The sequence below is a fragment of the Aotus nancymaae genome, unplaced genomic scaffold (assembly GCF_030222135.1).
Source record: "Aotus nancymaae isolate 86718 unplaced genomic scaffold, 86718_ANA_hifiasm-v0.15.2.pri h1tg000032l_0, whole genome shotgun sequence".
Taxonomy (NCBI): domain Eukaryota; kingdom Metazoa; phylum Chordata; class Mammalia; order Primates; family Aotidae; genus Aotus; species Aotus nancymaae.
The window spans coordinates 13,460,205-13,604,383 of NW_026988445.1; the positions used below are offsets into that span (position 1 = coordinate 13,460,205).

Here is a 144,179-nt window from a genome sequence, read left to right on the forward strand (position 1 = left end):
TCACAATTTCTGTCCGTAACACTTTCCAGTAATAAAATACTGTTGCTTTTGAAAAATTCATTTAACAAATGTCATTGAGCTCCAATCCTTTTCTCTAGGAACTTACAGGAGTTGGAGGAATGGGACAGTTAAGCAGTCAAAAGACAACTTGGGTGAATTCCAGGAACTACAAAGTTAAAAGACAGTAGACTGAGATGACAGAGTGCCACACAGAGGCCCACCCAGGGAAGGAGTTGAACTTGCTTAGTCCACTGGAGCGATGGAAGAGTCGAGTTTTACCTAAAGAGAGGGCATGTTTCTATTTGTGTTTTAGAACAAAAATACGGAAAATGGATTGGTAGGGGACAAGAAGAGAGCCTAGAAACCAGTCAGGAGGAAGCTTATTTGGGGCATGCAAAGGACGTGAGAGAGATGCCTGCGCTGGTAGCTAGAGAGGTGCAGAGGGGGCTCTGGAGCCCCACGGCCTCAATGGGAAGAATCCAGATGGGCTGCTAGTTCTATAATCTCAGGCACGTTGGTTTGTAACTGAATTCTCTGTGCCTCTGTTTCTTATCTGTAAAATGCAAATAATAACAGCGTTGTTTTGAGGGCTAAATGATTTGATAGATGTAAGGACCTTCTAATAGCCGCTAGCACCCATCAGCTAGCCCCTACCACCACCACCGCAACAGCATAGGCAGTATTAGAGGCGGCAGCATGCACTCCACCTCTCAAGACGTGTGGAAAATAAAGGATTGGGTGAGTCACTGGGTGTGAGGAGAAGGAAGTAGCATTGCTGTTGCCAGGTTTGTGGCTTAGGTCACTGGGTGCTGCCATGCTAAGATAGGAGGGAGAGCAGGGAGGGTGAAAGTTCAATTTTACAAAGTAATCCTTCCTTCAGAGCTAGTTTAACCTCTCCTTTGCCTTCTAAACGCCCTCTGATCTGCTCTCTAAGAAGATTAAAATCCTGCTCCTTGTCACCACCTTCGGGGGGGGGCGGGTTTCAGCAGCTTGCACTTCACCATCAATTTGGAGATGAGATCAAGAAAAGGTCAGCCCTTTGAGAATGAAAGAATAGAAATTTAAAAACATGAAGAAGGTTATCAGAGTGGGAGAAGCAAAAGTTTTGTGAATGTCATGATAGTCAAGGTGTCATTTGACCAGGGCAAACCTGGTTTGATTCTGAGGCAGTTTTCATGTACACATGACAACAGAACTACTGTTTGAATCAACGTTTTTAGGCATGTCCCTGATAATCTGCATTTAAAACAAAGACTCTAAGTGATTCTTCTCATAAATCCAAAGCCTAAAGAGCTGTATCCCAGCTCCAGATCCAGCACTTAGCTGTGTGACTGAAGCCAAGGCACACCTAACTCTTCAGTAAGGCGTTTCGTTGTTGTTTGTTTGTTTGTTTCTGAGACAGAGTGTCGCTCTTGTTGCCCAGGCTGGAGTGCAATGGCATAATCTCGGCTCCCTGCAACCTCTGCCTCCCGGGTTCCAGTGATTCTCCTGCCTCAGCCTCCAGAGTAGCTGGGATTACAGGCATGTGCACACCCGGCTAATTTTGTATTTTTAGTAGAGACGGGGTTTCTCCGTGTTGGTCAGGCTGGTCTCAAACTCCTGACCTCAGGTGACCTGCCCGCCTCAGCCTTCCAAAGTATTGGGATTACAGGCGAGAGCCACTGCGCCCAGCTTCATTAAAGTTTTTTGTTGAATATTTCTGAGAGGTTTTACAATGATTGGCTTACTTGATTCTCCCAACAAGTTGGTATTTGTCCAAAGACAATGGCAAACAAGTACAAGAATCAGGAATCTGGCCCACTTTTCTGTGCCTCAGTGACTCCCTCTGTGATGGGAGGATTACACATATATCTGTGTCCATTTGTGCTGCTGTAACAAAACATCTGAGACTGGGTAATTTATAGACAACAAGAATTTATGTATTTATTTATTTATTTTGAGATGGAGTTTTACTCTTGTCACCTTGGCTGGAGTGCAATGGTATGATCTCAGCTCACTGAAACCTCTGCCTCCCAGGTTCAAGCAATTCTCCTGCCTCTGCCTCCCGAGTAGCTGGGAATACAGGTGCCTGCCACCACTCCTGGCTAATTTTTGTATTATTAGTAGAGACTGGATTTCACCATGTTGGCCAGCTGGTCTTGAACTCCTGACTTCAAGTGATCTGCCTGCCTCAGCCTCCCAAAGTGCTGGAATTATAGGCATGAGCCACTGTGCCCAGCCGACAACAAGAATTTATTTCTCACTGTTTCAAAAGTTGGCAAGTCCAAGATCAAGGTGCCAACATTGGTGTCTGGTGAGGACAGCTCTGTTTCTAAGATGGTGCCTCATTGTGCATCCTCTGGAGGGGATGCATGCTGTGTCCTCACGTGGTAGAAGGGACAGAAAGGCAAAGAAAACTTCTTTCAACCTTGAGCCCTTTTATAAGGGTACTAACCCCATTCATGAGAACAGAACCCTCATGACTTACTCACCTCTCAGAGGCCACACCTCTTAATACTGTTGCATTGGGGATTATGTTACAACTGAATTTTGGAGGGGATACTGTCATTCAAACCATAGCAACATGCAACACAGGGGTATTAAATTTCCTGCAATCACTTATTCCACTTTAAAATGACATGATTGTGTGTGTGTGTTGTTTTCTTTTTTAAAAAAACAAACCACGGTATGGATAAGGTCATTAAGTCATGAAAAACCTAAACAAAAATAGAGATAAGAAATAGCTCAGGTACCTCATAAATATATATTCCTACTAGGTACCCACAAAAATTTTTTAAATAAAAATTATTAAAAATACCGTAAGAAAAATAAACATGGCAGCATTTTAGAAATATCGGGTTTGACCATTTCTAGTCCTGTGGCCTATTTATCAATTATTGGGTTGGATTATTTTTGTGAAAACAGTCGCAATGACTAAAGATAAAATGTGTGTTGGGGGAGCCTGGCACAGTGTCTCACACCTATAATCCCAGCACTTTGGGAGACTGAGGTGAGTAGATTACCTGAGCACCTGAGACCAGGAGTTCGAGACCAGCCTGACCAACATGGTGAAACCCGGTCTCTACTAAAGATACAAAATTAGCTGGGCGTGGTGGCTTGCGCCTGCAATCCCAGCTACTTGGGAGGCTGAGGCAGGATTGCTTGAACCCAGGAGGCAGAAATATTGCAGTGAGCTGAGATCCTGAGATCATGCCACTGTACTCCAGCCTGGACAACAGAGTGGGACTCCATCTCAAAAAACAAAAAAAAAAGGAAGGAAGGAGGGAAGGAAGAAAGGAAGGAAAGAAAGAGAACTATCTGTGTGTATAGTATGTGCATGAATGTTTTTATAAATACTTCTGATAAACTTGGGAATTTGAGTTAATAATGAAAAACAAAGACAATACAGCTTGCCTTGCTTGAGAATCTCAGCCATAATGAGGTAAAAAGGCACTTCGGCCTATACATATATATTTTTTCAAGTTATGCTGCTGGTAGGACTCCAGACTCAGCACTTCCTCTTACGGCATCCAAGTATGCCAGGAGCAGTGATGGCCCCAGGATCTAGGTTCAAATTGCAGTTCACCTACTTCCCTTGTGTGTATTCTTGAACAAATTACTCTCAGTAGTAGTTTTTAGTTTTCTTCTCCCTTTCTTGAAGGGTTATTATGAAGATTAAATGATATAAATTAAGTGCCTATCAAGATCTCCAGTGACTGTTGTTATCCTTCTTTGATGAGAACCCCTCTTTTACAAAACAAATATTCTCAAAAATGTGCCCAGTGGCCATCCTGGTAATGCCCTTCAGAATTATCTCCCTGAACATGTTCTGAGCAGTGGAAACAGGCGCCAGGAGTGAGAGCAGAAGACACGGGTTCTAAGCCTTACTTTACTTCTTGTGAGCACCATGATCTTGGACAAGTCATTGAACCTTTCTGCCTTCGTTTTTCCCATTTGGAGAGTGAACATAACTACACTGTCCTACCTAGATCACAATGTGAGCATTCATGTCCATAAAATTGAGACAATGAAAGACAAAATTCTCTAGATGTGCTTGATATTATGGATAACACATCCAAGTATAGTGGAGTTTAGTATGTTACACTACTCTAATGAAAACTATAACAAAGCTTTTTAAAGAATCTTATACAATGCAAACGTGAAACTCATAATGAACCAAAGACCTAAATGTAAAAACTAAACCATAAAAATTCCTAAAAGAGCCGGACGCAGTGGATCGGGCCTGTAATCCCAGCACTCCAAGGCGGGCAGATCACGAGGTCAGGAGATCGAGACCATCCTGGCCAACATGGTGAAACCCTGTCTCTACTAAAAATACAAAAATTAGCCGGGTGTGGTGGCAAGTGCCTGTAGTCCCAGCTACTTGAGAGGCTGAGGCAGAAGAATGGCTTGAACCCAGGAGGCGGAGGTTGCAGTGAGCCGAGATTGCACCACTGCACTCCAGCCTGGCGACACAGCAAGACTCCGTCTTAAAAAAAAAAAAAAATTCCTAAAAGAAAACATAGGTGTAAATCTTTATGACCTTAGATCAAGCAACAGTTTCTCAGATATGACACAATCAACCAAAGATAGTATAAATGGGACCTCATCAAAATTTAAAATGCCTGTGTTTCAAAGGACACTTTTGAGAAAGTAGACAACCCTTAGAATGGAAGAATATATTTGCAAATCTTACATCTGATAAACACTTGTATCCAAAACATTTAAAGACATTTAAAACTCTTATAACTTGATAATAAAAATACAACCCAATTCAAAAATGTGCAAAGGAGCTGAATAGACATTTCTCCACAGTAGATAAGTCAATAAGCACATAAAAGGCTGTTCAAGATCATTATTATTGGGGATCTACAATCAAAACCACAGTGAGATACATACCCACTGGAATAGCCATGATAAAAAAGATAGATAATAACAAGTGTTGGCAAGGATGTGTACTGCTATTGGGAATGTAAAATGGTGCAGCTGCTATGGAAAACAATATGATGGTTCCTCAAAAATTTATACATAAAAATACTATATGATCCAGCAATTCTACTCTGAATATTTCTGAGCAGTATTACTTCACAATAGCCAAGAGTTGGAAGCAACCCAAGTGTTTATTGATAGATGAATGGAAAAAGAAAATGTGGAATATGAATACAATGGAAAATTATTTAATCTAAAAACAAAGGAAGAAAATTCTGTCATATATGAGGGGCTTTAAGAATGTTCATGGAAAATGCACATTATGAAAAAACTGGCCATGCACAGAGGCTCACACCTGTAATCCCAACACTTTGGGAGACTGAGGCAGGCGAATCACCTGAGGTCAGGAGTTCAAGACCAGCCTGGCCAACATGGCAAAACCCCGTCTCTACTAAAAATACAAAAATAAGCTGGGCATGGTGGTGACCAACTGTAATCCCAGCTACTCACTTGGGAGGCGGAGACAGGAGAATCACTTTAACCTGGGAGGTGGAGGTTGTAGTGAACTGAGATGGCATCACTGCACTCCAGCCTGGGCAACAGAGCAAGACTCTGTCTCAAAAGAAAAAAATGAAAAACTATGCATGGATTCAAAAATTTTTTGCACCAAAATAAACTTGTACTTACTTGTTATAACATGTCTGAATGGGATCTAGTCTGAAACACTAAGAAGGATAAGAGATCAGTTTGATTTTCAGAGCAAAATTAATTCTGCTAAAATTGAAACAAGAACAAACATTAATGGTGAAGCTTGATGGTGGACAAATGGAAGCTTTATGGTGAAGCTTGGGTGGAAGAATGGTGAAATTACTGATGCTCTTAAAGCAAACTAAACGTGGCCTGAGAAGGACCCCATACTTCTATATCTGAATCCTTATGGATGAACCGTAACCTGACTTAATAGGTAGATGAGATTGAAAACTTAACTTAGCAGTATGTGCCTGTGACAATCACTGAGTCTTGGCCAGTCCCAGCAGCCATACTTCAACCACTCATACACTGCTGAGTGTTCAAACTGTGTTCAAATAAGGCAAACGCCAACCTGTAGCCAATCCAGCTGTTTCTGTACCTTACTTCTGCTTTCTGTACATCACTTTTTTTTTGTCTATAAATTTGTTCTGACCATGAAGCACCCCTGGAGTCTCTCTGAATCTGCTGTGATTCTGGGGACCGCCCAATTTTCGAATTGTTCATTGCTCAATTAAACTCCTTTAAATTTAATTAGGCTGAAGTTTTTCTTTTAACAGTGCTTTGCAAAAAGTTTATGAGGATGATGCCCCAAAGAAATCAGCAGTTTACAAATAGATAACTCATTTTAAGAGGGGACAAGACGATATTGAAGATGAAGCCTGAAGCGACAGAGCATTCACATCAATTTTCAAGGAAAAAATTAACCTTATTTGTGCCCTAATTGAAGAGGATCATTGATTAACAGCAGAAAGAATAGCCAACACCATAGATAGCTCAATTGGCTCAGCTTACACATTCTAACAGAAAAATTAAAGTTGAGCGAAGTTTTCATGTGATGGATGCCAGAACAGTTGCCTTCAGATCAGCTGCTGACAAGAGAGCAGGGCATTTTTTGTTTGTTTCCATGTCAGACAGGTAATGTGTGATGTTGTAACAAGGTTCAAGGGTGGTACATCTCACACGTGAGCATGAACACCCAATCACCATGCTCAGGAGCTACAAAAGGATTGAGAAGAGCTTTCAATGGAAATTTTAAACAAGTGGGTTCAGGATCCTGAAGCACTTCCTTGAAGAATTATAATAGGAGATGAGACGTGGCTTTACCAGTATGATCCTGAAGACAAAGCACAATCAAAGCAATGGCTACCAATAGGTGGAGTGGTCCAGTCACAGCAGAAGTGGACCAGTCAAGAGCAAAGGTCATGGCAACTATTTTTTTGGATGCTCAAGGTATTTTACTCCTTAACTCTCTGGAGGGCCAAAGAATAATGTCTGCTTATGATGGGAGTGTTTTGAGAAAGTTAGTCAAAGCTTTAGCAGAAAATGCCGGGAAAATCTTCACTAGGGAGTCCTTCTCCACCACAACAATGCTCCTGTTCATTCCTCTCATCAAAAAGGGTAATTGTACAAACACGAGTTTCAACAGGCTGGGCGCGTTGGCTCATGCCTGTGATCCAGCGCTTTAGGAGGCCAAGGCGGGTGATTTGCTTGAGCCCAGGAATTAGGGACCAGGCTGGGCAACATGGTGAAACCCCATCTCTACAAAAAATAGCCAGACATGGTGGCGTATGCCTGTCGTCCCAGCTGCTCTGAAGGCTGAGGTGGGAGAATTGCTTGAGGCTGGGAGGCAGAGGTTGTGGTGAACCGTGATTGTGCCACTGCACTTCAGCCTGGGCTAGAGTGAGGCCCTGCCTCAAGAAACAACGAAATAAATAAATAAGAATTTCAAAAGGAAATCATTAGGCATCTACCTTACAGTCCTGATTTGCCTCCTTCTGCCTTCCTTTCATTTCCTAATCTTTTAAAAAATCTTAAAAGTACATATATTTTTCTTCAGTTAATAATGTAAAAGAGACTGCACTGACATGGTTACATTCCCAGGACCCTCAGATCTTTAGAGATGAACTAAATGGCTGGTATCATTGCTTACAAAAGTGTCCTGAACTTGGTAAAGTCTATGTTGAGAAATAAAGTTTATATTTTTTATTTTAACTTTTTTGACAATTATTTAAGATCTTTATTAACAGGTGCTTGCAGTTTGTTGATTTTTTTGAAAAAACACCACGTTGTAAACTTTTATGACAAATTTAAAATGAAGTTCTTAAGTCTCAGCTTGATCAGATATGAAACAATTTAAAAATATTTGGAGGCATATAGAGAAAAGCCCAACTTTTTTTTTGAAGAAAATCACATTTATTATTACCAGAAAGAAATGTCTTTAGGAAAAAAATAATTTTAAAAACCCATGCTGCACAGATAATGAAGATAGTTCTAGTAATTGGTCAGCAGCAAAAAGCAAGCATGTCTTCAGCTCCTATGTTTTGCTCATTTCTTATTGCTGCAGTTTCACATTCATTTCTTCTCGTATGACTAAAGGGGATGATGGTAGAGATGGTAAGCTGGCATTTACTCAGCCCCACCCTGCTCAGCCTTGGACGTGGGCAAATTCTCAGCTGCCTTTGTCTCTTTGCCATCTCGTGGTTTAGGGTTTTCTGGGTCTCCACCTGGACACCGACACTGCTGCTGACCTGGGGTCTCATCTCCTTTTTTTTTTTTTTATTCTCTTCATCACCATCCTCTCTAGGCTGTCTTTGGCGAGGAGGGCCCCAGTGGAATCATGGCCTATAGCCACATACATATCCTGCCTCATGGCATATGTGGTGCTGCTGCACCCTGGCCGTCAGCAGCCTCCATCACTGCTCCCTGCACAGGAGAGTTGGAACACTGTGGTCCACGTCCATGGGGTCTCTGCAGGCAGTAAGGTGGGAACCACTCCTAAGGAAGGGCGGGTCTTGTTGGGCCTGGCCTTTGGGAGCACTCTCCCACCCTTCCTTCTTTTCCCCACGCTGACTATTCTGGTAATTCTGTTGGTAATTGTGTGGAGGACCCCCAGGACGTGGACAGCTTCTATAATGGTTACGGCCTGCTCCATGTTTACTGCCCTGCAGTCGAACTCCACCAGGGCCTGTGACATCTGCCGCCACTGCACCCTTTTCTCCTTCAACGCCAGACTCCACAGTCTCTCCAGCTCCTACACTGCCAAGGTACTTCCTGAGGCTCTTTTTTTATGGCAGATCCGTTTCTTACATTGAACCATTTTCCTGTTCCCAAAATCTTTGCCATGACCTTCTTGTTTCTACCCACAGAACCGTGGATGTGAGGCCAATGGGGCCAGTACTCCCTGGACAGCCAAGTCTGGTGGTAAAGGTGTGGCTGCTCTCAGGGCTCTTTAGGGTATGCTCTCAGCTCCCGATAAAGCTTTATTAGTAGTAGTATTATTTTGAGACAGGGCCTCACTCTGTTACTTAAGCTGAAGTGCACGGTACAATCGTAGCTCACTGCAGCCTCAACCTCCCTGGCTCAAGGAATCTCCCATTTCAGCCTCCCGAGTAGCTGGGAATACAGATGTGCAGCACCACACTCAGCTAATTTTTTTTTTTTTTTGAGACGGAGTCTCGCTGTGACACCCAGCATGGAGAGCAATGGTGCAATTTTGGCTCACTGCAACCTCCGCTTCCCAGGTTCAAGTGATTCTCCTTCCTCAGCCTCCTGAGTAGCTAGAATTACAGGCATGCACCACCACGCCCAGCTAATTTTTGTAATTTTAGTAGAGATGGGGTTTCACCATGTTGGCCAGGCTGGTCTTAGACTCCTGTGCTCAAATGATCCTCCCACCTTGGCTTCCCAAAGCACTGGGATTACAGGTATGAGTCACTGCACCCAGCCTTAAAACAAAACAAAACAAAACAAAAATTTAATTCAATTTTTCCATGAACTTCTTGAAATCTGCTTGTACTACAGCATGGATCAATCTTGAAGATTTTATGCTAAGTGAAGTAAGCCAGTGAAATAACACATAAGGAGAAACACCATATGACTCCACTTATGTGAGGAAACTGGAGTTCTCAAATTCATAGAGAGAAAGCAGAATGGTTCTTGCCAGGGGTTAAGGGGGAGAGGATTGGGGAGTTACTGTTTAAGGGAGACAGAGTTTCAGTCTTGGATGATGAAAAACTTCTGGAGAGGGATGGTGGTGATGGTTTCACAACAATGTGAATGTACTTACCGCCACCGAACTGTACACTTCAAATGGCTAAATGGTAAATATTACGTTATGTACATTTTATCACAAGGCAAAATTTCATATTACACAAAGATTACAAGTATGATTTTAATTACTAAATATATTTGCATAGATTAAGCTCAGAACAAAAGACATCCAATGTTTATGGTGATTATCTCCGGGTGATAGGGCCGTAGGTGCTTTTAATTTTCTCTGTATCTGTATTTATAACAGAGAAATTATAAGTAGTAAATTGTATATAATTATGGACAGTAATTTTTTTTTATTTTTTTATTTTATTCTTTTGAGATGGAGTTTTGCTCTTGTTGCCCAGGCTGGAGTGCAATGGCTCGATCTTGGCTCACCTCAACCTCTGCCTCCCAGGTTCAAGCAATTCTCCTGCCTCAGCCTCCCAAGTAGCTGGGATTACAGGCATGTGCCACCACGCCTGGCTAATTTTGTATTTTCAGTACAGACAGGGTTTCATCATGTTGGTCAGGTTGGTCTCGAACTTCCGACCTCAGGTGATCCGCCTGCCTCAGCCTTCCAAAGTGCTGGGATTACAGGTATGAGCCACCATGCACAGCCTCAGTAAAAATTTTTTTATTACTTTTGCCGGTAATGCATCCCCAAAATATTTTGTATTATCTTTTTCTTTTTTTGAGACAGTTTCACTCTTGTTGCTCAGGCTGTAGTGCAATGGCACAATCTCGGCTCACTGCAACCTCTGCCTCCCAGGTTCAAGCAATTCTTCTGCCTCAGCTTCCCAAGTAGCTGGGATTACAGGTACCTGCCACCACGCCCGGCTAACTTGTATTTTTGGTAGAGACAGGGTTTCACCATGTTAGCCAGGCTGGTCTCCAACTCCTGACCTTAGGTGATCTGCCACCTTGGCCTCCCAAAGTGTTAGTTTTACAGGTGTAAGTCACCATGCCTGGCCTTGTATTACTTTTATAATAAAAGCAGGCATTAAAAAATGTGGTAAAAGAGGGTAACAACAGACACTTGAGGGTAGAGAGTGGGAAGAGGGAGCAGATCAGAAAAAGTAACTGTTGGCTACTAGGCTTAGTACCTGGATAATGAAATAATCTGTACAACAAACCCCCATGACATGAGTTTACCTATATAACAAACCTGCACAGGTACCCCTGAACCTAAAATAAAAGTTAAACAAAAAGAAAAAAGTGATGTATCATACAATAAAATATTATTCAGCCATAAAAAGGAGTGAAGTACTGGTAAATGCTGCAACATGAATGAACCTTGAAAACATCATTCTAAGTGAAAGAAGTCAGTCATAGAAGATTACATATTGTATGATTCCAGTCATGTGAAATGTCCAGAATAGGCAAATTCATGGAGAGAAACAGCAGATTAGTGATTGCTTGGGGCTGATGGGAGCAGGTGCAGAGGTGGGGGATGGGGAGTGACTACCAAAGAGTACAGGGTTTCTTTCCCTCTTCTGTCTTTCTTTTTTATAGACAAGGTCTTGCTTGCTGTTGCTCAGGCTCAAGTATAGTGGCCTGATCATAGCTCATTGCAGCCTAGAACTCTTGGGGCTCAAGCAATCCTTCTGCCTCAGCCTCTGGAGTAGCTGGGACTACAGTGTGGGCCACCATGACTGACTCTTTTTTTTTTTTTTTTTTGGTAGAGACAGGGATCTCATCATGTTGCCTATGCTGGTGTCAAACTCCTGGACACAAGGGATCCTCCTGCCTCAGCCTCCCAAAGTGCTAGAGCCACCATGCCTAGACCATTGTACAAGGTTTCATTCTGGGGTGATGAAATGTCCTAAAATTAGCCAGGCATGGTAGCTCACGCCTGTAATCCCAGCACTTTGGGAGGCCAAGGTGAATGAATCACCTGAGATCCGGAGTTCGAGACCAGCCTGACCAATATGGTGAAACCATAAATAAAACCATAAAAAACTAAAATTACAAAAATTAATCAGGCATGGGGGTGGGCACCTGTAATCTCAGCTACTCAGGAGACCAAGGGAGGAGAATCGCTTGAACTCAGGAGGTGGAGGTTGCGATGAGCCGAGATTGTGCCGCTGCACTCCAGCCTGGGCAACAGAGTGAGACTTCGTCTCAAAAAAAAAAAAAGAAAAAAAAATGTCCTGAAATCAACTGTGATAATGGCTGCACAACTCTGCATACGGTAGTCCCTACTTCTCCACAGTTTCTCTTGCCATAGTTTCAGTTACCCATGAACAATTGAGGTCCTAAAATAGATGAGTATAGTACAATAAGATATTTAGAGACAGAGTTACAATATACAGTAACTTTTATTACAGTATACATTTGTTACAGTATATTGCTGTCATTGTTCTGTTTTATTTTATTATTTTTTGAGACCGAGTCTCACTCTATCATCCAGGCTGGAGTGCAGGGGTGCAATCACGGCTCACTGTAGCCTGGACCTCCCCAGGCTCTGGTGATTTTCCTATCTCAGCTTCCACAGTAGCTGGGATCACTGGCATGCACCACCATACCTGGCAATTTTTGTATATTTTACAGAGATGGGGTTTTGCCAGATTGCCCAGGCTGGTCTTGAACTCCAGGGCACAAGCAATTCGCCTGCCTCGGCCTCCTAAAGTGCTAGGGTTACATGCATGAGCCACTGTGCCTGGCCTGTTCTATTTTATTATTAGTTATTACTGTTAATCTCTTACTTTGCTAATTTACAAATTAAACTTCATCGTAGGTATGTATGTATAGAAAAAACAGTACATATGGGATTCAGTACTATATCAGTTTCAGGCATCCACTGGGTGTCTTGGAATGCATCCCCCAGAGTTAAGTGTGAAGTTTAAGTATATACTAAAAACTATTGAATTGTACATTTTAAATGGGTGAATTGTGGTATGTGAAGTATAACTTAATAAAGGTGTTGCAAGGAAAATCTTGTTTCCAGACTTAAGGCTTTCTCCCAATCTAAAGTCTTCGGTAGTTATTTTGTACTAGACCCCTTCCTAGGCCACTTAATGGTGATGTGAAGTCAAAGAGGCATCCTGCTGAGCGATTTTATTTATTTATTTTTTGAGAAGGGTCTTACTCTGTCGCCCAGGCTGGACTGCAATGACACAATTACAGATCATGTAACCTCAACCTCCCAGGCTCAAGCCACATCCTCCCACCTCATACTTCTGAATAGCTGGCACTACAGGGGCACAACACCACACCAGGCTAATTTTTGTATTTTTTGTAGAGACAGGGTTTCGCCATGTTCCCCAGGCTGGTCTAGAACTCCTGAGCTCAAGCAATCCGCCCTCCTCAGTCTTCCAAAGTACTGGGATTAAGGCATGAGCCACCCTGCTTGCTAGGCAATTTTAAATGATATACCTGTTTTAGTCCAAAGAGCAGGATTAAAAGTTTTTTTTTGGCTGAGTGCAGTGGCTCATGCCTGTAATTTCAGCACTTTGGGAAGCAGAGGTGGGCAGATCATCTGAGGTCAGGAGTTTAAGACCAGCCTGGCCAACATGGTGAAACCCTGTCTCTACTAAAGACACAAAAATTAACTAGGCATAGTGGCACACACCTGTAGTCCCACTACTCAGGAGGCTGAGGCAGGAGAACTGATTGAACCCAGGAGGTCAAGATTGCACCACTACACCCTGGGCAACAGAGACGCCGTCAAAATAAAATAAAATAATAAAATAATTTAAATGAAAAATGACAGCACCAAACAAAAGACATGAAACTGCTCTTCTTCCCACTCTGTATTTTCTGGCAAACATTTTACTTACCAGCCCACAAACTATGCTAGAAAGAAAAGCTGCTTTTCCTGTTGAGCCAAGTGGCTACCAGACGATGCAAACTAAATTCTTAACAAATCCTCTTTCTTTAGAATGACTCCTAGAGGGTCATCATCAAATACCTGTTTCTCCTGAGACTCCAATAAAGTGTTATTTGGTTAAAGACAGAGAGAGAGAGAGAGAGAGAGAGGGAGGGAGGGAGGGAGGGAGGGAGGGAGAGAGAGAGAGAAAGAGAGAGAGAGACACAGAGGGAGGGAGAGAGGAAGAGAGGGAAAGGGAGAGGTAAAGGGGGAGGGGAGGAGGAGGAGGCGATCATTAAACCTACTTCCCCAGGCTACAGTGAGAATTAAGTGAGATTACATAGGTAAAACACCTGACTCACACCCCAGCACACAACACCAGCTCCCTGCCACTCTTTCCTATGTTCTGTTTCCCTAAATATGCCCAGAAGGAACTAAATGTTGTTTCTTGTATTTCTGAAGCACTAGTTATAAAGCCATCATGTTTGGCAAAATTTATTGGTGTATTCCACCTTATTTATGGAATTCTCTTTGTTTTTCAATCTGCATAATGGAGCCAAGATAAGGAAAATTGTACCTCCTGGAGGAAATAATAACTCCTCTTATACCAGATCTATTCTGTAACAAACTGAAAAAGTGATGATAGAGTATTCCTTGGGATGGAAACTAGAAAGACATACTGCCGGGGCCGGGCGCGGTGGCTCACGCCTGTAATCCCAGCACTTTAGGAGGCCAAGGTGGGTGGATCACAAGGTCAAGAAATCGAGACCATCCTGGTCAACATGGTGAAACCCCGTCTCTACTAAAAATACAAAAAATTAGCTGGGCATGGTGGCGCTTGCCCGTAATCCCAGCTACTCAGGAGGCTGAGGCAGGAGAATTGCCTGAACCCAGGAGGCGGAGGTTGCGGTGAGCCGAGATCGTGCCATTGCACTCTAGCCTGGGTAACAATAGCGAAACTCCGTCTCAAAAAAAAAAAAAAAAAAAAAAAGAAAGACATACTGCCTACCTCCACCTCTCCCCTAACACAAACACAGGAAACTATTGTTCAGAATTTCTTTCTTTTTTTTTTTTTTTTGAGATGGGAATTTCACTCTTGTTGCCCAGGCTGGAGTGCAACGGCACGATCTGGGCTCACCGCAATCTCTGCCTTCCGGGTTCAAGTGATTCTCCTGCCTCAGCCTCCTGAGTAGCTGGGATTACAGGTGTGCGGCGCCACGCCCAGCTAATTTTTTGTATTTTTAGTAGAGATGGGGTTTCACCATATTGGCCAGGCTGATCTCGAACTTCTGACCTCAGATGATCCACCCACCTTGGCCTCCCAAATTGCTGGGATTACAGGTGCTTGGTCTGTTCAGAATTTCTTAAATAAATTAGCAGATATGAACTAACTAGAGGAGCGCACCAGCCCAGACTACCCAAGGAGGAATACCTTGTCATTAGAACTGCCCAAACCAAAAAGATTGGATGACTCAACACAGAGCAGATTTGTGAATTCTAACCCAGAAAGATTATCCCTTCAGGACATGTATGTGTCCAAAGAAACAGTAAGAGTTTAATAGTCAGCCTGGGCAACTTAGTCAAACTCTGTCTCTACAAAAATTAGCTAGGGGAGGTGGCATGCATCTGTAGTCCCAGGTATTCAGGAGGCTGAGGTGGGAGGATCAGCTGGGCTGGAGAGGTTGAAGCTGCAGCGAGCTATGATTGCACCACTGTAGTCCAGCCTGGAAAACAGAGCAAGACCCTGTCTCAAAGAAAAAAAAAAAAGAGAGAGAGAGAGACAGATTTTTAATCATCAATTCTGCTTCCTCTTCATAACCCCTAGTATTCTAGGCAATTTAATAGGGTACAATTATCGAGTAGTTGGCCAGCAAATACTTATCAAGCACCTACTATGTGGCAAGAACTAAGGTTGCAAAATTCAGTGTGATATAGTGCCTTGCTCTTACAGAGCTTTCAATCTAATGGAAGATACAGACACATTCCATAAGCAATTGAAATAGTTTGACAAGAGCTACCCTAGGGCTGAGATCAGAAAGGAATGGGGGGTGTAGGGGAGGAAAAGAAATATTTTTTTCTTGATCATCACTGGGTTTGTGGCTGAAGCCCCTATAACAAAAGATAGATTAACAAGAAAGTATACACATTTATTTATTTAAGTTTCATGTGACACGGGATACTTTAAAAGGAAATGGGGCAGGGCTCAGTGGCTCACACCTGTAATCCTAGCACTTTGGGAGGCTGAGGTGAGCTGATCACCTGAGGCCAGGAGTTCAAGACCAGCCTGGCCAAGATGGTGAAACTCAGTCTCTACTAAAAATATAAAAATTAGCTAAGTGTGGTGGCAGGCACCTATAATCCCAGCTATTTGGGAGGCTGAGGCAGGAGAATCACTTGAACCCGGGAGGCAGAACTTTCAGTGAGTCAAGATTGAGCCACTGCACTCCAGCCCGGGTGACAGAGCAAACCTCCATCTCAAAAAACAAAAACAAAAACAAAAACAAAACCCCAAAAAACAAACAAAAAAGGAAATGGCCCAAAGAAACAGGTAAATCTGTGTATATTTTATAGTAGGTTTTATGAAGAAGTGCATGGTCATGGAAAAATATAATTGGATAAAAAGTATGATCGTTAATAAAGTGTGAGGGAACCACTTAGCAAGACCTATTTGTTCAGATTTTTCTTTGTGTCTCTGTATGTTAAGAGATAAGGATGTCCCCTTCCTCTAGGTGTAGGGAGGGACCTCTCCAATGAGGTCTTATGACCTGCTTCAAAGGAGAAGCCTGAGAGGAAGATAAGGATGACCTACCTGCTTCTGCTGTTTTCTCAAATACCAAAGTGCTGTATTCATGGGTAGCATGTCCTAAACTTCATCAGAGGTTGGCAGGGGGTGAGGTAAGAAATGCTTCCCAGGGAAGTGGTATTTGAACTGAGAGCTGATGGCTGAGTAGAAGTTAGGGAGAGGAAATGGGAGCAGAACGTACTATGATTGGCAGAAAGTCATGTGCAAAGGCCAGGGGAAAGAAAGAACACAGCTTTTATTCCAGGAACTTTAAGTAGCTGAGGATGGTTGGAGAGTTTAAAATTAGATGTGCCAAGAGGTAAGACTCCAGAGATAAACAGGGGCCTCACAAGTATAGGGGGCTTTTGAAACCTTTCCTAAAGTGGGTTTTGATCCCTACAGAAGTGCACCACTTCTAGTAACCCTGTTACTCAGGGTTCTCTACAGAGATAGAACCAATAGGGGATGATTAGATAGATAGATACATAGACAGAGGAGAACAGATTTATTAGGAAACTGGCTCACATGATTCTGGAGGCTGAGAAGTCCCATGACAGGCCATCTGCAAGCTGGAGACCCTGGGATGCTGATATTGTGGCTCAGTCCAAGTCAAAAGGTCTTAGAACCAGGGATGCCAATGGTGTGATTCTCAGCCCAAGCTCCAAAGCCTAAGAACCTGGTGGGATGGGCCCGGTGGGGTGGGTGGTACTCATGTAAGTCCTACAGTCTCAAGGCTGGAGAGCCTGGGGTCCTGATATTCAAGGACAGGAGAAGAGTATGTCCCAGTTCCAGAAGAGAAAGGAAATCCTCTTCTCTCCTTTTTTTGTTCTATCTGGGTCCCCAGCCAGTTGGATGATGCCTGGTCACACTGAGGGAGGATCTATGCCTCTTAGTCCACTGACTCGCACACTAGTCTGCTCTGGAAACCCTGACAGACACACTCAGAAGGAATGCTTTACCAGCTCTCTAGGTGTTCCTTAATCCAGTCCAGTTGATGTCTAACCTTACCCATCACAGGCACTCAGATCTCCAGCCTCCAACTGCTGCCCCTAAGCTCTGCCGCAGCATTCATATCCACACCATGCTCTCCCCAGGCTGCTCCCAGCCAATAACTGAGCAGGGCAGAACTGCTCAAGCCAGGCCATTTCCGTGCCTCCTCTAATGGGTCATCCTGGCTGTGGGGCTCCTGTGTGGTCTGGTCAGGATAGGCTGCACGCTTATCTGTAAAGCTGCCTGGAGCTTAATGCTAACCTTGGCCAACACTGTGGAATACATCAAATGATGTTCTGTAGCCATCGGTCTGTGGATTGTTTGGGGAACAGGACATAGCAGCCTACTAGCATTGTTTAATAATTATTTCTTTGATAGATCCTGGAGGATTTTGATGATTAAGGCTGATCATGGAGCTAAAACATGCCTACGTGACCAGTTCACTCTAAGAGATCCCACCATGAGTGAACTTTGGACTTCCTGGTATGTACACACATGATGGTCCAAGACCTGAACATGCAGCACATCCAGTGGGAATCAGCAGAGGGAGGACAACGAAGCCTGTGCCTGAGATCTCTAGCCCCTTCCTTGCATAACGTTGCCTGCTGTTACCATACTGTATCCCTTGCCTGTTAAAAACTGATCTGTGACGGCCGGGCTGGGTGGCTCCCGCCTGTAATCCCAGCGCCGAGGCAGGTGGATCATATGAAGTCTGGAGTTCAAGACCAGGCTGGCCAAAGTGGCGAAACCCCATCTCTACTAAAAATACAAAAATTAGGTGAGCGTGGCGGGGCACACCTATTATCCCAGCTACTCAGGAGGCTGAGGTGGGATAATTGCTTGAACCCGGGAGGTGAAGGTTGCAGTGAGGTGAGATCACGTCACTGTACTTCAGCCCAGGTGACAGAGCAAGACTCTCAAAAAACAAAACAAAACTGATCTTTGAGTACAGAAACTGTTGGAGTCCTGTAAGTCCTTTCAGCAAGCAAACATGGAAGGTAATCAGAGCATGATGAACACCGTCTTCCATTCGCCTAGCCAAGATTTTCGCAGAGCCGCACTCTGTTCCGAGGCTGTCCCTGCATACTCCTGCAGTCTCTCTGCTTTATCCCTCAAAAGCGTTTCCCCAAATAAATGAATCAATCTTCTGCAAATCTGATTCTGTCCTAGCATCTGCTTCTCAGAGAACGTGAACAGTAACAGTTGATATCAAGAGTGGCTAGAAAAGCACGCAGTTAAGGATTGACTAACTCATCTGGCTGGCAAGGAGTATCCCATCCCAAGTGGAATGTGGGGCACAGATAATGCCTGGCTCAAGGTGGCCCAAAATATCCCAGTGGATGGAAACACCTTTGCTGGTGAGATGATTCAGGCATTAAAAGATGGAGGAAAGACACTGCTTAAAAAGAGAGCAGATTCTTGGTCAGATGGTGGAAGTATAATTAAAAAAAAAAGGGACAGCAGTTAGCTAGTTATTAATACCCTGTATAGGAATAATGAAAAGCGAGAGTTAAACACATACCAGCTAAGTGGAGAGCCAGCGCCTTCATTGGTACCTTACAAAGAGGTCTTTATTGTCTTTACGAAGAGTGAAAACAGCTGAGGAGCAAACTCAGGTCTTAATGTTACTGAACTGAATTGTGGTCCGCTTGCCCGGTGCGATAAAGCCAAAACATCCACACTGAGGTTTGCAGCAGGAGAAAGGAGGGAGTTTATTTGCAGGGTGCCAAGTAAGGAGAATCAGGCAGCTCTTGCTTAAATCTTGACCTCCCTGATGGCTTGAAAGTAAGGGTGTTTTGTTTTGCTTTTTGAGACAGGATCTCGCTCTGTCACACACGCCGGAGTACGGTGGTGCAATCATAGCTCACTGCAACCTCAAACTCCTGGGCTCAAACAATCCTTCCATCTCAGTCTACCAAGTAGCTAGGGATATGGGCATGTGCCACCACACCTGGCTAGTTTTTAATTGTTTTTTGATAGAGATCCGGGGCGGATGGGCGGGGGACAGGGGGTGTTTTGCTATTTTGCCCAGTCTTGTCTCAAACACCTGGTCTCCAGCAATCCTCCCGCCTCAGCCTCCCAAAGTGCTGGGATTACAGGCGTGAGCCACTGCGCCTGGCCCAAAAGAAAGAAGATTTTTTTTTCTTTTCTTTTCTTTTTTATCAGGAATGTCAACAAAGGGGAAGGAAATAATTTTTAAAGGCAAGAGTAGATTTTAGGAAAGCAGAAGTTACAGGCAAAATCATAAATCAATACATGGAGCTATACACTGGTTTGGTCTAAAAGGGCGGGATATCTTGAAGTGGGTGTTTACAGGTCATAGATAGACTCAGGATTCTCTGATTTGCAACTGGTTAAGGAAGAGAAGCTTTGTTTAAAAATTTGGGGTCAGCAGCAAAGACTGTTAGCTCTGGCTTGCGGGCATGACCTCCTCCAGGCAGAACAAAGAACGGTGAGCAGAGTTCAGTCCTCAGCTCCCTGTTATCTGAGGTCTAATGTGCCAGCAGATCCATTTGGCAAGGTTTTGAGTTCCTGAAAAATAACTCAGGGACATATGTTAAGATGTTATCTTTAGTTTCTGTAGGGGAACCAAACATCCTGTGATTCTAACTTCCTTGGCTACTGTTTTAAATTACTATTACCTTCTTGCTTATCAAGTTGCTTCTTTACTTCTCAGGACTAGCTAGGAGCCTGGAATTTCTCTTGAAGGAATTCAGGATTTTCCTTTACTTCCATGCTCAGGGGGCTTGAAGGCCTCAAAAAGGGGGGTGGGGTCCCTGCTCCCTCTCATTAATAAAGTCATTGAGTTCCAGAGGCATTTAAATGCTCAGCCAAGGCTGGGCATGGTGGCTCACGTCTGTCATCCCAGCACTTTGGGAGGCCAAGGCGGGCGGATTTCTTGAGGTCAGGAGTTCAAGACCAGCCTGGCCAACATGGTGAAACTCCGTCTCTACAAAAAATACAAATATTAGCTGGTTGTGGTGGTGTGCGCCTGTAATCCTAGCTACTGGGGAGGCTGAGGCACGAGAATCACTTAAACCCGGGAGGTGGAGGTTGCACTGAGCCAAGATCACGCCACTGCACTCCAGCCTGGGCAACAGAGCAAGGCTCTGTCTCAAAAAAATAAATAAGAATAAAAACTAAATGCTTAGCCAAGATAGGTTGATTATACAACCTCAGAGTCCTGGTTGAGAAAACTTGGGACCCTGACATATAGGAAGGAGACATCTGGGGATGTGCTCTAAAGGATTTGGCTCTGCAGACTCAGAGGTTACAGAGGTATCCAACCTTCTTCATTAAAAGATAGCACTCCCCCCATGCAGGAAGACCTGCAGAGTTCCCTATCTGCCAAAATAATTTATTTCCCCCTCAGGAGCTTCCCCCACCTCCTCTCTTCGCTGCCAGGCTAACAACCAGGGTTAAATTCTATTATAGCATAACCTGGCAGAGGATATGTTGGGCCTGATAAGGAAGGAGAGATATCATACCCTTGTGGAGCCTCAAGAATTACCTAGTACATAATTACCTAGCAGAACCAGGACAGTATACCTGGGAGTAGATTTTCAGGGTTGTTGATTAGAAAGATCAGAATATAAAACTGGATGAGTGACTGGGCGCTGTGGCTCATGCCTGTAATCCCAGCACCTTGGGAGGCTGAGGCGGGCAGATCACCTGAGTTCAGGAGTTCGAGATCAGCCTGGGCAACATGGCGAAACCCTATCTCTAATAAAAAAATACAAAAATCAGCCAGATATGGTGGTGCACCCCTGTAGTCTCAGCTACTCAGGAGACTGAGGCTGAGGCAGGAGAATAGCTTGAACCTGGGAGAGGATGTTCAGTGAGCTGAGATCGTGCCACTGCACTCCAGCCTGGGCAACAGAGCGAGACTCTGTCACAAAACAGACAAACAAACAAATAAACAAAAACTGGATGAGCAAGAATTCATGGACTTGAGTACCTTTTCTTGGGACACAGGATTTAATGCCCTGGCAAGGATCTCAAGGGATGCTGGAAGGTAACTGAAAAGTCTGGAAAAAGCAATGGCCCACACTGAATGAAGTGGAAATTCTTGAGTTGCTCTGGCAGATGATAGAGGAAGGAATCAAAAGGCTCGGGGAGATGGGCAGACTGGACTGCGTATATTATGTGAGCTTAGAAGACCCGCTAAGAGAATTATGTTACTCTGGAAGGCCCAGAGAACACATTTGCCAAGACCAGCAGGAATGTGATGATGGGAAGGATAGCAGCATCAAAGAGAAATTCAGGGGTGACTCCTCTGTATGCCGGGTGATAGGAGAGACAGTCACAGGCTGGGTAATGGGCCCCCACTGAGAGTAACAGAGACCAGGTGGTATGCTTAACCAGAAGTCAGGGGGCCGCACTGACCATAAAAATTGTCAAGGTTGGAGGCACAGCCAAGGGGCGCTGATCCACAGGGATATGTGGAAATGGGAATGGCTTATGGAATGTGGTGTCTTTAGTGGCAAAACAGACGGGCAGCAACAATCAAAAGAAGGCAAAACTAGAAGAGCAGGCGGCCAAGAGCATCACCCCAAGAAGCCACTATCCCCTGCCCAGTTCTCAGAGCTGCACAAACTTTCTGATTTGGAACTCACTGACTGAAGACATGGCCAGGACCCTAAGAGGAAGGACCCTGCATCAATCATGATGGCAAATGTTTAGTCCCCAAAGGGACCACTTATTCAAGTGACTGCACACTGAGTAAAGAGGGATACCCTGATATTTCAAGGGCTATCAGGAACAGGGTCTGAGTTGACATTAATAGTCTACACTGGCCGGGCACAGTGGTTCACGCCTGTAATCCCAGCAGTTTGGGAGGCCATGGCGGGCAGATTACGAGGTCAGGAGTTCGAGACCAGACTGACCAGCATGGGAAAAGCTTGTCTCTCTTAAAAATACAAAAATTAGCCAGGCGTTGTGGTGCGCGCCTGTAATCCCAGCTACTTGGGAGGCTGAGGCATGAAAATCGCTTGAACCCGGGAGGCGGAGGTTGCAGTGAGCCGAGATCACGCCACTGCACTTCAGCCTGGGAGACAGAGCGAGACTCTGTCTCAAAAAAAAAAAAAGTCTACACTGGAAGTCATCATAAACCACCTTTAGAGTTGGGGCATTCAGGGTAGAGGCGGGTATTAAATAGAATCCTGGCTACAGTGTGGCTTACAGCATGTCTGCTAGGTCTGTGGACACACTTGATGGTCATTTCCCGTCCCTGATGGGAGAACTTGGCAGTTGGAATAATCCCCCTCATTAGGTCCTTGGCTACTACAGTCGGGGAAGGTTAAAAAGGTAAGTAAAAGTCGTTGAAACTTCTCCCTGCTTTCCTCACAAGATATTAAAAAAAAAAAAATCAGGCTGGGCGAGGTGGCTCACGCCTGTAATCCCAGCAATTTCAAAGGTCAAAGTGGGAGGATCACTTGAGTTCTGGAGTTCAAAACCAGCCTGGCCGACGGGGTGAAACCCCGTCTCTACCAAAAATACAAAAATTAGCTGGGCGTGGTGGCACGTGCCTGTAATTTCAGGTACTTGAGAGGCTGAGGCAGGAGAATTGCTTGAACCCAGGAGGCAGAGGTTGCAGTGAGCTGAGATCCTGAGCAACAGGGCGACACTCCACCTCAAAAAAAAAAAAAAAAAAAAAAAAAAACACAATTAAATCCTGGGGTGAGGATGGTGAAGATCAAGATTTAGATATTAAATATCTAAATGGGCTGGGTGCAGTGGTTCATGCCTATAATCTCAGCACTTTTGGAGGGTGAAGTGGGAGGATCACTTGAGCCCAGGAGTTTGGGACCACCCTGGACAACATAACAAGACTCCATCTCTACAAAAAATAAAAAAATTAGCTACACACGGTGGTGCGCCATTGCACTCTAGCCTGGGCGACAGAGCAAGACCCTGTCTCAAAAAAGATCTAGAGGATGTCAGGTCTGCTGTTTGATTTTTTTAAAAAAATCCTAATTTTAATATAGATACATTTTTTAGCATTTGTAAAATCATTCAGCTACACTTGCATGTTCTAAATATTTTCCCATGTTCAACTGATTTAAATGAAGTTATTCCATCACTTAAAGAGAAAAGTCTGTGCAATCATTTTAAACCTTGAAGTTATCTTAATTTCACCATTAAGATAGCAATAGCTCTTGATCTCACTAGGATCTAGATCCAAAGTCACATTCTTCCTCACTAAATGTAATCAATTTTGTGTTCACCCAAATATCATCAGATTGAGCCTTGTGAATTTATCTAAAATCATTCACATCTTCTGGAGAAACTTGTTCCACTGGAATTCCTTTCAGCTTGTAAAGGCCCCCGTGCTGCGCTTTTTACTCTCATTGCATCATTTTTGTCAAGGTCTCTTGGATGGACGACTACAAGTATTGGCAAACAACCTGGAAAGGTCATCTTAGTATATGATCTTGCTGTAGTGTAGCTTACTTTCTGTGTTTAATAAGATGACATTGGCCGGGTAAGATGGCTGACGCCTGTAATGTCAGCACTTTGGGAGGCTGAGGCGGGAAGATTGCTTGAGCCCGGAAGTTTGAGACCAGTCTTGACAATATGGAGAAAACCCATCTCTACATAGAATTCACACCTGTGGTCCCAGCTACTCAGGAGGCTGAGGTAGAAGGATCACATGAGCCGAGGGAGGCTGAGGCTGCAGTGAGCCAAGATTGCACCACTGCATTCCCGCCTGAGTAACAGAGTGAGACCCTGTCTCAAAAAAAAAAAAAAAAAAAAGGGAAAGAAAGAAAAATGGAAAACATGTTAAGGTGCAATGCAATAGTCCTTCTTCAATGTTTTCTTTCAGGTGAATGAAACAATTCGTTTTGGTTTCATGTTCAGTTTTTTTTTTTTTTTTTTCCGAGACGGAGTTTCACTCGTTACCCAGGCTGGAGTGCAATGGCGCGATCTCGGCTCACCGCAACCTCCGCCTCCTGGGTTCAGGCAATTCTCCTGCCTCAGCCTCCTGAGCAGCTGGGATTACAGGCACACGCCACCATGCCCAGCTAATTTTTTGTATTTTTAGTAGAGACGGGGTTTCACCTTGTTGACCAGGATGGTCTCGATCTCTCGACCTCGTGATCCACCCGCCTTGGCCTCCCAAAGTGCTGGGATTACAGGCTTGAGCCACCGCGCCCGGCCTCATGTTCAGTTTTATTGTCATTCTTTTTTGTTTTTGTTTTGTATTTTTTAAATTATTATTGTCATTCTTATCACTCAAAATATACATCACTAGGCTGGGTACATTGGCTCACGCCTGTAATCCCAGCACTTTAGGAGTCCAAGGCGGGTGGATCATTTGAGGTGCGGATGGATCATTTGAGGTCAGGAGTTTGAGACCAGCCTGGCCAACATGGTGAAACCCCATCTCTGCTAAAAATTACAAAAATTAGCTGGGCATAATGGTACACACCTGTAATCCCAGCTACTTAGGAGTCTGAGGCAGAAATCACTTGAACCTGGGAGGCAGAGGTTGCAGTGAGATCATGCCCCTGTACTGCTCCAGCCTGAGTGAGAGAGCAGGACTCTGTCTCAAAAAACAACAACAAAAAAGAGTATATGTCACTGCCCGAATCAGAAAAAAAATTTTTTTTTTTTTGAGATGGAGTTTCACTCTTGTTGCCCAGGCTGGAGTGCAATGGCATGATCTCAGCTCACTGCAACCTCCGCCTCCTGGGTTCAAGCGATTCTCCTGCCTCAGCCTCCCAAGTAGCTGTGATTACAGGCATGCGCCACCATGCCTGGCTAATTCTGTATTTTTAGTAGAGACGGGGTTTCTCCATGTTGGTCAGGCTGGTATCGAACTCCCGACCTCTGGTGATCCACCTGCCTCAGCCTCCCAAAGTGCTGGGATTACAGACATGAACCACCTCATCAAAAAAATTTTTTTCTCATCAAAATTGTCAATATTTATTTCAGGCATGATTAAAATATGTCTGTTCTGTCCTCATTATTCTTGGTCCAGCTACAGCAAAGGGTCCCATGGCTGAATCAGACAGCAAGAACCACACACATGCCTCAGGGCTTGAATGTGTCTCCTCTAGGCCCGCAGTGGAGTGGTTCACAGGCAACTCCCACCAAAGATTTTCTTTCCTACACCTTGCCCCATTTGCTGACTCAAGGATGGGAACCTAAGTCAATGAGTCTCTTCTATAGGGACTGGGAAATGGGTCCAGAAAAGTGGATTTAATCACGTTCCAAGTGGCTACACCAAAAGGCACAAACCTGCCCTTTCCTTTGGCTATATTTTTCACCAAGTGGCTAGAAGCAGCAGAAAAGGGCAGTCCATGAAGAAAAGGTGGTGAGCTCTCAGGAGCCTCGAAGAGTCACGAGGGAAGAGCTGCAGCAGTGCTTCTGCCCTGGTCCCATTCCTCTCCTTCCTTAACCCTGGCTGCACCCTCACCCTGGGGTTATTTGCAACCCGAGGCCTCACTAACCTGTATTTCTATGCTGACGTCAAACTAAACTATGCCTACATGCAAACATTGGCAAGCAAAGTAGAAAAATGAAAACAACTTATTTAGGGGGTGTGATCATAGGTAAATGTTTGTCTTTATTATTATTAGTAGTAGTTTTTTAGAGACAGAGTCTTGCTATGTTGTCCAGGCTGGTCTCAAACTGCTTAGGTTCAAGGGATCCACCCACACCAGCCTCCTGAGTAGCATGCACACAGCAGGGGAAGAATATTCCTTTTTTTTTTTGAGATAGAGTCTCTGTTGCCAGGCTGGAGTGCAGGGGCCCATTCTCAGCTCACTGCAACCTCTGCCTCCCAGGTTCAAGCAATTCTCCTGCCTCAGCCTCCTGAGTAGCTGGGACTACAGGCGTGCACCACCATGCCCAGCTAATTTTTGCACTTTTAGTAGAGATGGGGTTTCACCGTGTTGGCCAGGAAGTCTCAATCTCTTGACCTGGTGATCCACCCACCTCAGCCTTCCAGAGTGCTGGGATTATAGGCGTGAGCCACCATGCATAGCCAGATATTCCTTTTTATAACTGCAAATAGTTTGCACTAAAACTAATTTTTAAAAATTAAAACATTCAATGAAGTGCACAAATCTTTAGTTTATAATATCTTGACAATTTGTTTCTTTTTAAAGTCAACTATTATAGAGATATGTTGGTCAGGCTGGTATCGAACTCCCGACTTCAGGTGATCCACCTGCCTCAGCCTCCCAAAGTGCTGGGATTACAGGCGTGAGCCACTGCACCCAGCCCATTTATTCTTAATCTATTGTCTTTGTATTCAAATTAGATTTCTTTATAGAGTGTATAGTTTGGTCTTACTCTTTTTTTTTTTTTTTTTTAAAGACAGGGTTTTCCTCTGTTGCCCAGGCTGGAGTGCAGTGGTGCAATCTCGGCTCATTGCAACCTCTACCTTCTGAGTTCAAGCGATTCTCTTGCCTCAGCCTCCTGAGTAGCTGGGATTACAGGCATGTGCCATCATTCCCAGCTAATTTTTGTATTTTTAGTAGAGATGGGGTTTCACCATGTTGCCCAGGATGGTCTCGATCTCTTGACCTCATGACCTGCCTGCCTTGGCCTCCCAAAGTGCTGGGATTACAGGTGTGAGGCACAGTGTCCAGCCTCTTTTTTTTTTTGAAAAGTTCAATGACATACAATTCATTAAGAATAAAAATATATTGTTTTGCCAGGTGCAGTGGCTCATGCCTGTAATCTCAGCACTTTGGCAGGCTGAGATGGTACATCCCTTGAATCCAGGAGTTTGAAACCAGCCTGCCCAACATGGAGAAACCCCATCCCTACTAAAAATACGAAAATTAGCTGGATGTGGTAGTGCATGCCTGTAGTCCCAGCTACTCGGGAGGCTGAAGTGGGAGAATTGCTTGAACCTGGGAAGTAGAGGCTGCAGAGAGCCGAGCGGGCACTGCACTCCAGCCTGGGTGACAAAGTGAGATTCTGTCTCAAAAAAATAAATAAATAAAATAAAAATACATTGTTTCAAACTTAGACTAAGTTTGTTCCATGTATCTGGAAATGGAACAGATACATGTTCTGATCCTGTCCTGAGGCAGCATTCTGGCAACTGGTACAAGGTTCCCAGAGACAGTTAAAGTGACGTTCCTCTTGCAACCATTTCCATTGCCAAGAAAATCTTTTGTTTTCGTGTATTTCAAGAGTAGCTTCAGATTAATTCCTTTCAGAACAATCTCCTCCTAAAGGTCAACTTGGTTCAGAGCCTTTAAGTACAAACGATTTCCAGGCGACGCTAACGACCAACATAAGGGTAACTCAGGTGAAAAACGTAGAAGCACATTTCGGTTCTGTGGATTTCACTTTCATATTTTAAGTCTATCACTTTATACCTTCAGTATCAACACTGAAATAGAACTCAACAAGATTTCTGTTTGAGCAACATTCTATATAAATATCTCCACCTCTACCCTACTTGCAACAAAAGCTGTAAATCAGACTAATTAGCTTTCAATTATAATAACTGATAGCTAGCTGGGCATGGTGGCCCGTGCTTGTAATCCCAGCTACTCAGGAGGCTGAGGCAGGAGAATTGCCTGAACCCAGGAGGCGGAGGTTGCGGTGAGCCGAGATCGCGCCATTGCACTCCACCCTGGGTAACAAGAGCGAAACTCCGTCTCAAAAAAATAAATAAATAAAAATAAATAACTGATAGCTTTAATAGATTTTTAATCCAATAGTTTAACAGCTTTTGATTATAAAACTTATTCTCAATTATAATTTATAATTTTTTTGAGACAGGGTCTTGCTCTGTCATCCAGGCTGGAGTGCAGTGGCACTGTCACGGGTCACTGCAGGCTCAACTTCCTGGGCTCAATCAATTCTCCTCCTTCAGCCTCTCCAGTAGCTGAGACTACAAGCGTATGCCACCAAACCTGACTAATTTTTTAAATTTTTTGTAGAGACAAGGTGTCACTTGTTGCCCAGGCTGGCCTTGAACTCCTGGGCTTAAGTGATCCTCCCACCTCAGCCTCCCAAAGTGCTGGGGTTACAGGCATCAGCCACTGCACCTGGCATTTAATTTACAGTTAAAAAGACTAGTTCAAGTACTTAGGTGGATGAATCCCATACACCACCAAAACAAGGAAAATTATTCTCAATAGGCAGACATATAATCAATTGCAGATATATGGCTTAATAAGACTACCAAAACAGCTCATGCCATATATTTGAAAACAAAAAATGCCTGGGCCCAGGAGATTGAGGCTGCAGTTAGCTATGATTGTCCCAGCCTGGGTGACAGTGAGACTGTATCTCTTAAAAACAGAAAAAAATTATGAAAAAAAAAGTTGTACTGAGATGGATTTTAAAATAATCTCAGAAAACACAAAAATTTTTAATAATCTTTCCAGTTTTTGATTACATATCTTCATAATGAGAATTTTAATCACAGGTCTCAAATTTTGATGCAAATATATTGCCATTAGCTCTATAATCGTAGATTGGTTTTTGTTGAATATTCTGCTGATAAATAAACAATTGCTTAACATTCCAATCAAATATATTCTCAGAATTAACTACAAGACTGGTGCCACTACTGGGAAATGAGCTGAGTTAATCAGCAGTTACATCAAATGTAATGAATCCAAATCACTTCTTTCTGTAGGTTCGCTGAAGTTGTCTACGTTTTTCAGCTTGATCCTCGAATCATTGCAGCCGCACCGGGACGCTTCCTTCTTTGAAGGCAGTGGTGATGAAAGCAGCTGAAGGTGAGCGCCGCCATCAGGCTGAGAAGCGGCAGAGTTCACCTGTGCCACCGCGGCGTTGTTCTTCTCCCACCATCCTGTGTCCACATGCATGCTCAGGCTCCTGTTTCGGGAGCATGTCACATATCTTTAAATATTGTTATGCTACTTTACATATCATGTAAGAACCTTTTAATAATGCAACTCCATTTCCCTTTGGAACCTTTGTGCTATTGTTTTAAGACATTTCATTTCCATTATAAAATCCAAAATATATTTTTATATTTCCTTTAAATGGTCAATTATCTTTTTAGATAAATTTTTTTAAATGAAAAAAGTATTTTATATTTACCATGCATTTACATCTCTTTATTTCTTTGTGTAGATCTCATTTTTCTGTCTGTCACCAAGGCTGGAGTGCAGTGACACAATTATGCCTCACTGAAACCTCAACCTCCTGGGCTCAAGCAATCCTCTATTCCCCAGCCTCCTGAGTAGTGGGACTAAAGGTGTGTGCCATCATACCCAGTTAATTTTTCTCTATTTTGTGTAGAGAATGTGTCTCGCTAGTTGCCCAGGCTTGTCTTGAACTCCTGGCCTGAGGCAATACTCTCCCCACGGCCTCCTAAAATGCTGCAATTTGCCAGGTGCAGCGACTCATGCATGTAATCCCAGCACTTTGGAAGGCCAAGGGAGGGGGCAGATCACTTGAGGTCAGGAGTTCAAGACCAGCCTGGTTAACATGGCAAAATCCCATCTCTATTAATATAATTTTTTTTTTTTTTGAAAAGCAACAACGAACAGCCCAAAGTGCTGGGATTACACACATGAACCACCATGCCCGGCCAAAAAAACATTTCTTATGATGCAGTTTTCTGGAAATGACCTCTCAGTGTTTATTCATCTGAAAAGGTCTTTCTTTTTTCTTTTTCTTTTCTTCTTCCTTTTTTTTTTTTTGAGATGGAGTCTCACTCTGTCACCCAGGCTGGAGTGCAGTGGCATGATCTCGGCTCACTGCAACCTCTGCCTTCTGGGTTCAAGTGCTTCTCTTCTCCTGCCTCCGCCTCCCGAGTAGCTGGGATTACAGGTGCATGCCATCAAGACTGGCTAATTTTTGTATTTTTAGTAGAGACGGGGTTTCACTGTGTTGGCCAGGCTGGTTTTGAACCCCTGACCTCAAGCAATCCGCCCACCTTGGCTTCCCAAAGTACGGGGCATTAGCCACCGCACCCAGCTGCAACGTTGTTATTTTGATATTTGTCATTTTTTTTTCTTCACACTCACGGACTCAGGTCGCAACTGTTGACATTTGGATTGACAGATTCTTGGCACTGTTGACATTTCTTTGTTGTGAGCCTGTCCTGTGCGCTATAGGATGTTTAACAGCATCCCGGGTGCTATGGTTGAATGTTTGTGCCTCTCCCAGATTAATATGTTGAAGTCTAACGCTAATGTCATAGTGTTAGGAAGGGGGGCCTTTGGGATTGGTGTCCTTATGAAAGAGGCCCCAGAGAGCTGCCTTGTCCTCTTTTGCCATGTGAGGAAGCAGTGAGGACACATTCTCTAAACCAGGAAGTGGCTCTCATCAGACACCAAATCTGCCAGTGCCTTGATTTAGGACCTCCCAGCCTCCAGAACTGTGAGAAATAAATTTGTTATTTCTAAGCCACCCAGTGTTTTGTTATAGCCTCATGAGTAGACTAAGACCCCTGGCCTTTACCTTCTAGATAGGTAGCATCTTCCCAGTACGACGCAAAATACCCTCTGGGGAGTAAACTCATCTCTGGCTGACAATTGCTGTTCTAGGGCTATTTTAGCTCTCCTCCTAAGGTATAACCCTTCAGGCATCTTTACCGCACATCCTGAGTTTTTAATCAGGTCTCTTCACTCAGAGTTGGAACTCAAACATACCCCAGTAGTGTGTGGGCTCTGGGAATTGTCCAACTTACATTTCCCCATGGTGATTTTTTGCGTGGCTTTGTGGAGTTTCCTGTTAGAAATACAGCTCTATATTCAGTACAAGACTCCAGGGCACTGTTAGGCAGATTTCCTGGGCTCTTTCTTTGGACGCTTTTCTCTGTGTTACTTTGCCTTGCAAATTCCAGCCACCTTATCCTCCTGAAACCATTCTGTGTCCTTCAACTTGGTGAAACGACCATACTCTGTTTAGGTTCTCTTTTGCACCACAGCAGTCTGGGAAGTATCTCCTGGCAGACAGCCTAGGTCATTTTTGGACTCAATTTCTTTTCCTTCTCACTCTGGAATTGCCTATGGTACATGTCTGAACATTTGTTTCACATACTTTCCCCAGCTTCCTTATAGCAGGAGGGCGTGTATGCTACTCGTTACTGTCAGGCTGGAAACAGCAGTCTCCCTCAATAATTACATTTTTAAGCATTTCATCTGCTAACATGCCCTGTTGACATTGGTCTTCTTTCCTGTCACTCTTTACTACTTCTCTTTTCTAAACACATAATTACTGAGTAGGCTAAAAAAGACATTTCGAGTAAATGTTGCTTTGTTTTCTTTGAGATTACCTTTTCCAAAATGTGTCAAATCTCTATTTTGCTTTTGGGCAATCACATTCATCCTTGGGTAAATACTGACCATGTCCATTATTTGCTGTACCTAAGGCAATACACTTGCATTTCAAATTAGAGGTAGGCAGGATGGTCCTCTGTTCACTGATATAGGAAAATGATGGGCCAGGAAAATGGTTAGTCGGGTGTGATGGCTCAGGCCTATAATCCCAGCACTTTAGGGGGCTGAGGCAAGAGGATTACTTGCAACCAGGAGTTTGAGACCAGCCTGGGCAACAAAGTGAGACCCAGTCTCTACAAAAATTAGCCAGGGATGGTGGTTTGCACCTGTAATCCCAGCTACTTGAGAGGCTGAACTGGGAAGATCGCCTGAGCCCAGAAGTTAGAGGCTGCATTGAGCCATGATCATGCCACTGCACTCCCTGGGTGACAGAGTGAGAGCTTGTCTCAGAAAAAAAAAAAAAAAAAAGATAGAGAGACTTGAGGTTGAGACAGACTCCTAGCCTCTTCCACCATTTGCGGACATAACAAGAAGGTGGCATCTATGAACAAGGAGACAGGCTCTCGCTAGATACTGAACCCGCTGCATCTTGATCTTGGTCTTCCCAGCTCCAGAACTGTGAGAAATAAATGTCTGTTGTTTAATCTGCTACCAAGTCCATGGTATTCTGTTATAGCAGTCCAGACGGATGAAGACGATAATAGTAGTAGTTAACATTTACAGACTACCCACCAGTCACCAGTCACTAGTTAACACTTTACCTACATGTTTCTCAGTTATCCTCACAACCTTTTGAGAGGGGCAGCCTTATTATCTCCATTTTACAGATGTACCAAGAGTTGAAACAACTTTCCAGGGTCACATGGCCAGCAAGCAGCAGTCAGGTGGCTCGTGTCCCTCGCCGCGGCGTGGCTGTGACAGCTCCACTGTCTTCACAACATGGGCACCAGGCTTTACAAAGCCTCGCTCTTTCAGCAAAGCTTGTACACGGTGCCCGTTTATTAATTCAAAAATGTACAAGTTGCTAACATTGAAATGAGTGACATAAAGATTGTATTAGTCACTCTCGAACTTTTTCATGCATTTTTCTGTTTGAATGGAATACTTTGCATTTTTTGAAATGGAAAACAATTAGTCACACATCAAATTCTACTGCATCAATAATACGCATGTCTCTTAAGCATAATACTAGGAATTATTTGGCCTGCCACGGCTGCCAGAGATCTACAATTGCAAATTCACCCAGCATGTTGTCATTAAGTCTCACCGCATTTTCTATGCTCAGATAAATCCTCTGTCCCGAGTTGATTCAAGAATTATTTATTGCATGCATCTTGTGTGCAGGATAAGTGCTCTCGGTTGCTGGGTTTGTTGTTGTTTTGAAAGCAAATCTGGTACTTTGGTTGCAAGTGTTCTTAGATTTCTTGTCACCTGCATGAGCAAACACAGACTAGGTATTTAGTAACCATCTGTGCGTTCACTGACTCCCACCCCTAGTCCTGGAACTTGTTCTTTCTCCTACTACCTTAGTGCTTTAATTCTAATCCTTCTCCTGGGCCTCCGTGTTGAGGAAACCATATCACATCTCCATTAATCATCAGTGTTCTTAAGCTCTCAAAGTTATTAAGTACCTCCTCTTAATTTGTTCCTGTGTCATTCTCATTCCATTTCCAAAGCATAATTTCCTCTCAAACTATGTGTATGGATTTTTCTCTATATTTAGCCCTTGGTTTTTGTAATCCCCTCCCCCTCCTTTCCCCACATACTCTGCTTCGTTTGCTCCTTATACATTCTTGTTCCTGTTCCTTTAGGGAGAAAACTGACACACATACACACTTACTGAGGCCTCCCTCCAATAGGAAAATCTTTTTTTTTTTTTCCTAGAGTCTTGCTCTGTTGCCCAGGCTGGAGTGCAGTGGCCTGATCCTGGCTCACTGCAACCTCTGCCTCCGGGGTTGAAATGATTCTTCTGCCTCAGCCTCCCAAGTAGCTGGGATTACAGGTGCCCGCCACACGCCTGGCTAATTTTTGTATTTTTAGTAGAGATGGGGATTCACCATGTTGGCCAGGCTGGTCTTGAACTCCTGACCTTGTGATCTGCCCACCTCAGCCTCCCAAAATGCTGGGATTACAGGCATGAGCCACTGCATCCAGCATTTTTTTTTTTTTTTTTGAGACAGAGTCTCGCTTTGTCATCCAGGCTGGAATGCAGTGGTGCAATCTTGGCTCTCTATAACCTCTGCCTCCCGGGCTCAAGTAATTCTCATGGCTCAGCCTCTTGAATAGCTGGGATTACAGGCATGTGCCACCATGCCTAGTTAAATTTTGTATTTTTAGTAGAGATAAGGTTTCACCATGTTGGCCAGGCTGGTCTTGAACTCCTGACCTCACGTGATCCACTTGCCTTGGCCTCCCAGAGTGGCCTTTTTTTTTAAAAAATAGGGTCTTGTTCTGTTGCCCAGGCTGGAGTGCAGTGATGCAATCATGGCTCACTACAGACTCAACCTCCCGGGCTCAAGTGATCCTCCCTCATCAGCATTCTGAGTAGCCACTGGGACTACAGGTGAGTGCCACCACACCTGGCTATTTTTTGTAGAGATGGGGTTTCATCATGCTGACCTGGCTGGTCTTGAACTCCTAGGCTCAAGTGATCCACCTGCCTTGTCTTGGATGAGAATTTGGACTGTAGACTTTCGAGTTAATGCTGCCATGTTGGTAGGCTGGTTGAACTCCTGACCTCCTGATCTGCCTGCCTCGGCCTCCCAAAGTGCTGGGATTACAGGTGTGAGCCACCACACCGGCTGTAAGTCTACTTATTATATAGCAGAGGTTTCCTGCACAAGCTCTCTTTGCCTGCTACCATCCATGTATGGTGTGACTTGCTCCTCCTTGCCTTCCACCATGATTTTGAGACTTCCCCAGCCACGTGGAACCGTAAGTCCAATTGAAACTCTTTTGTAAATTGCCAGTCTTGGGTATGTCTTTATCAGCAGTGTGAAAGCAGACTAATACCCTGGACAGAGGAGTTTTAAAAATCTTCCCAGGTGGTTCTAATGTATTACCAAGATTGAGAATCACTAGCTTAAATTCCTCAGGATTTACCCTAAATTGAGAGGGGCAGGGAGTAAATATCAGGAAAGAAATGGGGCCAGGAAGGAGGAAAATGATTGTTGGGACTGGCAAAAAAATAGTATCTGCCTCTCTCATGCATCTTTATCAAAAGTAAAGTATGCTTCATTCATTTTTTCATTGATTCCTTTCCTCTTTCAGCATTTTTTGGGCTTCTACAATGTTCAGGAGATGAGAAATCAAAGGACACTGTTAGCAAATGAGAAGTTATATAGGTCAAATAAAATAGAAAAAGTACACTGCCTCCAGGCAAACACAACCCCAACGCACGAGGCTTGACTAGGGAAGAAGAGGCTGGATTTCAGCCCTCATTCCCTCCCTTGGCTAGGCATCCTCACGCAGTGTGCAAACTCAGCTGTGCAAGGAAGCCTAAAGCATCTAAACAGGACACGGGCCCTACCTGTCAGGACCTCATCATCTGAACCAGGGAAACAACAGGTAAACATACCAACTGCTTTTAATAGTTTAAGATCCATCCTAGGGGTAGCCTTAGAGAGTAGAAGGCATCTGGAAGTTATATTGTTAGATTACATTTTATGGTTTTTCAGGAGACAAATGCTTTTAATTTTTTTAGCCAATTTTCTAACTAGAAGAGTGATTATGTATGCATATATATTTTAAGAGACAGGTTCTCACTCTGTCGCCCAGGCTGAAGTGTAGTGATGTAGCGGGGTGATCATAGCTCCTTGTAGCCTTGACTTCCTGGGTGCAAGAGATCCTCCCACCTCAGCCTTTTGAGTAGCTTGGACTTCAGGTGCTCACCACCACACCTGGCTAATGTTTTATTATTATTATTTTTAATAGAGATGTGGTCTCACTGTGTTGCCCAGGCTGGTCTTAAACTCCCAGGCTCAAGTGATCCTCCTGCCTTGGCCTCTCAAAGTGCTGAGATTACAGGTAGGATCCACATCCACTGTGCCCGGCCTTGTGTATCCTTATGTAATGACATCCTGCACAGCACTAATTCATTAGAAGTTTTTTTGTTTGTTTTTGTGTTTTTGAGACAGAGTCTCACTCTGTCGCCCAGGCTGGAGTGCAGTGTCAACATCTCAGCTCACTGCAACCTCCACCTTCGAGGTTCAAGTGATTCTCGTGCCTCAGTCTCCCAAGCAGGTGGGATTACAGGCGTGTGCCACCATGTCCGGCTGATTTTTGTATTTTTAGTAGAGATCGTGTTTCACCATGTTGGCCAGGCTGGTCTTGAACTCCTGACCTCAGGTGATCTGCCAGTCTCGGCTTCCTCCAAAGTGCTGGAATTAGAAGGTTATTTGTTGCTAGAAATGTTTGTCTTGTAAATAAACTGCTGGGTATGGTACCATTCACCCGTAGTCCCAGATACTTGGGAGGCTGAGGCAGAAGGATCTCTTGAGCCCAGGAGTTGGAGGCCAACCTGGGCAACATAGTGAGAACCAGTGTTTTTTACATCTGTTTTTTTGTTGTTGTTGTTTGTTTTTTTTTGTTTTTTAAGACAGAATTTCCCTCTGTCGCCTAGGCTGGAGTGCAGTGGCGTGATCTCAGCTCACTGCAACCTCTGCCTCCTAGGTTCAAGTGATTCTCCTGTTTCAGCCTCCCAAGTAGCTCAGATTACAGGCGCACATTGCCACACCTGGCTAATTTTTGTATTTTTAGTAGTGACGGGGTTTCACTGTGTTGACCAGGCTGGTCTCAACCTCCTGACCTCAGGTGATCTGCCCACCTCAGCCTCCCAAAGTGCTGAGATTACAGGCATCAGCCACTGCACCCACGCCCTGTCTTAAAAAATAAAATAATGTTTAAAAATTTAAATGCTGCTGGGCCTGGTGGCTTATGCCTATAATCCCAGCACTTTGGGAGGCTGAGGTGGGCGGATCACGAGGTCAAGAGATCGAGACCATCCTGACCATGCTGAAACCCCGTCTCTACTAAAAATACAAAAATTAGCCAGGCGTGGTGACACATGCCTGTGGTCCCAGCTAGTCGGGAGGCTGAGGCGGAAGAATTGCTTGAACCCAGGAGGCGGGGGCTGCAGTGAGCCGAGACTGTGCCACTGCACTCCAGCCTGGCAACAGAGCAAGACTCCATCTCAAAAAAAAAGAAAAGAAAAGAAAAAAAAATTTAAATGCTAAAAAAAGACAAAAAACTTTTCACAGTGTTTGTTAAAAGCCATTCTGTTCCCTGTTCTGAGAGTGCTGAGGATGGATGCATCTCAGCCAGGGAGAGCCAGCGGTACCGCCCACCCAGAGCCAGTGAGCCCAAGGAAGTGTGGCAACGGCACAGCTCTCGGCCAATGAGTCTCCTATGCGTTCTGTCTGGTTGAGTGAGTTCCGCGACGCTCTGGCTTCTCTTTTTGCATTTATCTTGTTTCTGGCAAGTAGTTCTGACCCACGAAGGCTGGCTGTAGAAGTAATAGGGCTGGAACTATTTTAGAGAAGCAAAGGGAAAATATGTTGGATTTTAACAGAGACTGAAAGGGCTTGCAAGGAAACAGTCCAAAAGAGAGAGATTGGCAGGTGGGTGAGGACTATGGGAGTCCTCTGACTTCATGAAGGAAATCAGAGATGTCACAGCTCCTCAGGGAAACTGACAGGAAGAATTGTGGCTTCACGTATGAGATGGTGTGACTCTGTGTCCCCACCCAAATCTCAATTGTACTCCCGTAATTCCCACACGTTGTGAGAGGGACCTGGTGGGAGGTAATTTGAAACTTGGGGGTGGTTTCCCCTGTACTGTTCTCATGGTAGTGAATAAGTCTCACAAGACCTGATGGGTTTATCAGGCGTTTCCACTTTTGCTTCTTCCTCATTTTCCTCTTGCCGCCACCATGTAAGAAGTGCCTTTCACCTCCTGCTGTGATTCTGAGGCATCCCCAGCCATGTGGAACTCTAAGTCCAATTAAACTGCTTTTTCTTCCCAGTCTCGAGTATGTCTTTATCAGCAATGTGAAAACAGACTAATACAAAGCATGTCCATGACCTCAGGAGATTTGGAGAGAAAGGAGGAGCAACTGGCAGTGGCTAATGCCCTGAACACCAGCAGAGACTACTCAGAACTGATTTGCCTAATGTTCCGATTTCCAGAAGTGCTAAACAGAATATGCTCTATCTTTGCCAGTAAATACTTTCAGAGTAGAAAGAATTAGTTCAGTCAGTTAACAGGAGTTTAAAGAAAAAAAAGCAAGAGGCTGGCACAGTGGCTCACACCTGTAATCCTAGCACTTTGGGAGGCCAAGGCAGGCAGATCACCTGAGGCCTGGAGTTCAAGGTCAGCCTGGCCAATATGGTGAAGCCCCGTCTGTACTAAAAGTACAAAAACTAGCCAGGTGAAGTGGTGCACACGTGTAGTCCCAGCTACTTGGGAAGCTGAAGCAGGGGAATCGCTTGAACTTGGGAGGCAGAAGTTGCAGTGAGCCACGATTGTGCCACTGCATTTCAGCCTGGGGACAGAGTGAGACTCCATCTCAAAACAAACAAAAAAAGCGAGGCATAGAAAAGCTAAGTCTTGATAGGGACTGGGAAGCTGGGAAGGAAATTTGAAAAAAAACACAGGTCACCTGCCACACAGATGGGAGCTTGAGTAGTAGATTTGGGCTCCATATAAAATACATTTTTCTGTTTAACCACAAACTGAGTGACCTTATAAGGTATGATTATTAGAATTATTCACACTGTGTTGGTTTGATCAATCCTTAAGGAAGCCATGCAAAAAAGTTGTACATGGGCTAGAAGGCTGGCCTAGATCTAGGGTTCTTACCCCTGAGGCCCCAAAGAAAGGCAAAGTCCTGGCTGGGTGTAGCAGCTCACTCCTACAATCCCAGCAGTTTGGGAGGCCAAGGCAGGTGGATCACTTGAGGTCTCGAGGTTAAGACCAGCCTGGCCAACATGGTGAAACCCTGTCTCTACTGAAAATACAAAAAAAAAGCTGGGTGTGGTGGTGCATGCCTGTAATGCCAGCTACTCAGGAGGCTGAGGCAGGAGAATCACTTGAACCTGGGAGGTGGAGGTTGCAGTGAGCCGAGATCGTGCCACTGCGCTCCAGCCTGGGCGACAGAGCGAGACTCCCTCTCTAAATAAATAAATAAATAAGTAAAAAGAGGGCAATGAGGAAGCCTTTTATGACGAGTTTGTTAGAGGCAGTTCCTGACTGCAGCTTCACTGCAGGGAGAGGACGTGGCTTCCACAGGTTTTTTGTTTTTCAACCCCTCTCCCCGCTTCCACCATTTGAGGAGAGAATCATCAAAGAATCTGTGGACATGTTTGAAAACCAGCAAGTCTATACACAACACAATTCTACACATTAGGTTCAGTGTCACACACTCCAGAGTCCGCCCACGGAATCCCTAAATTAAATACCCCTAAGGTTCCTTCCAGCTCCAGCAGATAAAACATAGTAACTTCTGATCAAGACATCTTCGAGGACAGGTAAAAACGAACGAACAAAGCAGCAAAGCCTCAGGATTCTATCTGCAGTCCCTGCGTTCACATGACACCTTCCTTTCCTCCTCCTCCTGGGCTTTCCATCCAAGGTCCTTACAACTTACTGTGTCACTGGATTTCATTCCAAAGCAGGACTGAGGGGCTGACATTTACGCATAAGCCTTGAGACTCCACTTCAGGAGAAAGATTAGCTGAGGTTTCAAGACGCCCCCACTCCCACCATTTAGACTTCATGCAAGTGGGACTGACAGTAATACTGCAAGTAAAGGTAGTTCTTGAAAATGGGCTATAGCCAGGTTCAGTAATGCATCGACGCATGGATGTCGTGGGCTGATTCCGAGGCTTTATTTAATTTCAGTCCATTCATTTATTTGCTTTCCATTAATCATGAGCAATATCCCCCTGGAACGGTGGTCCTAAGAGGGTTCTTGGAAAAAGAAATAAGAGTCCATTTGATTTTTTAACTTAGTTCTCAAGATTTTCTGGAGAATCATTTCTCGGTAGTGATTTTCTGTTTTCAAAATGGAGAGGGAGGTGCTTCTGGGTGTAAAATGGCTTCCTCAATCCAGAGCTTTGATGGATCGAAGGAGGGAGACAGTAATAGTTGTATTTGGTGACCCGCCCTTGAAGCTCAGGCGATCTCAGCTGAGCACTTAGGGAAAAATACCGATGGAGCAGAGTGTTTTTAAAAACAGGGCCCAGGCATTTTTCCCGGCCTGGAAATGCTGCCAGTTTTACTTCTTGCCATCCCTTTGATCACCTTTGGAACAAGCAGGGGCTGTGAAGAAAACAGTCAGGCTCAGGCATTGCGTCCCTTTCCGTAGAAGTCGGAGTGTTACTGGGAGGTGCTGACCAAATGGCATCGGTGTGTTGGGGTGGTGGGGGCCTCCCTTCCCGGGGCCTCTCAGGATGGGAGAGGACAGGGCTTGTGGTGTGAAGGCACCGCGGAAGAGGAACAATGAGCCCACTCCTGGGGAAGCAGAGATGACCTGTGGATCTCTCACACATGGACAAGGAAACCTCTGTATCTTATGCCCAGGGCTTATCCGCTGCGGGCCCCATTCATCACCCAAGGGTGAAAGGAAAAGTCAGAGCACAGCATAGCCAGGTGGGTTCATTTCACAAATGGGTCCTGAAAGAAGGAGGTCCTGGGGCTTACATATTTATCAGTCAGGGTCTCACTCTGTCACCTGGGCAGTGGTGCAAACATGGCTCACTGCAGACTTGACCTCTGGGCTCAAGCAATTCTCCTGCCTCAGCCTCTTGAGTATCTGGGACTTAGGCCTGTGCCATCATGCCTGGCTAATTTCTCTCTCTCTCTCTTCTTTCTTTCTCTCTTTCTTCCTTTATCTCTCTCTCTCTTCCTTCCTTCCTTTTTCTTTCTCTCTCTCGATTTCTTTTTAGAGATGGAGTCTCGCTCAGTTGCCCAGGCTGGAGTGCAGTGATGCGATCTCAGCTCACTGCAACTTCTGCCTCCCAGGTTCAAGCAATTCTCGTGCCTCAGCCTCCCGAGTAGCTGTGATTACAGGCGCACACTATCACACTCAGCTAATTTTTGGTATTTTTAGTAGAGATGGGGTTTCCCCAGGTTGCCCAGGCTGGTCTCAAACTCCTGAGCTCAAGTGATCCACCTGCCTCAGACTCCCAAAGTGCTAGGATTACAAGCATGAGTCACTGAGCCTGACCTCGGGCTAATTTTTTTTATGTTTTAATTTTTTTGTAGAGACAGGGTCTCCCTATGTTGCCGGGCTGGTCTCAAATTCTTGGCCTCAAGCCATCTTCCTGCCGCAGCCTACCAGTGTTGGGATTAAGGCCTAGCCACTGTACTTGGCGAGGTCCTGGGTTCTAAAGAAGCCTTCTTGGGGTTCACTGAGGATGTGGGGTTGTGCTGGGGACTCCACCCTGAACTCTGCACTCCTCAGGCCCATCCTGCATTCTTCTCTCCTCTGTGGGAGGCCCTGACCCAGGCCTCCACCCAGCTTCCCCTCCAGGCCTGTGGCATGGGGCCAGAGTCCCCGGCTTCCCCTTATGGCTGCTGTTAAAGGCAAATAAACAGACCCTTTTACAACTCCAGAGTTTTCATGCTAGTTGTTATGGGGAGCAGGCAGCTGTTAGCAATCAGCAAACATGCATGCTCCTGACTTGTACAGCGTTCTCCTTATCTTCAATCAGGCAGCAGGTTTCCCGATTTCCTCGCCTCGGAGCCCACCTTTGGCCAAGGGGAACTTCTCCACAAAACCCAGCGTCTTAGTCAGAAATGACAATCAGCCCTTTGGAAGTGATTCAAGCAGAAAAATGCGTGCAGCTTTGTTTCTCTCCAGCGGGTAATTACGCTCCACCAGGGGATGAGGCCCGAGGATGGAAGTTTCCTTACAAGCTGAGGCCAGCAGCAGTCTTTCAGGCAGGCGTTCTGGGAGTAAAGGCCAGGAGCTTCTGGGAGGTAACTGGTACTGGCACCGAGCTTGGCAACCTCGATGTGGCCGGTGCTATGGAGCCGGAGGAACCAGGAGATGCCTGCTGTGGAGAGTAGGCAGCAGCAGAAGGCACCCCCACGTCCCCACGTCCCCAGCCACAGTGCCTTTCGTCCTGGGTTGAGAACACCCACAGTTAACAAGGGGACAGTGAAGAGACTTAGGGAACGCAGGCCCAGTGCTCATCTGTGGTACACAGCAGGGATAATGAGAGTGTGACAGGAAAATAGAGACTTCCCAATCCTATTTTTTTTTTTTTGAGACCGAGTCTCCCTCTGTCACCCACGCTGGAGTGCAGTGGTGTGATCTTGGTTTATTGCAATCTCTGCCTCCCCAGTCAAGCGATTCTCCTGCCTCAGCCTCTCGAGTAGCTGGGATTACAGGTTCACGCTGCCACGCCTGGCTATTTTTTGTATTTTTTTTTTTTTTAGTAGAGACACGGTTTCACCATGTTGGCCAGGATGATCTCAAACTCCTGACCTCATGATCCACCCGCCTTGGCCTCCCAAAGTGCTGGGATTACAGGTGTGAGTTACTACGCCTGGCCTCCAATCCTATTTAAAAGGCTGATGGATTTTATTATCTGATCGTACAGGCTTATTGTGAAAAAATGTGAAAAACCCCAAAGACAAAAATTACTCTTATATTTACCACTACAGACTGCTACGTTTCCATTTTGGGGTTTTCAATCCTTTTTTTCTAAAATGGATGTTTTTTTTTTTTTTTTTCTCACGAAATCGCATCACACTGTATAATACAGATTTACTTTTATTTTATTTTAATTTTTTTTGAGAGACGGTCTCACTCTGTTGCCCAGGCTGAAGTGCAGTGGCATGATCTCGGCTCACTGCAACCTCCACCTCCCTGGTTCAAGCAATTCTCATGCCTCAGCCTCCCGAGTAGCTGGGATTACAGGCACACCGCCACCACACCCAGCTAATTTTTGTATTTTTAGTAGAGATGAGGTTTTGCCATGTTTGCTAGGCTGGTCTGGAACTCCTGAGCTCAAGTGATCCACCCACCTTGGCCTCCCAAAGTGTTGGGATTATAGGCATGAGCCACCATGCCTGGCCTATTTTTATTTTATTTTATTTATTTTATTTTATTTTATTTATTTACTTATTTGAGACAGGGTTTTGCCCTCGTTGCCCAGGCTGGAGTACAATGGCGCAATCTCAGCTCATCACAACCTCCGCCTCTCGGGTTCAAGCTATTCTCCGGCCTCAGCCTCCTGAGTAGCTGGGATTACAGGCGCCTGCCACCATGCCCGGCTAATTTTTGTATTTTTTTTTAGTGGAGATGGGGTTTCACCATGTTGACCAGGCTGGTCTTGAACTTCTGCTGGGATTACAGGCATGAGCCAGGGCGCCCGGCCTAAATCTCCAGATTTTATCAAATTAATATATGTATGCATAGTGTGACAAGCAAGTGCAGTAGTTGAAAGGTTTAAAATAGAATGAGGGGGGCAGGGAGTCCGGGCGCGGTGGCTCACGCCTGTAATACCAGCACTTTGGGAGGCCGAAGCAGGCGGATCACCTGAGGTCAGGAGTTTGAGACCAGCCTGGCCAACATGGTGAAACCCTGTCTCTACTAAAAATACAAAAACTAGCCAGGCGTGGTGGTGCGTGCCTGTAATCCCAGCTACTCGGGAGGCTGAGGCAGGAGAATTGCTTAAACCTGGGAGGCAGAGGTTGTAGCGAGCCGAGATTGTGCCACTGCACTCCAGCCTGGGCAACAGAGCAAGACTCTGTATCAATGAAAATAATAAATAATAAATAATAAAATGGAACGAAGGCTGGGCATGATGGCTCACAGCACCTCGGAATGCTGAGGTGGGAGGATCCCGTGAGTCCAGGAGAGACAGGCCTGGGCAGTGAGACCCCTCCCATCCCCCGCGTGCTGCACACACTGTGAAGGCTCGTGGATGGAGAAGACCCCCCAGCTGGACTGACTCAAGTAAAGAGGAATCTTTATGAGAAAGTGACGAAGCCTCTGAGTATCCAAAGGAAAGAAGGGGAGGATCAGGTCTGTGGGAAACTGGAAGTGGAAGCAGAAAGTCGCCATCTTCTCTTCCCTGAGGTGGGAGGGGCATGGCCTGTGGAGAGCTGCTCACTCCCTTCTTCCCTTTGACGATTTCTACCAACTCACTGTGCAGAGTCTAACTTGGTCCATATATGACATCTTAGCTCTAATTTTTACCACTGAGGGCCAGGAGTTACTTTTTTCTTGAATGGCATTTAAAATCAACTTTTATTTATTAAGGTGTAATTTATCTTCAATAAGCTATTTAACGTGTGCGACCCAATGGATTTGACATCATAATCGACAAGCACATTTCTATCACCCCTGAAAAGAGTCCCTAGAGGTGCAACAATTTTTTCTTTGTACAAATTGCTGGTGTATTGCTTGCTGGTTTTGGGTTAGGTGAAGGGAGTCGTCACTTGGTCCACTCACTAAGCAGGGGTCAGGCACGGAAAGACCTATCTAAACAGTCACCTGCTAGCTATGTGACCTTGGCAGGTTAGTGCCAAGTTCACATACCAAGTTCACATACCTGTGTCTCAGTTTCCCATATGTAGACTGAATCATAATATCCCTCATACTGTTGGTGTGAGGATGAAATTTTAAAATGTGCAACAGAATGTTAAAATCAAAGTTGTGGCCGGGCATAGTGGCTCATGCCTGTAATCTCAGAACTTTGGGAGGCTGAGAAGAAGGACTGCTTGGACCCAGGAGTTCAAAACCAGCCTGGTCAACATAGTGAGACCCCATGTCTACAAAAAATAAAAATAAAAATTAGCCAGGTGTGGTGCCATGCGCTTCTACAGCTACTGGGGAGGCTGAGACAGGAGGCTCACTTGAGTCCCGGAAATTGAGGCTGCAATGAGCCAAGATGGTACCACTGCACTCCAGCCTGGGCAACAGTGAAAGACCCTGTCCCCCCGCAAAAAGAAAAAAAAATCGAAGTTTTAATGGGGACTTCAAGATAAAATATATGAAAAGGAAATGGTCTGTGAAGAGCTCCGTGATTTCTGGAAGCTTCAGCTAGGTTAGGGATACAAAAGTAGTCAGAGTGTTGAGAGGGAGGGAGCATTTCCTAAGAAGGCTATCCTAGGCCAAGAGCCCATGCTCTCCCCAACTGAGGGGAAGGGACTGACTTGTCTCCTTGGAGTTTATTGGTAACCCCTCAGCTGGGGGTGTGGTGGTCCAGGGTCAGCCCCCTCCTCTTGGAGACACAAGACTAACTGCTTTTCAGGGAGCAACTGCTTTTCAGGGAGCGTGGGGACTGGCCAACCTCCCAGAGATAGTCATATCAGGATGTGCGAGTCCTGTGGACCAGGTATGAGTGTCCAGTGGGAGAGAGCAGGATCTTGTCCAATGGGTAGTCCAGCAGCAGGGAGCTGGAGTAAGTGCCTGACCACTAAGAACTGCACAGGGGGCTACTGCAGCAGGCGCCTGCCTGGTTTAAGGGAGTGCCTTCTCAAGGGGCCAGCAGGGATCCCCTGAAAAGCTGATAAACGTATCCTAAGGAAAAGCCAGCGCCACATGCCTGCCAGAGCAATATTAACCGGGTGCCAGTGCAGGGAAGTCCTCTCCTATCCCTCAGAAGCTCCCTCCCTTCACCTTCCCTGAAACTGCCTAGAAAGCAGGACGGGAAGAGGAGAGGCTGAGAAATAGAGGAGAAAGCACCTATTTCCCTTTCCTACTGCAGGCCTCCAGCCCAGGGAGGGAGAAACATTAATGCTAAATCAAGTTCAGAGATTTGTTTGTTATCATGGACTAGACATTCCAATTACTGAGCTGGAACTGTGAATCTGAGAGTGACCAGGGGAAACTGTCTATCCCAGAAGGAAAGGCCTGCAGAATTTTCTTCCAGTGGTAGGGGAAGGTGTCCCCTCTGAACAAATTTAAAGGGCCAGTGGGAGAAAAGCAAATGGTTTGATCACAAATTGTGTTTGTTCAACGTAAGGTAGATGAGACGCGTTTTCCTGAGTGTCCATTAGTTTAGCAGAGGTGTCATGCATTTCCTCAGTGCTGTCACAAGCCAGGGCCTGGCACCAGCGACCAATGCAGCGAGTCAAGATTGCAGGAGATCCCGAGAAGACCACACTGAGGTTCACTGGGCTCGTCCTTAGGGAGTTGCTAATCCTGCCCCGGAGATCTCAGAGGTCATCACAGGCTGTCGGGGCTGGTCCTGCTGTCCTGGGCGCTACCACCATGGCTGCCCATCCTACGAGGGAATGGACTTGCCACCAGTATAACTGGAATCTAGTAACTGCTCTGCTCAGGCAAAGGATTGTGGCCCCAGACAAGGAAAGCAGGACCATCCCATGGGTAAAAACACAAGCTCACAGCAAAAAGACAAGCTAAGGAGGAAAAGAAGACTTCAGTTGTTAGACAGTGACCTCCGCAGTGTCATCGAATGAGGCTGTGAGATGAGCACTACCACCGTTTAAAATATTCTGGGCAACTGTTTCTACTTCTGTGATGGTTTCTGTCTTTCTTCATGAAATCAAAGAACGTTAAGCAGCTGAGGGAGCCTTAGTGATGATGTGTAACTGCAGTTCTGCTTTTTTTATTTCTTTTTTGAGACAGAGTCTTGCTTTGTTGCCCAGGCTGGAGTGCAGTGGCACGACCTTGGCTCACTGCAACCGCTGCCTCCCGGGTTCAAGTGATTCTCCCGCCTCAGCCTCCCGAGTAGCTGGGATTACCGGCACTTGCCACCACGCCTAGCTAATTTTTGTATTTTTAGGAGGGATGGGGTTTCACCATGTTGGCCAGGCTGGTCTTGAACTTTTGACCTCATGATATACCCGCCTCGGCTTCCCAAAGTGCTTAGGATTACAGGCGTGAGCCACCGCACTCGGCCTGCAACTGCACTTCTAAAGTCCTTAAGCTCATGGGCTGCTGAGAATCTGACTGGCGTATGGACCCACTACCCACAAGAGTGCCTGTGTCTCAGCTTCTGTGCACAATTTCCAGGGCATGACATGCTCCCAGGCATTCTTCAGTCCCTTCGTCCTTGCTGACAGCCTGCACCTGTGCCTGATACTCTATGTCCAGCCTTGCTGCAGCTGCGGGGCACGGGCATGTGCCCCAACCCCTAGGCAATGAGATTAGGCTATTGGGAATAACGGAGAAAAGGTTTTCTCTCTGGTGAAAGGATGAGGCGGTAACTCTCCTGACTCTGGATGGTGCTGCTAGGTGTCCACTTGCCATCTTGCAACCATGAAAAGAAAACCAAGAGAAACATAGAGAAGCAGTATTAACCAACCCTGCGAACATCCAATTTTTGTTATTTTTATTTAAAAAAAAAAACAAAAAAAAAAAACTTTGAGACAGTCTTAGTCTATCGCCTCACCGAGGCTGGAGCCCAGTGGCACCATCTCGGCTCACTGCAACCTCTGCCTCCCCGGTTCAAGTGATTCTCCCACCTCAGCCTCCCAAGAGGCTGGGAGTACAGGCATGTACTACCATGCCTGGCTAAATTCTTGTATTTTTAGCAGACACGGGGTTTCACCATGTTAGCAAGGCTGGTCTTGAACTCCTGACCACAGGTGATCCCCCACCTCAGCTTCCCAGAGTTCTGGGATTATAGGTGTGAGCCACTGCAACTGGACTTTTCTGTTTTTTAGAGTCAGGTCTCACTGTCACCCAGACTGGTGCAGCGGTGTCATCACAGCTCACTGCAGGCTGGAACTCCTGGACTCAAGTGATGGTGATCCTCTCACCACATCCTCCCTAACTGCTGGGACTACAGGCACACGCCACTATGCGTAGCTGCGTTTTTATTTTTGTAGAGATAGGGTCTCATTATGTTGCTGGGCTGGTCTTAAACTCCTGGCCTTTGGCAATCCTTCTGCCTCGCCTCCCAAAGTGTTGGGATTACAGGTGTGAGCCACAGTGCCGGCTCCCACTTCTTGAAAAGCAGGTGATGTGTCCTTACTGTTTATGCTATTTGGGCTTTCCTTTTTTTTTTTTTTGGTCGCTGAAAGCAGCACAACTGACACAAATAGATTCCTCAAAGACCACCCAAAGAGTTCATGGACCCAGTTTAGGAAGCATGACTAGTCTGGTCGCCTCATTCTCCTGTATTCTCTGGTCAACTTGCTTCTGCCACTAGTCATTAATTGTGGAAAGGTGAAGGCAGGCTGGAATGTGGCTTTCCAAGTCACTCTGTGTTGTCTCTGAACTCTCTGGGAGAACTGGGATAAAAGGCAGTCTTCACAAATGGAGAATAATGAGGAAGAAACGTCACAACAGAAAAGACACGTTCTTAACCTGGCAAAATCTCCATCTCTGCTGGGACCTCTTACCTCTCTGAGCCTGTTTCCACATCTGCCTACTTCACATTAGGTTGTCACGAGGAACTGCACACGAAAATGCCAAAGTAGGTTCTTGCTGGCGTGTGGTTAATTTCTTCCTGACCACAATCATTCCACAGCATGAAGATGCAGCCTACCACCTCTAAGTGGTTCGAGGGGGCTGAGTTGGCTGCTGCCTTCTTTCACTTTGGCCAGGAGAGCAGTGAGAGCAAAGTGCGCCCAGGATACGGAGGCTCTGCCACTGGCCTATTATCAGGGAGCAGAGGCAGGAGCTGGTGCCACCATCTGCTTCTCGCCACCCTCCATCAACACCCTGCTGGCTCGACTGCCTGCTGGTTCCATAGCTTGGGTTCTTGTTGGTTCACAGAAACAAAATCCTTTAAAATTGTATTTCTGGAATCTTGTAAAGTGCTAGGCAGACGCAGAGATCACAACAACTCAAAGCTTTGTTATTGGCTCTAAACCAAAGTTGCACACTGTCTTATTCAAATCTAAAAAGCCCAGCCTGGTCCCTGGGTGAGTACCACATGGCTAAAATTAGCCTGGCCATCTGCTGAGACAGCAGCTGGGCTATTCTGAGTCCTAGCAGGCCTGCCTGAAGTGGGGCTGGGCCTGGGGGTAAGTGCTGGAGAGGCTGGACACACAGGGAGGGACATGGAGGATGAGGCCACACTGAGAGGGAAGGCCAGTGTCATGGTGGTTTCACAGGATACAAAAAGTGCAGGATGGTTTCTGTGTCCTGTTCTCTAGTTTCTCCTCTTACCTGGAACTTCCTTTTTCGGATTCAGACTCGAGCAAAATCACTCTTTGGGATTTTAGCAATAATGGCTAAGATTTATGGAGTACTCATTAGAGGTCAGGAACCACACGAGGTACTTTACAGGAATCAGCGCACACACTCTCAAGACAACTCTGACAGCGCTGAGATCTGGGGGATTCAGAATGGCTTGACTGTTCCTTTTACAGAGTTCATGAGAAAGAGGTTTGGTTGAAAGCACCAGACAGGCATGAGTGAGCCCTGGCTCAGACAACCCCAGGAATACAGGGATTCCCTCCTGTGGGCCCTGACCCCTGCCTTCCTTCATCTCTGGAAAGGACTGAGAGCATCCTCAGAATCTGGAATCCATTGAACTAAAGGGTAAGACCTTCCAGGGTATAAATGTGACCGAGACATTTATAGGTGCCCTATAACTAAGAACTTGAGTGTACGTATAGCCATTGTAATTCATTATCAGAAACCCTACACTCAGGCTGGACTTGTTCTGTGGCTTAAAACTGCAGTGTCTCCACTGGGTGGACTGGCTCATGCCTGTAATCCCAGAACTTTGAGAGGCCAAGGCAGGGGATTCACTTGAGGCCAGGAGTTTGAGAACAGCCTGGCCAACATGGTGAAACCCCGTCTCTACTAAAAATACAAAAATTAGCCAGGCGTGGTGGTGCGCACTTGTAATACCAGCTACTTGGGAGGCTGAGGTGGGAGAATCCCTTGACCCTGGGAGGTGGAAGTCGCGGTGAGCTGCTATTGTGCCACTGCACTCCAATCTGGCCTGGGTGACAGAGTGAGACTCTGTCTTAAAAAAAAAAACCCCAACCAACCAACCAAAAAACCCAAAAACCTCCAGTGTCTCTGCCCCCGCTAGCTGGGTGCTTTGATCATTTCTATAATTGGTCATGAAGCCATAGCTGACATCTGTGACTTTCCTTCTAGTACCCATTCCTTATTTCCTTTGCCCTCAGCCAGAACCTCGGTTGATTAAAGTGACCCAAGGCTTCATTCCTGAAGGGTCTGAATTTTCCATAGTGCTGTCACTTTTTGGAGTTGCAGCGTTTTTGGTTGCTGGACTTCCCCCTTGCCTTTACCACTGGACATGGTAGCACTCGGCCCTCCTGAGACTCTCCTGGGCTCTAGACGTAGTCCTGCTCTCCTCCCTGTGCAGCATCCTATTTTCACCTTGCTAATCAGGATCAGTCACTCCTACCAGCAGGGTCACTCCCCTCCTCTGCACATAAATTCAGTGGTACAAGGAGCCCAAAATAGCCAAGTGGTAGTCTCATCTTCCAATTTGATTGTGAACCCTAGAGGCATGTCTTAGGGACTAAGACCTCCAAACACAAGCCCTGTGAGTGGGGTATCAGGTGTGGCAACAGCAAGAGGAACTACTCCCACTTCACCCACTGGTTCCCAGACCCATGCACTTTGGCTGGGGGGAGACACCCGGTCGGCCTCTGATTTAAAGCCTCTACTGCATCCTGTAAGATCAAAGCCCATCCCTTCAGGACGCTGTCTCACAACTGGCAACATCGAGAGTCATTCTACTCTTCATTTAGGTCATTTCTGGGTGATGGGGCATGTGGTAAAACCAGTTAATTCATGAGCACAAGCCCGATGCCGAACTCTGCTGTAGAATGAGGTCACTAATCAGAAGCAAAGCTGTACGGAATGGCACAGCGGTGGGTTGCATTGAGTCCACATGGCCCACAGGACACACACCAGCTGTCTTGTTGCTAATAGGGATTACCAACACTGTTCCCTAGGCCAGTGGGCAACATTTTTCACACAAGGGCCAATTCACTGAGGAAGATGTTGACAGGCTACATTTTCTTTACCTTTGAAGTCTCCAAAATAAATCTTCTTAGAGCCTAGATGACCTACTCTGGAGAACAGTAAAATGAAAAAACACTGACCTCTCAAGCCACATAAATGGGCATATTTGCCACATGCCAGGGAGAAGCTGTCTAACCTTCCATGCTGAGACTGAACGGCAGAAGCAAGTGGGCAGTGGGGTGCTGCTAAGCACTGTACTAGACCACCTGAAACCCCACTGGCCCCAAACGAGACTCAATTTGGAAGGCCTGGCCTGAAGAAATGGTGAAACACTATGCCTTAAAAAAGCAACTGCCAATCTTTGAGGAGGCAAAACATAGGATTTAAGGGAAAGGAAATGACACCACTTTGGGAAATGTGAAATCCTAAACACCTGGGTATACTAGAGTGTAATAAAACCAACCCAACAGGTCAGAGGTGAATGATTCACGTTCAGATCTTAACAGTGAGACGACTCAGGTTTCTGAAGGTCAAAGGAAAATGCACCTTCTAGGCTTTTAGTTAAACAGTTTGAGTACATACTATGCACCCATCAGTGACAAGGCCACCATTAGATTTCATTCCTAAAAGAGGTATTTGGGTTTGCCCTAAGCAAAGTTCCAGGCAAATTAATTCTATAGCAGCTTCACCTTAGCACTTTGGGACACTGAAGGAACGGCTCTCCACCTCCTGTGTAGCAAGAGAGAACCAACGATGCAGAATTCATTGGCTGAAGCATTACTATACACATAGCGCATCTTTTATAGATGGATGCGTGCACCGCCGTGTGGAACAGTGTGGTCTAAAATGTGAGCCCAGTACTGCCTTGGGCAACTACTGGTGGCCAAGGGCACTTCCAGAAGAGGCAGGAGGAGGGCAACTCACCAGGAGAGGCAGAGGGCAGTGGCGCTCTCTTCGCTCTCTTCATGGAGCACCCCGAGTTTCTATGCAAGGTTGGTTTTAATTTTTAAATTCTCACATTTTAGCTGCTTCCCTGAGATAGGACTTGAATTTTTTTTTTAAAGCAAAGAGAGAAAAGCAGAATGTGAATACTAAAACATAAAATGCTAGTTTCCCTCATTTGAAAAGAAAATAGATTGAGAAATGTGAATCTTCCTTAGGGAACCCATTAAGTAATCACTCCAACCTAAAAATACTTTGATTAATCAGGTACTGTGAGGGTAATTGCCTTTCTCTGTGCTGTTAAAAAAGGTAAAGTGTGCAGAATACTCAGGAGCCCAGGAGCCAAAGAGACTGGATTGCTGGATAATCAGGAGAGAGGGTCTCCAGGTCAAAGGTGCTGGTCTTGAACTCCTGGCCTCAAATGATTCTCCCACCTCGGCCTCCCAAAGCACTGGGATTACAGGTGTGATTACACTCTGGGATTACAGTGACATATCACACTGGCCCTGGCTTTCAGACAACTGAAATGTAAACATTTAGGTATCATTCTCAAATGTAGAGCAGTTGCATGAGGCAACGTGGTATATGTAAGGCAATCTTCCAGAGAGCAGAATGAGTTGATCCCCACAATGCATCTGATAAGCTGATCCTATGCCTGGGGCTTGGTTTTCTGCCCTTAGGTGGGGCATTCCCATTGAGCAATGCAGTTTGCTGCCTGGCACGTTCTGGGGTTTCACAGTTATGGGTAGAAACAATCCCCCCAAAGTCTCTTGGGACCTTGCACTGTGAAGATGAACCGTATCTGTAGTCAGAATGAGACTAGACACGCAGTACACAAATAGAGAAGGCATGTGCATTTTTAATCGAGTTTTACTATTAGCCCTTGGATCAGTATATCGGCAAGTTTTAATTTGGAAGACAAAAGTGCCCATGAGAAAGTCAAGAATTTCAAATACAACTTTTAATACTACGTATTTCAGGAGCTTCCCTGTTCAAGTATTCCTAGAGAAGGAAAGCTCTTTCGGTTTCGAAGTATGAGAACTGTTAGCGCTCCTTCCTCTGGTCTGCCCACACCGCTCACCACAAAGAGGCAAACAAAACAACTCAAAAGGGGACGGTAAGTGCAAGATAGAAAAGAAAATTGAATCGTGTGAAATTAGTTTTTATTTTTAACTAAAAATAAATGCTTAACATCTTTCCAAAATCAAAACTAAAGATGAACACCTAGAAAAAAGGGTGGAAACATCTTTTTCCTTCCCTGGGAAACCAGTAAGGCAGACGTTCTAACGGAGCGTGGTTTATCCCCACAGGACTAGTCTATGCAAATGGAATCTCTCTCCAGCCTTTTCTCTATGTCAGTTTTATCTATCTGGCAAGAAAAAACAAAAACCCCCAAAACAAGCCCTCCCCACAAACACAACACAAAACAAGGGACTTGAAAAGTTGGAGAAAACCTTTTAACGTGTTTCTGTAAAATCCCTTCTGAGGAGGTTTAGTACAGGTACTATCCATCAGCAACTTAGCCGGCCAGGTGAGTTGGTGCAGAAGCGCTTCGGGTGAATTCATACCAGAGCCACCGGGTGTGACTCGGCCACCTCTCCCAATTACCACAGGGAGGTCTTAAAATTGAATTTCAGTTTCAGCAGATACTTCAGATTTACCTGAGCAATATCATAGACAATGTACCTGAGGGGAAGCTTGTCAAGGAGCCAACAGCCACACAGAGAGAGTACATGTGCCTTATCTTCCCCGGGCTGGCAGGATGCCCAGTGCCATCCTGAAAGTTACTTTTAGGCTTCTTCATGGGGCTGGGTTGGTGCCCTTCAGGCAGACTGAGGAGAAGAGATCATACTCTGGAAACTGAGGGAAGGCTCATACCCTGTAAACCAGGCTATGCACAGGGAGAGACCACTGAAAGAAAACAGTCACCATGGGACACATCTACAGAACAGCCTCTAATCCTTGTCTGTCCCGGGTAATCTGACAGCACGTAAGTGACTCTGTAGCTCCAGAACATTCCTTTGTGCTCACACAGCATACTCAAGAAAGGATACTCGTTATATAGTAGACAGGTGTCATTTACACCAGATGAAATCCCAGTCCCAAGAGGAACCTCCACACCATCCAGAGTAATACTAGCTGAAGGGTCAGGGGCAGTTTTGCCCAAACCTGCAAAAAAAGAGAAGGCACAAGTGACATGAACTGTGACAACAGAGGTGGCACAGGTTCCAGGGAGATGAGCTCTATTTGATGTTGAGTCCATGTGCTTTTATTTTTTTCCTTTTTGAGATGGAGTCTTGTTCTGTTGCCCAGGCTAGAGTGCAATGGTGCAATCTCAGCTCACTGCAACCTCCACCTCCACGGTTCAAGCATTCTTCTGCCTCAGCATCCTGAGTAGCCGGGATTACAGGCGTGTGCCATCACACCCAGCTAATTTTTTGTATTTTAGCGGAGACAGGATTTCACCATGTTGCCAGGATGGTCTTGAACTTCTGACCTCAGGCAATCCACCCACCTCAGCCTCCCAAGGTACTGGGATTACAGGTGTGAGCCACCGCACCCAGCCTCATGTGCTCATTTTAAAGACACATTCTATCTTTCTTCAGATATAAAACTAAGGCAATAAATCAAGGTTCCCAGGGCATCAACCTTCACTGAGTTTAATGAGAGCGGCGATACCCTATAGGGTCACATTTCTGCTCAATAGAATTCCAAAGCAGCCACTTCAACTGGGCAGTGGAAGGTTCTAAATCATACGCTGCAAATTCTAGCAATCCAAGATGCTCCAGGCACTACTGTGTCACAAGAGGTCCCTCACTGCGGTAGCTACAAGTTAGGTTAAAGCCCAAATCCATGTACCTGGTTACCGGTGCCTGCTCCTGTGGCATTTGTGACACTAGCTACAGCCAGAGAGTGAACTGTGTGTGTGTTTTTAAATGATTATACTTTAAGTTCTGGGGTACACACGCAGCTTGTGCAGGACTGTTACACAGGTATACACATGCCATGGTGGAGTGAACTGTTTTTAAAAATGAACCGCCTGCTGTAGATCTTGCCTCTTTTTTAAAAAATAAATAAATAAGTAAAATGAACCTCCAATCATGGTCAGCTGTAGCATATTAACCACAACCCAAACAACAACAACACACATACACACACATGCCCCCAAAAGATTAAATGACTCTCCAGCTGTTTGACGGCAAGCCCCCGCTTCTGTGCTGTTCAGGGTGCCTGGGGCTGTAGCAGCAGCTTTGGAAACACTTTACCTTTGACACTGTGCTTGCCCTTGGGTAACTTGCTGATGTGTGAGGCGTGCTTCAGTTCATACCTATTTAAGAGAGGACAATCTCAGAAGAGGCCTTCACACTGGGCTCTCAAAACCAACAGTTTGATTAGTAGAACAAGGTGAGCTATAGAGACGAGTTAAAAACCCACAACACCCAGACCATCTTAACTGCTCAGGCTCCCTCTCAAGTTTCTGGAACTCCTCCAGAACCTGAAGCTGCAGTTGTGGCTGAACAGTTTGTGCCCAGCGGTCACTGCGATGGGGCCATTTTCAAGGAAAGGCCCTATTTGGAGCGCTGATCGGCAGCTCTGGGTTTCTGTTCACACTCCATATTCCCCAACCCCCTGGCCTTTTACATGACCCTGTGCTTTTGGTTATAGTTCACGGGATGTCCAAATGAAGCTGGACTAATCAGATCTTTCTCTGTGGAGAATCTGGAAGTGGGATTAAGATTCCAGTTCCATTTGGGTTGGTCTAAGAAAACTGAAACATTGGTGAGTGGAGGAGGAAGCCATGGGGGATCGTCCTTTGTGCAACTCAATCTCTCTGCTTCCCAGTCCATGGAGAGAAGACACTGCCTGCTTTGGAGGACTGGTTGCATTCTGTTCTTGCATTTTGTGAGGTATCCTTGTATCTCCCTTGTTCCCTTAACTTGAATTGGATTCTGCTACTTACAAGCAAAGAATCCTGATTGGTGGGGCCAGTAACTGTAGTGGGGAATTTCCACTCTCCCAGCCAACGGGAGTTCTGCCTAGCCCACTCCATCTGTCCCCATGAAATGCCATCAGTTCCAGAGCCAGGTTTACTCACATGTTTCCAAGGGCAACTTCTCCCAACAGGATTAAGCCTATTGGGTCTCCCTGAGACGTATGGCAGTAGTTAGCACTTTTGGAGACCATGTCAGCGAAATAGATCCCTTTACCAAACATGTAGCCTGTCTGGAAGGTTGGAAAAGGGACAGTTGAGAATCTTCTGATGGAAAATTAGGAGCAGCTGTTCACTGAGTGCCAGCTAGAGCCGGGAACCCAGCTAAGTGCTGCAATCCATCACTTCTAATTCTCACAATGCCCGTGGTGAGGAAATACCAAAGGTTTAGCCTACAAGCCAGGCTGCTCAGATCCTAGCTCTGCCAGGTGCCAAGGAGCAAGAAGCTACATCACTTCTCTGGACTCTACTTGCCTCTTTTCTCAAACGGGAAACATAATCTCATGGAGCTGCTGTGAGGATGGAATGAGCTCATCAATGTTACTTAAACTAGCACCTGTCAACACCCACGGAACGCAGGATGGTATTTTTATTCCCTTTTGCAAGTGAAACATGAGGTTCAGAAAAGGTAGGCCATTTGTCCATCATACACTACTGCACACCATGAGAGAGAACCATTTAAACCTCTCTGCTCCTCACTCTACAACTGTGAAACGAGAGGCTTGGAAGGCCCTGTCCAGTTGGACCTGTCTAGAATCCAGCAGGTGGCATCGTAGTCCCTCGTGTCTGGGTAAAGCCTTACTCACTCATCGCTACGTTTTGCTGTTGAAGACACTGACACTCAGAGGTGGCCTGGCTGGTAAGTGGTAGAGGTAGGCCTGGACTCAGCTTGGCCTGTGGCCATGTGTCTGTTCTTTGCTTGTTAACATACCCGATTAGCATTTGCAGCAAGGCCGTGGCCTGGATGCTCTACCTTCTCTGTTCCAGAAACTGTCTTTGAAACCCCTGACAGGGTTAGGGTCAGGAGGATAAAGGTGAAGATTTAAAGGATGTCCGATAAAATCCCCTATTGGCCACAGCTAAGCCAGTAAGACCTCTTACTTAAAGTTCTTTATAGAGACACTTGCAGAGACAGGCATTGCCCACCCCTCACCAGGCCAGGCACATACCACGGGTGCTTCAGGTGGGGCTATCCGAAGACCCTGGGACAGGATCCCAGCGAAGTTGGTGGTCCTGGACCCGTGCCACAGCAACCTTCGGTTATGAAGCTGCTTAAAGGGCTTGTAGCGCTGGCATTCCCCTTCACGCTCTATCTTAAAGATCTGGTCGGAGTAGTAAACAAAGGGAGAGACAAAAGAAGCCATTTGTTACTCTGGTTGACTGAAAGATAGGACTGGATACAGGAGAAATGACCAGCTGTCCCTAAGGCTAGAAACTGTCAGGTCAGCTGCAGTGTAGAAAATGTTTTCCACAAGGCTGGGATGGAGGGTCAAGGTCCCGCCCAGCAGAGACCAGCCGTTGCTAGTTAATATTACTGTGCAGCAGACGTGCACTTGAGGAACTTTATCTTGGACCTCTCATAATCGTATGTTCTGAGATCAAGTTTGGCAATAGGAAATGTCCTTTAAAACAATAAAAAGTCGTCCCCAAACTACTGTATAAGACTACTAATTTTGTAATCCCAGCACTTTGGGAGGCTGAGGTGGATAGACCATCCGAGGTCAGGAGTTTGAGACCAGCCTGGCCAACATGGTGAAAACCCGTCTCTACTAAAAATACAAAAATTAGCCAGGTATGGTGATGGGTGCCTGTAATCCCAGCTACTCCAGTGGCCGAGACAGGAGAATCACTTGAACCTGGGAGGCGAAGGTTGCAGTGAGCTGAGACTGCGTCACTACACTCCAGCCTGGGTGATAGAGTGAGACTCCACGTCAGAAAACAAAACAAAACAAAAAAAACCTACTGATTTTTCTGCTGAACAAATGAGTCACTTCTTTGGGTTATCTAAAGTAAGTAAACTGCTCTTTTCTATCCAGGCCTAGGTTGGACGAGTGGGCAGGGAAAAGCTGGCAGGACACAGAAGGAAGTGGGGGAGAAAGGATTCTTACATCGACGACTTCCAAGTCATAAGCATTGTGTGTGGTTGCGTGAGTGTTCTTAACATACTTCCTGATGATCTCGGCTTCTTCAGAATCTCTGTCAACCACCTGGGTAAATGAAATCTTGGGATCAGCACAAACGAGACCCCAGGAGAGCTACAGAGGAGTAATGCTCAGGCTCAGCCGATGCACAGCTCAACGCCACACTCCTCGAAGGAAGCCAGGCAACTGGCTCCTGGAAGAGTCCAGCTCAACATGAGTTAAAACACAATGGGCCAGAGGAAGTCACAGCTACGATGTGCAATTAAAATTATGTCTGGCTCAGAGGACAAGCCTAACAACTGTCAAATAGCTGATGTAACCTATGCTAAGTTAACCTGAGAGAATTATAAAGGAGACTAGTATGTTCTATTTTCATATTTATATTCAAAGTTCAGAAAACTTAGGAATGCTGGTCTATCTCACTGTCTTTTAATTAAGTCTTCAGAATTGTAAAATTGTAAACAGAGAGAATGAGAATCCCTTCACAAAGAACTATCCCCCCCACCCCTCCCATCAGGAAGGTGCGGGGGGGCAGGGCACGCAAAACAAATGACATGTGGTGTCTTACCCTGCTTGGACCCACAGATATCCTTTGTCCTAGGAAAGGAGCAAAGGCTCTTTCTTTAGCAATGTAAACACCTGGTACCGGACTCAACAGACTCTAGCCCACCTGAACCCCTGCAACACTGCAGGCAATGGGCTGAGGACAGTGGGGCAAATGAGTGTGGAGACAGGGTCGAGGATGCAGCCATCCTCCTCTGGTTGGTCTGGGCAGGGTGTTTGGAGACTGTGTGCCAACACAGGCCACTTCGGCCCCAGAGAAAAATGAACCCGAGCATTGTGTTTTTATCATGCCTGCCATCAAGCATTTCCACTTCTGAAATGGACACTGGTATTAAGCCTTCTAAAAGTTCACGCTCATGCCTGTAATCCCAGCACTTTGGGAGGCTAAGGTGGGCAGATTATCTGAAGCCAGGAGTTCAAGACCAGCCTGGCCAACATGGTGAAACCCCGTCTCTACTGAAAACACAAAAATTAGCCGGGTATGGTGGCTCACGCCTGTAATCCCAACTACCTGAGAGGCTGAGGTAGAAGAATCGCTTGAAACCAAGAGGCGGAGGTTGCAGTGAGCTGAGATTGCACCACCGCACTCCAGCCTGGGTGACAGAGTGAGACTCTTTCTCAAAAAAAAAAGAGTTCACACTACAAGAGTCTAGAAAAACACAGAGCTCCTCTCTAGATGAAGGAGAAAAAAAAAAAAAAACTTTTGGTAAGACCCTCAAATATCAGTTTGTATGCCAAGTTGAGGTGCTGGCTTGGAAGGCTGCCTTGTAAGCAAGGTGTATTATCCACATGTGAAATGCCCAAATGTCCTGAAAGGACCACCGGCAACAATGTCCAGGAACTTGTTAGAAAAGGGAATTCTTGGGCACTAGCCATCTGTGTTTGAACAGGCTTTCCAGGAGATCCTAACACACATACAATTTCAGCATCGCCGCTCTCAGGAGAAGTTAGGATGCTTGAGGAAGGCCTGACTCTGTTACCTTAATGTCAGTTTTGAGCTTCTCATAGTTGACATCGATAGGATCCTTGCTGCTATCGTCAGACCCTCCCCTAAGCAGACTGTAGGCCACCTCGATGTCCAGCAGGTTGTCCAGCATTTCCACCTTGGCCTGGAGGAGCAAAAGAAAGCCCCCAACTTAGGTATCATGGAGAGTGAGACAGACTCACCCAGGTGGCAGAGAAAACCTACATGCAGAGAACACCCAAACCTTCCTGCTGGTCAGAGCCAGCCCACTATCTGCTGCACACAGTGAGTGCTCATAAGGACTTCCTGGAATTTAACAAGGCCTTGTAGGCTGGGGGAGTTGAGAGGTGGAAGAACTGTCTTTTCTCTCACACATGCTGACATTTGGGACCTATAATGAAGGCACTTCAGACAAATGGTTCCTGAGCCAGGAGCTCTCTTAAAAGGCAGGGAGGGAAAATGGGGAGGAAGATGCTGTTAGGAGGGAGAGGCTCTCCCTCTCCTACCGCTCTTTCCCCAGTGGATTTGGTAGAACGGGGCAGGAAAAATGGCTCTGCCTCCACCAATGTGGATAGAAACCCAACTTCAAAACAAGGGCAAGGAAGTGGCCCCCCAGCCCAGCAGACCTGCAGTCCCTTCTGAACCCCTGCGCTACCTGCACACTGTCTGCATTGTTCAGGAGCGGAGGCTTCTTCATCCCAAAGTCGTGGGGGATCAGGGTGTAAAAGCGATTTGAGAGATCCAGGATCTGAGAGTCGCTGCTGCCCTGGGACACCGCCTGGAGAGAAGGGGACAGAAGGAACGCAAGACTGAGGGAGCAGCTCCGAGCCCCTGGCCAGGCTTTCTCTTCCAGCAGGTGGAAGCTGCAGCAAGTCTAGAAGTAGCGTGCTGTGTGCACACGCCAAGACGCACGGGAAACGATCAGAGACTGCCTTCCTGTTAAAGCTACACCACTGAGCAAGGCAGAACCCTGTCCTCTAAAAGCACCGCTCAACACATAATGGGATTCTCCCATGAAATTTCATTTGTACAAAGAACTGTGCAGTTACAGACATTTAACCCCCGCCCCCACAACTATGCAAAATGTTAACTGTAAAATCTAGGAGGTGGGCTCATGACTATTGCTGTAAAATTCTTTCAACTTTTTGTATGCTTGAAACATTTTCACAATAAAATGTTGACAGGAGGTTGCCCATTGCTGTAAAATTCAGTCAGGCCCCCTGCCTCCACTGGCCTTCACTGGAATAGTTTCTACTGTACCTGGAGGTTGAAGTGGCCAGTCACAGAAAGGCTAGGCAACCTTTACCGCCAGTGTCACTTGCTGCTCTATAGGCAGAGGGTGCATAATAAATGCACAGAGGTGGAAGAGTGGGACCACTGGGATTCCAGGAATTTGGCAGACAGCCTAGGTGACCACAGGAAGGTCAAGGGGATATGAAGTGGCACCCAGCAGGCCTGAAGCCCCACGCCTGCTTCTCGCTGCGACATGGACTTCACCAAGTCGTACAAGTTCCATCTCTGTTGCCCAGGTAGCTCTGGCAATGGGTAAGGATGCTTTTCCAGCTCTTCTACCTGAAGACTCTGGAATGGGAAGAAGCTGGGGCTGAGGAAAGCAGCAAGTCCTCAGTGAGTGGGCAACAACAAGGTGAGAGGTTCACTGCTCAGAACCAGCTGGAACTGGAGTTGACAGATCTGGTTCAGGGCCTTTTCTCCAGCACCAGCCAGAGAGCCCACTGCCTGGGCCCACTTCTGCTTCCCGTGTGCTTTTCTTCTATCATAGGCCAAGACTGCCTCACCCACAGATATAAGCGGAATCCTCCAGCCCTACTCCAGGATGTAGCTGGAAGGCTCCGGGACTGGGAGACCTTGAAAGATGCTCAAAGAATGTTGAAATAACATGAATGAAAGAGTTTTCCATTTGATGATTTCCTGGTAACTGCAAAATAAACTCTGCCTAACTGTTAAGGACTCACAAAATAAAACCACAGCACAGCTGACCCTTGAACAATCTGGATTTGAAGTGTGCGGGTCCATTTATATACACAGATGTTTTCAATAAATAGTTAGCTCTCTACACCTGTGGGTTCTGCATTTGAGAATTCAACCAAACTCAGGTCAAAAATACAGTATTCTCAGGCTGGGTGCGGTGGCTCATGCCTGTAATCTGAGAACTTTGGGAGGCTGAGGTGGGCGGATCACTTGAACTCAGGAGTTCAAGACCAGTCTGGCCAATATAGCAAAACCCCACCTCTACTAAAAATACAAAAACTTAGGCGGGCATGGTGGTGTGTACCTGTAACCCTGGCTACTCGGGAGGCTGAGGCAAGAGAATCACTTGAACCCAGGAGGCAGAGGTTGCAGTGTGCCAAGATTGTGCCACTGCACTCCAGCCTGGGCAACAGAGCAAGATTCTGCCTCAAAAAAGAAAAAGAAAAATTCCATTTTAAAAAAAATCTGAGGATGTTAGACCTGAGGGAGTCCTGGAACCAATCCCTGAGGATACAGAGGGATGACTTTACTTTTTAGAGATAGGGTAACGTCTTCAAGTTTATACGCAGTTTACTACATATCTGATAACTGAAAATGTTGCTGTTCATTAGTTTTGTGATAAACTTTTTAAGTAGCAGGCACTTGTCATTTATTGAACTGAAAAAAAATCTAAACCCTTGTGAAGTGCAGTTCAGTACTTCCAGTTCCTTAACCTTAGAGTACATGTCATCCCTGCTGTCCCCAGGTGGTGTTGCCCCCTAAGTTGGCCAGGGGAGGGTTCAGAGAGGCCCCTGGCGGCCCCGTGCTTACCTGCTGGACCTCACTGAGGATAGAGTACGCAGCCTGGATCTGCCTTTTGCTCAGCTTCCCCAAGGGCATCTTCTGCAGGTCAATCTGAGGAGACAGGGGATTTTGCTCTGAAAGCTGGATACTGCACAGTGTGATAGCAAGAGAGCTGGATTGAGCACCCCACCCTCGGGCCCTAGGAGCAATCAGGAGCTTGCTGGGATTTCCTGAGGACACCAGTGACCCAAATCCAGAGTTTGTAGCCCCACTCCACCATGAGGGACGGGAGTCTGTCTGAAGATTGTTGCTCACTTCCTTTATGACTGGGCTTAGCCAACCGTATCTCCTCTGCCCCTATGCTCAGTTTCAAACAGCCCAGCACGTCTGGAAAAAGATACAGCATAATTCCCAACCAGTTCTGATGTGCAGATGAGGGCTCATCAGTCATGCTGTCCCGACCCTGCCCAACAGCCTTCCCTGGGGTCCCAGAGTTAAGGCAGTAAGTGTACCCCTCCCTGGGTTCCCAGCTGGAAAAGGACCAAGAGTTTTCAAGTGTTGAACAATATTTTTAAAAGGATACACTCCTGAACTTATGGACTTACATCCAAATCAATGCTGTCCCTTTCAGATCAGTCACCTCAAGCATATACTTGTTCCTACAAATATTGCTACTGCTCACTTCTTGGGTACTGACTGACATCGAGAGAAGCTGCAAGCTGCAGTGGAAGAAGCATGAGATCTGCAGCCTTGGTTTTCTATCAGTTAAGTGGGGCCACCTTCCTTAAAAGGCACCTAACTCCATTTTGCAAGCAGCCCTGTCTGTTCCGCTTGGCCCCCAACTGGAGACACCTGTGTACCAATGGGCCCTACACTATATCCTGAGACATCATGTCTGGGGCTTTTCCAATAGATCCTGCAGAACTAACTGGGGGCTGTGACTGCATCGTTCCATTTTTGCGTGTCCAGCACTTCCTGCAATCCTTGGACCAAAGAACTGAACAAGAATCTTAGAAATGAAACTGCTATGGTGATAACATTAAATAAAACGATGTTTAAGTGCTCATGGCTCATCAGACACCAACGGGAGCCAGCAGCAACAGCTTCTAAACACATTTGCAAGCCCTGGCACGTACGCTTTCCTGTACCCTCAACACTGGAAACTCCACCCTAAGGGAAGATCTGATTTCTGGCAGGAATTAAGTAGCCGGAGTCACATCTGGGGAAGAAGGTGAATGATTTATTTCAAGTCAAGAGCAAGGTACAGTAAAAGAACAAAGTGACTTTCGTATGCACCCTCCATCAACTCTGAAAAAAATTCTCAAGAAGGAATCCCAAAAGAAGTTCTGACAACACAGCATAGCCAGAGTGAGGGCAGAGCTCTGAAGGGCATGACATTCCCCAAGCTGTAGAAAAGAAAAGACCTAGTTTCCCTAATTATATACCCCTCAAAACATAGGCACAGACTATAAAAATATGAGGTGAGCTCCATCCACATAGGCCACCCTCACTCCTGGAAAAGAAACTCAGGCACAGGGCTGGACAGTAGGCTGGGAGCATTGGCTCCACAGCTACCCAGTTTAGGGAGAAAGAGAGAAGTGGGAGAAACACCTTGTACTGGGGACCCTTGAGCCCCAGCTGAGAGAAGGAGGCTCCTAGGGCTGCTGCCTGGACCCCTGCCCCCTGCCGTGTGTCCCGACCACCCAGACCCCATTCCCTTCTGGACTTAGGATGTGCCCTCCTCACAGGGAGAGCCAGGTGCCCCTGGTGCTGGGGATGATCGCCCCAGACCCACGTGGACCCCTGCTTAGGCCAGGAGTGGTCACCCTGCTTTCCACACAATTCCAGCTAGCTGCCTTCTAGCTTGTTTCAGCAAGCAGGGCCCCTGCCCCTTTTCTTCCTGCTAAACTAGTTACTTGTTGAGTGAAAAACATTAAAATTTCATTTCAGGCTGGGTGCTGAGGCTCATGCCTGTAATCCCAGCACTTTGGAAGGCCAAGGCAGGAGGATCACCTGAGGTCAGGAGTTCAAGACCAGCCTGGCCAAAATGGTGAAACCCTGTCTCTACTAAAAATACAAAAAAATTAGCCGGGCATGGTGGCGCACGCCTGTAATCCCAGCTACTTGGGAGGCTGAGGCAGGAGAATCACTTGAAGCCTGGAGGCGGAGGTTACAGTGAGCTGAGATGGCGCCATTGCACTCCAGCCTAGGGTACAAGAGCAAAACTCCATCTCAAAAAAACAAACAATAGCAATAACAAAAACATTTCACAGGAAAGGACTTGGGTCTGAGAATAGTTGAGAACTTCTATGAATCACAGATAGACCAGGGTGTGGGAGACTGGAAATGATGTGCAGGACTTCAAAACATAATGAAACGAGCCCCTCGCCCTAGCACCTGTCAACCTTTTCCTCCACCTCTGTCCCTCATTCTTAGTGAGCCCACCCATAAGTTGTTCACACTAGATCTCCTAAACAAAAGTCAGATTACACAGCTATTTGAACAAGCACAGTGAACAAGCCCTGGCCATTTAAAAACCCGTTGGAGGACGTAACTCAACACTCCAGTCTACAACAGCACAGGTGCAAACAGTCCTGCCAGACTGAGCCCTTGGCAGGGAGATACTGGGTTGGCTTGATGCCCATGGGGCTTAGGCTGCCAGTGGTTTATACTGCCCAGTTTTGACTCCCTGTCCTCCCTGCTCTAAGGCAGCCCAAGAGGCTCTAAAAGGAAGGACTTGGGAAGACAGCAGGACGTGAGTGTGAAGGGAGCAACCCCACAGAGAAGGGTGGAATGCTTAAGGCTGATCTGAGACTCTCAACCTCCACTGGTTCCTAGGAGCCCAGGATGAAGGGAATAACCAAATGTACCACAGCTGCTTGTTTTTCACAGCAGCCTGAAGCTTCTGGGTTTGCTGCCTGGGGAAGAGAAGAGAGGGTGTTTGCTGGCCAGGTGGGACCATCACTGCTCTGAAGGCCCTGTCAATACTCAAGAGCTGTGACGCTAGGAGCAGCAAGAACAAAGGGCCCTTTCGTACTAATCTTTTGCAGCAAGAGCGGAGATGAGATGGCGGACAGATAGGAAACGCGGAGCCTCTGCCTGCAGTCTGCCATTCTGTCCTGGGCAGAAGCATGACTAATCCAACAACCATCACCCTTACTCCACTACCAACTTTTTCTTAAAAACTGGTATGAATTTTACGAATCAAGTGTCATAGCAATTTTCTTTTACTCTACGTGGGCTGTTTTGCACTTCCCATTTGGCAACTCTAGTTGGTCGGTTTGGTTGGGGCACACAAGAAGCATGGCTATACACCCTACCACAGCATGAGGAAGGGGAAAAATACAAAGGGAGGGCCAGGCATGCTGGCTCACACCTGTATTCCTAGCATTTGGGGAGACCAAGGTGGGTGGATTGCTTGAGCTCAGCTTGGGCAACAACATGGTGAGACTCTGACTCAAAAAAAAAAACTACAAAGGGGACTGGGGACCAGGGAACAGCCTCTCCAACAAACCACATGCTTCATAGCAAATCAAATAACCCTCTGCAAAAGGGCAAGCACACCAGGCCCCAGCACTCATACAATTTAAGATTAAAGGACAGGTATGAGAAGCTGACAGCCAATGCGTTTTGGTTTTGAAACAGAAACAAGAACAGAGAACTCTTCACCAGCTCAACAAATAATCATCCATAGCAAATGCTCATAGATAAAACGATAAAGTGCAATAACCTCATACTCCACCATGGCTTTCTTCATACTTTCCACATCAAAGATCATCTTGATGAGGTCCTGGACTGGCTTGGGGAGTTTGGACTTGGTGCCAGGATTTACTGTTAGCTTCTTCACTGCCTCTTCATCCTTCAGAAAAAAAGAACATCAATAAGAGACCCAAATAAACAACTCAAGCAAGGTGGTATCTGTGTCTGTAGGGCAGGGCTGCAGACAAAGGACACAGGTTAGAGTGCCACCAGCAAAAAAAAGCTGAATGCTAATCAAAAAGGTGTGGAAAACAGTGGCCGGATGACTGTGCCTCACAATGCACATGGGTCAGACTCTTCCTGTGCCACCCCATCTTGGCTTCTCCATATTCTCATTCTAGCTGCCACTGTACCATCTGCATGGGCTGACCCACCCTGGGGTTGCTGGTCCCCTGCCTGGGAACCTGCACTCATGCCCAACTTAGAAGTGCTGGCAGCTGTGAAGGCAAGTCTTGGAGCAATGGGACATGACACTGATGGAAAAATTCTTCCTCCTTTCTCTTACACTTCCTCACACAAGGGTGAGTTGCAAGACTAAGTTTAATGGCCTTCTCTAAATTCCCAAAGGACCAAGCAACTAGTCCCATGTGCTGCCAGCCAGCTTGACAGTGTTAAAACGCGTCGTAGCTTAACTGTCCGTCCTCTTCCTGCCACACTCCCCTCTCCTCTCTGGGATTGCACTGCCTAATAGACTATTGAGACTCCACCCCCACTGACTGAAGAACCCAGGTTATGTTAAGATCACACTGTATTGAAACTGCTTTAACTCTTTAGACTTGAACTATGTGAGGGCACAGACTACGCTCTGTCAAGCACGGTGTCCCTAGCAACTAAAACGGAGTTTGGTATTTGGAGTGAAAGGAACTAGCATTGGGCTTTGAATCTGGAATCAAACTGGCTTACTCAAGCAGCAGAGCTAACTTGTGTTGTTACTGTTCACGGCTGCTGCTGTCACCTTTATAGACCTACTCTCAGATCGAAACACTTGAGTTTTAAATGTACTTTGTTATCTTCTGGGTGTTAACTTCATTGGAGGGCAAAGTATTTGTCCAAAACCCTTATTTAAGTGCATGTAACTTATGACCCAGTAACTAGTCTACTTGTAGAGTAGATAATTATCACAGAGGCACACAAATATTTTTATGTATGTCAGTGTCATTACAGCAAATGCCCAGAATTAATCTAAATGACTAACAGGAGGCAGGAAGTTGTTCTAATCAACTGTGAATTCTAGCCCATACACAGGATGGAATTCAATGCAGCTGTGCCTTGAATTAAGTAATGCTGGGGACTGGTGCAGCCAGTGGCCAATACAGTAGCCACTGGCCAAACTGAGGTGTGCTATAGGTGGAAAATACTCATCAGATTTCAAAGAATTAGTATAGAAAAAATCAAAAGGGAAATTTTCTCATTAATAATTTTGTTGGTAATAATCAGGTGTTGAAACGAGAAAATTTTGGATGTATGGGTTTAAATAATATCAGGATTAATTTCATTGGCTTCTTGCTTTTTAAAACATGGCTATGAAAAACTTTAAATGTACTGACATGGCTTGAATTCTAATTCTATTGGACAGCACTGCTCTAGAAGACATGAAGAAATGCTCCTGGTACATTAAAGCAAAAAGAAGACAGCTGCAACATGGTACATATGGTGGTGGAAAAGGTACGTATGCAGTGAAAGCAGACTGAAAAAGATAGCACTATTACTTTAACTGTGGTTAATTCCGGGCAATCTTAGTTTTTTGTGTCTTAGTATTATTTTTTCTCAAACTTTTAAAAACAAATATTTAACTCCATAGAGGGCGCTACCGAACAGACCAAATCTATTCTGAATGAGTCTACTGCCTCAGCCTCATCATTATATAAGCAAGAAGTGAATCCTATTGTTAATATGGAGAGTTCACGAAACCCTCTGTAAACTAAAGAATTCCCCCTCTGAGACATGCTAGGCCTCAAAGATTTAGAATTAAAATACCTACCTACAGATCTCTCTTTTTGTAAAATGAATGTGTTTTGTTTTCCCTGATTAAAAAAGTGATAAATTCTAATTTTTAAAAAGGCAAGCATTTTGCAAAGAAAAAAGACAAAAAAGAAAAGGTAAAAATGTCAACCAACAGACAAAGTAATGCTGTGTGCTAACAGATGTAAGGAGACTCCCAAAACTACATATAGAGATTTCACTAGGAAATAATTTGGGACTAATAAAGTGTGACCTAGCAGAGCAGGTCAAGTTACTGTAATTCTGTCATGACAGACCAGGTCACATGATTGATGGCGACCATGGGTTCAGACGAAAAGCCTTATCTGGAATTTGTCAATTATACCCTATTGTTTCAGGAGTAACTGACTGGAAAGACTGTTCCTCCTTGACATCTCAAAGATGCTACCACCAATCTCATTTAAGCTCTATCTAATACTTCAAGGTGTTGACTGTATTAAATGCTTTTTTACCATCTATTGAGATGATCATGTGGTTTTTGTCCTTCCTTCTATTCATATATTATATTGATTTAAAATTTTTTTAATTTTTGATAGAGTTTTCACTCTTGTTGTCCAGGCTGGAGTGCAATGGCATGATCTCAGCTCACCGCAACCTCCACCTCCCGAGTTCAAGCCATTCTCCTGTCTCAGCCTCCCGAGTAGCTAGGATTACACACGTGTGCCACGATGCCCAGCTACTTTTTTATTTTTAGTAGAAACAGGGTTTCGCCATGTTGGCCAGGTTGGTCTCAAACTCCTAACCTCAGGTGATCCATCTGCCGTGGCCTCCCAAAGTACTGGGATTATAGGCATGAACCACATTAACCAACCTTACATTCCTGGGATAAATCCCACTTCGGCGTGGTATATAGATCCTTCTATGCTGCTGGATTTGGTGTGTTACGATTTTGTCAGGGGTTCTGCATCTCTATTCACAGGAAACTGCTCTGTAGTTCTCCTGTGCTGCTTTGACTCTGGTATCAGGGTGGTACTGGCCCTCATGCAATGAGCTGGGAAGTATTTTCGTCCATTTTTGGGGTAGAATTTGGGAAGGACTGGTATTCTCCTTTCAACATTTGGTAGTATATTCACTATGATGCTATCTGATCCATGATATGGACTTTCAAGAATAAGGTGTCCCTTCCTTTTCCTAGAAGCAGACAGTGTAAGGGCATTACACAGTTACCTGGCCGTAGTCAATCTCCAAGGGGTAGAACTTTTTGGGATACTTTGTGAAATTTTTGGAGTGCCAAGCATTCCCAGTTTTTTCTTCATATAATTTCATGAATTGCTCGATGGCATCCTCCTTGGATGGCATCTCTTCCAGTTTGTTGCTACCAATCACTGTGCCCACACGGCCCCAGGACCTGAATATCCAATACCTGTGGTGGGAAGGAAGGTGTCAATCAGATACACGTGTGGGTCTGCTGTTCCATTTCAGGAGGATTTTCCCTTTCCTGTCATTCCATTCAAGTGGGGAAGAATTTTACACACCCCAAAAGGATGGTGACTAACACAGAACAAAAGGAACAGCTATAACAATAAAGGGTCTTTATTATACCTCTCATTAAACTTTCAAATCATATTGGCAAATGGACTACAAAAAATGCCAAAAAATAGGTTAAACCTGGTTCTGGGAGCCAAGCCCGAGGAGTGAATCCTGGAGTCTGTAGCCTTTTGCATAAAAACGATTCCACTCCTCTCTCTAAAGAAATACAGGAAGTACTATCTGGAATTCATGTGTTCAAGGAGACAACCTATAAAGCTGTACCCTAAAAATAATAAACTTTCGACTCAGAGCAGTGGCCAAGACGCGATGAAATGAGGGAGGCAGCAGCAATGGCTTCTCAGGCCCGGTGACCTAGAGATGCAGGCTGTCATATTCAAATTCCATCTCAACTGAGGGCACACATCACACACAGCCAGCTGCTGTGCTGCTCAGCTTTGGATGAGCTAATTTTTCATTAACTCAATAATGCAAAAATTAATTTTCATTTCACAATAAATGCAGATATATCATAAACCCACGTACAAGATTTGTGTACATTTTAAAGACAGAACTAGAGACTTCAAAGAAAATCTGGGACTCCCTGGCTACTTTCTGGGCTACTGGACAGGGCTATAAAAATTCATTCTCTGGGCTTGGTTTTTCCTGTGAAAATTTTTGGGAAGCACTACCTTGATCTATGTTGAAAATTTTTTCTGACCCTAACAGCCCACACTACCCTTTGATTTAACACCAGCAAATTTACGCCACCAGAAAAATGTCCACATCCACAATCAACATTAGAATTTAGTAAGAGTTCCTTCCACATGCCTTTCCACTGACATATAAATCCTGTTCTGTGTTGGCTGTACTGAGGGGCAATGAACTCACTAGATAAGGACCACTCTGCCTAGAAACGCAAGGAAAAACGCCAGCACCCCCCTCACCACTTCCCAGCTGCTGTAACCCAGCAATCTAGAATCCATCCTTGCCTGTTTCACCATGTTAAAAAAAAAAAGGCAAACCAAAACCTCTTTCGTTACCAGGGAGTTTGAACATTAAAGACTAAGTCCAGCGTTTGCCAAGCTTTAGTTGTTTCAAAGTTTTAAAACATACATAAAATCAGAAAATCTCGATTCAAGTAGCTGAAAGAAAAGCCAGTTGGGGCTGGGTGCAGTGGCTCATGCCTATATTCCCAGCACTTTGGGAGGCTGAGGCAGGAGGATCACTGGAGTCTAGGAGTTTGAGACCAGCCTGGCAACACAGCGAGACCCCTGTCTCTACAAAAAATAAGGCATGATGGTATGCACCTCTAAGTCCCAGCTACTCTGGATGCTGAGGTGGGAGGACTGCTTGAGCCCAAGAGGTCAAGGCTGCAGTGAGCTGTGACTCCAGCCTGAGTAATAGAGTGAAACTATTTCAAAAGACAAAACAAATAGTGAAAAACAACAACAAAAAGAAAACCCAGCTGGGAGAATACATGAAACCACACCTCGGGACAACTGTACAAGAACAGCAACACTACTGGTTAGTAAGTGGCTTCTTTCTCTCCCCTTTAACCAAAGGCCTTATGATTTGTTTTTGTTTTCTGTGATTAGATTTCATTCCCCAGGCACTGAGCCTGGGTTTCACAAGGCTGATGGCACAGCTATCTCTGTATAACTAGACTTCACCCGCAGAACTCACCTGCTTTCCTTGTCATCCTCTAGCAGCTGCAGCTTGTAATAGGAGTTGGTTCCTTTAACGATGTCCACCAGGCCGAGGGTGGCACTAAAGACCTTCCCACCTTTCTCCAGGACATGCGCAGAGTGTTCCAGACCTGTCCCAGAGGCAAAGCATCTACAGTTTTCTCTCCCCTTGAGGGGCCAGTGCTCCCAGGGAGAAGGGGTCTATAGGCCTGAGGTTCACAACTCTTGGATACACTAACACCACCTTTGAGAGGTTCCCCACCAGCATGTGTTCTCAAGACTAGGGAAGCTGGTGAAGGAGGCCTGAAGGCAAAGGCATGACCACACTGCCCCAGGTGTGCTGCAGGCATCTGGATGTGTACTTTTAGTCAGCTGGGAGAGTGTAGCCCAGTTGGTTGGCGATTCTGCTTGCTTACCAGACTCAGGATCCACAGCTGCTCCTCCTTTAAGAGTTAATTTCATTCTCTTTTCAGACTTGTTAATACCTTGGAAGGGAACAGAGAAATGTAAACATGAAGTTAAACATATCTACAAAGAGGAAGGTGGAAGGCAAATGAGTTGTTCTCATTCACATCATCTGTCAACTTGGCATCTGCACACTCCTCCTGCCACCCGAAAGCACCTGCCATGCTGTGTCCTGCTCTGCAGCACTCAACGGGCCATGTCAGGGACACAAAGGGAAAGGCTCCTTGCAGGTCAACCTGGTCAACAATGTCCCTGGAGGGGGCAGCTCGGGGCTCTCACCTTCCTCCTTGACCTGGCCTTTGCTTTTTTTGGAGAGCGGAGCTCCTGACTTCCCTTTTGGGGCCACAACTTCAACAGGCTCTGCCTTCACCTCTGCCCCCCAGGGGGACAAGATGTGCGCTGAGAACAACTCCTGAAGGCTCTTGGTGGAGGCGGAGATGTCCTGGAGGAAGGCCTCAGACACAACTCGGACGTTGGCTTCCTTCACTTCCTCCATCTTCTTATTCATCTTTTCCACCTCCTCTGTTCAAATTGCAAGGGAAAAAACCAAACTAAACATAAGTTTAAAACAAAACTGAACTCTCAAATTACTAGTTATATTTACTGTTTACTTCCAAACTCTGCTCTCCTTTGCTTCCAAGTCTAATGCTCCCAAGAGCGTTTTTCATTCTAATGCTCATCTTGATCAGCAACATTCCCCCTTTTCTAAGATATGATGAGCCAGAGCAGCCTTCTCCAAACCACTGTACGGCACGATGTTAATAGGCACTCCATAGAAAAAACACGCTGATGTCAAATATGTATGGGAAATCCTCTGTATTCTACTTCTCTGGTTCCTGAAGATCTGCCATGGTAACCAGCATGATAAACCCACACAGAAACCTGTTTACCTTTGTTTCATCCTACTTTTTCCAAACACACTTGAGCTGTGAACTTTTGTTTTGGCAGTGATCTACACACATCTGGCAGAGCAGTCCGAAGTGATGAGAATACAGGTTGAGCAGTTTCCCTTATCCGAGATGCTTGAGACAGGAAACTTTTCAGACTTTAAAATACTTGTTTTGTATTTACTGACTGAGCATCCCTAATCCAAAACTGTGAAATCTGAAATGCTCCGATGAGCATTTCCTTTAAGCATCATGTTGGCACTCAAAAGGTTTTAATTTTGAGGCGATTTGTTTGGATTTTGGAATTAGGGAGACTCACCCTGGAGTAGCTTACAGTCTTTAGTTGAGAACATGCAACACATGTGAATCTACAGTACACAGCAGCAACACCCAGTACAAATACTGGTTTCCCTTCATAAAGAACCAGTGATGATAGTTAGATCCAGTTTTTGAGCACGGTGTTCGACTCTTCCTCACCGAACTGACATCACAATCATAAGATACAGAAGCATTATTCCTGTTGCACAAATTAAGATTCAACTCACTTTTGGTGCTGATGCACAAGGAAGCCTTGTTGGCTGTCCCTGTCAACTTCCCCCCGAGCTTCTCGATCATGGCCTTCACTTCATCCTTGTTCCGAGACAGCTTCCCGAGAGTCAGGATCTTCATGTTGGATAATGGCTTACCTGGGGATGAAAGGACAGAATCATTTGGCAAGGCCAACTCTGATGCTGCTCCCCAGGAAGGGGAGGTGGAGAAGCAGGTGAGCCAAGCAGCGAGCTCCAGAGGAAACCTATGAAAATACGCTTGGAAGAAAACAGGATGGGACAGCAAGCTGCCATTTGAGCACCTACAGATGTCCCTTGACACAGAAAGGACTGGGCAGGGAGCAAGCCACAAAATGCCACTCCATGGCCAGGCCAGCCTTGCTGGCGTGAACCAGGCAGCTAGGGGTTACCCAAGGTCAGCTCCATGGGCAGGCTAGGAAGGCTGCATCTGTGGATGAGGAACCAGGAGGCTGGAGTGGGATGGGAAGAGGGTAACAGAAGGAATCGGGGGTTCTTCCACATGAACCCCCCAATTCCTTCTGTTATCCTCCCAAACAAATTGCAATTCTATTAACCCCATTTTAAAAATGAGACATGTCCATGATAGCCCCTCAAAGCAGTGGCTAGCACAATCACACTGAGCTGAGCTAACTGATTCTAGGCGAAAAGCAGCAGCCAGGTGTGCACTGAACCAGGCCAGAAAGGCCTGGAGAGAGGTGTGCCTTCTGTTCACAGCAAATAACACAGTGCTGGTAACACATTTCCAGAACTGGAGATGCTTCAAGGAAAAGTCCTTCCTGCCTTCCCTGTAAAGGCAAACAACTAGGAAACACCGACAGTTTAGTTGAAACTGGTGTGGTCTCCAGAGAACAAAAGTATTGATTTGTGCTGAACTGCAAGTCAGGGGAAAGCAGAGGAGGAAACCCTCCAAGGAGGGGTCAGAATGCCAGTCCCCACCTAGCCCTTCACGTGGGCAGCTGGACCCAAGGCTGCCAGCAGCACAGCGGACTTGGGATGACCACCCACACACACTGCAGTGACCACTGGTCCCTCTCAGAATACGAAACGGAGGTCAACAACAGGTTTACGTTCAAGGACAGAACCCTCATCCTCCACCCACCAAACTGTGACCTTCACCATTAGACTATGCCACATGTCGCTAAGTAAATAAGCAGCAGGTCACTTCTCCTGCCAAAAAAACACATTGCTCTCACTGTCTTGGTTGGCTTGGGGGGTAACTCCCTCTGCATACAACAGAGACTCAAGCATCACACCGGGGCCGGGATGACTGGCAGGCCCAGCAGGGTGGCCTGAAGAGTGAGGCCTGGCATGCTGCTCTGCAGTGTAGTCAGGAAGGAGACCCTACGCACTACTCCAGGTAAGGCTGTCGACCTAGCCTTTCTTAGGAACCCCTCTCCTAGCCTCCCAGAATAAGAGTCGTTTGCTCTTTTAACATGCTTATTTTATTTTCAGAGATGTTTATTTTATTTTTAGAGATCCAGTGCCCAGGCTGGAGTGCGATGGCGCGATCATAGCTCACTGCAGCCTTGACCTCCCAGGCTCAAGGAATTCTCTGCCTCAGCCTCCTTGAATATCTAGAGCTAAAGACACAAGTTGCTACACCTGGATAATTTAAAAATTTTTTGTAGAGACGGGGTCTCACTACATTGCCCAGGCTGCTCTTGAACTCCTGGCGTCAAGCAATTCTTTTGCCTTGGCCTCCCAAAATGCTGGGATTACAGGTATGAGTCACTGCTCCCAATCAATGTTATGTTCTTAATACCCTCCTGCCTTGCTGTGGTTGGGCGTGTAACAAGTCAAAGAAAGAGGCCTATCCCCTGCAGGGCAAGGCTTCCCCACGGTGGGGTCAGCAAATAGAGACCCCTGAAGGATACTTTCTTACCAGCTCCATACCACTACCAAGTAGTGGACAAATGATTCCTGCAAAGCAGCTCTAAGACTAGGGCCCCACGCACTGTACCTGCTGGAGCAGAGTTCACGGCAGCAGGCTTTGAGGCTGTGGAGGGCGGAGGTGCAGCAGCCACTGGGGCGCTGGTTTCTGGAGGGAATATACGGTTCTGCTTTTTAACCTTCAATTTCTTGAGGTAAGAGATTTCTCGGAATTCCTAAAAAATATTAAGTTTTAGTTAAGAAGCCAGCTCTCCCTTGAAGTAACCACCCCATACACCAAAAAGGATTTGGCTTGTTCAAATTAAATAATCTCTTTTTTACTTCTTACAATAAAGAGTTTTCTTTCTTCTTTTTAGTTTTTTCTTCTTAAAACAAACAATAGAAAAATGCGGGGCTTCTAGGATGAAAGATTGTATTACTGGGGCTATAGTACTTATTTCTGGCATTTTTACATTTATAGTAGGGCTGGTATTGTGGCTGCTTTGAGAGAAGTCTTTTCCTTAAAAACAAATCAGTGGGTAATTTGGCCGGGGAACTACCCCTGGAACTGTTGTGTGAATACAGCCTACCTGGCCTCATTCTTGAGTTGTTACCTTCAAGAATTAATAGGGCTCTGTGGGGTCACACGCCTACTCCAGAACTCCAAAACCCCCAACACTATATGCACTGGGAGATTATTACCCAAAAGGAAATCACAGTATTCCCTTCCCTTTTTAGAAGAAGGGAAAATGAATGCAGAGAGCACTACAGTATTCACTACAAATTCTTCCATCAGCACAGTTCAATCTTCACTCCAAGTGATTTACAAGGGGCCTTGCTCTAAATGGTCACTCAATAAATATCAAATACATGAGGCTCAGGGAAAGATCCAGGTCTTCATCTAATCAAGAAACTGCCCTTCCCAGCTGTGCCCACGTTCAGGGTGCCAGCTGGATATGAGAGGTCACAGATTCCTTCCAACACACACTGACCACCCTAATATGTGCTACTAATTACAGTTTGGTTAAAAAGATAGTTTATGCCCTTGAGAAAGTATCTCATCCATGACGGAGAGTCAGCTATATGAACGTGAACTTTTTTTTTAAGAGACGGGGTTTCACCATGTTGGTCAGGCAGCTGGTCTCAAACTCCTGATCTCAGGTGATCCACCCACCTCGGCCTCTCAAAGTGCTGGGATTACAGGCGTGAGCCACTGTGCGCAGTCTATAAAGGTGAACTTTAACACAGGAGCTAAGCTATGTCAGAGGTGTACTAAGGTGATGAAGACAGGGAATGCTAGCATGTACTTGGAGGCAGTGACCTGCTAAGCCTGCTGGGAACTGAAGACACAGAAGACTGCCTAAGCACAGCCATCCAAGTAGCACCTGGTGGGATGTGGGGCACCCCGGCTAGCTGGCCTATTGCTAGGTACTCCTAAAAAGAATGAGTTCTGCTTTAATGCCTCAACTAAAAAAAAAAAAAAAAAAAAAAAAAAAAAAAGAATGAGCAACACTGGCAGTGGGTGAGGAGAGTGGTACGTGAGGAGGAGGGAGAGGGTGGCAGAAAGAGGCTGCAGGGCTCTGAGGACAAGCTAGGGAGCTGGCCTTGATTCTGTGGGCCAAGTGCCTAGGGGCAACAGCCTCGCTGCATGAGCAGCAAGTACTGCCAGGCTGAAAACTTACCTCGCACATGCACATACCCTTTAAAAATGTACAGATGTTCTTTATATTGATATATAAAACACAAGGGGGATCACATATTGCTTATTGCCATCTTATGATTTTCCCATCAAAGATAGTAAAAGAAATGCAAGAATCACATAAGGGTCTGTAAGATTTGCATATCCAGAAAAACTGGGGAATCATAAGATTTTAAGTGTGGGGGAAGTGACGAGATCAGATTTATTTTAGAGGAATCACTCAAGTAAAAGAATAGAGAGAACACTAGGAGGGATGCAATCATGGCAGTAAACAAGTGAGCCAGGGGTCGGTGGAAATGGAGTTTAGATGTAGGTGTAGAGTGGGTGGTGCCACTCGGTAACAATTCCTGAGCATGTACTGTGCGCTGCTGTTCCAAGTGCTGCACCCAGGAGCAGGCACAGAGAGGGAACCAGCTTGGTGAGTGGCAGAGCTCTGCACCTACCCTGGCTGCTGGGCCTTCATCCTGCTGAATCTGAGGGGGCACAGGTGAGGTCTTCAGAGCAGCCAGACTCACAAAGATACTGCCAGAACCCCACCAGCATGGCTCCAAAGGAGGGTCCCCATGGAGGTATTTTGCACTGAGAATTCCATAAGCAGTTCCATTAAAAAAAGAGAGAATGTGCAATACTGGGAGATACATCAACTCTGGATACGATTCTCCTCCTAGCATTAAGGCAACGAAATGTCCTTGAAAAAAATTTGTACCAGAAGGCAGGAATAACTATCTATCTCTTCACCATATGTCCCTGAAGCCTAGAACAGTGCCTGGCATATAGGAGGCATTTAATAAATCAAAATTATTCATGGTGTTTGCAAGCAAGATTTTACACCAAATTTACAAACCTCTACTCCATACTTAGAGAAGCTTCCGCTCTACATTTGTGTAGTTTGCAAACATATAATTTTATATTCTGGTTAAGAGGATGACCCGGCTGTAAAGAAGTCTGAGGAGCATGGCCCTGCAATCTCAGGGACCTGAAGTGTGGACAAACACAGGAAGTGGGGCAGGTTTTTCTGCCCACAGATCTCAGGATCTTCTCCTGCCCCTTACCTTTGGGGTCACCCATTCCTTCCGGTTGGGTGTCTGTGTCTTGACCATACACTTGGTCCAGGCAGTGACGTCCCCGGTGCAGTAATAGGCGTCACTCTTGAAGACCAGCTGACCTGAGCATTCCTCGCAGGGAAGGAGGGCACCGAATGCCATGCCATCGGCTACTCGGTCCAAGATCTGCAGCCAGTGGAGACACATGTCAGAAGGCAAACGAAGGACTACAGAAAAGGACACTTACTAATGTGGGATGGAGGAAACTGAACAGAGTTCACTCACTACAAAGAGAGGCTTCTTGCTGTGGCCCTCCTAACACCCCCCCCACCGTCCTTGGTTTAAATTGGAGCTTGGATTCTTGTAATGTAGGAGACCTTATTTCCAAGTGTTCCTACAGCCACCCCCCGTCCCAACCCTCAGTAATTTAGAAATGGAGAGCCCAGAGCATCCAGTGGTATTAAACAAGGTATAGTGCCAAGCCGACTCCCAAGAATGACAACAGAGAAGGGCCAGCTGGAGACACTGATGGGACGCTGGCATGCCAACCCTCATGAGGGGGCTCTCCTCTCTCCACAGGCCTAGCACTCTAGAGCAAGCACTAACATGTGGAAGATGTCTAGTGGGGTGTGTGAATGCTGGCCCTATCCACCCTGGAAAAATGGTGACCACAATGGTGGTGATGACCGTGCAACACAACCACAAATTTTTATATCCTCGCAATTAATACCAGCAGGTGTTCACACGGAGGGCCTCCCACACTCCATTGGGACAGTCACTCCACAACGACGGGGTCAGCCTCACATGCGTGTCCCACTTAACACAAAGGCAGCTCACCGCCGACTCCCCAGAAGGCACTTGCTGCTTGTTGAAGATGAGCAGCTCCTTCAGGTCATTAGTCGAACACACTTTCTTTAGCTCATCCTTGATGTTCCAGATCAGGTCGTTCTGGGCCTACGGACAAAACCCAGAGGCTGAGAGGCCAGCTCTTTGCAAACAAAGAATCCCAGTGGAGGAGGAGCCCTGGACATGCTGAGCCTCCAGTTACACAGCTGGACACCAGCGAGCTACCCCTCCAAACCTGGGTGATCAGCATAGGAGCTGACTCCCAGGCATGCTCCTGTGGACACCAATTTAAACCTGGAGTGTGGTCTCTCAGAGAATACTGTGGAAAGTGGGGAGGAAGCCCTAAGAGCGTGAGGAAAATTGCACTAGGCTTCTGGAACCAGCCCTCAGAACCCAGTCCTAGGAGACAAAGGTAAGAGCCTGGAAGTGCTAGGCTTAGCCCAGGGCCCACGTTTATCAGCAACTAGAGGCAGTGTATGGCTGTTCTTCACCAATCTTAGAGTAGGACTGATTCCCAAACACCAATTTCCTTGATGGTCTATCTATATTCAGTATCATGTATTTAAGCTCTTCTGAAAATGAAAGTTTTAATCTTTAAGTGCCTACTCTTGGTTAGATGCTTTTATGTGCCATCTCATTATCTTTTTCTTTTTTTTGAGATGGAGTCTCGCTCTGTTGCCCAGGCTGGAGTGCAGTGGTATGATCTCGGCTCACTGCAATCTCTGCCTTTTGAGTTCAAGCAATTCTTCTGCCTCAGCCTCCTGAGGAGCTGGATCACAGGTATGCACCACCACACCTGGCTAACTTTTTTTTTTTTTTTAATAGAAACAGTTTCACCATGTTGGCCAGGCTGGTCTCAAACTCTTGGCCTCAAGTGATCCACCTGCCTCAGCCTCCCAAAGTGCTGGGATTACAGTCATGAGCCATGGCGTCCGGCCTCATCTAATTTATTCTCACAACAATCAAGCTTGCTGAGGAAGGTATCAACCTCCCCATTTTAAAGGCTAAGGTGAGTCTCAGCTCAGATCCCACCTCTGTAAAAGGGAGACAAAAATGCCAGCCTTATCATACCCCATAGGGTTGCTATTAGCACCAAGGGATGATTTTAACTCCACTGGCGAAGTTACAGGCACACGTCTGCACCCGTTTCCCAGCTTCATTTTTAAGGGCTCTCTCACTTCCCCTCTCCGTCACACACAGCACAGACTGGGACACCAGAAATAGAGACATGGGAGCATGAGGAAAAGGTATAGAGCTACAAGGTTAAATGGAAGAAGTACAATCTCACCTAGGTGACTAAGGATGGGGAGCCAGCAGACACAGATGTGCCAGGGTGGGAATGCTGAGGGGTATTTTAATTTTCTGACTCTAAACATCTCTGCCATTATTGGGGAACAGCACTAAATTCACTGAATGGCCAATGTGAAGTAGCACCATGGTTTTCTGCAGCCAGTTTTGGGGCATGACAGACACTTTTTTACTGTAAGACAATTGAACAAAATGTGTGACTCTTCTTTAGCGACTAGAGCCATAACAGAAATAGCTTCTAATTTTACTACCACCAGTAAAAGCTGAATACTCATACAAGAGACACAAGCAGATGGCTCATGGAAATCATGTTCTCAAGAAGAGACCAACTGTTCTCTCCCAATTTCCCAAACACCCAGCATTGTCTGATTAATAATTTTTGCTTTGCTTCAACATGTACATAATCAACACAGGGATGAACCTTTCTGGTGACGGACCACTGATTTAATAGACAGTTTTCTCCTGTCGTTATCATGCATCTATTCCTTTTTTAAAAATGAGAGATATTCACTTAAAAAATGTGGAGACATTTGATCTCTTCAAGCCATTTGTCTAGGCTAAGAATCTTTGGCATCCTTTAATTTAGTATTTACTTTTGGATGTTTGCAAGTGACCAAGAAGGTGCAGGGTGTACAGTGATGCATAATTTGGCAGAAGCATGAATCTCTGTCATTTGGTAAAACTCAGGCTTTGCTCAAGCCTGGCTGCAGGTCAGACATCTACAGCCTAATGTGGATTTTCTTCCAAATAAAAATGGTTTCTTTGGGATGAGGGAAAACAATCTGGGGAAAAAGCCATGCTATTTAATGACAGCTATCAATCTGCTAAAGGCCTTAATAAGTGGGACATAACTCCTTGAATTGTGTTCCCAGAATGGGAGAGAATCCAGACAGCAGAATGCCAAAAGGAGAAACAGAGCTGACAACTCACCTTTAGGGTCTTTTCAAGCTTACTATCTTTGTCTTTTTCTTTTTTAGATTTCTTCTTGGCCACTTCATCCACTCCATCCACCTCATCGCCTTTTCTCTTTCTGAAGGACACGGGATATGAGAAAGAGCCAGAGCCATTAAAAATCTGATACCCAATGACTTGTGGTGATGCAGTATCTTGATGTCATTTTATTAACTCCCTGTAGGGCCTGCTCACACTTGTCACTCCCCAACCCCTGCCCCACTTAGTGGTCTCAGGCAATCACTGTCTACTCAGGCAGTATTTGCAACCAGGACAGCAGGAGACACCATCCATTTCAGAACATACTCTCCCAGCCAAAGAGAGGGGCTAGGGTTGTTCCAGGGACTTAGAACAACCCATTATAAGAATCCAGGGCTCTGGCCCTGTCTGAGGAAAAAAAAAAAAAACATGTATCTCCTGGCCTGGAAGGTTCTAGCAGGGACTAGGCTAGACGGAAGTCCATGGCTAAGGGACAGGGACTGCAGAAAGACAAAGCACAAGTGCGGGGAGGCTAAGCCTTTCCAGCTAAAACACATGGCTGCTTGCAAGGCCAAGAAGCTGCTCGCAGAGGTAGGGCTGTTCTGCCACGTAAAACCCAGACAAGAAGTGACAGTCAAAGCAGTGCTAACCAGCCTACCCCAGCTGGCACAGGGGCAGGACAGCCACAGTGGTCTGGAGTCAGTCTCAGCTATCGCATAGACCTGAGCACAAACCCTGCATTTTCCTTGTCCATAAAATAGGGAAAAGAATACCATCTGCCTCACAGAACTCCGGTGATGGGCAAATGAAACAGCCCAAATACAGGGCTCAATACAGTGCCTGGCATACAAAACGTGCTCCACATATTCTGCTGGTTATCATGGCCTAAGTGGGAGCTGATGAACTCTTGACACCTGTATCATGTGCTGCAATGCCCTGTGGGCTTTTTGACCCATGGCCTGATCTTTCAGTTTTCCTGCACATTCTGGAGGCACAAGTGCTGCTGCAATGAACAGGCGTTATGAACTGAGATAACGTGATTGCTGCTTGATGGTTGCCCAGTCGCTGTCCAAAGAGCAGGGTGCATACTAGGCCCTGCCACACCACCCCTGGTGTGCTTGTTAACAACCAATTCTCCAAACTGAGGCTGAGGGACCAGCAGAGGGTTAACTGGAGAGAGCAAGAGGCGTCCATGGATTCAAGATAGTCACTGATGGGCCTTCCCATTTTAAATTTTATCACCATGCAAAATCCTTATCATTTTGAACTCTAAGCCAGGAAAATTATCCACTGCCTACCCCTAACTAAAAATGGTCAGAATTCTCCCAGCATCATTCCTAGAGATCAACCCAGGCAAAATGAATACTCGCCCAGGGAAGGAGGGTGGTCTTTTAAGTATCTAAAGGGCTGTCGTGGGAAAGTGTAGTTAGCCTGTCCATGGAGATCAGATGTTAGATGGGGAACAGACCACCAGGAATCAGGTCTCACAGGGCAGAGGGCTCTCGGTCCATGGAAACCCCCTGCTATCCTTCCCTACCCTGTCCTCTGCCGCAAGATCTCTGCTGTCACCGTTCCTCAGTTTGCATCTCCCTGCCATACTGACAGTAGCGAAGGAAAACACAGGAGTGGTGTGGAACCTGCAGAGCCTTCAGACCTCCCTCAGGCCCCTCACTGAACCCCGAGGGCAACCCCGCGGCACTCCACCCACCCTTCACTCTTGACTCCTGGGAGCTGCTTCTTCAGGGCTTCTTTATCCTCTGTAGCAAGGAGGCTGAAGCCCTTGAGCTGACTCGCACTGTACTCAGGCCGGAAACCCAGCTCCTCCCTGTTCTTGACAAAGCAGTCTGGGTGGTACCAGCGGTCAATCATGCCTAGCTGTGGCTTCTCTGGGTCCAGCATCTTCTTGGACAGGCGCATCTGGCCCTGCAGGAAAAATCGTATGTGGTACCAAGGGAGTGACGAGGAATGATGGTGAACATGATAGGGGCAGCCTGTGCTCCAGCCAGTGAGGGGCTGCGGGTCCAAGCCAAGGCCTGCATGACAACTTGAGGACTCATGGGCTTTTGAGAGGTTTTGGCACGCTCAGGTCTTCAAGGATCATGTGTTACCCTCAAGACTCAGGGTTCCTTAAATCCAAATGGCTGGCTACCTACCTACCTGTCTGGACATGTGAAGAATTGCTAACATTCCCCTTAAGATGTTTCTGCTGACCTGGGACAGGCATAAAAGCACACGTGCATGGGACTCCAAAGCAGCCCTTTCTTTTCTTTTTTTTTTTTTTTGAGACAGGGTCTCGCTCTGTTGCCCAGGCTAGAGTGCAGTGACTTGAACTAAGCTCACTGTAACCTCCACCTCCTGGGCTTAAGTGACCCTCCCACCTCAGCCTTGCCCGGCTAATTTTCTGTAGAGACAAGGTCTTACTATGTTGCCCAGGCTGATCCAGAACTCCTGGACCCAAGCAATCCTCCTGCCTCAGTCTACCAAACTGCTGGGATCACAGGTGTGAGCCACCACACCCAGCCCCCAATGCAGCACTTTTGTACTAGCAGGGATTTTCTATCCACCCCCACCCCTACCCTCCAATGGCCTCAGTCTCTTTAGAGACGACACTCCCTAAGAAGGAGTAATAAACCCACAGGCAAGAATCCAGTCCTGCCAGCCTGCCCAGGTCCCCAATCCCCAGGCCCGATATTCCCAGGAGAGTTCCATGCCTGTGAGGCTCAACCCAGAGAATGTAGCACAGCGGGCTCCTGACAATACATAAAACCAGCAACCCAGCAGCACATACCACCCGGCATTCCCCTTGAGGTGAAGAGGATCTTAATGTTTGCCTTAAATTTTTGGTGGCTGAAGGTAGCTGGAAAAGATAAAGCAATTCCATGTTTTTCTTTTCTAAATACCCACTGCTTACCTCAATTTTCTGTACAATACCTCCAGGAGGCAGAAACTTTCAATTAATGCCTTATATGAATCAATTAATATGTGCATGTCACATTAGAGAAGGGTGAGAAGGCTGCAGGGCACAAGCTTTCCCTTCTACCAGTGTCTCTGTCCATTTTGTCTAACTGGCTGTCAGCCTTCAGGAACTAGAACTGGTGGGAAAGCCTGGTTAATGAATCTCCTTTGATTAAACAGAAGAGGGCTGGAGGCTCACATTAGGGCAAACGTATGCCCAACACCTAATTCTACCATAAAACACAGAGAGTCTCTTCCCCAGCTACTGCTGGGTCTAAAAGAGATCCTTTTTGTTAATGCTTTCCAAGAGCAGATGCATGCATCCATGAGAAATGGACCATGGTAAGTAGGGTCAGACCTGTCTGGAAGTCACTGTCATATCTGGAAGTCACTGTTATATCTGGTCAGTACTAACATCTTCACTTTATTTTTAATCACTTGCGTTGAGCTAGCATCCTAAACCACTATTCTTCTTTTCTCTTGAGATAGTCAATGACATCAATGCAAGCAATCCATCAAGTTGAGGGATCTGAGCCCCCAAGATCTTACCTTTTCTATCTTCTCCATACACCCCTTACACGTGCTTCTGTTGGACTTGGCGTACTCTGCTGCAAAGTCACCCAGCGTCTTCTCTGCCTTGCTACCAATTCCATCCTGGCCTTTGCCTGAAGAATCAGACAGACAGCAATGCTCATCTCAACAGCCCCACAGTGCAGCTCAGAGGAGCCCCCGCCCTATTCCACCTGCCCAGGATCCTTCCACTAGAACATTTTGTGCTTGGGAGACCATGATTGGTTCATCTTGTCCCCATGTTTGTAACAACCGTGGTCAGCTAACAGAGCTTCTTTTCTGGACCCTTCTCAGATGAGCTCCTTAGAGCAGCACATTAGGGGGTAGTCAGCTGTCTGACATTCTACCTCCTCCCCTACCTCTGGAGTTCCCTCCTACACTTTCGAAAGCATTTATTAGGGGCTTACCTTAAATGCCTGGAACCATACTAAAGTCTAACTAAGCTTTCTAATTTCCATTATGCTTTTATTTACCAAAGTTAAGTGTTGAATTAAAGGAAATATTTTGATATAGGTCAGACACAAGTATATGTAAGAATTAAATATGTGGTAAAGGTATCATTTCAAATTAGTGGAAAAGGTTGAATTATTCCATAAAGAGTTTTGGGGATCCCTGGCTAGCCATTTGGGACAAAAGCTAGATTCTTTTCTTATTATAAAAATAAATTCCCGGGCCGGGCGCGGTGGCTCACGCCTGTAATCCCAGCACTTTGGGAGGCCGAGGCGGGTGGATCACGAGGTCACGAGATCGAGACCATCCTGGTCAACATGGTGAAACCCCGTCTCTACTAAAAATACAAAAAATTAGCTGGGCATGGTGGCGCGTGCCTGTAATCCCAGCTACTCAGGAGGCTGAGGCAGGAGAATTGCCTGAACCCAGGAGGCGGAGGTTGCGGTGAGCCGAGATCGCGCCATTGCACTCCATCCTGGGTAACAAGAGCGAAACTCCGTCTCAAAAAAAAAAAAAAAAAAAAAAAAAAAAAAAAAAAAATTCCCAGGCTGCATGTTTCTTGCCTAAGATCAGGAATAAGACAAAGCTATTTTCCCATCACTTCTATTCTACATTGTACTGGAGGTTCTAGTAACTGCATTAAGGAAAAAAAAAGAAAAAGAAAGCTATAAGTTTGGAAAAGAATAAATAAAGCCATCTCTATTTGTAGATGACTCTATTTGATACTCCTAAGAGCTATCTTGAGAAATCTATTTTAAAAGCTACTAAATTAAGTGAATTTAGCAAATACGCAGGGCATGCTGTCAATATACAAGCATACAAAAATGTCTATATACTAGCAATAAACACACTGGAAAAAGCAAGTGTAATGTTATTTAAACAGCGTTAAAATACATAAAATACCTAGATAAACCTAACAAAAGACATGCAAGATCTCTACAGTAAAAGCTTTAAGACTTTGCTGAAATCAAAGAAGACCTAAATAAATGAAGTAATGCGTCATGTTCGTGGATTGTTATGATATCAGTTATCTGCAATTTGATCCACAGATCCAGTGGGATGACAAGCAAATTCCTAGCAGCTGTATTTGCAATAGCCCCAAACTGGCAACAACCCCAAAGTCACCAACAGAAAAATGGATAAACAGATGGATATATCCAAACAAAGGATACTCCCCAGAAATAAAAAGAACTAACTAATGACACACAAGATGACCTGGATGAGTCTCACAGGCATTGCGCCAAGTGAAGGAAGCATGTAAGAGGGTAGACACAATTCCTTTTTTCCCTGAAATTCTAAATCGGGCAACATTAATCTATGGGGATAGAAACCAGAACAGTGGTTACCTGAGTCAGGGAAAAATGACTAGAAAAGGGGGCATAAGGGGACTTCTCAGGATGGCAGAATGTCTTTAACTCGATGGGGTATATGCTAGATGTGTATACACATTTGTCAAAACTCACTGAACTGCATACATAAGATCTGTGCATGTAACTATGTAAATTATTTTTAAAATTCCAAATATAATACCAAAGACATACCACAAATGACAACAGACATGACTACACAAATGTTAGTGAAAGATGAAACTTTAATGTGGCAAAACAAATACAATAGACAAAACTAAAAGAAAATGTCAATCTTGGAAAAATATTTGTAAATATTATGACAAAGAATCAGGAATTTACATTTCCTTAAGAAAAAGAAAAGGCCGGGCATGGTGCCTCATGCTTGGCCTTTGCAAAGATGAGGTGGGAGTATCAATTGAGCCCAGGAGTTCGGGACCAGCCTGGGAAACATAGAGATCTCCTCCATTTAAGAAAGAAACAAAACAACCCAGCATGGTGGCGCATGCCTGTGTTCCTAGCTGCTTAGGAAGCTAAGGTGAAAAGATTGCTTGAGTCTAGGAGTTCAAGGCTACAGTGAGCTAGGATCGTGCAACTCTATTCTAGCTTAGGTGAGAGACCGACCCTGTCTCCAAAAAAAGAAAACACTTAGGAATGGTATGGAAGTAGAGAAATGGGTATATTATATATTGTTGTATAGTACCTGCAACTGAAGTAACCTTTCTGGAAGGCAATTTGGTATATACATAGAAAGCCTTAAAATTGTTCATCCCTTTGAACAGTAACCACACATCTTAGAATTAAAGAAATAACTGTACAGGTGCCTGGGATGTACAAGAAGTTTGCAGCAGCTCTATGTGTAATATAACTGAAAGATTAAAATTCTAGTCTCAGAAACAAGATAGGGCTAGGTGCGGTAGGTCACAGCTGGAGTCTCAGCTGCCCAGCAGCCTGGAGGATTACTTAAGCCCAGGAGGCCAAGGCTGCAGGAAGTTGTCATTGTTCCATTGCACTCCAGCCTGAGTGACAGAGCAAGACCTTGTCTTGAAAAAAAGCAAGACAGACTGGATTTGAATCCTGGCTCAGGAATTTACTACCAGTATAATCTTGGGTCAGTTACCTAAGTTCTCTGTGCCTGAACTTCCTGATCTGTAAAAACCGATAAAGACCTATTGTAAGGACATGATCAGATTAATATGTCAAGTGCTTGGAATACTGCACGAAATTTAGCAAGACCTCATTAAATACTACTACGTACACTTTAATCTGTAACTTTTAACATGAAAAGACTAAATACCAAGTTGCAAAAGTACGAACAGGTCAACATTACTAGCTGTTAGGGAAATGCAAATCAAAAACCACAGTGAGATTCTACTTCACACACATTAGGATGGCTACTATCTACTATCCAAAAAAAAAAAAAAAAAAAAAGTGTTCCTAAGAATGAAGACAAACTGGAAGCCCCTTGTCTTGCTGGTGGAAATGGAAGAGCTGCTGTGGAAAACAGTATGGAGGCTCCTCAGAAAACTAAACATAGCATTACAATGACTCAGTGATTTCACTTCTGGGTATATACAACAGAGAAGTGAAAGCAAGGTCTCTAACATATAGTTGTATACTGATGTTCATTATAGCATTATTTATAATATTCATTATCAATACCCAGCCAGGCATGGTGGCACACACCTGTGATCCCAGCAACCCAGAAGGCAGAGGCTACAGTGAGCCTAGATGGCACCAATGCACTCCAGCCTAGGTGACAGAGATTATCTATCTATCTATGTACTTAGGCATATTTAAATTACAACTAGATATAACACATCTATGCCCCTAAACCTGTAACTTCTAGTATCCTGAATACAAAAGAGAAAACAGCCACAGAACAAGAAAAACGTCAGCCAGGTGTGGTTGCTCATGCCTGTAATTCCTGCTCTTTAGGAGGTAGAGAGGTGAGATCATTAGGAGGTAGAGAGGTGAGATCATTTGAAGCCAGGAGTTTGAGACCAGCCTCAGCAACATAGCAAGATCCCCTGGGCCACACAAGACTTTGTCTCTACCAAAAAAAAAAAAAAAAAAAAAAAAAAGGTTAAAAAATTAGTTGGGCATCTGCAGTCCCAGCTTCTCCAGAGGCTAAGGTGAGAGGACTGCTTGAACCCAGGAGTTAGAGACTGCAGTGAGCTATGATCATACCAGTACATTCCAGCCTAGACAAGTGTGAGACTTGTCCTCTGCTAAAACTGACATAATCACCCTCTGAACGCTTTCTTGGCAAATTTATTTATTTTTAAATTCCCAATTCTGAGTAGTTACTAATCAGTTTCCAGCAAGCAGCTGGTCAAACATACCAACAGGTGCAAGAAGGACCATTTGCAAGAAGGACAGTGAAATGGTTTGGATCTGTGTCCCCACTGAAATCTCGTATCAAATTATAATCCCGAATGTTGGAAGTGGGGCCTGGTGGGAGGTGACTAGATCATGGGGACAGATTTCTCCCTCATGTGAGTTCTCCCTAAGTGAGTTCTCACGGGATCTGGTTGTTTAAAAATGTGTAGCACCATTAGCTGGGCATGGTGGCACGCCTGTAATCCCAGCTACTTGGGAGGCTGAGGCAGGAGAATCGCTTGAACCTGGGAGGTGGAGGTTGCAGTGAGCTGAGATTGCGCCACTGCACTATAGCCTGGGGACACAGTGAGACGCTGTTTCAAAAAAAAAAAAAAAAAAAAGTGTAGCACCTCCTCACTCTCTTCCTGCTGCAGCCATGTGAACTGCCGGCTTCCCCTCTGCCTTCTGTCATGACTGTTAAGTTTTCTGAAGCCTCCCCAGAAGCTTAGCAGATGCCAGCATCATGCTTCCAGTACAGCCTGCGGAACCATGAGCCAATTAAACCTCTTTTCTTTATAAATTACCTAGTCTCAGTGCAAGAACAGACTAATACAGGTAGATGGAGAAGACATACTTTAGTGCAGGCACAAACAGCCTCCCTGTGGAAGATGACTGAGTTCCCATCAATATCTAGAGTCATGAGAACAGGTTAAACTGGTTCAATTTAGGAAGGCAGAGAAATGAGAATGCGGTCTCAGACTGTCTTCAAAAACTGATTAAAAACTGACTTTTAAAAATTTAAAGACATCCAACAGGTTAGTTTGTGGACACTGACAAACTGATCCTAAAGTTTATATGGAGAGGCAAAAGACTCAGAATAGCCAACACCGTACTAAGGTTGTGTTGGAGACACAGTAAGTGTCTTGTGGAGACACAAGGTAAGAGGACTGACACTACCCCACCTAAAGACTTACTATGAAGTCACACCAGTCAACACAGTGTGGTACTGGCAAAAAGATAAGTAGGCCAGTGGAATAGAACAGGGAGCCCAGAAACAGGCCACACAAGCACAGTCCACTGATCTTTGACACAGAAGTAAAACCAAAAATGGAGAAAGGATAGTCTTTTCAACAAACAGCGCTGGAACAACTGGACATCCACATGGAAAAAAAAAAAAAGGGAATCTAGACACGGTCCTTACACCCTTCACAAAAAGTAACTCAAAATGGATCACAGACCTACAAAACTATAAACTTCTAGAAGAAAATCTAGGTGACCTTGGGTCTGATGACGACTTTTATAAACACCAAAAGCCCAATCCGCTAACGAAGTGACTGATAAACTAGACTTCATAAAATTAAAAACTTCTGCTCTGTGGAAGATGAGCCATACACGGAGAAAAAATATTTTCAAAAGACATATGATATACAGAACTGTCATCCAAAATACACCAAGGACTCTTAGAACTCAATAATAAGAAAACAATCTGATTTTAAAAAGGGCAAAACCAAGAGTTCGAGACCAGTCTGGGCAACAGATGACACCCTGTCTGTACAAAAAATTTAAGAAAATTAGCCAGGCATGGTGGTGTGCACCTCAAGTCCCAGCTACTCGGGATGTTGAGGTGGGAGCAGAGGTCAAGGCTGCAGAGAACTGTGATCACACCACTGCATTCCAGCCTGGGTGATAGAGCAAGACAATCTTAAAACAAACGAAAAAGCGGAGATAGGGGCAGGCAGAAGACATTTCACCAAAGATATACAGATGGTAAATAAACATATGAGATGTTCAAGATAGTTACAGTATTAGGGAAATGCAAATTAAAACAATACTAAAATACTATACACCTATTAGAATGGCCAAAATCCAAAACACTGACAACACCAAATGCTGGCAAAGATGGATGATGCTACGAACTCTCATCCATTGCTGGTGGTAATGCAAAAATGATTCAGCTTTTTGAAAGATAGCTTGGCAGTTTCTTACAAAATACACTCTCACCACATGATCTAGCAATTGTACACCTTGATTATCCAAAGGAGGTGAAAACTTATATCCCCATAAAAACCTGCACATGGATGTTTATAGCAGCTTTGTTCATAATCGCCAAAACTTGGAAGCAACCAAGATGTCCTTCAGCAGGTCAATGAATAAAAAAAACGTGGTAATCAAGACAATGGAATGAGCTTTCAATACGACAAGACATGGAGGAATCTTTTTTTTTTCTTTGAGATGGAGTCTTGCTCTTCACCCAGGCTAGAGTGCAGTGATGCGATCTTGGCTCACTGCAACCTCTGCCTCCCAGGGTCAAGGGATTCTTCTGCCTCAGCCTCCCAAGTAGCTGAGACTATAGGCACGTGCCACTACACTTGAATTTCTGTATTTTTAGTAGAGATGGGGTTTTGCTATATTGCCCAGGCTGGTTTTGAACTCCTAACCTTGTGATCCGCCTGCTTCAGACTCCCAAAGTGATTACAGGAGTGAGCCACTGTGACTGGCCCGACATGGAGGAATCTTAAGGGCATATTACTAGTGAGAGAAGCCAAACTGAAAAAGCTACCTTCTGTATGATTCCAACTATGTCACATTCTGGAAAAGGAAAAACAATAGAGAAAGCAAAAAGATCAGTGGTCACTAGAGGTTAGCGGGGAGGGAGGAATGAATACGCAAAGAACAGAGGATTTCCCAGGCAGTGAACAGACTCTGAAGGCTACCTAAAGGTTCATGCCTATCAATGCACATTTGTTAAAACTGACAGAATGTACAACACCAAGAGTGAGCCCTCATGTAAACTACAGACCTTGGGAGATAATATGTCAATGTAGCTCATCAATTATAACCATGGACCACTCTGATGGCGATGTTGATTGTGGACAAGGCTGTGTATGTGTAGGGTGAGGAGGGCTAGCGTGTATATGGAAACTCTGTACTTTGCTCAATTTTGCTGTGAACCTAAAACTGCTATAAGAGAAAAAGTCTGTTTAAAAAAAAAAAGGTTAAACAGACAATGGAACAGAAATTTTTAAAAGGACCCCGAAATACAATGGGATCAATGGGGGAGATGAATAAGCCAATAAACAAAGTAGGGAAACTAGATCATCATCATCTGGGGGAAAAAAAGAAACTGGAGTCATGCCTCATACAACACATCAGCACACACCAGGATAACTTCCAATAGAGTAAACATTTAGATGTTAAAAGAAACAAGGAACTGGTGGGTGCACTGGCTCACGCCTATAATTCCTGCACTTTGGGAGGCAGAGGCAGGAGGATCACGAGGTCAGGGGTTTGAGACCAGCCTGACCAACATGGTGAAATCCCATCTCTACTAAAAATACAACAATTAGCCAGGCCTGGTGGCACACACCTGTAATCCCAGCTACTCAGGGGGCTGAGGCAGCAGAATTGCTTCAACCTGGGAGGTAGATGTTGTAGTGACCCGAGATGGCACCATTGCACTCCAGCCTGGGCGACAGAGGGGAGACTGTCTCCAGAAAAAAAAAACAAGGAACCATAAAAATACACATACTGTTGGGAGGCCGAGGCGGGTGGATCACGAGGTCAAGATATTGAGACCATCCTGGTCAACATGGTGAAACCCCGTCTCTACTAAAAATACAAAAAATTAGTTGGGCATGGTGGCGCGTGCCTGTAATCCCAGCTACTCAGGAGGCTGAGGCAGGAGAATTGCCTGAACCCAGGAGGAGGAGGTTGCGGTGAGCCGAGATCGCACCATTGCATTCCAGCCTGGGTAACAAGAGCGAAACTCCATCTCAAAAAAAAAAAAAAATACACATACTAGACATAGTTCACTCACATCCCCGGGCTGGGCTACTTAACAGTGGCCACTGGTGCCACAGCCTTGTTCCCTAGCACTGTTGCTACCTCAGGGTAAGGGCGACATCCTGGCATACCTACCTACCCTGTGGTGACCACCACAGTAGCAAACACAGCACTGTCACCAACAGGCAAACTTTGTCAAAACCAGGGACTGAGTCCTCCTGCCACTTCCAGATCTAGAGGCAGTTCTGGCTGCATGGTGACTGTACAGAGGCCAGCAACACAATCTGGAAGCGCAGAGAACCACAGCACCTCGGGCGAGCTTGAACCAATGAGAAACAAAGGAGAATGGATAACGCTGCTCCCTTCCTCCTGCTCCAAGGGGCTCTTCTGAAGCTTGGTGGCAAAGGACTTGTGCGAGGGCATCCTGCATGACCAAGCCATTGGCTGTCTCTCATGAAGCCATGGCCAGCTTGGTAACATATAGCATTGTGCTTGCCCTCCTTCCTCCCTTCCTCTCTCTTGCTGCCCTAGGATTACATCTCCTAATAAAGCTTTTAATAGCTTTCCTTTATGCTCTGCTCTCCACGTCACCTGACATGACCTGCACTAAGACATGGGAGAAGACGTAAAAGGAGAAAACTGTGGAGACATTACAAAGAGCAGTAGTTGCCAGGAATTAGGAGGAGAAGGGATGAAAAAGTGGAGCGCAGGGGATTTTAAGAGCAGTGAAACTGATGCAGGGCAGGCCAGCCTTAAATTGGGGCTTAGGCTGGGAAGGTCCTTGGCTTTGCTCTGGAAAGAGTTTAAGAGTGAGCCGGTGATAGAAGAAAGCAGCTTTATTGAGGCGGCAGTGTTACAGCTCCATGACTGCTCCTGCAGAGCAGGGCTACCCCCCGGGCAGTGTGCTGAGGGCTGCAGCTCAAAGGCAGTTCTGAGGTCATATTTATACTCACTTTTAATTATATGCAAATTAAGGGGCAGATTATGCAGACATGTTAAGAAATGGGGTAGTTAACTTTTAGGTCATCAGACTGTTGTCACACAAAGGGGTGGTAACTTCCAGGTATTGCCATGGCAAAAGTTAATTGATACGGCACACCGGTGGGTGTTTTATGGAAAGCTGCTTCCTCCCCATCCCTGCTTGTTAGTCTTCAGGTTGATTTGGTGTCTGAGCCCTGCCTCCGACCTCATTCCCCACTCAGAGATGAGCTATTCTTCCTTTCTCTTAAGGGGGCTGCAGAAGGGTGCAGGTCTGAAGCTACTCTATGATACTATAATGGCAGATGCATGTCATTATACATTTGTCCAAACCCACAGAATGTATACGTCAGGAGTTTCTGGACTCTGGGCAATAATGATGTGTCAGTGTAGGTGCTTCAATTGTAACAAATGTATTACTCTGGTGGGAGACGTTGACAAGGAAGAGGCTGTGTGGTGGGAGCGGGAGAGGTATTAGGAACTCTTTGTTCTTTGTTTACTTTTGCCATGAACAAAAATAAAGTCTATTAAAAACAAAACAAGCCGGGTGCAGTGGCTCATGCCTGTAATCCTAGCACTTTGGGAGGCCAAGGCAGGCAGATCATGTGGTCAGGATGTCAAGACTATCCTGGTCAACATGGTGAAACCCCGTCTCTACTAAAAATACAGAAGTTAGCTGGGAGTTGTGGCATGCACCTGTAGTCCCAGCTACTCGGGAGACTGAGGCCGGAGAATTGCTTGAAACCAGGAGGCAGAAGTTGCAGTGAGCCAAGATGGCACCACTGCACTCCAAACTGGTGACAGAGCGAGACTCTGTCTCAAACAAAACAAAAAAACAAATTTAAAGGCTACTTCCAAGCATCCGGAAAATAAAATACCAAATATTGTGCAACAGATGATGCTGGGTTCAGGGGGTGTTGCTGAAATAACAGGGGTACCATACGGTTGATCTGCACATGTGGGATAGGGAAAGCTGGGAAAGTTTCCTTCGCTCTGTGAGAAGAGGCCCCCCTGACAGCTTCCGGGTGGGGGCTGAATGCCTGTGTGCCCCAGTTTGTACACACCCGTCATTCCTCCAGCTTCCGCCGTCTTCTTGACTTTCTGCTGGTCATCCCACCGAAGCTCAGAGAACCCATCCACCTCAATGTCAGGGTGCCGGATGGAGTGGCCCACCTTCCAGAAACAAGAGAAGTGGTACCAGTGTGGGACTTTTCCATCAAACATGGGTGACTAGAAGGAAGAGAAACAGAGGGAGGTAAGTGAGCAGTTAACTTACGGCTTAGACCCACTAGACCTCGACCCCAGGCCCAGCGCCAGCCCTGGAACAGCACATGAAACCTTTGTTCTCCTATCTGTGAAAGGAGGACAGTCTCCACTCTCACATGAAGAGCTGCAGAATCCTTCTGACGATCTTCCCCACAGCTTACAAGACTGTGGCCCACTGTTCCCAAGCTCATTCTCTTAGGAAACCAAACACAGCCATGAGAAAGGTGGCCTTTTACCACTGAGCTCTGCCCCACATCCCTCTACATTCAGTGGTGAGCTGCCTCATGGCCTAGTGAAACACACAAAGACACCCGTGCAGAGTCACAACCCTGTGGCATCTGCTGGGAATGGTCAGACAACTGCTCTAGGCACGCCTGGACTCAAAGGGCCTGTGTGCCCCAGAAAGGGCTCTTTAAGTGCTTCTGCAGTTAAGAATAACGAGGAACAAGACCCAGATAAGGAGCAAAGCAGAGAAAGTGTGTCAGAAAAAAGTGTCAAGCTCGCAGCACCACACAGATGGGAATGGAATGAATGAAGGTCTGTGAGGGGACCTTGACTTTGGATGGTTCGGGGCAGTATGCCTGGAACTGGAGTCAGCTGCTCACTGGCCTTCGGGGGTGCAGTTTCCCAGGTGCAGGACCTAGGAAGTCTGGCCACAGAGAAAGCAGTTCCCCTCTCCAGGTGGTTTGCTTCCCACTAGGCCTTTCATTGTGACAGGGTCAGGTACTGCTCCCAGGCCTCAAGCACTGTCTGGCCTTTTTTTTTTTTTTTTTGAGACAGAGTCTCGCTCTGTTGCCCAGCCCTGGCTTTATAGAGTGGGCGGTGACAGCAATTGGGAAGAAGGGGAAGACAGGGCATATAGTGGGTCCCTGTGCCTTTCCTAAACCATCCAGTGTAATCTCACAACCTGCCTCTGGGTGGGAACCAGCACTTCCATTCACAGAAGAAGACAGTGGGGCTGGAAATCCTTGCCTGGGGGGTTGGGAGTCACAGAGGCTGCAAATGAATACTCTGACACCGTGGTTCCTCCCACCACACTCCACTGCCCAGCAGGAAGAGCTACTTATAAATATACCAACTGAGATCTAGCTAAAGTAAAGGAAGTCCCAAACATCTGCTTTTATAGAACATGAAACTAAACGTCACGCAGATGCAGTAAGAATATTAAACCAGCATTAAAAGTAAATATTGCACTGAATTTTTAGGACGGAGTTGTGGGGACAGGGGAAATACTCTGGAAAAGCAACAATAAGGTGTCCCACTAGCTCTCTCCACTGTGAGTAGCCTCTTTCTGGATGTGATGGATTAAAACGCACAGCTAAGGCTATGGCAGCTCAACAACAGCTTTACCCTGGGTTTGGAATGCTACCGGCCCCGTTCAGAGCCCTGGGGGCAGTGGCTCATGCCTGTAATCCCAGCACTTTGGGAGGCCCAGGTGGGTGGATCACCTGAGGTCAGGGGTTCAAGAGCAGCCTAATCAACAAGGTGAAACCTGGTCTCTACTAAAATATAAAAATTAGCCAGGCATGGTGGCAGGCGCCTGCAGTCCCAGCTACTCAGGAGGCTGAGGCAGGAGAATTGCTTGAACCTGGGAAAGCGCAGGTTGCAATGAGCGGAGATTGTGCCACTGCACTCCAGCCTGGGCAATGGAACTATGCACTTGGTGATTATTTGATCAATGCCTGTGTCCTGCACCCAGTTAGAAGCTCGTGAAGGAGCAAGATGCCTATCTTGCTATTCTCTAACAACACCTGTCACAGGGGCACACAGTGTTTGCTGAGGTCTCCAAGTCAGACAGAAGAAAAAAAGAAGGAAGGATGCTGTAGAAGAGACAACATGTTCCAGCTCTCAAACATTCCATCAGATCTCCCCCAGGCTGCTGATAGAGATCCTTAAGCATCTGGCTATCATGGAACATTTGCAGTGGCCTCAACCTGGCTCTGCCTGCTTGTCTACCCCTCCTGTGCAATGTTCAGGTTACCTTGTATAAAAGGGCACTTCTTCCTGGCTCTGCCAGGGGCCCCAGACCTGCTGCCCTTTGCTCTGGGTGCTGTCTCCCCCAATCACTGGCACGGTGCTGCCCAATGGTGCAATCACAGCATAAGCTTATAGGACAAGGGCCCTAGTGGAAGAACCCCTGACCAAAGCAATGCTTTACCCCAAAACTTAGGACTGAGAATGATGTTGCAGAAAGGCACCAGACCAAGGTCACAAGACTATCGACTCCATTTGCTAGCTGCACAGCTCAGGCAAGGCGCAGAATCTTTGGCTGTGTACCCGAGCAAAAACTGAGCACCTGACACTTACCAGGGTCCTCACCCGAACAGCAGCTGGTGAACTAAGTTCGCTTCCGTGCAAAACAGGCCATGCTACTGGCCCACCTAAGCCAGAGGGAACGAACTGACCTCACCCGTATGCCTCCAGGTGCTAAAACCCTCCCAGGACAGAGTAACTCACAGGTCCACCCACCATCCTCCTCCCATCAAAATGCTGGAGGGCCCAGCTCATCCCTCCCAGGATGCCCCAGGCAAGAGGGCTAAAGTACCAGGTATCTGATACTCAGAGAACAATACTCCCATATTAATGTAAAAGAAGGTATTTAAATTCAAGCACGGTGAAAAAAGGCTTCTTTCTTTCTGGCCTTCACCAGCTCAGCCTACCAGACCAACTTCAAATTCTGAATTAAAACTGCGAATCCACCCTCAATCACAATTGCAGAAAAACCACTTACTTTTAATAAAGAGTTTCACTACCAAGTATACCAAAGGAAAGCCCAGAATGTTGTTATTGGTATTTTTTTTCTTTTTTCAGACAGGGTCTGGGTCTGGCTCTGTCGCTCAGGCTGGAGTGCAGTGGCACTATCTCGGCTCACAGCAATGAACCTCCACCTCCCAGGCTCAAGCAATCTTCCAGCTTCAGCCTCCCAAGTCGCTGGGACTACAGGCATGCACCACTACGCCCTGCTAATCATTGTACTTTTTTGTAGAGACAAGGTTTCACCATGTTGGCCAGGCTGGTCTGGAACTCTTGAGCTACAGTGATCTGCCCACCCCAAAAGTGCTGGGATTACAAGCATGTACCACCGTGCCCTGCCCCAGAATGTTAAACTTGATCAGGTTCAGGTTCCTCCATCCTGCCTCTCCCACAGCTAAGCCTCCTCCAACTTCTTCAACAGCGGTGTTGTTCTAGCCTCAACACAAGGGCTGGATTTGGGTTTTCTGTCGTCTTTCCACCAGAACATGGTACTCTTTGCCCACCTGGTAAGGCCCATGGATGTTCCTTTCTCAGAAAGTCTCGCAAATGGCCAGGTGTGGTGGCTCATGCCTGTAACCTCAGCACTTTAGGAGGCTGAGGTGGGTGGATCACTTGAGCTCAGGAGTTTCAGACCAGCCTGGGCAACACAGTGAGACTCCATCTCAAAAAACAGAAGGAAAACAAAAACAAAACAAACAAAAGGGCTGAAAAGGAAACATACTGAAATAATTATCAAAACATTTGAAAGGTAATTTGGAGTATAGTAACCCATGAGCTTTAAAGTATTAAATAACAAGATCTAGTACCACCTCTAATAACTACTGTGATTTTTGTAGCGATTAGAGTAAATGATATTTTGAGAAACTCTCAACTGTAAAGTGACATGAAAATATCTGCAATTACTACTGGTGACAAAAATCATAGGGACTACTAATATGCCTTTGCTTTGCTGCTTACATTTATGATTAGAGGAAATGATGAATTGCACTACAAGTTAGTGGAGATGGAGATAACTTTTTCTTAAGTAAACTCACAGACCTCTTGACTCCTATCTACCATCCCACAGACCGTGGATTAAGAACTTCTGTACTAGGAGTGAGAACAGGCTGCCTTATATATTGAAAATAAGTTGTGGGAAACATGGCTCTTAGAATTGTAGGCCCTGTCTACTCCCTTATCCTCGGAGGATCTTTCTGCTCCACTTCTGTGAATTGACAACTCCTAATCAAGCTTCCACACTTAGCTGGGACATCTGGTGCACAACGCCTGGAGTACAACTCCATCAGGTGGCATTCACCCCTACATACGACAATGTTTGTTTACCAGTCACTTTCCCTTTAACCAAACCGGAAATTCCCAAGGGTGGATTCTGTGTCTTTAGAACCTAACAGAGTGCTTAGAACTTAACAAATGCCTACGAAATAAGTACTGTATGCCATGTACGGACTTAGGTATGCCCTGAGGACACCAAGATGACAGACATATTGTGAAATAAGATATCGGAAGTACACCTGGTGCTTAGGTACCCACTCGGTAAACCTCGCCCGCCCTCCCCTGTACTCTCTAAGTACTGAATATCCACTGAGGGCTATCCAGTCATTCCTAAAACACATTACAGCTCATGGCAGGGAAGAAAATCAAGCTACCTTGACCATGACACTAAGCTTGGGTAATATGTTGGAAATGAGGAGGAACAGGGAAGGGGAGAACCAGAATTACTAACACAAAGGTAGACATCAGCAAACTGGAAGCTGCAGGCTGGAGCCCCTGGGAACTGGCAGGGGCCTTCAAGCCCAGCACCTCACAGAAGCCTCAGGAAACCTCAGAAGGGGATCTTCAATCGATCAAAAAGCCCATATGTAAAAAACAAACCAGACAGCTGCAATGCCCCAAGAGAACGCGTCTGTGAATCTGGAAAATTTGGGGAGAATGTTACTTTAAAGGACAAAGTAGGTTCAAAGTGAATGCACTGTACAGAAATGACAACTCTGCATAGTTTCGCCTAATTAAAATACAAAATGAGGGTGAGCATTGAAATGACGTGTTGAAATAACGGCCAAAAATAGGTTTAAAAAAAAAAATCGCTGGGCGCCGTGGCTCACGCCTGTAATCCCAGTACTTTGGGAGGCCGAGGCGGGTGGATCACCTGAGGTCAGGAGTTCGAGACCAGCCTGACCAACATAGTGAAACCCTGTCTCAAAAAAAAAACAAAAAACAAACAAACAAAAAATCCCCACATGCCAGTCGCCACTATCCATGTAGGACAAAAATCTTAGAGAATAAGATAGGTCAAAATCAGATTAGCCTAAGAAGACCATGCACAATTTCCCACCCCCCACCCCTGAGGCGAATGGCAATAATAAAACAACTCCACCACCCAGCAAGGAGGAGAGAAGCGGCTCCTCGTTTTCACAAAGCGAAAGGTAGCACCAGCTGCAGGCTGTATTTCCCGGGCTTTTCCTGCAACATCAGCAAAACCTTCCGGAAGGCTCTGCCGGGCCGCTCGGGGGAGGAGGGGCGGCCGCGGCCCACAGGCCCCAAGCGCCTCTCCGAGGGCCCGGGCCCACTTGCTCCCCTGGCCCGCCCTCCCCCAGCCTTCCCGGACACAGTTAACCCTGGGCGCCGCGTCCCCGCCCCGCCGCCGCACAGCGGCCCGCACCTGCACCATGATGGCCATCCGGAGCGAGTCCTTAGGGATGCTCTCGCTGCATTTCTTGCAAGAAGCGCGTCCGCTCTTGGCGTACTCGACTCGGTAGAGTTTATCCGAGGACTCCGCCATTCTCCCCCAGCTGCCGCCGAAGCTCGGCAGCCCAACGCCAAGACCTGGAGACACGCCGCCGCCTCGCCGCCCTGCACGCGCTCACCCGGCCGTAGGCGCCTGAGCGCCCAGAGCCGCCGTCTAGCACACCTCGCCGACCCTCGCCGCTCCCCGATAGATTGCTGATGCCTGGCAACGGGAACGCGCCCGGAGTCCACGTCCACGGGGCGGGGCTGGCGGCGCGCGCGCGCCCTGCGGGCCGAGGGGCGGAGTTTCCTGGGCGCCTGCGGGTGGAGTTCTGCAGGCCGCTGCTTGGGGCGCTGAGGTGGGGCTTGGGCTGCGCTAGTAACTCTTTGGTGGACCGGGCGCTACCCCTTTAATCGTTCTAGCCCAGGAAGTCTTACTTGTTCTCACAACTAACTTTACCCCCATTCCCCGCCCTGCCTTTTTATTTTGAGACTGGGTCTCGCTCTGAGTCTCACCGCACTGGAGTGCAGTCCCGAGGTCATGGCTCACTGCACTCTGGAACTCCTGGGACCAGTGATCCTCCCACCTCAGCCTCCTGCGTAGCTGGGACTACAGGCGCACACCACCACAATTAACTAATTAAATTTTTTGTTTGTTTGTTTTAGAGACAGGGTCTCGCCAACTTGGCCAGGCTGGTCTCAAACTCCTGGCTACAAGTGATCTTCGTGCCTTAGCCTCCCAAAGTGCTGGGATCACGGGCGTGAGCCACTAGGCCGGCCCCAAACTCGTTTTATAAGTGTGTCCACCCTCCCCTGAGGGCGGCTGGGTTCGGGAGGCGCCGGCCCCTTCGGGAATATGGTTGATCAGCCCAAGGTGGACCCTGCAGTTCGAGGTCAACCCGCCTGGCTTGGGCGGGTGTTCTAACCTGCTGTCCATAGACCGTTGGGACAAAATACCAACTAAAACCTAGCATTTTCTTCATTTTGAATTTGACTACAAATCCCAGGAGTATTAGCAGTACCTGTGACTTTGTGGGCAATAGTCATCACGGATGTGTTTATGTTACTTTACAGTTGTTGGTGATAACTCAGAATATTCTTAAGCTCATCACTACTTGAAATCGTAGTAATGACTAGACCTGTTGCTACTAGATCTTGTTTCTCTCTCTCTCTCTCTCTCTTTCTGTGTGTGTGTGTGTGTATGTGTAAAGAGATGGGCAATCTCTCCATGTTTCCCAGGCTGGTCTGGAACCCCTGATCTCAAGCAATCCTCCCACCTCAGCCTCCCAAAGTGCTGGGATTAGATTACAGGCATGTACAAAGAACCAACTACAGTAGTAGAGACTCCCACCCAGGCGGGCTGAAGGTACTGAGAGAGGCAGACACCCACATAGCCAACAGAGTGGATCTATCCTAGGGACCAACAGCCTGAGAGCCTGTGGGGCTGACAGCTCTCCAGGACTGAAGGCCTCGCAGAGATTCATCCACACAGCTAGTTGCTCTTTGACAGGTGATTCTTATTAATACACAAATGTTCTACATATACACATAACTCAGGAATATACCAGGTAGGCACGTGTTACCTGGCTACCACTAATGACAAACCAAAAGCAACTTCCACCAGGGAGCCATGGGGGCAGGGTAAACTTAATGTTTCTCAACAGGCATGAGCCACTGCAGCTGGCCTAGATCTTGCTGTTTAATATAGAACTATACTTTAAAATATAGTTTATTAAAATTGGTTTCTTTTCTAATCCTATGCATTTTTTTTTCATTTCAAAGATTGTAACATGAGTGTACTGTGTTTGAAAATATTCAGCTCTGCTGTAGGGGACAAGAAAAATAAGCAGATGAATAAAACTCTTAGAAACTGTTAACCACAGAGAAGAAGTTAGTAGCTTAAGAGATAAGGATGTTGGGTAAGCAAGAATGCTGTGAGACATAGGCCGAATCCTAAAAGTTAGTAACTAGTTAGATACGTTGAAGGTAGGCTGGGAGCCATGGTTCATGACTGTAATCCTAGCACTTTGGGAGGCTGAGGCGGGCGTATCCCTTGAGCCCAGGAGTTCAAGACCAGCCTGAGCAACATGGCAAAACCTCGTCTCTACAAAAGGTAGCTGGGCATGGTGGCAGGTGCCCATAGTACCAGCTCTTCGGGAGGCTGAGGTGGGAGGATCACCTGAGCCCTGAAGGTTGAGGCTGTGGTGAGCCGTGATAGTGTCACTGCACTCCAGCCTGGGTGACAGTGTGACCCTGTCTCAAAAAACAATTTTTTTGAAGGTAAACAGAATAAGTGGAAAACATGATGGAACAAAGAAGAGTTTTACTTAGAGAATGATTAAGTCAAAAGGCATGATCGTGCCATCCTCTGGGTTGACAACTATATCATCCCCAAATGGCCACTCATTGGTGATAAGTTTATGGTCTTATCCTGGCAGCCATATGCTCTGCCCCCAAAAATGGAGATAAAATTCAGGTCTGTTCAGCAGGCTGATTGGTGAGCAGCAGCTGTGGCTGAGTGTGCTTGCCCCTGTGTCTCTCTGTAGAGCAGTGTGAGTTGCTCCAGGTACCCTCTGTTAAGCCGCCGTGAGCATCCTCAACTCTGGTTCTCAAAACTCCACCATCAGTGTGACGGGCTGATGCAGCAGAGAGGGAAACATATCAATATTGGCCAGGCGAGGTGGCTTATGCCTGTAATCCCAGCACTTTGGGAGACTGAGGCGGGTGGATCACCTGAGGTCAGGAGTTCAAGACCAGCCTGGCCAACATGGTGAAAAACCATCTCTACTAAAAATACAAAAATTAGCTGGGCGTAGTGGTGCGCACCTGTAATCTCAGCTACTGGGGAGGCTAAGGCACAAGAATTGCTTGCACCTGGGAGGCAGAGGTTGCAGTGAGCCAAGATTGCACCATTGCACTCCAGCCTGGGCAACGGAGCAAGATTCTGTCTCAAAAGAAAAAGAAAAAGAAAAGAAAAGATGCAAATATTGCCTAACTCTGGGTTCTGGTGGTGTGGTCCATCCACCTTGCCTGTACCCTATCCTGTGTATGTTATCCAGCCCATTGAGTTCCTGCTGCAAGTGGTTTTAAACGGATTCAATAAACCCTGCAATTCAGGCATCATAATTTGGTCTGTGGGGCTTTCTGTTTTGTAACTTCTGGGATGGTTTGCCTGATAATGTACCTAGAAGCTACTATTGCATTAAGGTAGGTTTTCCACAATATTTATTCTAGAAAGGAGTCCACAGGCTTCATGGACCACCAAAGGGGTCGTAGGCACACACACAAAAGGTTAAGAATTCCTGCCCTAGAACCTAAGAAAAGCCAGCTATCACCTACTGCCTTCTCATTATTTCTGTTTGAATGGCTTATGTGCATCTCCACTTATATTCAAAACTGCCCTAGTGCTTCCCATCTCAGGAAATGGCCTTCCATTCTCTGCATTACTTAGGCCAAGTGCTTTGTAGTCAACTTGCCTCTTTTCTCTTTGGCCCCATGTTCAATCCATCCCTGAATTCTAACTTCTTGACTTTGATCCTTTCTCATGGCCCAGCCGCCATCCTTTTTGGTGGCTCTGAGACAGTCTCGAACCTGTTTTCTTCCATGCCTGCCCTCCTGCAGTCTTTTATTCCCCATGAAAGCATGTGAGGTCCCTTTAGAACTCAACTAGTGTCAATTCCATGTTCAAAACCCTTCACAGGTTTCTTATCACACTTAGGCTGAAATGCAAGTTTCTCCCAAAGGCCGGACTTGGTCCCTGGCTACTTCTCAGACTTTGTTGCTGCCTGCTCCCCAGGGCTCCCACTGCCCCAGCCACAGAGAAGGTCTCATTATGTTTCTCAGGCTGGTCTTGAACACAAGCAATCTTCCTGCCAAAGTGCTGGGATTATAGGTGTGAGCCACTGCTTCCTGCCCTACTTTTAAGTTCTTTTTTGCACTTATTATCCTTCACAGCATACTTGATGCATATATATATATGTATGTTTACTGTCTGTCTTCCTCACCAGAATGTAAGCTCCACGAGGGCAGGAGCTTGTGTCTGTTTTGCTGCAATATCCTCAGTGACTGGAATAGTGCCAAATACTCAACAATATTTGTTGAATGAATGACTGAATCCTACAGTTGGCCCTCCGTTTGCACAGCTCAACCGTTTAATTAATAACGTTACTTCAGACTTGTGTATAACTAACTTATACCATGCACCAACAAGAACCTTAAATTCGAAATTCCCATGCCTATTTATAACCCCTATAGAATACCAGGCAAGGCTGGTGGCTATTGAAAATACCACCAGGACAGGGTTGTCTAAAGAATTACTTGATAATTCTTGTTAATAATACAAAAATGAAAAAATAATGCCATCATTCAGTTTACAAATAAATCTTATGTGGCTTTACATTCCAATATTTTTCTTTAAAACAAGTGAGCTGTGTCGAGGCAGGTTAAAAATGTTATAGACAAGAGAAAAAAAAAGCTGCCATAGAACCACCATATTTGTCATCATCATCAACTTTATCTTTTATCTTTACCTTTTTGTCTTTCTCCTCTTCGTATTTTCCTCTGCTTTTTGGGGCCTTGACAGCATCGTTTTTGCCACATCAGCTTTCCTTTCGCTGGATACGCAGCATTCTGCTCTTGGTGCTTGTCCTTCAGTCGAGGAGCCTGCAGCATGGTCACTCATGTCCCTCCCAGGTTCTCGGCATCACTGCCAATGGACAGACCCGGATCGCCTTTGATTTGGGGGCAGTATTCAGAACACAAAGTGAAAGGCCGAAGGAGGCCTTCGGGGGCAGTAGAATCCCTGAGTTTCTGTTTTATTTCTCTTTCTTTTTTATTTCTCTGTATCTCTTTTGATATAAGTTTTCATTTCTTTTTCATAAAGGGTTTGAACACTCCTGGCCATGCCTCCAATTTCCTTCTCTTTAGCAAGTAAGGTTTTCCACATTTCTCTGCCTGTTAATGAACATTCTGAGAAGATGAAGGAAGCGTCTGGTTGCTTCTCCCGTATGCTGGCAGGTGTGTGCAGGATGCCTGTGATGACATTCTGCCCCTGGGATCATTGGGCTCTCCTTGCCCATGTTTAGTTATTTCTGCTCAGTGACACACAGATTCACTCAATGTCCATTCGGCTCTCACTTACCTTGGCAGCGTCTCTAGGTAGGTATTTTTTTCCGCCTTCTTTTCACAGTTGTTGAGGCAGGTATTTTTTTAAACTGGTTTTCAGATAACAACATGAACCTGGAAAGGTCTAGTGTGGCCAGGTGCAGTGGCTCACATCTGCAATCCCAGCACTTTGGGAGGTTGAGACAGGAGGATTGCTTCAAGCCAGGAGTTCAAGACCTGTCTGGGGTCTGGTTTTGAGAAGACAATATAGTGAGACTGAGACCTATCTGTATTTTGTGAGACAGGGTCTCACATTGTTACCCAGGCTGGAGTGTAGTGGCTTGATTATGCAGCCTCTACCTCCCTGGGCTCAAGTGATCTTCCAGAGTAGCTGAGACTACAGGTGCATGCCACCACATTAGGCTAATTCTTTTGTATTTTTTGTAGAGACAGGGTTTTACCATGTTGCCCAGGTTGGTCTTAAACTCCTGGGCTCAAGTGATCTGCCTGCTTTGGCCTCCCAAAGTTCTGGGACTACAGGCACAAGCCACCATGCCTGACCCAACAAGAGTCCATCTCTATTTAAAAATAATAAATTTTTAAAAATTTAAAAAAGAAAGTTCTGGTGAATTGCTCATACTTTGGTCGTTAGACCTTGTCTGCCGCCTCACCACCTGACCATTCCCCTTACTGTCATGGCCCTTACCATCTCATCTGTCATCTAACCGTCATCCTTTCCTCTTCCAACCCATCCATTGTTAAATTTCTAGTTCTTTTCTTTTTTTATTTTTGGATGGAGTCTCACTCTATCGTCCAGGCTGGAATGCAGTGGTGTGGCTCACTGTAACCTCCGCTTCCTGGGTTCAAGCAATTCTCCTGCCTCAGCCTCCTGAGTAGCTGGGATTACAGGCATGTACAACCGTGCCTGGCAATTTTTTGTTGTTGTTAGACGGAGTCTCGCTCTTTCTCCAAGCTGGAGTGTAGTGGGACTACAGGCGTTCGCCACCACGTGCAGTTAATTTTTGTATTTTTAGTAGAGACGGGGTTTCACCATGTTGGCCGGGATGGTCCCCATCTCTTGACCTCATGATCCACCCGCCTCAGCCTCCCAAAGTGCTGGGATTACAGTCATGAGCTACTGCGCCTGGCCTTAATTTTTGTATTTTTAGTAGAGACAGGGTTTTGCCATGTTGTCTAGACTGGTCTCCAACTCCTGACCTCAGGTGATCCACCCTCCTTGGCTTCCCAAAGTGCTAGGATTACAGGCGTGAGCCACCTCACCTAAAGTTCTATTTCGTAAAAATAAATTTGATCATGGGCTGGGCACGGTGGCTCACACCTGTAATCCCAGCAATTTGGGAGGCCGAGGCGGGTGGATCATGAGGTCAAGAGATCGAGACCATCCTGGTCAACATGGTGAAACCCCGTCTCTACTAAAAATACAAAAAAATTAGCTGGGCATGGTGGTGCGTGCCTGTAATCCCAGCTGCTCAGGAGGCTGAGGCAGGAGAATTGCCTGAACCCAGGAGGCGGAGGTTACTGTGAGCCGAGATCGCGCCGTTGCACTCCAGCCTGGGTAACAAGATTGAAACTCCGTCTCAAAAATAAATAATAAATAAATAAATAAATAAATAAATAAATAAATAAATTTGATCATGACTTCTACTTTATTTAAAACCCTCTATTGAACTCCTGTAATAAACTTAACGGTTATATATGATAGAAACTTAGCTTGAAAGAAGATAAACCAAATGGGAAATGCATTGGAAGGATACCCGGGTATCTCATAGAATAGAAAGAAGAGACAAAAAATTATGGAAAGAACGAAACTAAAATGCAGATGGACTATAGAGATGCCTTCCCCTGTTTGCAGAGCCTCCCTGTAAGCTGATCTCTTTCCAGGCTCCTTGCTCTGTGGGCTGATCGCCCTGCTGCCTCCTTGGCCCTTCCTTGTGCTGCAGTCAGCTGCGTCCAGAGCTGGCCCCTTTGCTAGTTTCACGTCTTCCTTGGCAGAAACTATGCTTACTTATTTTTTTTTTCCCTTGATGCCTGACATTTCATTGACCCTCAAACAATGTGTGTTTAATTAAATCCCTGTTTTTCAAGCAATTGTCTCTGAATTTTGTAGGTGTCTATGGCTCCCAGTGTCTATTGCCCCAAAATAAACCTCAGTTCCTGGCATGGTGGGTGGCAGAGGGGCTGAGCAGGAGCAAGGAAATGTGACCTCACAGGCTCGCTGTCTCTCATGGAACTCCAGAGCTCAAATACTGCTGTCCTGGGGTGTGTGAGAGAGAGACAGAGACAGAGAGACTGAGCTTTCTTGTGGTTTCTCTTGGATAAAGGTAAACAAACAAACAAAAATTTAAAGAACACAGGCATAAGTGAAAACCTTCCTTCCCCTCAATCCTTTTCCATCCCCATACCCTGGAGGTCATCACTTTTCCCTGTTTCTAGTTTGGCTTCTTTCCTGCTGGATTCCTTCTCTCTTTATACACACACACATGCACACATACAGAATTTGAGATCACATTATATACATATTGTACCTTGAGTTTTTTTTTCTTTAACATCTCAGAGATTCCTATTCCTGTCAGCATATGGGACACTTCATTCCTTTTAACAACTGTTTGCCAATTCATAATACAGGTGAATCATACTTGTATTAATGTGATAGTTTTTTTTAAGGAATGATAATGTTACTTGAATTTATTTCATCTAGACTGAGTTTTCATATTTCTTTTTTTTTTTTTTCCATTGATTTTGAATCCATTTGAATTCTTAGTTCCAAAAGGCAGAGACAGGTGATTTCTTAGTTTGCCCAAGCTTTGCATAGAGAAGACAGACACTGGGGGCCATACCTGTGTAGCAGATGAAACTGAGTGTCCATCGTAGAGGGTGGCCTGGGCCAGGCTCCACTGCTGGCTTCAGGGGCACAGGCTTAGGTGCAGGTCTTCATCATCCCCATCCTCATCTTCCAAACCTCCTTCCTGTTCCTCAGGCTCTGAGTGCACGTTGCCCTCTTCAAAACCTTGGACCACTGCTGTGGTGGCTGGAACTCTGGCTAAGGGACCCAAGGGAGTGCTGCCAGAAGGCCTCCCAGGTGTGGCAGAAGGAGAGCCGGCTGTGTGGCCAGCTTTTGGGCGTACAAGAGCCGGGCTTCTCTCATCTGCTGGCCCTGCTTCTCTCTGGTATCCGTCTGCAGAGGAGCCAGGTGTGGCTGCTTCTGTTGCTGCTGCTGCTGCTGCAAGTGGCTCCATTACTGCCTCGAGCTTCACCCACGGGGTGGCGTGACTCTGAACCTGGGCACAGCCCACCAGGCACACTGGGTCTAGACCTGTGCGGGGTACTCTGGGTTTTCGGGTGGTGGAGGAGGTGGCGGCTTCTCAGGCCCCGGCTCGGCGGCAGCCTCTCGGACTCCTCCGCAGCCAGGGGCCACAGCTGGGGCCGAGTTTTCATATTTCACATGTAATGTAGAAATCCATCTGTTGTAAAAGACTTAGATCTGTGTTGTCTGATACAGTAGCCACTAGCCATGTGACTGTTGAGCACTTGAAATGTGGCTAGTTTGAATGGAGATATGCTGTAAGTAAAATGCACGTTGGAGTTTGAAATCTCATTAGTAATTTGTTTATATTGATTACATGTTGAAATGATAATATTTTGGGATGTTGGGTTAAAAATATATTATTAAAATTAATTTTACATGTGTGAGCCACCACACCCAACCAATTTTACCAATTTCTTTTTACTTTTTAAATGTGGCTAATATCAAATTTTAAATTACATGTATGCCTTGTATTATATTTCTTTGAGATGAGCTGATTTAGATAAAACAAAAGTATACAGAACAAAAGATGAAAGTTCTACTTCATTATCCACCTATGCCTCCATTCCTGAGTTGTCACTTTATTTTTTTCTAATATGTGTATTTAAGGCTATATTCTTTATCCTGAGTATCACTTTGGTCACATTCTTCAGATTTTGTCTGCATACGGTGCTTTTGTTTTTTTTTTTGAAAAATATTATTATTTTCCATAAGTACTTTAATTACAAATAAAGTTACTTGTACTTAAGTAATGTATGACTAACTTTTGGTTATTAAAATAAACACAGTGAACTCTTCCTGTTTCTCCTTAACCACAATCATTTTCCAGTGCTCATTATTTTGGATTTTGGATATTGGCATTGTTACCTACCCACTTGAGGCTAGAAAATAAATGTTAATATCTGAATAACAGAAATAACAGAAATCCTAAAAAGAGAAAAATATTAATGGAGAGAAGGAAATATTTCAAGAAATAATTGAGATAAGTTTCTCAAAATTAAAAAAAAAGAGAGAGAGAAAGACCTTCGGTTGGAAGGGCCATAAAAATTCAGACAGGAAAGAAAAGGAAAAACCCACCCACAGACTCATTACATAGCATCACAAAAATTTCAAAGATAAAGAGAAAATTATGAAAACTTACAGAGAGAAAGTACAGATTGCAGTGAGGAATGAATCAATTTGACATCAGATTTTTCAACAGCAAAATTGTGTAGTATTGATGAGAAGAAATTCAGAGATATATTCCAAGATATATCTTTTATAGGAGAAGAAAAAGGTGTCAACTGGCTAGGTACCATGGCTCACGCCTGTAATCCCAGCACTTTGGGAGGCTGAGGCGGGCAGATCACGAGGTCAGGAGTTCAAAACCAGCCTGGCAAACATTGTAAAACCCCGTCTCTACCAAAAATACAAAAATTAGCTGGGCATGATAGCACGTGTCTGTAATCCCAGGTGCTCGGGAGGATGAGGCAGGAGAATCACTTGAACCCTGGAGATGGAGGTTGTAGTGAGCAGAGATCATGCCACTGCACTCCAGCCTGGGTGACAGAGCAAGACTCCGTCTTAAAATAATAATAATAATAATAAATTAAAGATAATAAAAAAAGAAAATATACAAATAGTTACTTGGCTTTAAAAAAAATTGAATTGTTTAGTTTGTTTCCTTTCCTTTTTTTTTTTTGCTCTTAAAAAATGTGAAAAATAGGCTGAGCACAGTGGCTCATGCCTGTAATCCCAGCACTTTGGGAAGCCTGCGTAGGCAGATCATTGACATTAGGAGTTTGAGACCAGCCTGGCCTAACTCCTCGTCTCTACTAAAAATACAAAAATTAGCTGAGCTCAGTGGCATGCGCCTGTAATCCTAGCTACTCTGGAGGCTGAGGCAGGAGAATTGCCTGAATTGGGGAGGTGGAGGTTGCAGTGAGCTGAGATCGTGACACTGCACTCCAGTCTGGGCGACAGAGCAAAACTCTGTCTCGCAAAAAAAAAAAAAGTGAAAAATAATGCTGTCATATTCACTCTTCTACATTTGTCTTTGTATACCTCTGCAATGATTTCTTTGAGATGGATTCCTAGAAGTTGGGTTGCTGATGAAGTGCGTATGTTTAAAATCTTTAGAGATTCTGGCAAATTGTGCTTTGGAAAGTCTGTACCCGTTTATACATCCACAGGAACACACCTGGGATTACAGGTGTAAGACTAACAATATCCACAGCTGTGAACATATGAGGAAATGCACAGTCCTTCGAATTCTGAGAAGCAAATGATTTGCTGCTTTTAGTTTATTTTTTTGAGACAGAGTCTCACTCTGTCACCCAGGCTGGAGTGTAGTGGTACCATCTTGGCTCACTGCAACCTCCACCTCCGCATTCAAGCAATTTTCCTGCCTCTGCCTCCCAAGTAGCTGGGATGACTGGTGGGTGCCACCACGGCTGGCCTATTTTGTTTTTTTGAGTCAGGTTTTCACTTTGTCGCCCAACCTGGAGTGCGGTGGCGCCAATGTGGCTCACTGCAGCCTTGACCTCCAGGACTCAAGTGATCCTCCCGCCTCATATCCCAAGTAACTGGGACTACAGGCGCTCGCCACCATGCCTGGCTAATTTTTGTATTTTTTGTAGAGGCAGGGTTTTGCCATGTTGCCTAGCTGGACTTGAACTCCTGGGCTCAAGTGATCTGCCCACCTTGGCCTCCCAAAGGGCTGGGATTACAGGTGTGAGCCTGTGCGTCTGGCCGATTTTCTAATTTTATTTGTAATAACGTTATTGAAGAATAACATACATACAGTGACATGGGTGTACCTGGGGTGTACAATTTGATAAATTGTTTACTGAGGGATCCACCCACATGACCACCAGCCAAGTCAGGGTATAGAACACTTCCAGCTCTTCACAAGCATCCTCCCCAGCGGTTACCTCCCACCAGTCACAGTTCTGACTTCTACCGTTATAGTTTTGCTTGCTTTTGAGCTTTTTATGAGTGGAATTATAAATGAGGTGATCTTTTGTGCTTTTGCTCAACATTATGAACGTGAGGCTCACCCATATGGTTTCTTGTCACCCAGGTTGGAGTGCAGTTTGCTTGTGGGTGCAGTTGGTTCATCTTCATCGCTACGTGCTATTTCTTTGGGTGAGCAGACATCAGTTTACTTTCCATTCTTTTGTTGATGGATGTTTGGGCTATTTTTAGTTTTTGTTGTTGTTGTTGTTTTTTGCCCATTTCAAGTTTTTTTGCTGTCCATTTGAAGGTACATACCTTTCGGTTCTCCTGAATATCAGTTTTGGTTAGATGTTCACTTGGGATTGGGATTACCGAGTCATAGGGTTTGTATATGTTTAGCTTTGGTAGACTCTGCCAAAGAGTTTTCCAAGATGGTTTTATCAAGTCACACCTTCAAGAGCAATATATGAGAGTTCTAGTCATTCCACAATTGATACTTAATATTGTTGTATTCTCAGTTATATTTTTGTTTATTTCTTCCTATTTTTTTAGAGACAAGGTCTCGGTCTGTCACCTAGGCTGAATGCAGTGGTACAGTCGTAGCTCACTGCAGCCTTGAACTCCTGGGCTCAAGTGATTCTCCTGCCCCAGGCTCCTGGGTACCACGGGACCACAGGCTCATGCCATCATGCCCAGCTAGTTTTTTTCTTTTACTCTAGAGATGAGGTCTTACTCTGTTGCCTGCGTTGGTCTCAATCTCCTGGCCTCGGGCAATCCTCTTGCCTTGGCCTCCCATAAGTGGCGGGATTACAGGTATGAGCCACCATGCCTGGCCTGTATTATCAGTTTGTAGTGTGTGTTTTCTTTTTAAAGATGTTTTTTAGACAAATATCCCCAGGGTGTGGTTTTTGGGTGGGGAGAATTTGCAGCATCTCCTTCCCTCAACTCTTTTTTTTTAGGGGGGTGGTGACAGTGTCTTGTTCTGCCCCCCAGGCTAGAGTGCAGTGGTGTGATCTCAGCTCACTGCAACCTCAGCCTCCTGGGCTCAAGTGATCCTCCCACCTTAGCCTCCTGAGTAGCTGGGACTATAGGCAGGTGCCATGATGCTTGGCTAATTTTTCACCATGTTGGCCAGGTAGAACTCCTGGACTCAAGCAATCCACTCGCCTTGGCCTCCCAAAGTGCTAGGATTACAGGTGTGAGCCACCATGTTATTTTTATTTATGTAGATTTCAGTTGGCAATAAGGTTGAATATCTTTTTATGTTTCATTGGCTGTCGCAATTTCTTCTGCTGTGAATTTCCTGTACCACCTTGTGCCCATTAAAAATAATTCCCAATGTTGTTTACTTTAAGCGTCACAGTCTTTTTTTAAAAAGTGATATAAACACGTCTTACTTTATTTCCCTTGTTTGCTCTTAACTTCCAAATGCTCTTTAACACACATTATGTTGCCTGGTTTATTAAAAGAGTGAGACTGGAGAAAAAAGATGCTCTCGCATGATGAAGGAAGAAAGAAACGCTTAAGGGAGCCTGTGGTGGGTGGATTGAAGCCAGAGGCCTGTGAGGTGTGAGAGGCAGAGGGGGCTCGGTTTCCATGGCTGCCTCTACCACATACCGCCTCTCCTTTTCTTTTTTCCTTTTTTTTTAAAAAAACCCACAATATAAACAGCCTGTTGTCTCTTTTTCTGATTATATAAATAATGTACAAAGTCAGTGAAAACAAGACAAAACCACACTCCTTTGAAGTATAAAGAAGAATGTACAACACCTGCTATCCGACCCCCTTAATGCTTTGATGACTACCCCAGAAGGCAGGCATCCTGGGGCAGGAGTCCTGGGTCTCAATTTTCATTGGTTGCTGTAACGCTGAAGCCAGGAGCAGAGCTTGGCATAAACATGACTGCATGGATGACCCCAGCGCTCTCCCCTTGCTTTGATGACTGCTTCCCAAGCCTCTGCAAGGGAGAGATGCATGGTTTTCACCAAAGGAGGATCTTGGGCACTAAGCCTTCCTGGGGCTCAGGGTGGAGGAGAGGGAATAGCCATGAGATTCTAACTGTTTAGTTCAAAACACGGACCACAAGTTGTGCTTTAAACTGTACCCACCTGATAGTCTAAGCCCTGGGGTCTGTGGAGCCCTCGGGTCCATTACTGCCCACGGAACCCAGACGGAACCATCTCAATCAGTCAGAGAAGTTTTGGTGAGAGGGGTGGGGAGGTTGGGGTCCTGCCTTTTTCTCCCAGGAGTCTCCTTGGCTCTTGGGCAGTTTTATTTTCTTCCATATGCCAGGACCAGCTCTACCTGCTAAGGAATAGCATACAGGGTATCTTTGTGGAGACACACCTCAAAGGTGTAGGGGAACTAGGGGGTTTCTGTTATTATTATTATTATTTTTTGAAATGAAGTTTTGCTCTTGTCACCTTGGCTTGAGTACAATGGCGCCGGCTCACTGCAACCTCTGCCTCCTGGGTTGAAGCGATTCTCCTGCCTCAGCCTCCCAAGTAGCTGGGATTATAGGCACCCACCACCACACGGAGCAAATTTTTGTATTTTTAGTGGAGACAGGGTTTCACCATGTTGGCCAGGCTGGTCTCGAACTCCTGACCTCAGGTGATCCACCTGCCTTGGCCTCCCAAAGTGCCAGGATTACAGGTGTGAGCCACCGCGCCCAGCTCTTTTTAAGTGATTGACAACACTTGAACACTGATCTATTCCAAAGGGACAGCTAACTTAGAAAAAACAGCCTCTCCAGAGAAGAAATAGCAATACATTAATTAGAGGTAGCTGTCTGTAACAGTCTTTACCATGATGATTACATTTTCTTACTCCACTAGATATTCTTTGAGGACTGACACTTTCTGTTCGAGAATCTTAACTCACTTTATACCCCCACTGCCCAGTGAATGAATGTATGAATGAGAAAATGAATGAACAGCACAGTCCTCCTACTTGGCAATATAGGTTAAGTTTTAACATGTGAAGTCTTTTGTCTTTTTAACACTCGGCTTGGTACCTGGCACACGGTTGGTACTTAGTAAACATTTCTGAGTGAATGAATGAATGATTGAATACATACATAAAGACATCAAATGAATTTTTTGGACTTGCCTTTAGATAAGTCAGGGCAAGTCCAACAGGGCGAGATGAAGGGCAGAGCTGGTTGGGTGGCACCTAGTTAATTCAGTTCAGTTGATGCTGGTTGTCTTTGCCACGTGCAGAGCGCTCTGCCCGGCACGCTGCCACAGCTCTGCCCACGTAGACCAGTTCTGCTGAGCACATTTCTCACAGAGCAAATAAGCCCAGTTATTTTAAAACATGAGGCCAGCATACAGAAACTCGCAATTGCCTCCGAAAATTATGTTCCTTTCCAAGCCCACGCAATTGTCCTGGATGCTGATTTTCTGTCAAGAATGGGGCTTTGTTGTGAGGGAACGAGACACCCTGGAAAGAAATGCCGGGAGAGCACAACTTGATCTGTAGGGCTGGGGCTGATGTGGGAGCGTCGGTGGTCACAGCCAGCTGACTTCTCAAATGACAGCGAAGACATGAGACCTGTAGATTGTTTCATTTCCTTGATTATAGTTTGAGAATCTTTGTCCTTGTTTTCTTAATGACTGAGTGGATCTTATTCTATTCCTTTGTTCTTTTAAACACACCATGGAGGAAAGGAAAGAAAATAAAGCTACAGATAGTTTACCAATCCAAGAGGGAAATAGCTTCAACAAACCACAGTTACATTATGACTCAGCTGGGCATCTTTGCTTTTATGAAACGGAGCTGCTTCGGAAATTGTTACATAATTCTAATCAGAGTGCAGATTTCCTAACCATATTTACACAGAAATTCTTTTCAATTGTTATGATTTATTTTCCAATAACTCTTCTTTAAGAAAAGAATAGCATCAAAATTCTGTGATTCTTCTTTCTCTACAGTTTCAGGGGACAGAAAATTCAGCTAGAAATAAACACAAATAATTTAATTTTTTTATTTTTTGAGACAGAGTGAGTGATTCTTCTGCCTCAGCCTCCTGGGTACCTGTGATTACAGGCATGCACCACCACGCCTGGCTAATTTTGTGTTTTTAGTAGAAACGGTTTCTCCATGTTGGTCAGGCTGGTCTCAAACTCCCGACCTCAGGTGATCCACCCGCCTTGGCCTCCCAAAGTGCTGAGATTATGGGCTTGCGCCACCACGCCCAGTCATAATTTAATGTTTTAAGATTTGATTTTTGGGAATTACAGTAGAACCCTATTGTGGTGGAATTCATTATTTGACATATTGAAAAATAATTGAGTTGAATCTAGTTTTCTAGTATACAATTACATGTGCCAAAATCCTCAGACTTTTTTTTTTTTTTTTGGAGACAGGGTGTTGGCTCCGTTGCCCATGCTGAAGTGTTGTGGTGTGGTTGATAGCTCACTGCAGCCTCTAACTCCTGGGCTTAAGTGATACTCCTACTTTGGCCTCCCAAAGCACTGGGATTACAGGTGTGAGCCCCTTCTCCCAGGCCAAAACCTTCAGGCTTTTAAAACGGGAGGGTTTGTGGAGACATTCCTGGTCTGCTAGATTTACAGCTAAGGGCAGAGGTAATTGCTTTCCAAAGGTCACCCAAGATCCATGCCTTCCTCACGCTGGCCCAGCAGAGACAATTAATTTATGAGTTGAGGGCTAGTGTTCTAGAAAGAGGCATTCCATAATCGTAAGATGGGTAAGCAGGCAGGGATCTAAGGAGGTAGCCGCGGTCAAGCCTGTGATGATTCTGGCTCAGAAAGCAGGTTGACCCAAGACAGGCTTGGTCACCTTGATGATATGACAGACAGGCACAGAGCACAAGGCCCCTGTTCAGAATCAGCAATGGGACTGTGTCCTGCGGACATGACCTAGAGGCCCTTCTCTCAAAGCTGGCCAGTCAGCTATAGTTAAGAACCCAACACAGCAGATTGGCATTTGCGAATTTGCCCAGAGCCTAATCTAAACTCACAGATTTTCCTCTGCCATATGATGAATCCTGTATATATATATATATTTTTTTTACAATAATCTGCTCGCATATCTGGCTTTCCCATCTGTCTTAGACTGTTTGGGCTGCAACAACAAAATACCGTAGACCAGGTGGCTTACAAACAACAGAAATTTATTCCTCACAATCTGGAGTCTGGGAAGTCCAAGATCAAGGTGCTGGCAGATTCAGTGTCTGCGGAGGGCCGCTTCCTCATAGATGCCGCCTTCTCACTGTAACCTCACATGATGAAAAGGAAAAAAAGTTTGCATTTTTTTTTTTTTTTTTGTAGAGATGGGGTTATGTCATGTTGCCCAGGCTGGTCTGGAACTCCTGGGCTGAAGCAATCCGCCCATCTCGGCCTCCTAAAATGCTGGGGTCTCTTTTATAGATGGGCATTAATCCTATTCACAAGGGCTATGTCCTCATGGCCTAATCACCTCCCAAAAGCCCCACCTCCAAATACTGTCACCTTGGGGGTTAGGATTTCAACATATGAATTTGAGGGAACATGAACATTCAGTCCATTGTACCATCTAACCTGTGAATTCCTTGAAGACAAAGGCACTATCTTCCTCATCTTTCAAACCCTAGTACCCAACACAGTGACTGGCACAAAAAGAAATCAATAAATGTTTGCAAAATAAATGAGCAATAGTAACTGTCCCATGTAGAGCCAACCACAGGGGAGCGTGAAATCATAGCCAGCCATTGCTTAATAAATTTGAACTTGATCATCCTCTCTGACCTGTAATTCCAGTTCTAGGTGTATCCTAGGAAACTTTCCTAGGGCCACCAGGAAGACAGGAAGATTGCCAAAATGTTTATAGTAGAATTGTTCATAATAGCCCCAAATGGAAACGTCACAAATATCTACAAACAGCAGAATAGACAAGTATATTGTAGTATAGTCATTCAATAGAATACCGTATTGCAATGTAAATGAATGAATTACAGCCCACATGTCAATACATGTGAATCTCAAAACACAAGGCTAAGTGAAATGAGTAATTCAGAAAATAATTCATTTATTGTGGCTTCATTTATACAAAATTCAAAACCAGGAAAAATGAAACAATACTTTGTTTAAAATTGCATACATGCATTGTAATACATTGAAGAAAAGCAAGGAAATTATTAACATACATTTTCAAATAGTGGTTGGCATTTGCGGGTGATGGAGAGAAATATAACTGGGGAAGAAAACTCAGGGAGCTTCAAAGTTATTGGTATTATTCCATTTCTTAAGCTTGATGATGAGTACATGACTCTATTATTACTAATCTTCAAAAGGGTTATATATAATATTCACATTCATATATTTCATAATAAAAGGGTTTTTTTTTTTGTCTGTTTTTTTGAGACAGGGCCTCACTCTGTTGCCCAGGCTGGAGTGCAGTAGTGGGATCTCAGGTCACTGCAGCCTCAAATCCCTGGCCTCAACTGATCCTCCCACAGCAGCCTCCTGAGTAGCTGGGACTACAGGCACCTGCCAACACACCCGGCTAATTTTTGCATTTTTTTTGTAGAGACAGGGTTTCACCATGTTGCTCAGGCTGGTTTTGAACTATTGGGCTGAAGTGATCTGCCCGTCTTGGCCTCCCAAAGTGCTGGTATTACAGGCATGAGCCACTGTGCTTGGCCCAATTTCACAATAAAAAGTTTCAAAAAACAAACTGAAAGCAGACAAACCCGCTGAAAGCTCTTCCCAGTACTTCCGCCCTGGGTCTGGCTTTAGAGGTGGGAAGCAACACGTTGCAGGGTGCGGGGCTCTCAGCAGTCAGATTGTCCTCGAAGTGAGTGAGTCTGCTGTGGTTTGAAGCAGGGATCCATCGCAGTTTGAAGCATGTGCCCATCTGCTGAGTGCAGCCCCTGTAACTGACGGGGTCTGCCTGTAGTGTAAGCAAGGGTCATGGAAGGGCAGGTGTCCTTGGTCCAGGGAAATGTGTCTCCATAGGATCACTTCTTTCTGAGCATCCTTAAAGGGGAAATAAATTAACAGCCCTACCCTGTAGCCACAAACTATGTTTACCAAGGGTCTGTGCCCAGTGGGTTCTGGTGCCCATTAACAGACAGATTCTTTGGGGTCCCTCATCAATAGGTCCTTGTTAAAAGTAAGGGCTGAGTTGATGCCTCTGAGAGATTAGAGAGTTAGCCATTCAACAAGTCCAGCGTATAGTTTTCTCGGAAAGTAAGGGAGGAAGAAAGCTGTTGACCAGGTCCCTGACAGATGATCTTTATCCTCATTCCAGAGTCACACAAGGCATGGTAGTTAAATTGCCCAGGTTGTGAAGTCCCAGGAGGACCTGCTTCTAGCCACAGACCTCCTAGCTCTGTGTCGCCCATCTGCTCACCTGTAAAATGAGATAATAGTAGTATGTACCTACGAGGCCAATGTGAAGATTAGGAAAGACAATGCAGGTTAAGGCCCTAGTGTGGTCACAGAGGAAGCTCCATAAATAGCTGATATTAAATGAAAGCCCTCTGGTCAAGACTTGCCAGCCTGAGCAGAGGCCATGCTCTGAGCACTCACATTCTTGGGATGTAATTGTGGTGGTGACAAGATGCCATTCCACAGGGAGGTCAGTTGTCTGGTGCTCAGGGAATGACCAGGTGGCCTGACCCTGATGGGCTCACCATGTTCTAGGGTCTGATACTGAGCTTTCCTAGTCTCGTAACTCAATTTTGTCCACATATCCAGAAGGAATCTGTTGGGAACCAATTGAGAGATTGATATGAAAATCAGGATACCAATTTATTAATTTACCATGGGAAATAGCAGTGCTTGGAGGCTGGGTAGCTGGCTTACACCTGTCATCCCAATACTTTAGGAGGCCAAGGCAGGAGGATTGCTTGAGCCCAGGTATTCAAGACCAGCACAGGAAACACGGAGAGACCCTGTTTCTATAAAAACACTTTTTATTTTGAGACAGAGTCTTGCTCTGTCACTCAGGCTGGAGTGCAGTGGCACAATCTTGGCTAACTGCAGCCTCCTCCTCCTCTCAGGCTCAAGTGATCCTCCCACCTCAGCCTCCTGAGTAGCTGAGGCTACAGGCATGTGCAACCACACCAGGATAATTTTGGAATTTTTTATAGAGACGGAGTTTTGCAGTGTTGCTAAGGCTGGTCTTGAACTCCTGGGCTCAAGCAATCCCTTCTCCTTGCCTTCCCAAAGTGCTGAGATTACAGATGTGGGCCACCACACTCAACCATTCTACAAAAAATTTTAAAAAGTTAGCCAGTAGTGGTGGTATGGGCCTGTAGACCCAGAGGTTAAGGTGGGAGGATGGCTTGAGGCCAGGAACTCAAGGGTGCAGTAAGCTATGATTGTGCCACTGCACTCCAGCCTGGGTGACAGAGTGAGACTCCATCTCCAGAAAAAAAAAAAAAGAAAGAAAGAAAAAGAGAGAGAAAAATAGCAGTGCTTGGTAGACCGAAATTTGAAATCTGCTAGGCAGGGCTCTTGTCCTTTCAGGAAAAGGGATGGGAAACCAGCTGAGAATCTGAAGCTACGAGGAGAGCAAGGAACCAGCATTTGGAGCAATGGACGAAAGGATCTTAAGGGCCAAAGTGACCTGTGTTTGGCACCATCCCACTCCGCCTTTCCCTCTGGCCTATTGGCAGAGTGGAGCTCCTAAAGCAGCCTGCAAGTTGCCTTTGCCTCTGATCTTGTTATGGGGTCAAAACAATCTTTGCTTTTAAAATCTGGCTACTTATTAAATCTTTGATGTTAGAAAGATCGACTAGGGCTTGGGGAGTTCATTCCATAGCCTGGAAATAAATTGCCCTACTGTCCACTAGATGGTGTTCAAAATACACACACACACCCGGCACACGTCTCTCCGGAAACACACAGATCAACCTAACAAGGTGTGATGTTGATGAAAGAAATTCGCAAGATCTACTCCAGTCTGGTTGGTCGTCTTGTTTAATTTACTGGCAGCATGCTTGGAGAAGAGATTTGAGAACTGGCAGGAGAGGAGGAGGAGGATGTGCCTTTTAGACAACCCCTCAGGTTGCATTGTGAGGAGAGCTTCAAGGCTGCAGGCAGAGGACACTGGGAGCCGCTGGCGCCATCCTGGGGATAGGTGATGGTGGCCTGGACCAGGACTGTGACAGTGGGAGGAGAGAAGAAGGTAGACCGAGGAGGCAGAAAAGGCAGGTGTTGAGGGCAGACTGGATATAGCATTCTTTGAACTTGCTAGTTTCAGTGTTTTTTTTTCCCCTCTGCAAGTTGTAAGCTTGTAACCTCTTACAGAGATGTGGGCTCATCAGTGTCAGTATTTCTGCTGCTGCACAGAGTAGATACTCAATAGACTTTTTGGATAATAAGGAATAACAGAGCTAACATTTTTTGCATGCTAATGTGAGCCCTTCTAAGCACCGTACATGTATTAATTTCATTTGTTAATCCCCAAATACACACTTGGGCCCCTGCCCAGATCAAAATCTCTGGGACAGATAAGGCTGGGCCAGTGTATTTTGTAAACCCTCCACAGGAAATCCTTTTATTTTCTTCTTACATTTTTAATTATTATTATTTTTAGAGGTGGGAGTCTTACTATGTTGCCCATTGTGGAGTGCAGTGATCATTCACAGTCATGGTCCACTACTGATCAGCATGGGAGTTTGGAACTGCTCTGTTTTTGACATGAGTCAGTTCACCCCTCCTTAGGCAACCTGGTGGCGTCGTGCTCCCAGGAGGTCACCATATTGATGCCAGACTAAGTGTGGGCACCCCATTGGCATAGCACACTATAGCCCAGAACTCCTGGGCTCAACCCATCCTCTGGGCTCAAGCAATCCTCCCGCCACAGCCTCCCAAGTAGCTGGGACTACAGGCACACGCCTCTGTGCCTGGCTCCACAGGCAGTCCCCAAATCCTTCCGACTACTGCCTGTTTTCTCTTGTCTCCTTTCTCCCTCTCTTCATGGACACTGCCAGGTCCCACGCAAGTCTCTCTTCTCATCCCTAACCCTCCTGGGAATTGTGCGCATGGTGGAGTCAGCCCTGGTCCCTCATGTACAGAAGCCCTGCCCACTAGGTGCCCTCCAGGGAGGCTGTCCTTGGCACCCTGGCTCCTGGCTGTCCTTGCAGGGTGGGTGCCCGGCCTCTGACCTTACCCCTACGCTCCGTCCTCAGACCCACAGTTGTGCATCCTGGCCTTCCTCGTACCTTCTTGCAGTTCACCTTCTTCGGTGGCCCCAGATTCAGTCCCTTCGGGCCTCATTTCAGCTATCATGTGCTCTTCCTACCAGTGCTTGGAGCATACCAAGTCCAGACAGCAGAGAGGCGCAGGGGTCTGGGCCCTCAGGGGCCTACATTGGCAAGGCCCTAGCTCTTGCTGTTCCCTCCCCAAAACAAAAGTGCAAACTGTAATCGCATTTAGTTCAGTTCAGCCGCTATTCATCAAGTACCTACAGTGCACCAGGCATAGTGCTAGGCCTATCACCTACGACCAAAGTGAAGAAGATACCCAGCTTGTACCCAAGCACCTCACCTCTGCAGGCACAGTCACAGAAGCACCTAACTGTCACAAGGCACCCTGATAGAGAAAAGATGCAGCATGTACAGGGAGGAGGAAGATACTGATTAATCTGGAGAACTCCATGGTCCCTTAAAACTCACCTCAGGCCGGGTGTGGTGGTTCACGCCTGTAATCCCAACACTTTGGGAGGCCGAGGCGGATGGATTACCTGAGGTCAGGAGTTCGAGACCAGCCTGGCCAACATGGTGAAACCCCATCTAAAATTGCTAAAAATACAAAAAATTAGCCGGGCGTGGTGGCGGGCACCTGTAATCCCAGATAATCAGGAGGCTGAGGCTGGAGAATTGCTTGAACCTGGGAGGCAGAGGTTGCAGTGAGCTGAGATTGTGCCACTGCACTCCAGCCTGAACGACAGAGTGAGACTCTGTCTCAAAAACGAACTAACAAACAAACAAAAAAACTCAGCTCAAATGTCATCTGCTCCCAGAAAACCTTACAGCCCCATAGGCAGAGCCCAGGGTTGGTGAAGAGCCGCGTCACTGGGCTCCCAGGCCCTGACAGCACATACTGCACTGTAGGAGTGCATGGTTCCTGGGGTCACCCTCCATCTGTGAGCAGCTTCAGGGAGGCCCCAGATGTCTCCATCCTTCTCTTCCCAGAAACTAGGGCCTGGTGCACAGTAGGTGCTCTGTCTTTGCTTGTGGAGTGAAAAGGAAGTGCCATTTAAGGGGTGTCTTTGTGAACAGGGACGATTTAGAAGCTAAAGAGAGTGGTGGGGGTGCAGGGAGTGAGGTGCGATTAGGAAGGACAGAGGCAAAGGTGTGAGGCCCGGGCTGTTTTGGTGTCCCCTCCCCGCCTTACTCTCTGGGGCATCTGAGCAGGAGGGACCCCTACTCTTCCTCCAAAATGCTGAGCGTTTCAGGGACACCCTTCTCACTGAGAGTCAGGTGCACCTGTCCACGGTCTATGCCATTGTACCCGGACTCTGCTGCTGGACGTTTGCATGGCCTTGAAGGGAAGGTGCATGGTGAACCGAACATTCCTTTGCCTAAGGCTTTCCCATCCCTTCTCTCTCTCCTCGGCAGCTGTAGCTGAGCCTGTTGGTCTCATCCCTGGGTGAACTTTAGAATCACCAGGGGAGCTTTTTAAAAATATGGATGCTTTATTTAATTGCTCTGGGGTGGGGCTCAGGCATCATTAATTTTTAAGGCTCCCCAGGTGACTCCAATATGCAGCCAGTGTGGAGAAGCACTAGGCTAGCCCCCGGCCGGGGCGGGACTACCCACACCTCTCCGCCAGCCTGCTTTGATCTCTCCAAGCCTCCTTCCCAGCAGTTTCATCTCAAGCAGTGTCTCCCTGGGCTCCTTCATGTCTGCACATTTCAGAGCTCTCTCGGCACTGAATTATACACATCCCAGCAGATGACTGCCATGTGAATTACTGAGGGCAAAGTTGTAAAGACATCTCCTGGCAAATAAATTAAAGCGTTCAATCATTCAGACAAGAGCCAAGGCAGAGAGACGCTGAGCCCCTAGAGAGAAGGGAGCTGGGGAGAGAGTGTGGGGGAAGAGAAGAGGGAGAGAGAGGCTGTCTCTCAGAGAGAAGCCACGGAGGTGGAGGAGGGAGGAGCTAAAGAAGTGTACTGGGGGCACGTGTCACAGCGAGCCAAAAAGGTCCTCCCTCCCTTGAGTCACCTTTTTGGAAGGCTGGAATGGATGACCCGTGTCTGGGACAGAGAGGGAGGCCCAGGTAGGCAGCTGCCAGTGTGCCCACTGCTTGGGGGATGGGCTGACTGGGCACAGTCACCTCTCCAGGTGGACAATGTGCTGTTAGCCAATTAACAGTGGGGTGTCTGGGCTGAGTATGGTGGCTTTCAGCACTTTGGGAGGCTGAGGCCGGGGAATTGCTTGAGCCCTGGAGTTCGAGACCAGTCTGGGCAACGTATGACACCCCGTCTCTACAAAAAATACAAAAATTGGCCAGGTTTGGTGGTGCTCACCTGTAGTCCCAGCTACACGGGAGGCTGAGGCAGGAGGATCACTTGAGTCCAGGAGTTCTAGACCAGCCTGGGCCATAGAGTGAGACTCCATCTCAGAAAAAAAAAAAAAAAAGTGGATGTCTGGACTGCCTCCCTCCTTGCCAGGCAGCCTGCCTATTCTCTGCAGCCATTTGGGGCCTAAGCCAGAAGTTTTTCTCCTGAGGAACAAGGATCCTGCCTCCCTACCCCTAGGACACAGACCAATAGGACTTCTAGAGGCAGAGGCTCCTGGGAGCTCACAAGCCACTCTTGTTAATGCACTGCTGAGCCAAACCCCTAATAGCACTGGCTTTGAGCAGAGGACTGGGACTTGATCAGACAGGATTCACTCCTCAGCCTGACACCCATACACTGGGCACTGGGGGCTCCGTGCTGATGTCTTGACCTTGAGGAATCACGGCCTCATGACAGAGGCCTGGGGATCCCTGCGGGGCACAAGGAGAGCAGAAGGTGGTGGTGGCACATTTGCTGTCACTGGGACACGTCATTAAAGCATGCCTGTCGTTTTCTGTCAGGAAGTATCTGGAGCTTTTGTCCAGGAATTGTCATTGGGGAGTCAACTACTGGCCATAGATCTGTTCCACATGGCTGTCCTGTCTACGACTCTGCCGGGCAGTGTGGTGAGAGAGCTGGCGAGGCATGGTGACCGTGAGTGAGACCTTGGGATGGGTGCCCCGGGGAGGGGCTGGCTCTGTTCCTTACCATAGATAGTGCCTTGGCTGGCACCATCATCTATGCCCTTGGTCGTGGTGGGGTGCTGAGTCAAGCCTTTTTCACTTACCAGACAATCAGATGCCCAAACACACCACTGCAGGCCAGGAGCTTCATTTTAACACCTCAAGGGCAGCTTGGTTCTTGTCTGGATGGCCCTCAGCGGGCAGTGGTAACCCCAGCACGAACAGGGATTGTATACTGGTCAGGGAGAGTTCCGTGAAGTCACTGATAGACCTCGGTTAGGTGGCTGGTGTGTGGCACTCTTAAAGTTTCATGGTTACAAAACTTAGACAATCATGGTGGTGGGTGCCTATAATCCCAGCTACTCGGGAGACTGGGACAGGGAGCATTGCTTGAACCCGGGAGGCGGAGGTTGCCGTGAGCCTAGATCATGCTACTGCACTCTAGCCTGGGCAACAGAGTGAGACTCTGTCAAAAAAAAAAAGTTTCATGCAGCATTTGAGAGTTAAACAATGGGCATGTGGATGTACAGAATGGAATAATAAGCACTGGAGACTCCAAAAGGTGGGAGTGTAGGAAGAGGGTACAAGCTGGAAAATTCCCTATTGGGTACAATGTTCCCCATTGAAAGCCTAGACTTCACCACTATGCCACATACGTAAGCAAGAAACCTGCAATTTTACCCCCAAATATATATATATATATATATAAGCATATTAACATTCCACAATACATTTTAAACATATGTAGCTTGCATCTGCCAATTCTACCTCGATAAAACATTTTTTTTTTGTTTTTTTTGAGACAGTGTCTGGCTCTGGCTCTGTCATCCAGACTGGCATATGGTGGCACAATCACAGCTCACTGCAGCCTTGCTTTCCCAGGCTTAAGCAATCCTCTCACCTCAGCCTCCCAAGTAGCTGGGACTACAGGCATGTGCCACCAGGCCCAGTGGATTTTTTTTTTTTTTAAAGTAGAAATGAGGTCTTGCTGGCTGGTCTTGAACTCCTGAGCTCAACTGATCCTCCCACCTTGGCCTTGAAAAGTGCTGGGATTATAGGCATGAACCACTGCAGCCGGCCAAAAAAATATTTTTTAAAAAAACAAGCAAACAAAAAATGTCATGGCATATATGCCTAAGTTTGGATTGGCTAATTGTTAAATTAAGTCTCTACTTTGGACCATATTTAAGAGTTTAAAATATATATATGAAAGTAAAAGATTTAAATCCAACTATAAATGGGAAGTAAGTGGGCTGTCCGTATCTCCCGGTTAAGAATGTCGTGCTGCCCTGAACAAGCTGGAATTGCACAGGGATCATGGTGGGGGCCTAGAGGGTATGTTTGACATTGCTCCCCATTTGGGCAACTGGACATACAGCCGTGCTTGAGAAGCCAAGTCTCACAGGCTGCCGGCAGAGCCTGTTTATCCCTCAAGCAGAGGTCGTCATCAATTTCCAATTAGCTGGAAGCGTGGCAGGCAGCTTCAGGCTCCAGACTCCACCACACTAATGAAGGCTGGACCTGTGCTGGAGACAGCACTGAATGAGGATGGAAGTCAAATTAGGTTATTCCTATGGAGGGACATCCAGTCTTTGCTTTGGGGCTGCTGGCTTACCTTCGGAGGGATGGGCATTTCTCTGGGCTCCTAGGGTGAACTTGGCCCAACATCTGCCTCTGGGCTGGGGTGCTGGAGTGACAGGTGAGTGAGCCTCAAGGCTCTGTGTCTTCCTTTCAGACGGGGCAGGCAGAGCTGAGGACAGAGCTGTGGCGTCGTGTGTTGTCTTGGACTTGTAGCAAGGAGAAACACTGAGGTCCCCGAGCCTGGGGGAACCCCTAGAGGGGGCTGCATCATCTGTCCACAGGCAGATGAAGTGAGGGGAACTGGGAATGGCTTCTCCTTCAGGGTGACGGGGTTAGCCCAGACTCCATTATGGGGAGCTGACCACACCTCAGGCCCCAGCTGCACAGACAGGACAGAGCCTGATTACAGTGGCAGGAAAGGAGGGGCCAGAGACCTTCATTCTCCAGTTAGGAGGCTAAAGGGTGGCAGCAGGCTTCAGAGCTGCTGCTGGGGCGTCTGTAGGAGCAACCACACTCCCTTCTTGAGAGGCAGTGCCCCGAGAATACCAGCTTTCCTTACTGATTTGCCCTAGTCTGTCAGATGCAAACAGGCTCTCATAGAATCCAAGGAAACATCTGCTGAGAACACTTACAGCACGGTAAAGCATTTCTCTGGGGAGCTTGTGTGCTTGCTCTTTCCTCCCCCTTCTCCTCCGGCTCCTGGGAGGGGTCTGAGATACGGAGAAAGACCATTCTGAGCACACTCATGGGTGACCATGGGTGGACCCAGGGTGAGGACCAGCCCTTGGCCTTCTTGCCCTGGATTCTCAGGAAGGTGGCAACAGCCAGGTGCCTTGATGGGCTGCGACCTAGCAGAGGGGGCGGGCATGTGGCTCATCCTGACCCCATGCTCAGCATCTGGGTCTCCACCTCAGGACCCCCATCAGCCCTCCTATGTGCTGAGCATGTCCAGCATTACACAGGGGAATTACGGGAGGACGGGAGAAATGAAGGGCAGAGCTGAAATAACACTTCTTCAGTGAAGACTTGGGCTAAAGAGCCAAGGCCTGGGACCTGCATTCACAGCATGTGTGATGGGCTGAGGGGCCATGTCCTACTGGATCTAAAAGCCTAAACTTCACCACTATGCCGTATATGCAAGTAAGAAACCTGTACTTTTACCCCCCCCAAATATATATATATATGTATAAACATATTAACATTCTACAACACATTTTAAACATATGTAGCTTGTATTTGCCAATTCTTCCTCCATGGAGTGGAGCTGTGTGTGGCCACAGGCCTGGGGGCAGTGGCCTTCATGTGCGTGGCTTCCTGCGCCCTTCACAGAACCGCTGCTGGCCAAGCTGGTCAGGCATCACCTCCACAAAGCCGAAGGGTCTCTGCCAAGTGAAGTCATGGCAGAATGGGGACATCGAAGGGGGAGTCCATCATCAAACCCCGTGCTTTCTACACGTGGTGCCTGATTCCAGTGGTTCTCAATCTTATTCTTATTATTTTTTAAAGGGACAGGTGTCTCTGGGAGTTCTAGGTTACAGCAGTGAGCTATGATTGCACCACTGCACTCCAGCTTGGGTGACAGAGTGAGATCCTGTCTCTAAATAAATTAAATTAATTAATTAATTAAAAAAAAAAAGGCCAGGCTCAGTGGCTCATACCTGTAATCCTAGCACTTTGGGAGGCTGAGGAGGGTGGATCACAAGGTCAGGAGTTCGAGACCAGTCTGGCCAACATTGGGGAAACCCTGTCTCTACTAAAAACATACAAAAAAATTAGCTGGACATGGTGCCCCATCCCTGTAATTCCAGCTACTCGGGAGGCTGAGGCAGGAGAGAATTGCTTGAACCTGGGAGGTGGAGGTTGCAATGAGCAGAGATCACGTCACTGCACTCCAGCCTGGGCGACAAAGTAAGACTCCATCTCGGAAAAAGAAAAAAAAAAAGCGAGGGTCCCACGTCTCACTCTGTTGCCTAGGCTGGAGTACAGTGGCATGATCGTGGCTCACTGCAGCCTTGACCTCCTGGGCTCAAGGAATCTTCTTACCTCAGCTTCCTGAAGACCTGGAATTACAGGTGTGAATTACCATGCTTGGCTTGCTCTCAACCTTGGGCTTCACTCCCATATATTCTGATTAAGGAAGTCTGGGGTGGGGTGCAGGGATCTGCCTTATAACGGAAGGGGGCAAATGAAACTGTACTTGGAGAAGCATCATCTCAATCCAGTGAAACGAACAGACATCCAGACAAAGATCTCCAGTTGCTTTAAATTCACCAAGAGACTTAAATTAATTAACAAGCATTTTCTGAGAACCTATAATTATATCCCCAAATTAGGACCTGCTTCATGGGTGAGCACATTGCACAAGGCCCCACACTTGATGTTTAATGCTCTGGGGTGGCTGTCCTTGAAATTCTTCACGATTTAATCTTTGAATCTGTGTTTTTTGAGACAGAATCTCGCTCTGTTGCCCAGGCTAGAGTGCAGTGGTGAGATCATGACCCACTGCAGCCTTGACTTCCTGGGCCCAGGGAATCTTCCCACCTTCCCTCCCGAGTAACTGGGACTATAGGCCTGCCTGGCTAATTTTAAAATTTGTTGTTGAGACAGGGTCTTGCCGTGTTGGTCAGGCTGGCCTTAAATTTTTGGACTCACATGATCCTCCTGCTTCAGCCTCCCAAAGTGCTGGGATTATAGGCATGAGCCACGGTGCCTGACTGGACCTGTGCTTTTGTAAGCGAAGTCTAATGGGACAGTGGACCACGGAAGGGGTCTTGGTGCCTGGGACTCACAGCCCTCGCCTCTGGCCTGTAGGTTCTTAGCCTCACTGTTCTCAGCCCAAGATCACAGCCACCAGCCTTCCTAGCAGGCGTCTGGACCCAGGCAGGAAGAGCCAGGGTCTGGCATGGGTACCCCATGGTGTCTTGGATCGGGCCATGGTGGCAGCTGGCCAGCCTACCAGCCCTGGCCCCAGGTTCTGATGTGTTCTGGTGTGCAGGCTACAGATCCTAGGGGTCTCCTAGGTTGGAGCCAGGTTGGAGCAATGGGCCAGTGGGAGAGGCATATGTCTGCCTAGACTTCCCCAGGCCCGGCTTCCTGACCTCTAGGAGGTTACAACTGACGTAAATGGAAAGGAAGGAAGCCGGGATTGACTGAACGCACACTCCCCTCTAAGACGCATTCAATTTTCATGGCTATATCCTGGTGCCTAGGACACGGGCATGTGGGCAGTGCTCAAAAACACTCAGAGAGGGAGTGAATGCATGGAAAAACTCTTCGAGGTTGATTCATTTCTTCCATTTTACAGATTAGAAATTGAGGGTTAAGGAGACTAAACAACCTGCTGGAGGTCTCAAATCAGTAAATGACGGAAATAAGATTTAAATGAAGGTCAGAACTCTGAAGCCTTTGCCTTTCTCTGTCACAAGTCTGACGTCATGGCTTAAGCACACTGGCTGCTGGGCCAGGGTTTGGCTAATGATGCCAGTACTGACCCACCGGTGTCCAATCGCCTGTGAGTTGGCGCTGCTCCCAGGAATGGTTTCCGAGTTGTCCCTGGATGTCCAACGAGGAGAAGGATTCTGAGCGCAGTATGAGATTTGTGATTTGGATTTTCACTGGTTCTGCTCTTCAGGGACCATGTCTTAGTCCAAGGAAAAGAGAGAACTAAAGAGCTATATTCATGAAAATCCTCTAATTCAACTGACTCAATTAGGACGTTTCCAATTGCTCAAAATGAAACTCTCAACCCAAAATGGCCTAAAAATATTTAATCTCATTTCATGTAACAGAAAAATCCTAGCCTGGGCAACAGAACTTGACCCCATCTCTACTACAAAAAAAAAAAAAAAAAGAATTATCTGGGCATGGAGGCATGTGCCTGTAGTCCCAGCTACTCAGGAGGCTGAGGCAGGAGGATTGCTTGAGCCCAGGATGTTGATGTTGCAGTGAGCCATCGTCGTGCCACCTCACTCCAGCCTGCGTGACAGAACAAGACCCCGTTTCAAAAAAAAAAAAAGAAAGAAAGAAAAGGGGAAATTCTAGAGCTAGTCAGACTCTAGGTGAGTTGACTCCAGGGCTCACCAAAGACCCAGGCTCTTGCCATCTCTTATTGTGCCATCCTCAGTGTTGGCAGCTGTAGATGTGACATCTGGAGGAAGTTACTGGGACTGGGTTAGACTATTCATCTGGGGCGGGATAGATGTTAGGAGGGTCGACTATCACGTCCCCACATCATCAGTGCACAAGCAGCCCTGCTTTAGGACCTCACTGGAAAACATCCCAGGAAGTAACTGTCCATCCTATGTTACCACAGACCACTGCCCAACCCAGTCAGTCAGAGGGGTCCTGCACATCAGTCACACCAGTGGTGGCAGTATTGGCCGTACCAGCAGAGCTAACTAACTGGGTGCTGGTGGTGCATGATCCCAGAGGAAGCTGCAACACAGCTTCACAAGGCTCGGTGGTCAGCCAAGGTCTCAACAGCAGCCATCACTGAAGGAGGAGGCTGTACCTGGAGAGCAGGAGCAGGAGGAAGAGTGGCAGCTGGCAGATGACACCCAGCACTTGTTTGTTAGCACATCTGAGATGCCCCTGGGGAACTACAGAAATAATGAGGTTCCTGCAGGTGGCTGGCACCCTAGGATAACAGATGGGGCTAGGTGAGCTAGTGAAGCTTGGCTTTTCTTGCTAAAGGAATTCTGTCACCCCCAGACACTGGTTAAGTGTGCAATGCCTGGGAGAGTTGGGTGGAGAGCCCCCAGCATAAGGCTCTCCCCAGCTCTGCCTCCTCCCTGGGTGGGAGTTATCATAGCTTGGACACGAGTCAGGGGAAACCCAGACCAAGCTCTTCTCTCTGAGCATGCCAGTGGTCACCTGATGCTAATGCCGGCTGTTCCTGGGTGGTGTGATGAGATGGCTTTTCTCTTTTCCTTTCCCTTCCCTGTTTTCCTCATTGATTTTTCCCTTTTATCCCCTCCCCTTCTTTTCTTGCTTTCTTGCTTTTTTGTTGTTGTTGTTGTTGGTAATTTTCTGTACTATTAAATTTTAAAAAATGTTTTATTAGCCTTTTCTGAATCGATGCTACATCTCATGGTTCAAAACTAAAAAATACATTTAGAAAGTAATCAGTGAACCAGAATCCACATGCAGAGTTTGTAAATGAAACAAACAAACAATGAAGAATCTTCTTTATATCTCCACCCGCCCAGTTTCCCTTCAGCCTTCCTTTTCCCCATTATAACCTTTGGTTTATCCTATAACATGTATAAGCTTGCAGAGTTTCTTTATGCATATACAAATAGGTGAAAAATATATTCTTATTTTATCCCCGTGTTTTTGCACATATATACTGCTGTATACCTTACCTTTTTCACCTAACAATATATCTTGGAGATTGTTATCAGTACAAAAACAATCCTCATTTTTTTGTATAGCTGCCCTTTGTGATAGGGCATGATAACACTACAATTTTAAAAAATTGTCTCCTATTGATGGGCCTTGAGTTTGTTTTCAAAATTTTGCTAATCCAAATGACATTGCACCGAAAAACCTTGCACATACGTTATTTTGCATATATATAAGTATTCCTGTAGGATAAACTCCCAAAAGTGTAATTGCTAAATCAAAGGGCTTATGTGGTTGTGATACTGACTGATTTGGCAAATGGCCGTCTATAACTGTTGCACTAATTTATGTCACCACCAGGAATATCTAAGAGGGCCTTTCCCCACAGCTTTGCCAACAGAGCATGTTAGCAAATTTTTGGAACTTTGTCAATCTATTAGGTGAAGGTTATCTCAGTGTGGTTTGGAAATCATCCTTATAGGGCTATGATTTTAATAGAGTAGAATGGACTCATTTTAGTTGTACAGTTAAAGGAGTTTTGAAGCAATCAAGGTATAGAACATTTCCATCACCCCAAAAGATTAACTCGTGCCCCTGCCCCATCCACACCCTCCCCATCCTGTCCGAGGAAACTGCTGTGATTTCTATCACTATAGATGAGTTTTGCTTTTGGCTCTCTGAGCAGTAACATGGCAGTTGGCAAGAGCAAGCGCCTTAAGAAAGGTGGCAAAAAGGGGGCCAGGAAGAAAGTGGTTGATCCATTTTCTAAGAAAGATTGGTATGACTTGAAAGCACCTGCCATCTTCAATATAAGAAATGTTGAAGAAATGCTAGTCACCAGGACTGAAGGAAGCAAAATGCATCAGATGGTCTCAAGGATCGTGTGTTTGAAGTGAGTCTTGCTGATTTCAGAATGATGATGTTGTATTTAGAAAATGTAAGCTGATTACTGAAGATATTCAGGGCAAAAACTGCCTGATTAACTTCCATGGCATAGATCTGAGCTGTGACAAAATATGCTCCATGGTCAAAACATGGCAGAAAATGACTGAAGCTCATGTCGATGTCAAGACTACCGATGATTACTTGCTTCGTCTGTTCTGTGTTGGTTTTCCTAAGAAACACAGCAATCGGGTATGGAAGACTTCTTACGCTCAGCACCAACAGGTCTGCCAAATCCGGAGGAAGATGATGGAAATCATGACCCAAGAGCTGCAGACAAATGACTTGAAAGAAGTGGTCAGTAAATTGATTCCAGACAGCATTGGGAAAGACACAGGAAAGCCTTGCCAATCTATTTATCCTCTCCATGATGTCTTCATTAGCAAAGTAAAAATGCCGCAGAAGCCCAAGTTTAGTTGGGAAAACTCACGGAGCTTCACGGTGAAGGGAAAACTCACGGAGCTTCACGGTGAAGGGAAAACACTCACGGAGCTTCACGGTGAAGGTAGCAGTTCTGGAAAAGCCACTGGGGACAAGACAGGTGCTAAAGTTGAACGAGCTGATGGATGTGAACCACCAGTCTTTGAATCTGTTTAAAGTTAGGACTTATAATAGCGGCAAGTAAAAAAGTCTTATTTGTGAAAAAAAATTAGTTTTACCTGTTTCAGAATGTCACAGAAATGGAATCAGATGATGGATACTCTTTTCTGACCAGCTTCTTTTGCTCAGTGTGTTTTTGAGATTCACCCATGATGTTACATTCCTTTTTATTGCAGAGTAGTATTCCATCGAATGTTCAAATATGCCACACTTTTTGGGTTTGTTTTTCATTTATATGTTGATGTTCATTTTTTCATATAAACTTTGCAATGAGCTTGTCTGGTTGAAAAAATGGTGTTTTTAATAGACTGCATCACCTTTATAAAGTAAATTATGGAGAACTGAAGTTTTTATTACGTTGAGTCGTCCTTTCCAAAAACATGGTCTATTTATTCCCTTTGTTCCAGCCGTGCTTTGTGTTCCTCAGTGTGTTTTAGGGCTTTACCCCATTCTTGTTATAGTCATTCCTAGTGGTTAGCAGGTGTACGATTGGCTTCTTTCTCCACTTTTCTTTGCTTGAATTTAGAAAAGAAATTGAATCTGTGTACTTTTATTTTTTATTATATTTTGTTTTTAGAGACGGAGTCTCGCTCTGTCTCTCAGGCTGGAGTGCAGTGGCGTGATCTCTTCAAGCAACTCTCCCGCCTCAGCCTCCCTAGTAGCTGGGACTACAGGAGCACACCACCATGCCCAGATAATTTTTGTATTTTTATAAAAATGCAAATTTGATGGACATCTATGTTGCTTCCAGCTTGGGACTATTATGGATAAAGCAGTTATGAACAATCATGTACAAATATTTTTGTGTTTATATGCTTTCACATGTCTTCAGTAATTTCCAAAAAGTTAAATTTCCGAGTAATATGATACAACGTATGTTTAACTTGATAAAAAACTAGTCATCTGCTTTCCAAAGTGGTTGTACTGTTTTATCTTCCCGTCAGCAAAGTGTGAAAGTTCAATAGTCACATATCCTCATCAGTACTTGATATTGTTATTCTTTTATATTTTGGTCATTGTAGAAGATACATAGTGGTACCTAATCATAGATTTAATTTTCATTTCCCCTATGATTCATGATATTGAACACATTTTCAAGTACTTACTGGCTATTCCTAATCTTTTGTTTGTTTGTCTGTTTTCTTTCTGAGACAGGGTCTTTCTTCCAGGCTGGAGTGCAGTGACTGGTACGATCATAGCTCACTGCAGCCTCGAACTTTGTAGTTCAAGTGATCCTCCCACCTCGGTCTCCCAAGTAGCTAGGACTACAGGCGACTGCCACCATGCCTGGCTAATTACTTAATTTTTTGTAGAGACAAGGTCTTGCTACATTGCCCAGGCTGGTCTCGGACTCCTAGTCTTAAGTGATTCTCCCACCTTAACCTCCCAAAATGCTGGGATTAGAGACATGAGCCACTGCACCTGGTTCTGTTCCTAATCTTTTGCGGAGTGTCTTTTCAGATCTCTTTCCCATTTCATATTGAGTTATTTGTCTTTTTAATACTGGGTTAAGGGAGCGCCTTATATAATTCTCAGTGAAGTTTTAATTTGCCTTCTTTTGTGATGTATGAAGTTGAGCATATTTTCACACACCTAAGATCCATTTTAATTTTCTTTTCTGTGAACTGTCTATTCTTATCCTTGGTCCTTATTTCTACTGAGTTGTTAGTCTTTGTCGTACTGATTTCTAGAAAGTCTTTATACGTTAGAAAGATTAATCCTTTGTCTGAGGTAGGAATTGCAACTATTTTCCCCAGTTGCCTGTTCACTTTTGACTTAGCTTATTGATGTTCTTTGCCATGCAGAGGTTTTAATTTTTATGTATTTGAACTTATCAATCTTCTGTGGCTCCTGAATTTTTGAGTCATAGTTATAAGGGTCTTCCTCACTCCAAGATTCAAAGAGATTCTATTATGCTTTCTTCTATCATGCCTTCTTTCATGTCTTAGCCTGGATTACCTAGAGAACAGATCCTTTTTTTTTTTTTTTGAGACAGAATGTTGCTCTGTCGCCCAGGCTGGCGTGCAGCGGTGCGATCTCAGTTCACTGCAACCTCCGCCTCCCTGGTTCAAGTGATTCCCCTGCCTCAGCCTCCTGAGTAGCTGGGATTAGTGTGCCACGATGCCCAGCTAGTTTTGTATTTTTGGTAGAGATGGGGTTTTACATGTTGGCCAGGCTGGTCTCGAACTCCTGAGCACAGATGATCCGCCCACCTCAGCCTCCCAAAGTGCTGGGATTACACGCCTGAGCCACCATGCCCAGCCAGAGAACAGATCTTGAAGCAAAGCGATAGAGAGATACAATTACAGCGAAGCAAGAGAGGATGAAAGGGGATGAAGAATGGGGGGCAGGAAGGCACATGCAAGGCGGTTCTCCAGGCTTCAAAAGAAACAGCAGGATGCTTCCAGACAGTTCTTTGGCCACAGGGGGAGGGAGGGGCATTATCCACTGCTTCCTTCTGTCTCTTTTCCACCATTGGCCGGAGCTTGTCCTGAGGGCTGTTACCGCCCTTCAGGTGGGATTGTTTCTCAGTTCCATTTACTGACAAGTTTCTCTTCTCCATTGATCTGAAAGGTCTCTTTTGTTATATACGAAATTTCTATATTGGAGGGTACATTTAAAATTTTATTTTCTATCCCATTGGTCTTTCTCTTGAAGCTGATTTATTTATTTATTGAGACAGAGTCTTGCGCTGTCGCCCAGGCTGGAGGGCAGTGGTGTGATCTCGGCTCACTGCAACCTCTGTCTCATGGATTCAAGCTATTCTCATGCCTCAGCCTCCAGAGTAGCTGGGACTACAGGTATGCACCACCACACCTGGCTAATTTTTGTATGTTGGGTAGAGACAGGGTTTCGCCATGTTGGCCAGGCTGGTCTGGAACTCCTGACCTCAAGTGATCCTCCTGTCTCAGCCTCCCAAAGTGCTGGGATTACAGACGTGAGCTACTGTGCCTGGTGCCAAGCTGTTTTAATTATTGAAATTTTGGAATATGTTTTAGTATCTGGTAGGCCTCATTCCTCATCTTCATCTTCTGTATCAGCATTTTTCTAGGTATTCTTCTTCATTATAATTAGCTTGTCTGGTTGAAAAAATGGTGTTTTTAATAGACCGCATCACCTTTATAAAGTAAATTATGGAGAACTGAAGTTTTTATTATGTTGAGTCTTCCTCTCCAAAAACATGATATATTTATTCCCTTTATTCCAGTCACCCTTTGTGTTCCTCAGTGTGTTTTAAGGCTTTACCCAATTCCTGTTATAGTCATTCCTAGTTGTTAGCAGGTGTGCGATTGGCTTCTTTCTCCACTTTTCTTTGCTTGAATTTAGAAAAGAAATTGAATCTGTGTATTTTAAATTAAAACAATAAATAATTAATTTTAAAAAGTAAAATAAAGGGGAAATTTTTTTTTAAAAAAACAAGAACATACTATGTGCCTCATAAATAAGTACAATTATATTTCAATTAAAAAATAAGATAAAATAAATTTAGAAATAAATAAATAAAAATCATAAAACAAGAACAAACACCAAAACTAAAGTTTTGTGTTTTGTTTTGTTTTTTAATAGAGGTGGGGTCCTACTAAGTTGCCCAGGCTGGTCTCCAACTCCTGGGCTTGGGTGATCCTTCCTGTCTCAGCCTCACAAAATGCTGAGATTATAGGCATGAGCTACCATGCTCAGCCAAAAACCAACATTGTGCTTTCTCTGGTTTGGTGAGGCTGAGCTCTGGTAGCCTGAAAGTGCAGATACAGCCATTGATTAGGTGTGGTCCAGGAGCTCTGAGGGGCCCTGAGAGCCCACAGTCTGGCAGGGGAGGGTGGAATGGATGAGAGGTGTTTTCTTTTGCGTAGCTAATTTGGGAGTCTACATTAGCTCGTGGCTATTCCCGGGGCCACAGAATCTACTTCACCCACTGCCCTCATCTTCGGTAAAATGCCTCTCCCCACGTATAAAGAAGAATAAACACACTTGCTTTCTCTCTCACTATTTTTAAGTTTTTTTTGTAGAGAGGGGGGTCTCATTATGCTGGCCAGGCTGGTCTCAAACTTCTGGCCTCAAGCCATCTCCCGACCTAGACTTCCCAAAGTGTTGGGATTACAGTCATGAGCCACTGCACCCGGTCACTCTCTCACTCTAAGAACTGCCTTGCTCAAACTTCTTTCCTTTCATGCTAGGAAGTCACAGGCCAGGGGCTGGCATCAGACTTGCTCTAGAATCCATTTTTATTACCTTTGCATCGCTGTGTGAGTCAGTAACTTTGCCTGCTGAGCATCAATCACAAAGAAACCGCTTTTCCCAGCCAGAGTGCTGGGTGGTGATCTGGGGAATGGAGGCAAGGAGAGAAAAACTTGGGAGGTTTTCTAGGTGTTAGTTCTGCCCTCTGGGGTCACGCAGCAAGTTGCCTCTCTTCCCATGCGTCCTCTGTCTATATCTTCTCTTTTCTAGCCTTTCTGCTTCTTTAGCAGAAGACATCTGGCCGAATGTCACGTAAAGTGTTTCATTCAATGAATTTAAGAAATAAAATCAGGCTGGGCTTGGTGGCTCAATCCTGTAATCTCAGCACTTTGGAAGGCCGAGACAGGCAGATCACGAGATCAGGAGTTCGAGACCAGCCTAACATGATGAAACCTCATCTCTACTAAAAATACAAAATTAGCTGGATGTGGTGGCACACACCTGTAATCCCAGCTACTCAGGAGGCTGAGGCAGGTGAATTGCTTAAACCCAGGAAGCAGAGGTTGCGGTGAGCTGATATTGCATCACTGCACTCCAGCCTGAGTGATAGAGCGAGACTCCATCTCAAAAAAAAAAAGAAATAAAAATCAAAGTTTCTTTCTATAATTGGCTTACGCACATTGCTGAGTCAGCTTTGTTTTGCCCTGTCTTTCTCCCTGTTTTATTTAAACATTTTTTTTTTGAAATAGGGTTTTACTCTGTTACCCAGGCTGGAGTGCAATGGCTCAATCACAGCTCATTACAGACTCCACCTCCTGGGCTCAGGTGATCCTCCCACCTCAGCCTCCTGAGTAGCTGTGACTACAGGCACATGCCACCATGTTCAGTTAATTTTTTTGTATTTTTTTTAGAGACAGAGGTTTCACCAAGTTGCCCAGGCTAGTCTTGAATTCCTGGGCTCAAGAGATTCTCCCGCTTTGGCCTTCCAAATGTGCTGGGATTACAGGCGTTAGCCACTGTCCAGGCCTCCTCCGTTTTATTTATTCAAGTATTTTAAAGGTATTTCAGGGAATATTTGCTCCGTATGACTTTGTTCTTCAGAGAAAGTTAGAGTCTTATTCAGGAAGGATGAGGCAGGAATCCGAGACGGAGGGGGAGATGAGGTTCTGGGTGCCTCTGGAGCTGGCTTTGGCCAGTTTTCAGAAGAATGTAATTCTTGCCTCCTCACTTCAACCCAATGCCTGTCCCCGCCTCCCCAGCACATCCACTGGAGGGACAATCTAACCCAATGGCCAAGCCATCCTGTGCAAAACTCTCAAACTCTTCCTAGCACCTGTCTTATTTTATTACTTTTTTCTTTCCTTTTTTTAAAACTCACACCAAAAACCACATTCAAAGCACCAGTCTTATTATCTCACCTTTCCCTGCTTTCCCCTTTCTCTTGGGGTTGGAGAGGCTTTATGGATAGGAAGGACTGACGTCTGTGGGTTAGTTCACTAGAGATTTGGTTGTGAGGGTCCTTTTTCCACCTATCTTGGTTCAGAGTCTAGTCAATAACTTTATTGAAGAAGATAAGCTTGTTGTGTTCCGCCTTAGGATACCAAACCAACACGCCTGTCTCTTCAAATGTTCCTCAAATGAAGAAGTGTTTCAGTTAGTTGCCCGTGGCTGCAAGTAGTGAAAATACAGCTCTGTTCACTTAAACGATAAAGGCAGCTATTGTCCTGTGAAGGAGTTAAGGCCCTTGGCCCCCTAAAGGTTTGCTGAAAATCAGTGACATGAGGCGGGTTGACTAATAGGAGAAAAGACATATGAATGTTTAACATGTACACACAGGAAGCTTCAGAATGAAGACCCGATCCCCCAGCGGGCTGCAGAAGCTTATGTACCACCTGGAGGTTACAGAGAGAATGTGGGCTCAGAGCATGGCCCCAGACAGGTTTCGGTGGCAAGACTGGTAGTGGAGGGAGAAAGGAAGTGGCTTGGCTAGCAAAGGCCGTCCTGCTGTGTAGAGGAAGCCTCACGGGGAGCAGCCCTCAGAAAGAGCAGATGGCAGACGCTTCTTTTCAGACCTGCAGGTGTCAGAATCTCAGTTAATATTTCCAGACAGAGGAAGGGCTGGCTGCTGTAATGCAGACTCTCTACGGATCTACGGATGCAAATGTCCCCCGCCAGACAGCCTTGCAGGGCCACTTCAGAATATGTCAACGAAATATGTTTCGGGGTAGAGTATTAATATTTTGATTTCTTTTTTTTTTCTTTTTTTTTTTTTTTTGAGACGGAGTTTCGCAATCTTGTTACCCAGGCTGGAGTGCAATGGCGCGATCTCGGCTCACCGCAACCTCCGCCTCCTGGGTTCAGGCAATTCTCCTGCCTCAGCCTCCAGAGTAGCTGGAATTACAGGCATGTGCCACCATATCCAGCTAATTTTTTGTATTTTTAGTAGAGTCGGGGTTTCACCATGTTGACCAGGATGGTCTCGATCTCTTGACCTCGTGATCCACCCGCCTCGGCCTCCCAACAATATTTTGATTTCTTCACCTGCATACTCAAGTCCTGAGGGGGAGGTGGATGGCAGGGTGGGCACCACCCAGGCCTCTGGCTTTCCTTTCTCTGTCAGCCTCTCCCTCAGCCTCCTCTGGGCACACGCTTCATCTTCAGGGGTGGTGCAAAATGGCAGCCACAGTTCAGCCTCAGTGGGAAGGAGAATGTTCACAGGAAAAAGTGCAAGCAGAAAATAAAATCCTAAGGCCCTCAGCCAAATGAATGGACCCCCTTTTGGCCAAGAGGAACCCAGAGAAATCTTAAAAACAGTCCCCAGCTGTGGCAGGACAGGAGGTCAGACAAGCCTCATGACACCTCCTCCTTTTTTTGAGGTTTAGATGCAACAACTGACTAGCACTAATGTTAAAATAGAGATTATAAGAGAGACAGAAGAGACTCTTTCTGGCAATAAGTTACCAAAATACACTAAGGCCATGCCAGGTAAGGGTTAAACATGCGGAGTTTATTAAAGAATAAACTATATGGGTGGGTGTGGTGACTCATGCCTGTAATCCTAGCACTTTGGGAGGCTGAGGAGGGTGGATCACCTGAGGTCAGGAGTTTGAGACCAGCTTGTCCAACATGGTGAAACCCCGTTTTTACTAAAAATACAAATAATTAGCTGGGCCTGGTGGCGGGTGCCTGTAATTCCAGCTACTTAGGAGGCTGAGGCAGAAGAATTGCTTGAACCCGCTAGGCGGAGGTTGCAGTGAGTTGAGATTGTACCATTGCACTCCTGCCTGGGAGACAGAGCAAGACTCTGTCAAAAAAAAAAAAAAAAAAGAATAAACTATGTTCTCAGACGTGAGGGTGATCTGGCTGTGAGATCTGTTACCCCATGGATCGCCAGGGTTGACTCGGCTGATCCGGCTGACTGGGTGGGAGTTGCCTTCCTCCCTCTCTCTCAACGTGCGTCCCTCCCAAAGCTGTGCACTCGCTCAAAGAGGAGGAGGACCCGTTTTTGGTCCAGTGTGTGAGTAACCGTGCTCCCCTAGACTTCCAAACACGCTCTCAAGAATAAGCTATATTCTATCACAAGGCTTATCGTTTTTTTCTAGCAGCTGAACAAGCACTGGCCTCAAGATAAGCAAGATGGAAACAATCGTAGCTCCCTGCCAGATCCTGACTCCTCCAGCCATAACTACAGCTCCGACCGGACAAGAGACTGATGCCTGTGACTTTCTCTTGATAAGAGACCACTGACCATGAGCTGGTTCTGGCTGGTTTACAGAGCTGTGCACTGGAGTGCCCCCATATCTCTGCTTCCCTTTTGATATATAGAGCTCAACTGTAATCCATTTAAGTGCTAAGACTCTGCCTCTAAATGAACATGGGTCATCTGTAACACGTGTGTTTATTCAGTGTGCACGTGTGAGGACCACCTTCATGAATATTCATAGCTCCTCTTATAATCTATTGAATATGTATACTTGGCCAACCTGTTCAACATAAATCCCTATTTCACCCTCCCCTCTTGAAGTGCCTACTTTCAGGGTCTGCTAGAGGCTATACTTCCCAGCCTGTGGGATGGCCAGCCTGCAGATTGTAAGCCTTCATAAGAAATAAAGTCTCCTTTTCTAAATTTATAAGTCTCAGGATTTTTTTCAGTTGACAAAATTGAGGCTGACTTCCTAGGAGCCATGCACCTCATTGGCTTGGATAAGCATGACAGCTGAACTAAATTGGAGTTCTGTCAGGAGTCGGGAAGGGGAAGTGGGTGTTGGATAGGTGACCAGCAATGTCCACCAGAGGTGGGCTCCAGATCCTCATTCTTGGTTGCCCTTGTGAAAATAAGTCGTTCAAAATCTAAGCTGTAGGAACTCTATTTGGAGCCTCAAAGTAATGTGTCTGGGTGTGGTGGCTGTGAGCCCAGCATTTTGGGAGACCAAGGCAGGGAGATCACTTGAGGACAGGAGTTCGAGACCAGCCCAGCCAACATAGTGAAACCCCATCTCTACTAAAAATACAAAAAATTAGCCGGTCATGGTGGCGCACGCCTGTAATCCCAGCTACTCGGGAGGCTGAGGCACGAATCGCTTGAACCTGGGAGGCGGAAGTTACAGTGAGCAAAACTGAGCCACTGCACCCCAGTCGGGGTGACAGATGGAGACTCAGTCTCAAAAAAAAAAAAAAAAAAGAAATGTAATTATGGAACCTAAGTCATGTGACAAGCAGCTATAACCTTTGTTTATTTGTTTATAGATGAGCCGGCTTCCTTAGCTGCATTGTTTTGTAAAATGTAGTGAATGACTAGAGAGCACCAGGGAAGATTCCCTTTTCTCTTCACTGTTTATCTTCATTATAGATTCCCTTTCCTCTTACTTTTTTTTTTTTTTTTTTTTGGAAATAGAGTCTGGTTCTGTCACCAAGGCTGGAGTGCAGTGGTATGATCTCGGCTCACTGAAACCTCCGCATCCCAGGTTCAACCAATTCTCCTGCCTGAGCCTCCTGAGTAGTTGGGATTACAGGTGCCTGCCACCACGCCTGGCTAATTTTTTGTATTTTGGGTAGAGATGGGGGTTTCACCATGTTGGCTAGGCTGGTCTCGAACTCCTGACCTCAAATGATCTGCCTATCTCGCCCTCCCAAAGTGCTGGGATTACAGGTATAAGCCACGAAGAGCCCCATTCCCTCTTAACTTTCTTACATAATCTTCATGGCTATCACATTGTCTTAAAATGGCATGTTAAACATACTCTTTTAAATTGGAAAGGGAATGAAAACAAGCTGCAAGGAAAAGAAAACAGACTGTAACTAACTAAATTGTTGTAATTCATAAACCAGCTTTGAATAGAAAATGTAATCCTGTTAAATTGCTTTGTTTTCTGCCTATACAAGCAACTGTGTAACTTTTAAATTTGGAACACTGACTGTTTCTCTGAAAGAGCCTCCTGAAGAGCCATTTCCAGCTTTTCCCCTGAATAAACTCTTTAAAATTGAATTCTGGCCAGGTGTGGGGGCTCACACCTGTAATGCCAGCACTTTGGGAGGCCAAGGCCGGCAGATCACGAGGTCAGGAGATCAAGACCATCCTGGCCAACATGGTGAAACCCCGTCTCTACTAGAAATACAAAAAAATTAGCTGGGCATGGTGGTGTGCACCTGTAGTCCCAGCTACTCAGGAGACTGAGGCAGGAGAATCGCTTGAACCCGGGAGGCAGAGGTTGCAGTGAGCTGAAATTGTGCCACTGCACTCCAGCTTGGCGACTGAATGAGACTCCATCTCAAAAAAAAAGGGGGTTCTAAGGCCAGGTAGGGTGGCTCATGCCTGTATTTCCAACATTTTCAAAGGCTGAGGTGGGAGGATCATTTGAGGCCAGGAGTTCATGACCAGCCCAGGCAACACAGTGAGATCCTCTCCCTACAAAAACCAAAAAATTAGCCAGATGTGGTGGTGCATGCCTATAGTCCTAGCTACTTGGGAGGCTGAACCCAGGAGGTCAAGGCTGCAGGCAGCTGTGATTTCATTACTGCACTCCAGCACGGGTGACAGAAAGAAAAAAAAAAAAAAAAGAAGAAAAATGAATTCTGATCCTTTTGATTATTTCAGGTAGACACCCTTTTCTGAATCTTGTGTTAAAATCAGGCTGAATGATGGCCGCAGCTTGAATACACAGAGAAGGAGGTAGAGAGGGACCTGTGGTGTGAATATATAAGAGTTTCTTAAAAAGTCTGTAGCCCTGTTGGAGAGGGTGCTCTGACCTGCAGAAATGACTATCTGACCACTAGACAAGCATGATTCATCTGATTATTCCTGCTTGATGAAAATAGGCAACATGACCATTCAAGATATTCATCTTGTTTCATATTTACCCAATGGTCTTCTTAATTAAATTTCTACAGTTGATTTTCTTACTGTGAAGACAATATTCAGAGTGGCCAAAGTAAATTCTCTAACCTTCTTGTCAATTAGATATTATATTTCTTATTCTAAATTAATAACTAGTCCTTTTGGCTCCTTAAGCAATTTCTTTGGAATTCTGGTTAAATCCATTTGCAGTCTGATCACCGCTGGTGAATTGAGGACATTTGAATCTCTCGAATTAAATAACTAGACCAAGGAAGTAACATGCCTTAGCATATCTAGAGAAGTATAAATGCATGCTCTTATCATGATTGTGATCGTGACTGTTGGCATTAGGTTCTTGGTGACTGTAACAGAGTGACAACAAGCTGGGAGGACTCATTGTAAAAATGGTTTCCTCTTTTTCTTTTCTATTTTTTTTTTTTTTTTGAGACAGGGTATTGCTTTGTTGCCCAGGCTGGAGTGCAGTGATCTCCACTCACTGCAAGCTTAACCTCCTGAGCTCACGCTATCCTCCCACCTCAGCCTCCCAAGTAGCTGGGACTGTAGGTGTGTGCCAACACACCCGGCTAATTTTTGTATTTTTTGTAGAGACAAGGTTTTACCATGTTGCCCAGGCTGTTTTCAAACTCCTGGGCTCAAGCAATCCCCCTGCCTTGGTTTCCCAAGGTGTTGGCACGAGCCACTGCGCTGGGCCTATTTCCTCTTTTTTAATCTATACAAACTTGGTTGGCCAAGGTGACAATTAATAAATTAATAGGTAAGAAGACTGTGCATTTTGGACATTTTCTAGGGACACATTTCAAAGTGGGGAGGTGGTCTGGAACCTGCAGTCCCTGGAACTCTGTCCTATGGCCTGGACCCATTCAAATCAGCTTAGCTGCCTTGTGAGGCCAACTGTGGGTACAGAAAAACGTGAGCTACTGTATATCACCTTTGCTTAGTAAGTAAATGAGCATTTATTAATCATTGCCTGTGTGAACATGAGAAAATATGGAAATAGCGTGAATATACAACCATCATATTATCGGAACTTCTGGGTTTGACAGAAAAACCACACTAACTCCTTTAGAAATAGAATTTCTATTTGCTTATTTAACAGGGCTGTTGTTACCTTAGGCAAACTAGATTCAGTTGCTCAGATAAGGTTCTCAATGTGTCCTTCTCTTTCTTTC

The 144,179-nt window shown here is 45.8% G+C and overlaps 1 protein-coding gene, 1 long non-coding RNA gene, 1 other non-coding gene and 1 pseudogene across 3 annotated transcripts; 1 reads left to right on the forward strand and 3 right to left on the reverse strand.

Annotated features, from left to right (window-relative positions):
* Positions 1–6,563: 6,563 nt before the first annotated feature.
* LOC135277660 (small nucleolar RNA U13) lies at positions 6,564–6,666 on the reverse strand. Its single transcript, XR_010345264.1, has one exon. It is a non-coding gene; the product is annotated as a small nucleolar RNA U13 (small nucleolar RNA).
* Positions 6,667–25,425: 18,759 nt separating this feature from the next.
* Positions 25,426–46,906, reverse strand: LOC135277445 (signal peptidase complex subunit 3-like; annotated as a pseudogene).
* Positions 46,907–52,478: 5,572 nt separating this feature from the next.
* On the reverse strand, positions 52,479–99,661 carry PARP1 (poly(ADP-ribose) polymerase 1). Its single transcript, XM_012459811.3, has 23 exons — positions 99,379–99,661; positions 93,764–93,929; positions 83,800–83,915; positions 82,004–82,218; positions 80,296–80,395; positions 78,049–78,165; positions 77,221–77,397; positions 74,561–74,705; positions 72,577–72,717; positions 71,424–71,666; positions 71,096–71,164; positions 70,678–70,810; positions 68,692–68,887; positions 65,495–65,623; positions 61,792–61,875; positions 59,648–59,770; positions 59,009–59,137; positions 57,432–57,530; positions 56,493–56,645; positions 55,429–55,556; positions 54,599–54,660; positions 53,387–53,501; positions 52,479–53,018 (listed from the first exon to the last, which is right to left on the reverse strand). The coding sequence occupies exons 1-23, from the start codon at positions 99,496–99,498 to the stop codon at positions 52,937–52,939; spliced, it is 3,042 nt and encodes a 1,013-aa protein (XP_012315234.2). The 5' UTR covers positions 99,499–99,661; the 3' UTR covers positions 52,479–52,936.
* LOC135277493 (uncharacterized) lies at positions 73,796–80,011 on the forward strand. Its single transcript, XR_010345094.1, has 3 exons — positions 73,796–73,957; positions 74,074–74,321; positions 78,717–80,011. It is a non-coding gene; the product is annotated as an uncharacterized LOC135277493 (long non-coding RNA).
* Positions 99,662–144,179: the final 44,518 nt, after the last annotated feature.

Coding starts and splice junctions, on each gene's coding strand:
- PARP1 (XM_012459811.3), bottom strand. CDS start 99,498: ATGGCGGAGTCCTCGGATAAACTCTACCGAGTCGAGTACGCCAAGAGC. Junction 83,916..93,763: donor GGAAGCTGGAGGAATGACGG/GTGTGTACAAAC, acceptor CTGATTCTTCAG/GCAAAGGCCAGGATGGAATT. Junction 53,502..54,598: donor GGGCAAGCACAGTGTCAAAG/GTAAAGTGTTTC, acceptor CTTTTTTTGCAG/GTTTGGGCAAAACTGCCCCT.